General features: G+C 46.5%; 1 protein-coding gene and 1 pseudogene across 3 annotated transcripts; both read right to left on the reverse strand.

Moving 5' to 3' along the window:
• Positions 1–10857: 10857 nt before the first annotated feature.
• Positions 10858–106491, reverse strand: RCAN1 (regulator of calcineurin 1; the record flags this gene model as incomplete). Of its 2 annotated transcripts, none has more annotated exons than XM_079923035.1 (4): positions 10858–12615; positions 14808–14967; positions 16586–16759; positions 106078–106491. In XM_079923035.1, the coding sequence occupies 4 exons, from the start codon at positions 106309–106311 to the stop codon at positions 12443–12445; spliced, it is 741 nt and encodes a 246-aa protein (XP_079779161.1). In that variant the 3' UTR covers positions 10858–12442. The 2 variants fall into 2 exon arrangements, with proteins under 2 accessions (XP_079779161.1, XP_079779162.1); XM_079923036.1 differs by lacking the exon at positions 106078–106491 and adding an exon at positions 19478–19564.
• Positions 88779–89633, reverse strand: LOC307187167 (large ribosomal subunit protein eL21-like; annotated as a pseudogene). The gene has a single exon. The product of its transcript is annotated as a large ribosomal subunit protein eL21-like (transcript).
• Positions 106492–121896: the final 15405 nt, after the last annotated feature.

The raw sequence follows: 121896 nt of genomic DNA on the forward strand, positions 1-121896 counted from the left end.
CATCTTTGCACACTGGCTGCCACGGTTCACAGTGCAAGAGGGATGAGCAGTGAAGTGGTTAGAACCACAGATCTGGCGTCAGACTAACATAGGTTGAAATTTTGACTCAACCATTTCCTGACAATAGATGTGACCATGGGGTGTAAGACATAAAATGAGACTCAAGATTATGTGGTCTTGACATCTGGTGAAATTGGAGGCCCTCTTATGGCCCAACAGCAAGTTTCCCTCCCCACTCTGTTCCTGTGGATAAGGTCCCCCAGCTAAACACCCAGCCCCCCCACCCCTTATCAAACAGATCAGGCCCAGTTCCTGCTTACCCCTGAGTAGTGGGTTTCCGTTCCCTCCCGGCTGGTAGAATTACTCAGACAAGCCGGTCACATTCTCTCGTGGGAACCAGGGGCCATCCCACCCTCTTGTTACTACAGAGCCTGCCTTCCACCGCCCTGCTCATTCACTCTGTTCTGAGTGTAACCCCCATGTGCCCCTGCATGGTATGCAGCATCCCCCTCTCCCGGGCTGTGAGTGTGTGTGACTAATAAGCTGCTTTTTATCTCATCTGTCCTGTGTTGGGTGTTGCGTGTTCATCGCTCCCCATAACCCTGCGGTAGGAATCCCTCCTTCATGAAGAGGGTGAAGGGGAGGTGATTCAAACAGATGACTGGGCTTCCCTGGTGGCGCAGTGGTTGGGAGTCCGCCTGCCGATGCAGGGGGTGCGGGTTTGTGCCCTGATCCCGCATGCCGTGGAGCGGCTGGGCCCGTGGGCTATGGCCGCTGGGCCTGCGCATCCGGAGCCTGTGCTCCGCGGTGGTGAGGGGCCTGCATACCGCAAAAAAAACAGATGACAGAAGCAAAGCCTGGTGTGCAAGGAAGGGGTCATGAGCCAGGGAACACAGGTGGCTTCTGAAAGCTAAAAGAGGCAAGGATTCTCCCCTAGAGCCTCCGGAATGAATGCAGTCCTGAGGGCACCTTGATTTTAGAAAGCTGATTTCTAGAACTGTAAGATAATAAATTTATGTGGTTTCAAGGCCCTGCATTTGTGGTAATTTGCTACCAGCAGCGATAGGAAATGAATGCATCTTCTTTATCTTCTTCATGGCGTCTCTCACTATCTGAAGTTATTTAATTTATTTATTTGCATGTTGATTGTCTAGTTCCTCTTACTAAGCTCTTTGAGAGTGGGCTCTGTGTTGGTCTCCATCACCTCATCTCCAGCTGTGCCAACAGTGCCTGGCACATCTGGTTGCTGAATAAATACTTACTGAGTGAGCCTTGAGTGAAACATGACAATAGTGCAGTGGCCTATGTGTGGCACTATCTGGGCTTCTACTCTTCCACTGGTTCTGATAATCATGGGAAGCCTGATTTTTAAAATCATAGTAACCTTACTTTGCACATTTTATTATTTATTTATTTATTTTGCGGTATGCGGGCCTCTCACTGTTGTGGCGTCTCCCGTTGCGGAGCACAGGCTTCGGACGCACAGCCTCAACGGCCATGGCTGACGGGCTCAGCTGCTCCGCGGCATGTGGGATCTTCCCGGACCGGGGCACGAACCCGTGTCCCCTGCAGTGGCAGGCGGACTCTCAGCCACTGCGCCACCAGGGAAGCCCTGCACATTTTATAACAATGCTTTGTACTAAGAGTATTGTATCCTTGAAAAAAAACCCACCCAAATTCAAAGCTGTATTTTGTTGCAAAATTGCTTAGGAAAGAGCTTAATGTAACTATTAAAATATGTTTATAAACGCCGCATTAAAGGGGAGAGGAGAGATCAGTGTTTGAGTCCACATGGCCTGCAGCGTGCAACAAAGGGATGGCCTGAGGAGATATCAGGTTCATTGGGGGCTGACAGCTCACGGGGCCACACAGGCTGCCCCAGAGGAGCTGGCCTTGGACAGGTCACGCGGCACTGTGAGCCTGGCCCGATGAAGATGCCACACCTCCCTTCTGAGGTTACACCTTCCACCTCTGTATTAGTTTTCTATCGCTGCTCAATGAATTACCACCAACTTGGAAGTTTCAGAGAACACATTTATCATCTCACAGTTTCGGTGGGTCAGGATCCAGGTCTGTGACGGCTGCGTCCTCTGCTCAGGGTCTCTCCCCAGGTGAGACCCCCTTGGAGTCAAGGTGTTAGCCAGGGCTGCGATCTCACCTGAGGCTCGGAGTCCTCTTTCAAACTCACGCAGTTGTTAGCAGAAGTCATTTCCTTGCAGCTGTAGAACTGACATCCCCTTTTCTAGCTGGCTGTTGGCCAGGGACTGCTCTCGGCTTCTAGAAGTTGCCCCCAGGTGCCTGGCACACGGCCCTCCTCTCACAGCTTGCCTCTTCCCGGCCAGCAGGAAAACCCTGCTACGGCTCTGCTCTCCTTTGAGGACTCGCCTGATTAGGTCAGGCCCACCCAGGAGCATCTTCCTTTGGATTAACTCAAAGTCAACTGAGTCGGGTACTGCGTTCTAACTGTGAAATCCCTTTTCCCATATAAGGTGATATCATCATGGGGGTGATAGCCCGTCACAGTCACAGGGCCTGCCCACACTCAAGGGAGGGGCTGGTTCCCCAGGGATGGCGGTGGGAATCTTGGGGGTCAACCTCGTCAGTCAACCAACCACAACCCCTCGACCCCAATTCACAACTGCATTCTCACCAATCCCATCCTTTCTAACCCCAGGGAGCGCGGCCTCAGCCGGACTTCTGCTAAGCTCTGGGAACTCTCTTACGACTGGGGACAACGGGACTGTCTCATCAGACCAGGGATGGCCTCCTGCTGAGCCCCCTTGCCTGTCCAGGTCACCTGTCTGCCTCACCTCCCGTCCTGCAGAATGTCAGCCTCCACCCCAGAACTTCCGCTCCCCGCTCGCTGCTGCACGTCTCTCCTCCGTACTCCATGAGTGTGTACAGCTCAATACGGGCAGCAGGGGCCGCTGCCGGCCTTGACTGGCGGGCGGTCCCAGAAGGCGGGAGGTCCCAGAAGGCGGGAGCTCAGCCGCATCCCAAGGCCATGCGCCTCTTCCTGGATTCCCGGCTCTCTCCCAGGAGAAGGCGGGCTGTGCCTATGCCTGAGGTCTCCTCCCTCTCAGCCTGCGTCTCTGCAGGGGAGTTAGCCCTGCCGCAGGGGAGTGGCAGTGCAAGGGTAGGGGGCTTCCATGGCCAGGTCCCTGCTGGCGGATGAGCACGCCTCCGCCTCTGCCGTGGTCTGGAGGTGGCGGCGAGGATGGAGAGTGAAGCGGATAGTCCCTGATTGAAGAGGGGCTTGCGCTGCCTCCTTCTCCTGTCCCTTTTGTGTGTCTGGAGGCCCCCTCCCAGCCACACTGCAGTGTTCGCATCATCGGCGGTAGGTTCTTCTCATTGGGGCCGTCTCAGGCACTCTTTCTAGTCCCTTCTTCCTGAGCACAGCTCCACTGGGTGAGCTCCAGGTCACAATTTTCTGGGTCCTTCACGACAGGCCGAGCGGCTTGTCTTTTTGGTGGTAGAAGAGGATCCCCGGCCCCTGGCCGCCAGCTTCCACAGGCCTGCAGGTAAGGCCCTGAGATCTGCGGGCCAGCAACGCGCCGCTGCACGCAGGCCTTGCCTGGCGCCATGACCATCCTGTATTCTACCCCACCTTCCCCTTCCCTTTCCCTCCTCCAGGTCTCCATCAGCTTCTGCAGTTGGAAGAGGCTGTGAGTGGGGCTCAGGCTCACTTGGGCGAACAAAGCATGTCCCTCAGGGTGCCCTTGCCACGTGGCCTGAGTCTAGGACCCTCGGGATCGGGGGGCGGGGGGCAGCCCATCACCATATATGGCCTTGTACAGCTCCTGTTCTTGGCCGCCCAAACCCTTACTTTGGAGGCCTTGAGATCTTTGCTGCAGTCACCCAAGACTGGGCATTAGGACCGGGAATGTCCCCATTGACGTCCCCTTTAGCCTGAGCCCTTAAGGACATCTGTCGGTCAGTACCTTCCTGCGACCACCATCCGTGGAGCGTGCCAAGAGTGTGTCCCAGTCAAGATCCAAACACCTTGCTTCCTGGGGAGGAAACTTCATTTCCAGAAAGTACTCTGAATTTTTGGTAATTCGTGATTTCCATTGCTGGCTCGGGGGCCCACCTGCTGCCTAGCCCATGTGGCACAACCAGGCGGGGGCCAGTATGGGTCATCTGCCCTGGGTGTCCGGCAACATTGGTCTAGGGTGTAACTTTCTTCCGGACAGGAAATCCAGTAGTTGCTGGTATTTGGGGCCCAAGGCAAAGGCCTGAGAATCACCATGCACACTCCTTTCAGTCCTGTCCTGGGAACTTCATGGTAATTAGTATCTTTGGCAAACTTGAATACAGGGGAGTGTGTTTTGCATGTTGGTGTAACTAGCCAGTGCTGAGCCAGGGAGAGAGTGTAGACAGGGAGGTCGTAGAGAAAGGACAAAGGCCTGGAGGAAGAGGGCCTCAAAGCCCAGTAAGGATTTTAAATTCTAAGTCGGGGAGCGGGGGTATATATTAGCTTCCTACTCCTGCTATAACCAATTACCACACACACTGTACCTTAATATAGCATTTACTCTCCTTAAGTTCTGCGGGCTGAGATCAAAAATCAGTTTCAGGGCTTCCCTGGTGGCGCAGTGGTTGAGAGTCCGCCTGCCGATGCAGGGGACATGGGTTCGTGCCCCCGTCTGGGAAGATCCCACATGCCACGGAGCGGCTGGGCCCGTGAGCCATGGCCGCTGAGCCTGCGCGTCCGGAGCCTGTGCTCCGCGAGGGGAGACGCCACAACAGTGAGAGGCCCGTGTACCGCAAAAAAACAAAAACAAAACAAAACAAACAAAAACAAACAAACAAACAAAATCAGTTTCATTGGGCTGAAGTCAAGGTGTGGGCAGAACCACGTGCACCCGGAGGCTCTGGGGGAGAATCCTTTTTCTTGCCTATTCCAGCTTCAAGAGCTGTATTTCTTGCATCCCTTGGTTCTTGGTCTCTTCCTCCATTTTCAAAGCCAACAGTGTAGCATCTTCAAATCTCTTCTCTGTCATCACATCTGTCTCTGCTTCTCTCTTATCAGGACTCTTGTGATTACACGTGGGGCCCACCAGGATAATCTCCTCATCTCTAAATCTTTATCTTAATCACACTTGCAAAGTTCCCGTTGCCCTGTAAGGTCACATCCACAGGTCCCAGGGATTAGAACCTGGATATCTTTGGGGTCCACCATCCAGCCCATCACACAGAAAGTCCTGGTGCGGGGGGCGGGGGTGGCAGTGAGCAAGGGTGTGGCGGGATCTGATGTACCGTAACAAGGGTCCCTCTGGTTCTGTGGACAAGTGACTGGAAGAGGCGGGGGCAGAGCAGGTGACCACACAGGAAGCTCTGCAGTGCCCCAGGGCAGAGACCTCGGAGGGCCAGGTGACCTGAAGGAGGGAGATTCTGAATGTATTTTGAAGACAGAGGGGAGAACATTTGCTAATGGGTTGGAGAGGAGAGTGAGACAAAGGGTTTCTCAGCTGAGCTGGGTGAATGGTGTTGCTACTGATGGGAACATGGGAGGACGGACAGGCCTAAGGGTCCTGCGTGGAAATTAAGATAAAAAAGAAATTTTGGACTTGGGCACATTTTGTCTAAATGAAAAGCAAAATAAAAACAAACAAAAAACCAAACATCCCAAGCACAGGGTAAAATGAAATTTGCTCAGAAACTCGCCTCCTGGGATTGGCCGGCAGTTCAGTGGAAGTCGATGTAGGGGACTCTTTCTATGAACACAGGGAGCCCGGGGTTGTGCCTCCTTAGCCCCCCACCATGGAGGGCCTGGTCCTTGATTGACGGGGGCTGCCTCTGGTCCTTGCTCAGGCCTGCAAGACCCAGGCCAAGAAGAGGATCCTTAGTGGGAGATGCCAGTGACTCGAGCCATGCCAAGTTTGGCTTCACACTTGGTCCTGAAACCCTCACAAGGATGAGTCAACCTCTTCCAAGGTCAGCTCTCTCCTTTTATAGCCCCGCCTTCTGTTTCTCCCACCCCAACCCAAACCTCCCAGCTCTGAGCACAGATTCTTCACTCTGTCTCTTTTCTTAGACATTGGAAACTGGACTACCCACCAGGAAGACCTTGACCTTTCAGAGAGGGGAGCCCCAGACACCAGGATCCAAGGAGATCTTGCTGACCTCATCTGGAGGCTAATGAAGCCCAGTCTTAGAAGTACAGTATCCTGGTTCAACACTTTGGAAGGGGAAACTCTTCCCATTGTTTTCCTGATGAGCCTCCAGGGGTAGAAAGAGGAAAAAAGAAAAGAAAAACATCGGTGCAGAGGATAACCTCTCAATAGGTTATGACAGTAGACTCGGTCAGAGATACTGAGTAACTTCAGGGAGAAGAGTGACACCTGTTTTGGTGAAGCCCCAAGCACTGTGAGGGTTAAATCCATCAAGAATCTGGAACAGAGCAGTTCTCAACAAAACAGGAAGACAAATCATTTATGAAATTCAGCAGAGAAAACTTGAAGTAACTGATTTGAAGTGGAAGCAGCTCGGGGGCTGAACACTGCACAGTTAGGTTTAGGGAAACAGTAGATTGGCAGCCAGATACCAAATGAAAACAGGTCACATCTTCTTGTGGTTTTTCTTTTTTTTTGTGGTACGCGGGCCTCTCACTGCTGCGGCCTCTTCCGTTGCGGAGCACAGGCTCCGGACGCGCAGGCTCAGCGGCCATGGCTCACGGTCCCAGCCGCTCCGCGGCATGTGGGATCTTCCCGGACCAGGGATTGAACCCGTGTCCCCTGCATTGGCAGGCGGATTCTTAACCACTGTGCCCCCAGCAAAGTCCCATGGATGAATATATTCTTGAAGTAGTAATTGGTTGGTTCTGAACATATGAAAAATTAGTCATATATTAAACTTTAGGGAAAGAACTATGACCCAGGTTACTTTTTAAAGTTAACAGATTGTCATGGACATATCAAGGTCTTCTAGAAGAGATTAATCAGAATGCTCACACTCTAATCTGGGAAGCTGCTTTGCCTCGCTGTATAATACTGTGTTCTAAGAATGTTATGAAAGCATTATACACTTGAAAAATGTTTTTACAAGGATAGGGTGAGAATTAAGACCTTCCCCCAACTTTTGTCCATTGTCTAAGATTTAAATATTTTCCTTTATCCTGATTTTAAAAATAAATCAACTTTATTGAGGCATACTTTACATAAAACAAAATGCACACATTTTAAGTATGCGGATTGATCCGTTTTGGACAAATGTATAAACTTGTTTTACTACTACTGTGGTGTTGTTACTGCTGTCATTACTGTGTTCCTCCATCAAGATGTAGAACATTTCCATCATTCTGAAAAATTCCATGATGCTCCTTTCTAGTCACTCATCCTCTAGCCAATCAATCTGTTCTGAAAAGAAAATTTAAAAGCAAAGTTTCTTCTTTTCTCATCTATTGCTTTACTCCAACACAATTATGTCTCCTTTTCTTTCTCTTTCATTCTTTTTTTTTTTTCTTATTTTTTTTGTGGTACACGGGCCTCTCACTGTTGTGGCCTCTCCCGTTGCAGATCACAGGCTCCGGACGCGCAGGCTCAGCGGCCATGGCTCACGGGCCCAGCCGCTCCGCGGCATGTGGGATCCTCCCGGACCGGGGCACGAAGCCATGTCCCCTGCATCGGCAGGCGGACTCTCAACCACTGTGCCACCAGGGAAGCCCTTCTTTCATTCTTGTTGCTCTAGCAGCCTGGCATTTTGTTGAATTAAAGCACTGAGCTGATTATTGGCTCTACTGACTAAGGAGAGAGAAACATGCCTTATTATTTTTCTATTTTTTCTCAGTGAGCTTTTCACTCTTCATCCTCTGAAATCTGCATCCATCCATCCATCCCCCCCACCCACCTATCCATCCATCCATCCATTTATCCATCCATCCACCCATTTGCCTACACATCCATCCATCTATCCATCCATCCATCCATTTGTCCATCCATTCATCACCCACCTATTCATCCATCCTTCCATCCATCCATCCATTCATCCATTCCACTCATCTACCAATTCACCCACCCACCTGTCCATCCATCCAACTTTTTTTGAATGTCTGCTCTGAGCCAAAGGCCACCGGGAATCCCATCTCCACTTGATTTATGTTCTAACAGCGAAGACAGACAATTTAACAATTATGCTAAAAAGGCAATACATACTACAACAGGGAATTATGGGACACAATGGGTGACATAGCAGGAGTAGCTGGGAGGGATTCTCAGGGGAAGTGACATTAATGGTGGAGACGTAGGACAAATATCAATGAGTCGGCTAATTATTTCAGGAACATTTATTAAGCACTGCAGGCTGGGCACAGTGGTAGCTGCTAGTTATTCAGACAGAGGTGAGTAGGGCAGACATGGGACGTTTCTCATGGTATACACATCATCGTGGAGTTAGCCCAGGCGGGGCTGGGGCAGTGGGATGTTTTAGGGAACATCTCAGTGGAGCACAGGGAAGACAGAACAGAGTGAGTTAGAAACACTGCAAATTCCACATGACCAGAATATGAATGTCAGCCAGGAGGGGCGTTCTTGATAGCCTTGCAAGATACAGCTGTGAGCAGGGGCTACTGTAAGCTGTGAGCGGCTTGGCTGTCAGTTGCTGTAAAGAATGGTCATCGGATCCCTAATCAGAATCTTGAAAGAAGGAGAAACGGTGCATGTAGGGACCGCATCTCAGTCACTTCCAAATAATCTTCTCTGGCTTTCATAAACGTAGTCATGATTAAAATGACCTTTCACGAACAGCGGGAGGGAGTGCTGAAGAAAGTGAGATATGTGAGAATAAAATCCATCTACCTGATTGCCGTGTAACTTTTGGTGAGTCACGAGAGTGAGAATTTCAGATGTGAATTAAAGATTGCCAAGCGTGGCGGCATACTTGAAAAAAAGTTCCCTACATGTCCTACTTTAGAATCAGAAGACACGAGAATTGGAGAAGAAAAAAATGTATTTCTTATTATACCCTAACTTCTTCTCAGATAATTTTAAGGTAAATTCTTTATGTAATTTCCATCTGAATTGTTGACCTTTAGATGAACTTTACCTGATAGGCACTTAATGCAAATATTCCACAGGATTCTTTAAATGCTGTAAAATATGACGTACCCCAACTGCCGATGCACTTTTGGTCATAACATGCCTGTATAGTATATTTAATCCTTTGCAATGAACATTTGAGAAAATCTATTTAGTTGGTAGTGAGTTCTGTACAATTTCACCTAAAATTAAAGCTCTCCAAAAACCCACATCTCCTGCGGGCACTAATTCTCACAAGATTCTGGACATGAAAAATCCTAAATGCTTGCTGACTGCATGCAAGTCAATGTTTATAGCCCGAGTATTAATAGCCGCACGAAATGTATACTTCTCTCATCATTTACCTCCCATTGCTTGGATGTAGCATACATTGAGGGGCTGATTTTCTTTTCTCGGATAGGTGGCTCCAAGCTACTTATCATCAGATGAGAAATATAGTCTATGAAAATCTCTTTAAGGAACACAGCCAATCAATGGCAAAGGATGCGTCCCGTGTGATTCTGCCTGTCTGTGTCTGTCGTTTTGCATTTTACTGAGCCCTCTCGCTAGCAGGGCTAGCGAGATGCTTGAGTCCTGGGCACTCAAGCATGCGTGATTTGGGGCCCTTCATAATCATCGGCCAGGTAACCAGACTGTGAGCATGATTGGCTTTGGAATTTCAGGTGAGGCTGTACCTGCCACAGAACCACTCATCAGACATCGTCCATCAGGAGTGAGGCTGTTTGTCGACTTGTGATTTCTACTCTAGGGTCTGACGGCTTCCCGGGCAGTGGGACCAGCCACCTGTATTTCCCCAGTGGTGTAAGGGGAACTGTTGGAAATCTGCATTAACTGACAACACAATTCGACTTTATTCCAGGGTTATTAATGGTATGTTTTGTTTTGCCACATCGTGTGGCTTGTGGGATCTCAGTTGCCCCACCAGGGATTGAACCTGGGCCCCGGCAGTGAAAGCCCGGAATCCTAACCACTAGGCCGCCAGGGAACTCCCTCCTGGGTTATTTATGAAACAGGATCCTGGACCAGCACACTTCCCAATTCAGTTCTGCTCTGCAGGGGCTCCTAGTTATTCAACACGATGACAAATAACAGCCCTTCCCCCACCCCCGTGGTTAATTAGTGAATCTCCTCAACAATCAGATTGTTGGAAATGTGGTGGAAATGTGGATTTTCCAACATGTTTAAACCTCAAACGTATATGAATTAAAAATATGCAAATGCTGTTGGGGAATGACAGAATGAGGCTGCTTGTACAAGGAAAACAGAGGAGCAAGTGAATTTTCATGGAAAAATGCCTGATGCCTATCTCGATGAAGATTAACACCATTTGCTCTAGTTCAGCAAATAAACATGGGGTTGTTTAGGCCTTTGGGGGCTGGCCAGGAGTTCACCCCCATTTGTAATAAGAGTTCCAGGTGAGATTCAAAGAGGAGGCTTACAGACAGATTTTCTGAACATAACTGGCCTTTGTAACTTAGAATCTTCCATGGGCATCTTTTCTAACAGGAAAGAAAACTCCTTAAATGAACAATCAGAGAGATTGTCGTTGAGTGGGTCTGCTGGCGAAAAGGGTTTTCATCAGAGTATCCTCTCCCTGGACAAAGGAAAGACTCAGACTTCTGATTTCAGTTTTCTCCATTTTCCCCTTTCCTAGGTGATGCAGCATTAGTGTGGTTGACCCTCTGTGAATCACAGCAAGGATCTGGGAGTTTCCAGACTCAAACTGATGAAGGGATGCGTCCTTCTGAGACTGCAGAATTCAAAGGGTGCACAGGTTGACAATTAGAAATAAAATGACAAACCAGGTAACTTTTCCGTAAAGAGCATATTGTGTTGATTTATTATAGAATGCAGTTAAAAAAAATATCTTGAGGTTAGCCTCTCCAGTTTAAAAGCACTTAACTAGGGACACTTGAACAGCTATGCAATGGTCTCTCCCTCATCTGCCCCGACCCCCCACCAAGTACTGTAAACAGGGTTTTGAGAACATTCAGTCAATGTCTTGATAGGAACAGCCACATACCTTTGCTTCTTAAAGAAAACCATCTTCCACATTTCCAAAGCATGCATTGTTACTTGGCATTAGGTATTTCAAAAGGACAAACCTTGTTATGGTATTGTAAGGCCAAAATAGAATACCTATTGACCAGACACATACATGACAACTAGAAAAAAATTACAAACATTTAACCTAGTGTGACAATTCCGTCAGGAATGAATGGGGAAAGGCACTGCATCCTTCTCATACCACCACGCATCTACTGTCCACTTCACATGCTTTGAATTCAGGTCCTGTCAAATAGCTGAAAGGCATTTTCTATAACATACGATTCACAGGGAGGTTAATACATCTTACACTAGTCTTCCACGGCCGTATTTCTCACCCAAGGGCACAACAGGTATGAATATATGCTATCAGCTTTATTTACAAGTTTATCTTGATGTTTCAGTGGGGTTAAAAAAAAAATCAATGATCTCAACTGAAAGTTCCCCCCAAAAAGGGTTTTGGCTGTGATTCATGTATATAAACTACCACGTAAAAGAAATAAATGAAACCCATTTATTGTCTGACCTAAAACATCTACACTAAAATTTCTCACCCACTAAAAGTTGACAGTGAAACTGCTCTTTTCTGAGTTTTATAAGCGAAACGCTACGTAGGAATTTCAGATCGACTTCTTTTGCAAAAGCACAAGCTCTAGGTCGCATCAAATAGGATGCTGAGTGGGTGTATTACCGGTAGAATCCCCCTGTGTGTGCTGTTGCAAAGACAGTCATTGAATCTGGAAAGGTGACAGATTTTGCAAATGCTTTCTTATCTTCCCCAAAGATGTAAAACAACAATGGCATAACGCTATATACGACCAAAGGTTAGTTCTGAAAATCAGTAATACACATGCACAAACATTAGAACGTGAGGGGGAAAAATGAGACACTACAATTTCCACATTGCGTTGCTGTCTTCACAACCTTTCTGCACCAGACACCTTATGGCTTCACGTGGTGCCTTTTCCTACTGGGAGAGAGAGTCTACCTTGTAAGCTGGTTAAAAACAGAAGGCTCTCCCTGGACCCACTGATCAATCTACCCCTGGCAAAAACAGAACCTACCAGAAAAGAACAAGTACAAAACACTATCGTTATTGGTTTTCTCGAGACGTTCCCAGAAGTCCTTGTGCGATCACCCCAAACGCAGTGATTGGCTCAGGACATTCCCAGGAGCCATGAACATTGACTGATGCGCAGCGTTAGAACCAGAAGACAAAGCCTCGATTCTCTTCTGAGCAACATGGAATTTCTGCCACAGCGATCACAGGCTGCCGTCTCCAAAGTTGTGACTGGGCCGCTTCCACAGTAAAAGATTCCTTCTCGTGAGTATGATTCAGAACACTTCGTCCGGGTGCCAGTTCAGCTTAAGTGGACGGGCGAGTACTCCGGCCTCCTGGTCTGGATAATTTTGGGTTTGGGTCTCTTCATTCTTTCCACCTCGTCTTCTTCCTCGTTCTCCTGGTCGCTCTCACACACGTGGACCACCACACTGGGAGTGGTGTCGGTCGCTGCGTGCAATTCATACTTTTCCCCTAGGGAAAGAAAATAATTGCAGGGTAACTCAGGCAAGGGCCCGAGGGTCAAAGAGTAAAAGAGCAAACGGATGCGGACGTAGGGGTCAGCTCGGCCAGGCTTCCGAGGGCATCCGATGGGGACTGAGGGCCACAGGCAGCCACACTCCGGATTGGTGTTTCTTTGGTGCCTCATTCTATATCTCACCACCGTAAATGACTCAGCTTTCAATCAAACACTCTGAGTCCAGGCACATGGAAGGTGTGGAAGGAGCGTATTTTTTAATTACACTTAGCATGTTCACCAGGCCCTCTGAGCTACTCAGAGGACTTCCCCAGTGTGGCGCAAGGAGCTCCCGTTCAGGAAAAGACGGTGCATGAATAAAGGCGTTAGGAAAGGACCTCTCGAGCCCACGATAGGGACAGGAAGCGCGGGTGTGCAGCACACAGGTGTGCTGGTTGAAACAGGTGCTCTGGAAACATTTTTGACCACACCATATCCTTTTTCACACAACTATCAACCCCTTGAACCAGGAGTGTCCTGCTGTTCTCCGTCAGCCTGAATTTTATCAGGTTCAGTCAAGACGCTTTTACTCATAAAAAAGGTGTTGCCTCTTCCCCACCCCGCGCGTGAGACTGGGATGCTATTGTAACTGTGGCTGAAAGCGCCTCAGCGTTCTCGGGGTGGGGGCAGCTAAGGTGGAGGGCCAGGGAGATCGCTCAACATGTGGGTCACGATCCGCTTTACAAACCCCTGTCTACCCGCTGAGGATCGCAATCCAGAAAGCACGGGGACAGGATCATATTTGCAAAACCTTTGCAATCTTCCAACTGTTGAAAGAAAGACTATTCAAGGTCATAAGCCCTAAGTAAACGAAGGGCAAATTGATCTTATGGTTATTTTCCAGAAGGGTTTCTCAAACAAGCCGTCTGTAAAGAAGTGGTAGGTTCTAGAGTGTGAAGAAGGCTCGCTAGCATCACTTCCTGCCTCTGGAGCAGTTTGACGCCTCTCCCCAGGTGGACGTCCCCTTCCTCCCTTCTCTAACATCCCAGGAGGTTTCAGCCCTCTGCTACCTAATACACCTTGACCTGGAGCTGCCAGGAGGAGCGCTGGCCACTTCTGTCTTGACCTTCATGCCACGATGAGCAGTAAGTAATGTGATTCTTGCTTTCTACCACAGGGGGATTTTCCGTCAGAGCGATGTTTACAGAGATGTCATCTTTTCCATGTGAAACGGCTAATGGTCCAAGAAAATAAAACCGTCCCCTCAGAGGAACACCAGATTGCTGGTCAAGGAGAAAGCTGATGGCCTCAGCATTTATTGCATTTGCTCCACAAATAAGGCAGAAGGGGGGCTCAAACCTCTTTACCCCCAAGAACCCCGCTTGCACCTGCCAGCTCACCCAAACCCTATCAGGTAGGACAGGAACCTCCAACATTGTACTGTTTCCAGAAAACATGTTTTGAGCGCTGCCCATAAGCTAGGCACTATATGAAGTGCTTTTCACACGATGATCTCGTTTACTACTCCACCCAGTAATACCCATTTTCTGGATGAGAAGCCTGAGGCCAGAGTACCTTTCTTCCTAAATGCTCACACCTTTGTTCCTTCTGAGGACCGGAACCTCTTCTTTCCCTGGCAAGCTCACTAGGGGAGCACCCCTCCCTATTGGGCTTCGTGACTGGGGCTCTTTCTCCACTATGATCTATGGGTCTCTGTTCCCTCAGACATTCAAAAGGTCAGGGGAGAAGCAGATCAATAGATGAAATTACTTTGACTAAAAATGAAATGTCTAAAAGTGGGGAAAGCCTGTTTTCCCTTTCCAAAATCCAATCACTCATCCCCACCTGGAGCAACAGGACGTGAGGCCGGGTCTTGAGTCCCTCTCACCGACTGTGCTCAGTGGGTGAGCGGATGGATTCACGTGATGCGGCCCAGAGGGGTCATGGTACTTGGTCCCCTGGACCAGCGTGCATGCTTTCCTAATGGATGAAGTAAGAGGCAGGCGTGCACGCTCCTACCCCGGGGCATGGGTTACTTCGATTCAGAAGAAAGCAAATAGAGACAGTTCACAACACACACTGGCACTGATCACGTGAGAAGTGGAAAGAGCAATGGGGTCGCAGCCACTCCTGCTGCAGGCGTGTCTCTGCCTTGACCACAATCTCTCCACGTCTCCTTGCCCCCTCTCCACCCGAGGACACTGCTTACCTGGCCCCAGCTTGGAGATAGCATATAAAAGGTCATAATTTATGACGGGAGTAGCGTCTTCCACTTGTTTCCAACCGACCGGCGGCGAGGCAGGAGGAGAGATCAGAAACTGCTTGTCTGGGTTTGGTGGAGCCAGGTGTGAACTTCCTATGTGTAAAGTCTGAGGAGAGAGATAAATGCAGGTGGGTGTTCCTCGGGGGAAGAACTGAAGCAGCAATCGCACTTAATAGCAGCCTACGGAAGACAGGTGTGAAGGACAAACCCATGTCCAGACAGCTGAACAGGTGCAGCCCAAGGGTGAATCGCAATACGGTTTCTAAGGGCGGGGAAGGGAACTTGGATTATGGTGCAAACATGATTAGAGACCCTCTCAGGACAGGGACTCACAGGCACTGGGACTGCAAGTAATTATGCTTGAATTAGACCGATAGAAAATATACAGAGATAATTTTAGTAAACATGGGAAAAGTAAAGCACTGTCCCTGAGGTCAAGAGGGATCTCAGCATCAATTGCTTCCAGCTCTTCATATTACGGTGGCATCACATCATATCACAGAAGCTCCAAAGGCTAAGCGACATCTCTAGGATGACCCAGGACTCCTGCCCACCACGCTCTCAGGCTTCCCTCCCTCTGGGGCTCTGAATCAGATGCCAAAAGTGAGGAAGGAAAAATACATCTACCTTCCAGGATACATATTTAAAACAATAATGATAAGGAACAATGACCAAGATCCTAGTTTGGGCTTAAAAATTATACCAGTGCTTAGAGGGCTGTTTGGAGACATCTTACATCAAAATGTTACCAGTTTGGATTTTCTTTGTTCTTTAGTATCCTCCCCCCCCCCCCCAGAAAAATCACAATGAACATGCATTTACTTTAACAAACTAGAAAAAGTCGTGGAGAGACCAAGTAATTACTTATATAGAAGGGAATTTGCCCCTAAGGATCCAAGGTTGAAGCCTGCGCCTCGCACTTACCACCAGGGGGCAGGGTATCCCGGCTCTCATTTACCCTGGAAGGGCAAGTTCACCTTCGCGCAAGGTCAGGAAGCCCCTCTACAGGACCTGCTCCTGTACTGGCAAGGGGAACTCAGGGCCCCAATGGGGGTCTCTTTCACCAGGGAGAAGCGTCCGAAGAGCCCCTGCCCCGCCCCCTGCCAAGCTGTTAGACTCCGGTAACATCATCAAATGGAACTTTGTAAGCTACCTAGAAGGCAGTTGCTGGGGGAGGCAGGAAGGGTGATGCAGGAGAAACAGCAAACCCGCCGCACAGCTCCCGGGAATGCCCTGGGGCCGGGACCCCCGCTTACCAGAAGTATTTCTTAGCATTTGCTACCTGCCTGGTGAACCCATTTTTTTCCTTGCAGGCCGGGTCTGGCAGCCCCGTGCTGATGCGCAGGGCCGGCTTGCAGATACCAGCTCACCAGGAGTGAGCGGGCTGCGGGGATCCAGCGCAGAGCCGAACCGCTCTGGCCCGGGGGCGGGGGGGTCAAGGGTAGCCACGCCCACGACCCTGCGGTCCTCCACCTTCCTGAGTCAGGAAAGGCTCTCTTTCTCCCCTCATCACTCAACCCAAGAAGGTCATCTCTGAGGGCACTTTCAAATACACCCGGTGTCTTCTTAAAATAGGTGACATGAAAAATTTCGAGTATGAATCTTGTCCTTCTCAAGATGATTTCTTGGAGTTTTAAATCAACCTATACGTAATGGATGTCTAAGCTACTTTTAAGGGTGGGAGGGTGGAGGGAGAAGGATGGGTATCAAGGAACTCGATTCACCTGAGCAAAATATAATTTCATTTCCTTTCCAAGAAATTCCGTCTTATGTAGCTGGAGTCTGGCATCTGCTGCAGATAATGGGTTGCTGAAGTTTATTCTGACGCGTTTGAAGCTCTTAAAATACTGAAAGGTGATATCTTTGTCATATGTCCTAAAGAGGGATTCAAATTTGGCCTGAAAAGTAAAAATAAAAGGAGTTGAAATTTACCTGCATATGACCTTTGACTGGATGACTTCATTACATTTCTTATGGAGGAACCAAATTATTAATCATGTCAAGAACTTCCAACTTTTTTCTTAGAGAAGAAAGAGAACCCGCCTTTCTCCTCTGGGGAGATTCTGCCCTTTTAATTTAATATACGTGATTTTATACAAAAGTAAGAATGTACGATTTACTAAATTCATTTAATCAGCTGAACAATTACCAATACTTCAACACTTCTTACAGTCACGGAAACATTCTTTTTAAAAGTAGAAGGAACATTTTCATTTGGTCATTTGTCACCCTTCTGGCCTGCCAGACCCTATTGTCCTGTGACCTCCCCCAATCTAGTGAGCTCCAATCCCACCACACAGCTCAGGGCATTGCTTTGTCCATCAGATATTGCTTTTGGACTTAAAAGCACTGGAGATAATTAAAAAAAAAAAAAACACATTATTATTGAATTGGTAACTAATGAAGTTAATGAAAAGGCTTGCATTTCTTAATGTAAAGGAAGCAGTTTTTAAAAAATTCCCATTATTATTTTCCCATTCAATCTGTTACGTTTTAACTCTCTAAAATAGTAGTGGTTTCAAAAATTAACATTCTGCCAATGAACCCATTTCTGCACTCTGGCTTTAATATATGTACAGATCTAGCTCTAGTGTTGAAAGAGCTAGTGAACACTATGAAACAGCATGAGCTCTTAGAATTGAAATGCCCAAGTTCAAGGACTAAAAGCCTAGATTCACAAGAGCGTTCATCAGCTCCTGGGAATAGCTCTAGGGAGCGACCCCCGGCGGGGTCCTGGGTGCGGGTGCCCTTGGGGGGACCTGGGAGGCCACTGAAACCTTTCTGACCAGAGAGGGAGGTGATGGACAGTCTTGAAACTTCCAGGAAGATTATGCAGGGACTTTTAGTCACCGAACTTTCTGAATCTTTTTTCAGACTAAACTGTGAGGATGGTGAGAGGCAGATGGGGGTGGGATGGCAGACGGTGAGAGCCCAGATGGGGCAGCATGCCCTCCACCCAGGTGACTGGTGAGAAGGGGAGGCCCTGGATCCCACAAGTACCCTGGAGACCTATGCAGAGCACGGTGCTTCTGCAGAGGGGAGAGAGGATTCCCAACAAGAAGGGAGAACATCTTCGAGGATATTCATGGCTAGAAAGCGGGGGAGGGGAGGGGCCCTCCTGTCGGTCAGTGCCTGGTCCCCAGGGCAGGGCTGTAGGCAGGTCCTGCATTCCCTGCTGGCTGGTGTCTCCACCAGGCAGGTGGCTCAGGGGGAGTGGGAACAGCTCACAACCGTTCTCTCTTCGAATTCGCCGGCTTCTCTTTAGTTGATGGAAATGTCTGTGACTTTCCCACGAGGGGTGTTGCAGAGGCAAAGAATGAGAAAGAATGCACAGCAGATGTCTCAGCTGCGATTTCATCTGGCTGCACGTGGCTTGCTCTCCACCCCTCCCGAGCACGGGGCAAGTCTGGGGCGTAAGGGTGTCTGCGCAGATCTGGAATTTCACACGACCTCATCCATAGGCACTGTGACCAACTGCTTAGTTTTAAAGTTATCATTCATAATTTAAGAGAGATGACTTTGCTGAATATTTTTAGAATACAAGTCAGGGCTTAGGACCAGAACCCAAGAGAACCCACACTATCTTGTTAATTTCATATTGCTATTATGTTATTAGTATTCTCTTATAAAATAATCTTATTTGTTCCAGTAACCAATACCTAGTAATTATAGTTATTGGATGGCATCTCTACTTAATTAAGTAAATCAGTGATTTCACTCATATAAGGCTAACATTAAATACATAGACTTTGTAGTACTTTTACACGTAGAACATGCTCTAATATCTAGTTCAAAAACTAGTCCCGGCTTGCAAGCATTGTACACAGTTATGGAGTTAAATTTGATTAGAAAAAAAAAAAGAAACCTTCTGATGTCTCAGTAGGGCTTTGGGTATAAAGGTATAACGTGATCACCGCCCCCCAAACAGAACATACAGAAGTCATTCATATATAATATTGTTAGAGATCAATTAGATAGCTTCGTAGCTACTGATGAAGATCTTACATTTTAATCAAATGAAGAAGAAAAGCATAGTAATTAAAATTACTAATTATATTAATAACCATCAATGAGAGCTGCTTCCCAGGAGGTATACTCATCCCACACTTAAGTTATGTATCCAGTTTTATTATTTATTTGCTATGGCTGCATTTTCTCCAGCTAGAGAAATCTGGAAACTTGAAGACAGGCCCTTGTAATTCCTGCAAACATTCAAATATCTTTCCAGTATTGATTTCCTGAGATAAAAATCAATGTATCCTGAACTCTACATGTCAAAGTGAAACATTCTGTTCACTGTCAGAAAAGTCCTCCCTCCAAAAGTTTACTTATTGATACAACCCACACAGAATGAAAAAACACCACGCCAAACCCTCCCTTACTAACTGGTCAAGGGACACAGATGCTTTTAAATATTGAGAGCTTTAAAAATTCCTTCACAGTTAATTCCTCAGGCAACACCTTTTGATTTTTAAGGCTCAAAGCATTCTGGATGTATTTCAAAACCCCCAAACCCACAAGACAGCCACATACCCCACCAAGTATTTCAGCTCATAGTCCCAATTAACATAATAGTTCGAAAACTCTCAAAAATCACATTATATCAGAAGCCTTACCCTGGTTTCACTTTCGCTGAAGATCTCACTGTTTGCCACACAGGCAATCAGGGAGCTAAAACTGTAGTTAAAGTTTCTAAAGTGCATCTTGCTTCCTTACAGAGAAAGCTGCAATTCCCGCGGTCAAGCCCCAAGTAAGGTTCCTTTACCAGAGGCTGTAGGTTCTTTCTCGAGCCCTCACTTATAAAGCACCGAGGTCCAGCCCCCACCGGGAAAAAAAGCACCGCTTCCAGAGCATCCTGTTTGGACACCAAATTCCTGAGTCAAGTCCTACTTGCTCGCAGGCAGGCAGAGACAGAGTGTAAGTTTCTACTGGAAAGAGGTGACGTCAACACCTTAGTCATTTTCCCTATGCTAATTAACTTTGCTTGGGGAGGATGGAAAAAACTGCCGAGGTTTGCTGTGCAGCTGCTTTATCTACCCCTCTTGCAGCATAGTTTCCACTGGTAGTAATTCCATTCAGCCACTCAGTCACCCAGCTCCTCGGCTGAATGGGACGACCCTTCTTAAGATGGAAAATGTGACAGAGGAACAGGAGGAAGGTCTACAGCAGTAAACAGTAATTAGCCTCCAGGGAACTCTCAAGGCTTGGAGAAACCTGGAAACCGAAGTCTTGGCAAGTTGTTTGATCCCTGTAATTTCCTGAACACTGAAATCAAAGTTTCAGATGCTGGGGTATTAGAGAAAACATTTTGAAATCAGTCTTGGTCAATGAACCCTGCTTTTAAAGAAAAAGTGGACTTCATTTTGAAATACGGTCTTTTTTTTTTTTCTAATTAAACTTTATTGGAGGAATGTCCTAATTCCCACTTGTATTTCACAGTGAGAATGGGAGAAGAGATCCTAGGATTTTCATTGGAAAACTTTATTATTGTAATTTGAGAACTAGGAATATGCAGCACGTTGATCATTTTCTAATAGCTGCTAAATTCGGGAAAAGATACAAAAATATTTTAGAGGATCTAGCCTCTGAAGCTGAGAAAAGAAACATTCAGAGGTTGTCTGCTTAGAGACTCATAGACGGAAGGTTTTTGTTTTTGCTTTAATTAGGAAAGGAAGAAGAAATAGAAAGAATGTACACTACAACTGAAAAGTTAGTTCAGTTGGCCTTTTTTCAGGTAAGATGTCTGGTCTTGGAGAAGCACACTGGGTGTCAGGATGCCAGTTCTTTGAAAAGGCTGCAACTCTTTTTTTGCAACTTTTTACTTTATTACTTTTTAAATTGAAGTATAGTTGATTTACAACGTTGTGTTAGTTTCAGGTGTACAGCAAAGTGATTTAGTTATACATATCTATATCTATTCTTTTTCAGATTCTTTTCCCTTATTGGTTATTACAAGATATTGAGTGTAGTTCCCTGTGCTAAACAGTAGGTCCTTGTTGGTTCTCTCTCTTATATATAGTCGTATGTATTTGTTAATCCCATTAAAAGGCTGCAAGTCTCTGAACTTCCAAGTACTTTGCTAGTTTAGGTCCCTATGGCAGTGTGAGTCCTAGGTCCTTCCTACTCAGTATCACCTAAATGCAGTCTCATTATTTATAAAAACATTCTCTAGTCTAGAGGCGGACACCTCTTAAGCTTCCAAAAGTTAAGTGGAATCCTGCTATTCACATTTAAAAATTAACTACAAAGAAGCATTAAAGTCAGCCAATAATAAAAAGAATATATGCAATGGGAAAGAACAAACCAGAGCATTTATCCCTCCATAAAAGGAAATGCGAAGTCTTCTTGCATGAGTGAGCACTGCTTAATCTCCATGGATGGTGCCCTGCTGCCAGCTGTAGGGTTATGCAAGAGACCAGTTATGGTGTTTGCTTTGCCAAATTACCCGTAACTGCCAACCCAAGAGATCTAAGTGCATGTGTTCTAGAAGAGTTTCGAACGCTGTGAGATAGTGTGGCAGGCATCAAACGCCAAGAGGAAGTGGTCCATTGGGTGGTGCTTGGTTCCGGGAACTGTGCCCTGGGATTGGCTGCATTTCGGTGCACAGCCTGCAGCGTACCCTGGAGGCACATGCAGGCTTTGGTGGTGGCCTGGGGGTGGCAGTGGGGGTATGGGAGGCCAAGGGGAAAGGCACGGGAGGTAGAAGGCACAGAAGTGCATTCCACTCCTCCGGAGCGGCTGTCCCTCCTTTTCTCTTTCTCCTGGAGTCCACCTTGGCGAATAAGGGTTACAAGGAGATCAGAGGAGGAAGAAGAGGTTAATTTCACCATCTCCTCATCCTATTAAAACTCATGACATGAAGCTCCAACTCAGTCGTGTGGGCAAATCTGGAACATTTCTGTTCATCTGAGACAACAGCACTGAACTCACCCAAATTTACAATTGTGGTTTCATTAATACGGATGGGATAAAAAAAAAAAAGGAATAGTGAGGTATTTGAAGATGGTTCAACTATCTTTGCTCCTAGAAATAAATGATAAATGATAGATCTTTCATTAGGCTGTCCAGAAAGCCTCCCAAAACATGCAATTCTGTACGTGCCTTTGAATTGATGGTAAGCTCTATCTGAATCATATTTAGGGAACTTGAGTGCTTCCATTTCTAGATCAGAGAAAGGGGCTCAAAGTTGTGGCCGACTGTAGGGAGGCTGGATTGGAGGCTGGCAAAAACCACCGGGTCACAAAGTGTACCTGAGAGAGATGGCACCTAGGGTCCAATAACACAGGCTACCCGCAGCGTGAGAGGTACGGAGCATGGACCCTTCGTGGTGCTCCAAAGCCCCGGCTGGCCAAGGGGACAGACACCTGTCCCTGAACCCAGAGGGCCTTCCTTTTATCGGCTCACCTGACAGTTCTTGCTAGGAATGTCCACTCTTCGACTGCACGTCTATTAGACATGAACTTGCACTTCTAAACGTCCTATGGTATTTGTCTATCCCTTGTGGTTTGAAAGGCAAGTACTTTTTTGATTCTTGTTTGCAAGTTGGATGTGAGTGATTTGAAGAAAGCAGGGCCCACAGCAACGTCTCATTAGAACTCTTGAAAAACATACTAAAAATTGCACTTAAAATAGTAAAACAGGGGCTTCCCTGGTGGCGCGGTGGCTGGGAGTCCGCCTGCCGATGCAGGGGACGCGGGTTCGTGCCCCGGTCCCGGAGGATCCCACATGCCGCGGAGCGGCTGGGCCCGTGAGCCATGGCCGCTGAGCCTGCGCGTCCGGAGCCTGCGCTCCGCAATGGGAGAGGCCACAGCGGTGAGAGGCCCGCGTACCGCAAAAAAAAAAAAAAAAAAAGTAAACCAGAAACCAGAAGTTAGAGAAGAAATGAAATGCTTGAGTCCGCTGAAAGCTTTAGATGTTTTGCATTTCTTCCATTCGCGCCACTAAAAATCTTAAATGAATCTCTTCAACCTGCATTTGCTTCCTGTGGTTCCAAGCAGTGAGAGCATATTTTCATTAAGAAGTTTCTATTCTCAGTGAGGAACAATTGAGGTTTATGTCGAAATCCATCATTCCCATCACAGCACTCTTAAAGCATAGGGAGGATGACCTCAGCACGCCCATTATAAACTCCAAGGAGTTTACAGCTACGCCAAGAACGTGCCACCAGTGAAGCCTTCTACAGAATGACCACAGAGAGAAACCGAGTTCTGACTTTGCTGTGCAAATCAAAGCTGAGCGAAGAAGAAATCTGCAGATCTCCTGGGAGGGAAAATGGCACACCCGACTGAGATCAAAGGTATCAGGGAGTTTATCTTGAATGCCAGTTAAGCTTGTGTTTTAACGGAGCTTTTAGCTTCTGAGATAATGGGATAGCTTTACTGTTATTTAATATTCATAACCCTTCCCTTTATAAGGTGGAGCACTGTTCCCCCAACCTAAGTTACTGTACACAGGGGCCTCTGAGTCATCTTTATCACTTCCCAGTCTAAAAGGTGTTATTAACTGAGGGGACACTTCTTGTTCTCACTTGGAAACCAGGTTAATATCAACTTCCCAGTTGCAGTGAAGATTGAACAATCTGACATAGGCAGAGTGCCCAGTATAGTGCTTGAAACACAATCAGTGGTTGATGCATGTTAGTTGTGTTTCTAGTTCCCATTTCGTCGGTAAGGATACTGAGGTTCAGAGGGCCTCGCTGTGTTGAGGAGTCAGGACTCACCCCATCCTTTGACTGCAGATTCCATGGAACTATGCTTGCCTCGCAGCAGTGCCCTTTGGTACTTCCCCATCTCCATTCTCTCAGTCCCTCTGGCATCCTGGATGGCTTCCTCTCCTACGTGCCCCACTGGTCAACAGAGGGGTCTCTAGGTTCTCTGTAGCATCCTCCACCTGGCACTCCTGCACACCATTTCAGGCAGCTGTGGCCAATTTCTTACTGCTCCAAAATAGTGCGTAATTCCCACAACATAAAACTTCCCGAAGCTGAGCTTGATCACGTTCCTCTCCTACTGTAAAGATTTCAGTGACTTCCCATCGCTCTGTAGGTTAAAGGGGAAGATTTTCACTTGGTATTCATCCATGTGTCGATCCATGCATCTATCTACCCATTTGTTCTTTCACCCAAGCACAGTTCCAGGTGTTGGGGGTTCAGAGATGAAGACAGACAAAACCCTCTGCCCTCATGGAGCTTACATTCTAGATGGGAAAAAGGAAAAAGAAATGAGATAAGTGGGTAAAACATATAGTGTGTTTAGATAGTGGTAAGTGCTGGGAATAAGGCAGAGATGAGGGATAGGAAAAGCTGGGAAAAGGAGAAAGAGAGAAAGAAAGACAGAGAGAGAGAGAGAGAAAGAAAAAGGAAGGAAGGAAGGAAGACTAGCCAGGGAAGGTGTCCCTGAGAAGATGACAGGTGGGTACATCAAGACCCGAAGGAAGTGGCGGAGTGAACCGTGAGATGCTCGGAACAGCATCTCAGGCCAGGGATCAGAAGGCACAAAGGCCCCTGGCATGTCCAGGCCCAGCAGGAGGCTCAGAATGGCTGTAGAGGAAGGACGTGGACAAAGTGGTTGGGAGCAGGGCCACGCGAGACCTTGAGCCATTGGAAGGTCTCTGGCTTGCATGCTGGTATCAGAGGGTTTTGAGCAGAGGAGAGGCATGAACTAACTTCCATGCAACAGAACCACTCCAGTGTCTGGGTTCAGAAAAGAGGGAAGGGACAGGCTGGGGGCAAGGCACCCCTAAGGCATGAGACCTTCTCTGACTACGGAGCCCATGACTCCTCTAGGCAGCCCTCACCTCTGCCTGCTTTCCTCAGTTGTCAGCCAGCTCCTCCCTAGTCTCTGCCTGCCAAACTTCTATTCATCCTTCAAAGCCCATCACCAAACATCCGTTCTCCAGGAGGCACCCCTCCGGACTTTATGTTCTCTCCCTCCTTTAACCCCTGTGACCTCCCCCCACCCCCCCACCCCCCAGCTCTCAGTGCAGTCTGCCTGGCATCCTAGTTATATTCTTGCCTTGCAATCTCCCTACTACAGTGAGAGCTGCTTGAGGGTACCACTGCCACTCCCTGGAGATGCGGATAAATGCTTGTGCAGTTCAGGGACTACACCAGGGAGGGTCCATCTGAGACGGGCCAAGAGCCAGCATCCACCAGCCATCAAAGGGTCAAGACCATCTGTGTTCCTAACTGGAGGGTTTCCAGTGCCTCTGGTTTGAACAAAAACCTCCTTTTCATTGCAGGGGATGGTAAAGGTACAAGTTTGCTCAGCGGGTGCTGGTCACATTCCAGGGTGTACTTCCTCTGTCCTTGCTGCATGGTGGCTCGCAGGATGTCCAGGCATGGGACTGCACCACCAGTTCCAGACTCTGAGGCCTCACCCCCCGAGACACTCCCAGAGGCCTTGTGACTCTCCTTAGGGGTATACGGCCGGGGTCTCGACAGCCCTTTGTCGTTTGGGCAGAACGTGTTTAATTTAATATATGTTCACTTGTCTTTTTTAAATGCCTATTTTTTAGGGTGTGTTTTATAAGGTGCACAGTAGGGAGTAGAATTTGTATAGAAGTTACAAATAAAATGCTTTTATTGGCAGATGTACCAAAAATCTTTCATCCATGAGGTTCATGATCAAAAATGTTTGAAGGCCTATTGTCTCAGCAGTAGGGCGATTAAATTCCCAATTTTCTGCTTTTTTGTGACGATCATGTGTAAGAAAGAGAACAGGAAAATATTCCTCTTTCTGATTTCTAAAGGCGTTTCCATTTTTGTTCTCTCTGAAGGGTAATCAGGGAATGGGCTGGGGAGCGGGGCAGAGCCAGATGTGGGCTCGGGAATTTACTGCTCATAGAATTGCTTTATTACTGGTAAGATCTGCTCGGCCACAGGGAGGGGCCTTGTAGGAAAGAAAATGTAAAACAAAGCGGATAACCTTTTTTTGTGGGACTTGGAAGGTTCTAACCAGAACTCCTTAGACAAGAGAGTGCCCTTGTCTCCCACGACAGAAGGTGATGCCTATGAATTCTAAGTCTGAGCTGAGAAAACCATCTTTAATGAAAATCACCTTTATGTTTAATAACCATTAATCTTCTGAATCTGTAGGATAACACAAAAGAAGTGATATTAATACTAAACTTCAGCCTGGGTCATTTTTGATACTTTGGGGAAAAAAAATGGAAAAGCCTGAAATATCATTTGATACTTCACACAGAATAGTACAAGATAGTATACAAATAATTTCTATTTCTGAGATAATGTGGAACTTCCTATTACTTAATTTTTTTTTTAAAGTGGCTTATGGGGCTTCCCTGGTGGCACAGTGGTTGAGAGTCCGCCTGCCGATGCAAGGGACACAGGTTCGTGCCCCGGTCCGGGAAGATCCCACATGCCGCGGAGCAGCTGGGCCCGTGAGCCATGGCCACTGAGCCTGCGCGTCCGGAGCCTGTGCTCCGCAACGGGAGAGGCCACAACAGTGAGAGGCCCGCGTACCGCTAAAAAAAAAAAAAAAAGAAAAAAGTGGCTTATTGACACCAGTGCCACAAATGATGGAAGCAGTGGTGAAAATGCTAAACGCGTTTTAGTAGAATGGCAATCATGCTCTGTTAAAGCTTGTGGTGGAAATGAAGGAAAACTGCAATCACCCTCAAAAAAAAGAAAGAAAGAAATGACATAAAGTAAAATAAAACAACCAACTGATTGGGGAAAAGTAGGAAGGAAAGCATGTTCAAATCGATACCTTAAAAGAGAGGTCACAGTTCATCCAAGATTTCATCTTGTTTGTTAAATTCCGTGTGCACTTGAAATCCCATTAACTCTTTTTTTTAAAATTTATTTTTATTTATTTATTTTTTAACTTTTTAATTTTATTTTTTTTACATCTTTATTGGAGTATAATTGCTTTACAATGGTGTGTTAGTTTCTGCTTTATAACAAAGTGAATCTGTTCTACAAATACACATGTTCCCATATCTCTTCCCTCTTGCGTCTCCCTCCCTCCCACCCTCCCCATCCCAGCCCTTTCCTTATTACCTCAATCTTTCCCTAGTACATGAAGGTTAACCGCCCCCTCTGTCACTTCTTGGAAATGCACTATTTGCAATGCTTAAGATGGAGAAATAGCCATAGGTAAATCAAAACTATACTTAATGACTTGAAGACCAGCAGCCCCGGATTAAGGGAGGTAACATTTATTTAAAGCCAGCTGGGGCCAAAGCCCCCCTAATAATCCATCCTCAATTGTTCTCTTTATTCCTTTCCAGACCCACTTTGCTTTAATGATTGATTTTCACTTCTGCTTTGAAGCTGTTCTGAAGCCAGGGCCCAATCCTGCAGTGACAAAAACGTGGACAAGAACACTGGTGCAGGGGCTTGGCTTCCCTGGTGGCGCAATGGTTAAGAATCTGCCTGCCAATGCAGGGGACACGGGTTTGAGCCCTGATCCGGGAAGATCCCACATGCCGCGGAGCAACTGAGCCCGCGTGCCACAACTACTGAGCCTGCGAGCCACAACTACTGAAGCCCGCGTGCCACAGCTGCTGAAGCCCACGCGCCTAGAGCTTGTGCTCCGCAACAAGAGAAGCCCCTGCAATGAGAGGCCCGCTCACACCAACAAAGAGTAGCCCCCGGTCGCCACAACTAGAGAAAGCCCGCATGCGGCAACGAAGACCCAACACAATCAGAAATAAATAAGTAAAATAAATAAATTTACTAAAAAAAGAAAAAGAAAATAAAACACAGTAATGTTAAAGAAACAGAATGTTGGGGGAGACTATGGTCTAATAAAACTCAACTTTAAATAAAAAAAAAGAACACTCGCGCAGGTGTGGGCTGGTGACAGGCTGCTCTTGTGTTCCTCAATCACCAGGACCTGGTTATCTTCCATTCCAGCTACAAACAGCTTTCACAACCCCAGACCGATTCATTCCCACCCAGTAAATCCCTTTACATTCAAAGGATGGGTTCGACACTGTTGTGTGAACACTGACGGAAAAGTCCTGTTTCTCTCATTCTATGTTCCATACTCATCTCAGAAGAACTGACACAACTAAAACCCTGGGGGGCACATGTGCTGCCTTGAGGCAGGCCCGGATCCTGTTCTGGCTCTGGTAGTTTCTCCTAGGGAACCTGGCACAGCGCTGGGGGCACGCAGACACCCCCTCAATACCAGGTGAGTGACTGGCCAGACCAGAGTCGAAGGTCAAAAAAGAGGAAGGGGAAAAGAATGAGGTCAAACCGAACTCTGTAAATCTTTAGCACCAGGTGTGAAACCCAGTTTTCAATAACTTGGCTACGAAGAGTTTGTATCCACACCCAGTTTTCAATCTCATGATCTCAGCTCAGAAATCGTTGTTTTGCCAAGTTTGGGAGAAGAGAAAAGTATTACGTGTTCTTACCTACTCTTTCCATTACCACCCCCAGGCCCCATTTCCGTGTCTGTTGTTGGGAAGTTACCGACAGCACCACTGCATATGCTGTCTTTTCACACTGACATTGTCTTCATTGAGGATTATTTAAAAGTCTGATAAGTCGCCTGAGGAACTATCTCCTGTCACCTCCATGCGGGTAACACAGTGATTCAAAACATACTTAACAAACAATAAACTCTAAACACAGGACAAACAAGGTATCACCACAACTTGGATGTCATGCTTTTCACCATGAAACGCAAGAACAATCATGCCAACTTTGTTCATTAGGAAAATTGGGGTATTTATGGCAAGTGACTTAAAATTTGCACACCCATCTTTGCACCAGAGCATCTGAGAAGTGAGAGCTGCCTCCTTTCCATCAAGTCTAGAATGGCCAGGTTAGTTTACTGGTTGTGAACTGGCAGCCCCCCTCCCCCCAAATAAAAATATTAGTTTTCAACATTTAAACATTGGGAGGTTTCACATAGAAATAGAATTTCTGGTTTCTTTGGGATTAAAAACAAAAAAAAAGGAAGATGTGGCAATAATGGGCCCAGAGGTCTGTTGGGCAACGGCTGAACCCTTGGCTAAGCCCCTGCTTTTCGAATACCAGTGGCCCTGTCGCTCCCGACCCCAAAAGCATCTGAGTTTTTGGCCGCTAGCTTAATTTAGTAAGTCATCAAAAATAGATTAGTCACCTGCTTTGAGCCAGATACTGAGAGGTAGGGGTACGCACAAAGCAGCTTACCCATCCATATCCCCGGGGCTCAAAATGTTCTGTGTCACATAATCTACTCCAAATAATACATCGAGAGAGTGTGTCCCTCGCTCCTCACACAGCAATTCTTTATTTTTTTTCTGGCTCAACACATTTCTACGGGTGACTACCCGGGCATTTGCAGGATGTTCTCCCTACTCCGGAAATTATACTCTCATGCAAGTGAATGGTGGGGACGTTATTATAGGGCTGACCTAGATTCCGCTCAAACCACAGTTGGTTTCTTTAGCAATCATTAGGGCGACATGACTGGGCCATACCAGGGAGGCACACAGCACGACTGAGAATCAGAACTTAACATATTTCTATAAAACTGGCTTACGATGAATGAAGACAGAAGGGTTTTGTTACGACCAATATTCAATGACACGGTTGGAAAGATGATCTAAAAGTAGACTGAGATACAGGTATTCTCAGGGTGTGCCTTTTAAGATAGTTTTTCAAAAGATCATTTTGAGAAGACAGCATTTTAAACTGCTCTTGTAAGAGTCTAGGATACAGTTTGATCAATATTCTTATGTTGAACTAACTGTCGGAAGACGGAGGCTGACTTCACCCTTGAGTCTGAGCTGCCCTGGCGCTTCCATCCCGAGGGAGGTCGTGGTGGCACTATTGGCCCTGTGGAGGAGAAATTACGTGGCACATACAGTGATCAACTGTCAGGGTCTGCTGAGCCCCACTTCTGCTCTTACAACCCCCCCAACCAACCAAAAACCCAACAGGTATCCTTTGAGACAGAGCTTCTTGTGCAGGAAGTTTATTAGGGGGTTCTTCTGGGATCAACACCCAGGGAAGGAGAGGAAAGCGGAGGGGAGGGAGGGGAGGGGACAAAAAGAGGCTGGGTAGAGGGAGAGTAGGGCTACCATGTGGTCCCACTGGCAGCCTCGCTGGTTGGTCCTGTGGGGTGTTCTGAAGACAGGATGACCCTCATTGGAGCAGAAGGGCTGGGCCTTGATACCCCACATTGGTCAGCTCTGGGATGGGGGCGGTACCTTGAGAAGGAGGGGACTTAGCGGGGTGGCTCTCAGCTGAAGTCATCCCCAAAGGGGGCAAGTGACAGGGCAGCTGGGGGACAAATCCAGTATTCTTGAAGGGACCTGGGTGTGTCACTGTGTCCCTCAACCAACCAACCAATGAACCAATGAAACAGACCCAAAGTCAACGAACCAAAAAGACCCAAATTCAAAGATCTGCACCCTAAGTTAATCATCTGAAATTTCTGACAAATACGACAGACTTTAAACTGGACACCATGAAAATACGACTGATTCCACTCCAAATCATTAGCCCATCTCCCCAGGTAAGGAACTTCTAAAGGACTATGGTAGTGAACTGTAGTACACTCGATAGTTTAAACTTTCAGTGTAAACCAGGTCAACTAAAACCTTGAATAATGACTCAACCGTTTCCCTCCTAGGAGTTTATTCTAAGGAAATCCTCAGGGCTGTGGGCAAAGATTTAGATGCAAATACATTCCCTGTTATTTGCATATTCTTTATGCAAATAACACATTAGAACAAGCTAACCATCCTATCAGTGACCAGCTAGTAAGTATGCTGAATCAATCACTATAAAGCCACTCACACCTCACGGGAAGGAAGTGAAAACTACTTAACAACATAAAACGATGTTCACAACTTGCTGTTAAGAAAAGAAATGCAGGTTTCAAAGCAGTGTTTACTGTTGTGACTCCAATTTGGTGAAAAGAAAAAGCACGCACGTTAGTATTAAAGAAGATTGCAGCGTTTTCCTTCTTCGCTTCTTTGGACTTACTAGAATTTCTACAACGCACATTTATTACTTTTGCAATAACCAAACGGCTTTTCTCTTTCCCCTCCCCCCACTATATGTTCTATATCAATGGTCAAGGAAACCATGGTTAACAGATACACTAAGTAAGGTGGAACGTTAGTCAGAGAGGAAATCCACTCCTTTCTTTGCATAGCAGTCTGGTGTCATGAATTTTAATCCTTAAGAAACCATTCCCAAACCTGGTATTTTTAACTCATTAATATTTCGGAGTGCCAACTGTTGGAAAAATCCCATGTCTTCCTTAAATCCCTGTAAAGACAGGGATTTCACCAGGAAATATTTATTTTGCTTTTCTTTTGATAAGCTCTCCTGCCAGCCATCTTTATCTGGTGAAACGCCCAGCTCATCAGCTGTATGTGCTGAAGCAGTCTCCACGGAGTCGAGGTCAAGCACCGGCCAGCACAGGGTCCTGCGATTCCGTCCGGCTCCACAGTGTGGGTCGCTAGGCTGAGCACTGCCTTAGTGTGAGCAGACCTCACACGGCACATTCTGCAGGCTCCAGAGTGTGCTCATCAGAGAATATCTGATCTTGGGGGGAAAATCTCCCATCTGGGTCTTTCAAATGTTCCCAAGGGTGATGCCTTCTCAGAGCAAAACTATCAAGTTCTTTCCTGTCACTGCCATGTCACCACATCTACTGCTTCCTCATCTGTGTTTTTTTCCTCTGTTCTTCTGTCCCAGAATCACATCCGGGTCTTTTTTTTTTCCTCTCCCTGGGACAGTCCTGCCCTCTGCATCTCCCTTCTAACGAGACTGGAACGTACCTAATGAACTTTTCACCGTGACTGCGTTAATGATGACAGCTATTTAATGTATAAGACCTCCCAGAGAATTTGTATTTAATCAGCAACTTCTGGAGATCAAAGTCTCAGCCCCAATGGAAGGCATCACTAAGGGGAAAGTTCCACGCAGCAAGTCAGTTATAGGGAAGAATTCCTTGGACAGGTGGGCTCTTCTGGGGCCGGGTGTTGCCTACCTGGAAAGGAGACACACATTTTTTGAGCATCTACATTGAGCAGATTCTTGTCTGGGCTGTTTGGAGTTAAGAACAGACTTCCATGCCTAAGGAAAATCACTCATTTGTTTCTTGTTCAACCACCATTTAACAAGGATCTACTCCGTGCCTTCTCGAACTCCACCGCTCCGTCCAATTACACCTATTACATATTCTCATAACACTGGGGACCTCTAGTTCTTAGTACTTATCATATTTTAACTGGTTTCCTCCACTAAACTAAGGGCAGACCAAGTCATGGACCCTGGAACACTTAGGACCCCCCATAAATATTTGTTGAACCAAGCATGCAGCTAAGTACCTGACTCTTCACTGCAGACACAGAGAAGAGAAGGGCATGACTCTTCCTTCAAGAACTCACGGTCAAATCAATCGTGAAATTCTTACTAAGCCATTACCAGGTGTCGCGTACTCTACGAGGGGGTTCGAAAGCCTAAGCCACAGCGCCTGACCTTACAGGGGCTTAAGATTGAAGCTTGGGAGGTAAGACTACCACTCCAGTAACGTGGTAACATGCATGACCCCATCTGTGTTGCAGGCAGTAAGAGCTCAGGATACTGGAGGTGGAGGGTGGTGATCAGTGATGATCCCATCTCAATACCCCATTAGTCCAATTACAGAAAGTCCTGTGGATTAAGGCCTTGAGAATAGGGTTAGATTTTAAATAGGGGGGGAAAGGATATATTCCTGTATTTTCTCATTACTACTTGAATAAAAGGTATTAGGAAAGTTAACATTTTCTTCATCCACTACCGTGCAGAATCAAATAAGGAGCTGCTTTTATGAAAAGACATATACACATATACACACTAACAAACGTAGTAAGGTAGATAGCTAGTGGGAAGCAGCCGCATGGCACAGGGATATTGGCTGGGTGCTTTGTGACAGCCTGGAGGGGTGGGATAGGGAGGGTGGGAGGGAGGGAGACGCAAGAGGGAAGACATATGGGAACATATGTTTATGTATGACTGATTCACTTTATTATAAAGCAGAAACTAACACACCATTGTAAAGCAATTATACCCCAATAAAGATGTTAAAAAAAAAAAAGACATATACAGTTTGTTCATTTTGAACAAATTTCTTTGAGTGCCTGCATTTGGTGCGGCACTGGTTCAGTGTTGGTGTTTGTTCATCTCATGTCCTGGATTTCTTGGGAAATCCTACTTTTGTTACTTTGATTTATTCCTAAAATACAAACGATTCGTGCAATACATGTGGCTATGTTTTTAACATTTTGGTAAAAATATCAAAATAAATGAACATATTAGACAAAAATCTTCTGTTAGTTCACAGAGCCAAACTGGGGCTTGGGGAATAATGTATCCATCAGTGTGAGGGCAGAGGAGGACGCAGGGGGCTACTCTAAAGGCAATTCTGGCAGATGGCATTTTCTGAAGACAGCTGCCACAAACCTCCTATCCCACATGCTCTTGTAGAACCTTACCATTCCCCCATCAATGGGAGGGGTGTGTATCCTCCACCCTTGAATGTGGGAGGGCATGTGTGAGTGTCTCAACAGACACTGTATGGTGGAAATGACACCATATGACTTCCGAGGCTAGGTCATAAAAAGCCATGCACTTCCGCCTTGTTCTCGTGGAACCTGGTCACCATGTTTGCGGGAAGCCCAGGCAGCCCATGGAGGGGCCCACGTGGAGAGGAACTGAGGCCCCTGGCCCAAAGCCCTGGCTGAGCTCCCAACCGACCTGCCAGCCATGTGAGTGTGACATCTTGAGAGTAGGTTCCCTGGCGTCCAGTTAAGCAAACCCAGCAGACGCCACATGGAGGAGGGAAGACCCATCTCCGCACGAACTGCAGATTTAAGACCAAAATAAAGGACTGTTGCCGTTTTAAGCCTTTAAGTTCTGGGTGGTTTCTTTCCCAGCAATAGTAACTGGAACGACATTTCAGAGATGGCGGAAGTGACGAGGCCTCTGTAACTGATTAGACTTGGAAAGCAAGGAAGGAAAGACCAACGTGACTGACTGCTTTCCCACCCAGAGTAGGATCCTTAACAGGCAGAGTGGGAGTTAGAGGAAGGTGAGGGGTTGAGGCTGGGACGGTGACTTTGGCTTCTTGCCATTTATATAAAGTGGCCTGCTTTTCACCTGTCCATCGACGAGAGGTACATAGAGTGTAGACTGTGGAGCCAGCCTTTCTGGGTTGGAGCCCTGGCATTGCCGTTTCTTAGCTGTGTGACCTTGGGCAAGGTTCTGAACTCCCACGTGCTTCAGTTTCTCTGTCTGTAAAAGGAGGATCACGATAACAGGACCTACCTCACAGGGTGGTTGTGACATTAATGACCTAGTGTCTAAAAAGGGCTTGGCACAGAGGAAGTTCTAGGAAAATGTCTGCCGTTGTGATCCGCAGAAATGTGGGTTGAAGAACGGCCTTACATGGTGAGGTGGGGTGAAGAACAGCCTCTCAGACGTCCACGTCCTAACCCCTGGAACTTCGAACATGGGACCTCACGTGGCAGAGGGGACTTTGCCGGCACAGGGTCCTTAAGGACCCTGAGATAGGAGACGATCCTGGATTGTCTGGGGGCAGGTCCTTATAAGAAGGAGGCAGGAGGGTCATCAGGGGCGGACCCAGACATGATGTTGGAAGCAGAGATCATGGTGATATGGGGCTGTGAAGCAACGCTGTAGCCTCTAGAACCTGGAGAAAGGCAAGGAAACAGGTTCTTGAGTTTAGCCCACTGAGACTGATTTTGGAGTTCTGACCTCCAGCGCTGTAAGCTAATAAACCTGTGTGGTTTCAGGCACTAAATCTGTGGTACTTTGCTACAGCGGCAATAGGAAACTAATCCAGATTTTAACCTTGAGGAAGGTGGCTTTATAGAACACGGAGCAGACAGAATGAAAAGAAGATGGGTTTTGGAATCAATAAAACATCTCTTTATTCCTCGTCTCCTGACTTAGCCTTGGTGGGACATTTTCTCTTTAATCTTAGCTTGCGGAGTAGCCGAAGCCCCGGCTCTGCTATGAGCACTGACTCCAGCCCTTGCGTGCTGGGAATCCATCAGTGGGTACCAGCCAGCAAGACCACAGAGGTTCTACACGGCCAGAATCTGGCCTGATTGGCTTGACATCCCTCCTGATTGGTTGGTGCCCACAAGCTACCAGTTGCTGTGAATTTCAAATATTACTACCTCTAGGCTTAAAACTCTGAGTGTCTTCTTCTGTAAATTAGGCGCAATCGAAGTCAAAGGTGGTGGAATTAGTGTAGGTGAGTAGTTCTCACAAGGTGATTTCCCGAGCAGCAGCATCTCATCACCTGGGAATGTGTTAGACGTGCAAAATGTTGCCTCACCTACTGTAGCTGGTAGAATTCTAAAATGGCCCATTCCCCCCCTTCCCCGGGGGACACGGCAGGCAGGACCATGGCCATGACGGATTTTACCCGTGATTAGGTTATGTTACACTGCACAGTGTTTTGTTTTAACTTTTTTTTTTGAGGGGGGAGGGGAGGTGCTGCATCGTGCGGGATCTTTGTTCCCCGACCAGGGATCGAACCCATGCCCCCTGCATTGGGAGCAAGGAGTCTTAACCACTGGACCGCCAGGGAAGTCCCACAAAGTCCCTTTGTGAAAGGGAGATTAGCTAGGCTGAGCCCTTCAAAGCTACCAGGCTCCTTCTGAAGGCAGAGATTTGACGTGTGAGAGGAGAGATCCCTTGTCGCTGGCTTGAAGGAGGAGGGGGCCAAGTGGCAAGGATGTGAGTGGCCTCTCGGAGGCAGGGTAGTCCCGGAAGGAAACGGGGATCTGTTCCCAGAAGCAGATTCTTCCCCAGACCTCCGGAAAGGAAGGCAGCCCAGCCTATGGCTCAATTCTAGCCTTGTGTGACCCAGAGCAGAGAAGGCAACCACACCACACCCTGAGTCCCGCCTACAGACCTGTCGGCTAATAGCTAATAAGCGGGTGTGGCGTTAAGCCACTCAATTTGTGGTATTTCATTATGCAGCTAAGAATTTGCTTACAGAATCAGAAGCTCTGTGTTTTAGCAAGCCCTGCAGGTGACGGCGAGGCACACTCAAGTTTGAGCACCTCTGGCGTCCATAAAGGGCCCACACAGCCGGGCCTGGCGCCGTTAGGTAGCGTGAGCAACAGCTGCGGTTGTCCTATCATATATTCTAAGGATCTTTCCGCTCCTTAATTGCATTTGAAAACGTTTTATAAAGCACGAACGCAGAAAATCTTCCAGATGTGCCCTTTTCAGGTGTAAGATCGGACTGATCCCTGGACATTCTGCAAACACCAGACAAGGGGTCCATGCAAACTTCCCTTCTCCCCTTCAACCTAAGAGTCCAGGGCAGCTGGAGCTAATAGCCATAAAGCAGCGGCAGAAGGAAAGTTCGAAGGCAAGTGGGCCAGGGAAGGCAGGACCACATCCCATCTTCTGAGAAGCTGCAAGCAGGGGCAGGTAGACCAGAGTCTCTGAAACTATAAAAGCAGGACCTACCTCCTTGGGTGGTTATGAAGCTGTAAAGCCATGCCCGGGACTCAGCACAGGGCCTGGCACAGGGATGGGGGGTCAGTGGAACTGGTCGTGCCTTTGTCCCCTTTATCATCTTCCTCCATTTCATCCTTCTGCATCCTTCTCACTTCTCCCAGCTTTTTTTTTACTCTTTTTTTTTTTTTGCGGTACGCGGGCCTCTCACTGCTGTGGCCTCTCCTGTTGCGGAGCACAGGCTCCGGATGCGCAGGCTCAGCGGCCATGGCTCACGGGCCCAGCCGCTCCGCGGCATGTGGGATCTTCCCAGACCAGGGCACAAACCCGTATCCCCTGCATCGGCAGGCGGACTCTCAACCACTGCGCCACCAGGGAAGCCTTTTGACTCTTTTTTTGATTAGTGTTAGCATGGTTTATTTTTTCCACCCACTTATTTTTAATCTATATGTACCTTTATATTTAAAGTGGGTTTCTTATGGACAATATATGGTTGGCCTTGTTTTTTGATCCACTGTCACAATCTCTGTCTTTTAATTGGTGCATTTGACTATTGACGTTCAAAGTGCTTACTGATTTAGCTGGATTCGTATCTGACATATTTGTTAGGATTTCTCTCTCCTTTTAAAATCCTTGCCAGTTTCTTACCCTGCATCATTCTTCCCATCTCTCTGGTTGGTTCCTGTGTCATCCCCCTCCCCCCACCCCCTCTACTCCTGTGAGGACTCCTTCACAGTGGGCTCTCCTGAGGGTCCTGGTGCAGGGTAACACGTGGGGATGGCCAAGGACGCTTTTGCGTGAGCTCAGGGAAGCCTGTTTATCTGAAGGCATGGCTGGAAGCTCCACTCGATTCTCTGCAGGATGGTCCACAGACAGGACCTGGAGCACAGAGAGGAGGACGCATCTTGGGAAGGATGCTGGAAAGTGAGCCTCAGAAAACGCACTGCCACGTCCTCTCCTCTGAGACGTTCCCAACTTGGGTGTTAGAAATGGCCTGTCCTTCTCTCCGTCAGCCCTTCTATGGCCTCCATTTGCTTTCAGGAGAAAACCCGGCATCATGACCACAAGTGGCTCTTGCTGCCTCTTGGTGCAGGTCCCGCCCTCGACACAGTCCAGCTCCGGACACGGTCCTGGTTCATCGATGCTGCCCAGGCTGGTCTTCAGGTCTCAGAACCTTTATCCGGGCTGCCGTCTACCTGGAGCATCTCCCGGGCATCTGCTCTGGGCTGAGTCCTACTTGAATAACAATATAAACATCACTCCTCAGAGAAGCTGCCCCTGGCCCCACAGACACGGGGAAGCCCTCTATTAAGTACTCCTTTTCCTTCCTGGCACATATGACAACGGTAATTGGTCTGGGGTTTAGGGCTGGAAAATGACCTTCCTGCTGCTGGCCACACTGCCACATCTTGCCCGGGTCCCGGCTCAGCAACTCTCTGTTGACTGAGTGACCGAATGAATTAATGACCACGCTCTCTGTCAACTCCAAAATACTGATCTAAAAAGAGGAATTTAGAAAAAAGAAAAGAAAAAGATATCTGGCAGTGCTTTAAAAAAAATTTTATTTATTTTTGGCTCATTGGGTCTTCCCGCTGCGCGTGGGCTGTGCGCGGACTCCCGCCAATCACAGCGAGCGGGGGCCCCTCTTGCGGCAGAGCACGGGTTACAGGTGCGCGGGCCCCGGCGGCTGTGGCACACGGGCTCAGCAGTTGTGGCTCGTGGACTCCAGAGCGCAGGCCCAGCAGTTGTGGTGCATGGGCCCCGCTGCTCCGCGGCACGTGGGATCCTCCCGGACCAGGGCTCGAACCCGTGTCCCCTGCACTGGCAGGCGGACTCCCAACCACTGCGCCACCAGGGAAGTCCCTGGTAGCTTTGAAGACCTGTAAATGAGTGAGTGACGGAAAATCTGATTTGGGGATTCCTTTCCTTAGTCATTCAACAAGCATCTTTCTGAGCATCTTCCCTGTCCAAGGAGCCAAGCTGGTCTCCGAGAGACAGCAGGTGAAGCAACACCGCCTTGCTCTCGGGAAGCACCCACTTTAGGTCAGAGTAAAAGGTCGGTACTCGGAACTACCCTTTAAGTCTTAGCAAACAGCGGTATGAGTGATGCGTGCGGAAGCAAGGGAGCCCAGGGTACCACTGGGTGCAGGTCGGGAAGCCTCGTAAGGCTGTGCTCCACGAACTCCAAGATCCACCCCTGAAGGCCAGTGGGCAGCTCGATAGATGGAGGCATTTGATATGTGGACGAAGCTTCTTCTCCAGCGCTGTCAGCCGTGTGAGAGCCACTGGGACCACCTTTCCGGTGCTCTGTGCCTGCAGTTGGGGGTGGGCTTACTGGCCGTCTGGGTCAGCAACCCCGGCGACTTCTCAGTGGGATGTGAGCTAAACCAGGAGGCGAGAGCAAAGCAGACTCACAAGAGCAGCCCCCCTCTAGCCCGGCCTTGTTTCCATGTCATGTCACTTCAAGTTTGCTTCTCGCTCTGGTTGGGAGACTACAGCATCACACAATGGGAAGTGTGGGCTGGTCCGCACGTGCCACTCACCCCTCCAAGACCCGGCCGGAGGACAATCTGAACCCCGACTTGACATTTTCCAACAAAAGTTTGTACCAGTGACGTACAGTGGATCCCCACCGAAAGCTGATCTGAGCCATGACTAAGAAGGTCATTTTGGAAATGAGGAAGCGTATTTTGGGCTCCTTGTGGTTTCTGATGAAAGTTGCTGCAATGTGGGACACGAGTGAAAGAAAATTGAGAAAAGAGATGAGTTCGCTCAGCCTGTCCCTGTGAAGAACGGGGGAGATGAATGAATGGGAAGATCCTTTATGTCCTAAGAGTCTGTGAGCCTATGGCTTGTCTCAGCATTTCTCAACGCTTACACTCACGACGTTTTAGACAAAACAGATTTTCCTGTGGGGTCCTGTCCTTTGCATTCTAGACTGTTTCAGTGACTCCCTCCCAGATGCCAGCAGCTCTCTCCCAGTCGCTGCTGCAACCCCAGTGTCACCCACGGATCTGCAAACGTCCCTGGGAGGAGGATTTTAGAACTCTGGGATCTAAAATCAAGCAGGTTTGTTCTAACGTCCTAAGAACAGCCCCAGCGCGCCAAACACATTCACTTAACGTCTTGTTCAACAGGAACGAATGACCTCTTTTAATACAGAGCTCCTCTGAAACGTGTCATTTCAACTGGCTCCAAAGGAGATACTGTCCGAGTCTCAACTGCTCAGCTGAACACACGGAAAAATGTTGGGAGAGTTCAGTGCATCTTGAATAAGAGGAAATCCCTCAGAGACATGACATGCTCTTTGATCATTAGAACGATGGTAAAAGAAAGTGATTTACAGAAATAAAATGGATAACGAACATTTTGGTGACTCAGAAAATGCCTAGAAGTCACATCAGGCCAAAGTTCACTTTTTCCATGAAAACAACCCCAAAACTCTGTCTAATAACAACGTCCCGCTCCAAACATTTGCCAGCAGGCTGAGAACTTACTACATTTTGGCTCTAAGAGGAAATGACGTAAAAATACTGACTCGATTCCTTGTTCACAGTTTCTTCCTTTCCGTTAGGTTTTGTTTTAAATGTAAAAAACATTTTCTTTGTTTCAAACTAAGCAGGTTTTAACTTAAAATCATTTACTGGGATAATTGAGCATTAAATTATTTGAAAAATCCCAATAATGCTGCTATTATATTGTCAACAGGTGTGTAACTACTATTTATTTTAGAAGCAGATACAAAGAAGGTGCTACACCTATGAACATGAAAGAAAAATCGCCGTAGCTTAAAACTGTCTTTGTAGTTTGAAGGTAAACACAGTGTTCTCAAATACTAAGTTATTGTAACTCTCCAGCTCAGAAAGTAGAAGTCAGAAGGCATTCACCGCACCAGGAACTGAAGAATAGGAGGAAGCGTGTTCAAAATAGCAATGGGTTTTTCCCTGAGATGTATATTTTACAAGAAATGTTCAATTCCATTTTAGATATGGAAACAGTGTGTTTTCCCCACTAAAAGGGGAAACAGGAAGGGTATAAGTAGCTTCTCCCATTACTGTATCCTATCTGGAAAATTTAAAAGGTGGAGAAATGATTAGTCATAAGTGCATGACTTGTTAAAAATGACTTTCTGGATAACAGGGACATACCTGCGTGAATGAACATTTCCCACAACCTCTATATTGGGATCCTTGCTTTGGAAAGGCTTACGTAGTAAGCAAGACAGTGGATCTTGGTGGTGGTGTTTTGTTTGGAACCCAAAGGGTCACGGAAAGATTTCCACCAGGCTGCAGCCATGCCACCCCCAGGACCAAGGGGCAGTGGTGTCAGGGAAGGACTAGGGTCCCCAGCACCCGGGCATCTCAGGACCTGAGCCCAGGCATGGGGACTCTCCCAGCACACCTGAGAGATCGGGGTATTTCCAGTGGAACCAAGAGAAGAGCTTTCATGGGTGATCTATTATCTCCACAGTTCTCTCCTCACCTGCTCCCTACCATGTAGGCAAATACCCTCTAGGAGATAGAAAATTTGGAAACAATGGTCCCAGCAGAAAAAGTAAAAACCTGTCATGAAGGGGCCAGGAGAATGAGAGAGACTAAGTACCTCTCCCACTGCTGTGGACTGAATTGGGTCCCCCCAAGTTCATATGTTGAAGCCCAAACTCCCAATGTGATGGTACTAGGAAGTGGGGTCTTCAGGAGGTGATTAGGTTTAGATGAGGTCATGAGGGTAGAGACTGCATGATGGAAACTAGGATCCTCACCAGAAGAGGGAGAAAGACCAGAGTTCACTCTCTCTTTGCCACATGAGGACACAGCAAGAAGACAGCCATCTTCAAACCTCACCAGCAAGGTGAAGAGAGTTCTCACCAGAACCTGTGTCGTGCGTGTACCTGATCCCAGACTTTCCGGAGTCCAGAACTGTGAGAAATACACGTCTATTGTTCAAGCCACCCAGACTATGGAGTTTCGTTACGGCAGCCCGAACTAAGAAGACTCACCATCACTTAGCTTTGGAACAGGACTGTGAACCAAAGTCTATGGATTCTAAGCTCATGTTCTTAAGAACTGCACTTTTATCACTTTGTGAGAAACACTGAATTAAGACATTCAATATGTTTTAATTACAGGGTGCTGTTTGCTTTCAAAGCTATATATGAAATTTGTTTTGCATGGTTAGATACGTGCTGGATGACTCAGATTTCTGAAACATACAACAGTCGAATCAGTTTTCTTAATAAAATGACATCTCTCTGATTTCTGCAAAATCTCTTTAATGACCTCTTAAACTGGGAAAGCTGAGTTTTCAGATTTAAACTTGGGGAAGTGCAGATTTCAAGAGGGTAAAAGTGATCCTGCTCAGGATTTAAATTCTCTGCAATATTGAAATGTGTGAAATATATGAGCATAGAACTTTTTTAAAAAAAATTGAAGTGTAATTGCTATACAATATTATAAAGTTACAGGTGTATATATAGTGATTCACAATTTTAAAGGTTATACTTCATTTATAGTTATTATAAAATATTGGTTGTATTCCCTGTGTTTTACAATATATCCTTATAGCTTATTTTATACTAATCGTTTGTACCTTTTAACCCCCTACCTCTATCTTGCCCCTCCCCCCTTCCCTCTCCCCACTGGTAACCACTCGTTTGTTCTCTATATCAGCGAGTTGAGCATAGTACTTCGGTACGTGGGCCTCTCACTGTTGTGGCCTCTCCCATTGTGGAGCACAGGCTCCGGACGCGCAGGCTCAGCGGCCATGGCTCACGGGCCCAGCTGCTCCACGGCACGTGGATCCTCCCAGACCGGGACATGAACCCGTGTCCCCTGCATCGGCAGGCAGACTCTCAACCACTGCGCCACCAGGGAAGCCTGAGCATAGAACTTTTAAAATAGCTTTATGGAGATATAATTTAAATATCATTACGGTTTTTTTTTTTAAACTTATTTATTTGGTTTTTTTTAAATTTTTGGCTGTGTTGGGTCTTCGTTGCTGTGCGCGGGCTTTCTCTAATTGCGGCAAGCGGGGACTACTCTTCATTGAGGCGCACAGGCTTCTCATCGTCGTAGCTTCTCTTGTTGCGGAGCACGGGCTCTAGGCAGGCACGTGGGCTCAGTAGCTGTGGCGCACGGGCTTAGCTGCTCTGCAGCACGTGCGATCTTCCCGGACCAGAGATCGAACCCGTTTTCCCCTGCATTGGCAGGCGGATCCTTAACCACTGCGTCACCAGGGAAGCCCACCATTACAGTATTTTTTATATCTTTGTCTTTATGTTGTGATAAAACTGATATTTTGCTTAACATCACGAGAAATAATGCTTTAACTGAAAAACATTATTCATGATCATTTAAAAGGCTCTTATGAATGTCTACATCTCTCAGTAAATCTACTCATGTCTAGTGCAAAAGGGGCTGGCAGAAGAATGTCAAATTCTGTTTTGGTGCCACCTAAAGAAAACTTTCTTCCCAGTTGATATTGTAAGACTATCACGGTACAAAGCAATTACAAAGAAAGGCATGCTTTTCCTCTCTGCGCTTATTCCGTATGCTGGCTTCTTATTTTGTGTAGGTTCTATGATGCTGCTGACTTGCGCTGCCAACAAACCGTCTTGTGGTCAACAACCAGGAGAGGGACCGTGAGATTCCGTTTGCCGGATGCCGGGATACGACCAAATAGTCGTGTCTGAAGCTCGCCTTCACTTGCCTTCCGTTGCTTCTGCTCTTTCCTGTCTCCCTCCTACATGATGAAAGGCAGCCATGTGTCTTTGGCCAATGACTAAGGCGCCGTGCCCATGCCTGCTCTGTCTGGGTCCTGGCGTCTTCCGACTCAGGCTGTCGGTGGCTCTCAAAGGTACCGGGGGAAAGTCGAGAGTCAGATGGCCAGCAGCCATGGTTACAGCTGCCTGCGTTCAAAAAGGCCAAATCTGCCCGAAGGCACTTTCTAGGACAGCCTATAACTCTGTATAATTATTATTTTTATTTCTTCATAGCAGTGGTCATTTTTGCACCTGGTGGTTTAGGTGAGTTTGAAGATGCAGCTACTACATGATGTGCTGTGGTTGCTCGAAATCAGTATTAGTGGTGGGCGCCTAAGACCCCAAAAGAACCGATTATGGAGGTAAACTTGGAAAATTAACACTCTCTCCCGGCCAAGGTGGTGTTGGTGCCCCTCCAGTCCAGCTTAAACCCTCACTGCACAATACCGCCTTGCTTCCAATATACCTAAAAGCAAAAAGATGAGGGTTAACTCTACTAGTGGGATCTATAGCAGCAGCCCCTAAAGGGGCTGCACAGGGTGGAGAAAACGACAGGGGATGGGAGGTCAGTAGCCTTGATGGCTGACATGCTTCTGAAATTCATCCATTCGTTGAATATCTACCATAGGCCAGGCATGGCCTAGGCCAGGTGCTGGGGCCCAGATATGACTCTACTGTGGTTCCTTGAGGAGCCGGGAGGCCCACAGGGCAGACCTGGCCACCCAATCTGACCCCAGGAGCTACGGAACACAGAATCCAGGTGTATTTCTGAGGGCCTGCCCCCAGATGCCCTTCAGGTACAGGACTGCCCCTGAGTGGCGAGGTCGGCAAGTGAGAACAGGAGAAGCGTGGCCAAGACTCCCAAGTGGCAGGGGTCTGCATTGTTACCTTTAGAGTATCCTAGATGTCCTCCCAAATCCATCTTCTCCCACAGTGAAAGCCTCTCAGTGGCCGGAAATACCACTTAGAGGATGATGTTGCTGTTGCGATTCTTACTTCCACAGTAAAATTCCAGATCTGCCATCTCTCTGCTAAGACGGTGACAGAACCATTCTTGAAAAGAAATGGAAGGACTGCAAAATAATCCAAGCCTAGGAAATAATTTTGCAATTTCAAAGTGGTTTCTATGACCTTAGTTATAGGCTGAACTGCATCCCCTCCCAAATTCCTATGTTGAAGCCCTAAACCCCCTAGCACCTCAGAATGTGACTCTATTTGGAGATGGGGCCTTCAAAGAGGTGATGAAGGTTAAATAAGGCTGTTAGGGTGGGCTCCCATCCTATAAGACTGTGTCCTTATAAGAAGAGGAAATGTGGACACACAGCAGGACACCAGGGTGCACAAGACAGAGGAGGGACCACGTGAGAACAAAGTGAGAAAGCAGCCACCAGTAAGCCAAGGAGAGAGGCCTCGGAAGAAATCAACCCTGCTGACACCTTGATCTTGGACTTCCAGCCTCCAGAGCTGTAAGAAAATGAATTTCTGTTGGACAAGCCACGTGGTTTGTGGTATTTTGTTACAGCAGCTATAGCCTAGCCAACTAATACGACCTCCAGCTTAAGAGTATATAACCACATAAACGATGCCCATGTTGAACTACCACTCTTACTAAAAATCCTCATATAAGGTCTCTGCAGAAGCACAAATTCCTATCTACGGTTTGCCTGAATGTTTTCAAGGAAAAGTGTCTGGAAGAAAACGATTAGACAGAGATGTCAGCACTGGAACGCGCACCCAGCTACCCCCAGACACAATTAGTGGCGCGTGCAGAGATTTGCTACGTATCTGATGGAATTCACATTCTGCCACCATCCAGTACCAAGCTGTAAGTCAGTCATTCATGTATGCAAAACCACAGAACTCTCTGATGTTAATAAAGTAAGACAGGCAACTCTATGACAATGATTAAACTCGCCTTTGCAAACGCCACATTTTTGGCAATCATTTGGAATGGAGTTTTTTTTTTTTTTTTTAACTAAACAGACCCAAGGAAAATAGCAGAAAGGTGTTCAAAGGCACCCATTACACCAAGGAAGCCATCCACGAGGATGCACGCATGCCAAGAGTGCATCCTACATTCCGAACACTGTTTCTTTTCAAATGGGCTGTGTGAAAGGTTGCTGGCTGGCTTCTAACTGGAAAAGTCACAGAAATTTACCCTTGCAGAAAATATCTATAACTGTTTCTTCCTTGGAAAAAATAATGACAAGCCCTGAATCATATTTCCTAGGATCTTAAAATAATGATGTTGATTTGCTGGTTTATTTGAAAATTCCATGGTAATAAAATAAAATAACCAATTAAAGATTTAACCTATTTCCATAGGAGCAGTCAAGGGAAAAGGAGGCGGCAGAAAGCAGCTGACACTTCGCCTTAACGACTTTTCGGCGAGTCCAAAACCCACGTTCCGACAATGGGTAGTTCTGAAATACAGCAATTGCTGGAAGTGCCTAGGCTGGGATCCTCCCTGAAGACCATTCTTTCCTCTTTCTTTCATTAAATCAGCCTTAAGGAATTCTTAAACCTCTCAAATCTTCACTTGTAGAACTTCTAGCATTTCTCCATTGGCCACTGAAGTTGAAATCCGTTCTTATCCTTCTGAGCCCAGGACATTGGAGGCTGAGGACAAGTGGGCGGTGATAAAAATCTTAGAATTAAGATTAAGAGTAGGGCTCGTGGGTCCCATGAGAAGACTTAGATGACCAACAGTTCTAGAAATTTTCTTCATACTAAGAAACAGTCCAGTCAGTGGAGAAAAGGAAGGAATGATCAGATCTTTACAAGGCAGAGTCCGGGGCAGACAACTGTGCATGTGCTCAGAGCATGAAGTATATAGTAAGAGATGTTAGGTGAAGGGCCAGCAGAGGAGTTCTGCCAGGTGCCTATGAGGGTCCCTCCACCCTGGGGTGTTTCCCAATCCTGCTGGGGAGAGGTATGAATGTCACATAAAGAGACTTGAGGTTGTGGACATACAGAGCTCTGCAGGTATTAGCATCAGGTGGTGACACCCTTTAGGGTTGGGATTTTTGCTAACTCTGCAGATATAGTTTGTTTATGCAGCTCTGGCCTGGATGGTCTAGATACTCACAGGGCAGCCCTGAGCCAGTAGTCCTGGCCTCACCTGTGAACTTGTAAGAAACGCAGAACATCGGGCCCCACCTGAGATCCACTGAAGCAGAGTCTGCATTTTCACACGATTCCCAGGTGATGCCCACACATGCTATCAGTCTGTTCGGGTGCTAAAACAGACTAAGACTGGGCAGCTTATAAACAACAGGTGTTTATTTCTGTTGGTTCTGGGGGCTGGGAAGTCCAAGATCAAGGTGCCAGCAGGTTTGGTGTCTGGTGAGGGCCCAATTCTTGGTTCATAGAGGGCTAACTTCTCACGGTGTCTTCACATGGCAGAAGGGGCAGGGAGCTCTCTGGGGTCTCTTTTATAAGGGCACTAATCCCATTCGTGAGGGCTCTGCTGTCTGACCTAATCACCTCCCAAAGGCCCCATCTCCTAATATCATCACATTGGGGGTTAGGATTTTAATGTGTGAATTTCAGGGGAGACCAGCATTCATCTGTGGCATACAGTGAGGTCTAGGCTGGAAGGGGAGGAAGAACACGCCCATTGTTACCATCTGATTGCTCAGTGATACCATGTGACAAGGACATGAAACCATCCTGGGTTAACTTGGGGACAGATGATTCTCTACACCTTGCCAGATGGCCACACATGGCAAACAAGGCAAATCTGGTTGGCAGGATTCTTCCAGAGGGATGTTTACCAGGTTGCCAAGGGCATCAGAGTCAACTGGACTTTCGCTGTTGTTCAATGGAAAGTTGGGAATTCACATGCAGGCTTCATTCTTCATTGAATTGTTCCATTAGATATGCTGGTTAAAATATACATGCTATATTTCTATACATATATCTCTATCTCTCTCTATATCTATATGTATATATCTCTATATACATCTATGTCCCAAGCTGTAATTAGTGAATGCTATGTGTACCTATCAAGTCTAACAGACAGGGAAGAGATGGCTTGATTACTTGATTATCTTTAACTGACTTCTATTGCCAATAAAACAACAAACTTATTTCCCTCCATGTTTAGTTTTAGTGGTTGATTATATTTTCAACATTTTCCTCTAGCAATGTAGCTTTATGAAACTTATATGATCCAAACTTTTAATCCACTCCATTTCCCCAAGGTTCTCTTTTCTCTTTAACAGGATGATAGAAGGCCAGATCACACTGCCTCCTTCTCAACTTCAGAGCACCCTTCTAAAACACATGGGCTTCTCTGGTGGCGCAGTGGTTGAGAGTCCGCCTGCCGATGCAGGGGACGCGGGTTCGTGCCCCGGTCCGGGAAGATCCCACATGCCACGGAGCGGCTGGGCCCGTGAGCCATGGCCGCTGAGCCTGCGCGTCCGGAGCCTGTGCTCCGCAATGGGAGAGGCCACAACAGTGAGAGGCCCCCGCGTACCGCAAAAAATAAAATAAAATAAAATAATAAAAAAATAAAAAATAAATAAATAAAACACAGCACAACACAGGGAGAAGCAACTCTCTTGCAGACTGTAAATGACATTGCCTTATAAGCAGCAACACCAGGAGTATGAAAAAAGGTATTAGAAACAAAAGGACAGATGCCCCCTTTTGCAACAGCACCTCTGTCAAGATGAGCTGCTTTTCTGACTTGACCTAGCAGCCTCAAAGGGCTTTCGGGTGAATGTCCGTATCCCCCATGGAGTGGGAGTGGAGTGGAAATGCATTCGAGTTGACAGCAGGGATCCACAAGTACTGAAAGGGCTGTGCTTTCACTCCATGGTACTTTTCAATTTTACCTCAAAACTTATGATTGAAAAAAAAAAAAAAGACTCCAGGTGTCTGGAGCGTTATGCCACATGATTTGCAGTACATAAAATCATGGAAAGTCACACCACTTCCTGATAGCGCACAGCTCATGTTGGCCACCGAAACCCTTCTTCTGACTAATTCATTCCATGCTGTAGTTTTCCAAGGCTGACTCATAACCATATCCTACTTCTCTCATTTCCTGAAATGATTCTGATGAAGGTTATTCCACATAAAACGTGGAATGATATATAAAATCCAGAAACCTAGGTACAGTTTTAAAATCTTAACTCTAAGTCCCAAATAAACTTTTGTCATAAATTCATCAGATGGACACATGTTTCTGGGTTTCACAAGGACATCACACACTCCAGTAGATTAGGCTATAACGCAGTGCTGGGCTCGCGATCAAAATTACAGAACTCAATTCAGAAGCAGATCTACTTTTAACGAAACAAATAGGCTATAAAGCAAAAATATTTTCAGGGCTTCCCTGGTGGCGCAGTGGTTGAGAGTCCGCCTGCTGATGCAGGAGACACAGGTTCGTGCCCCGGTCCGGGAAGATCCCACATGCCGCGGAGCGGCTGGGCCCGTGAGCCATGGCTGCTGAGCCTGTGCGTCCGGAGCCTGTGCTCCGCAACGGGAGAGGCCACAACAGTGAGAGGCCCGCATACCGCAAACCACACCCCCCCAAAAAAATATTTTCAGACCACAAAGGGGTCTGAAGTCGGGATGAAGTACGATGAGGATGCAAAAGGGATTAGAAGCCGTATAGACCCCTCTGTTTTATAAGATGGGATCATCATCATGCTTTATTTAAAAGAACATTTCACTATTTAATCCCCAAATTTTTTACATTATTACCAAAAGGAGCATGGAATACTTTATTTTAGTTTTTATTCTTTTAACATTGAGTACTCTAAATTGCCTTGATTTGCCCCTATTTTAAGGAAGATAAATGCTTTAAAATTACTTTTGTTCTCTAAAAAAACAAAATCCCTTAGAAGCAATACACATTTCGACTCTTTAGTCAGAGTTTCTGGGAAAAGAGTAAACAAGCCAACTCTTTACTAATTATTTCTCATACTCATCTTCTATCTTTGACACTTAGAATTATTTTTATTTTTCTAGTTAACATCCTGAAAAGTATGTGTTTCAATATAATAAAAATGTGAAAGCATTTTGAATCATGCAATCATTATCTTATCAGAATCACTCAGCATTTCTAATACCCACTAAGGAACATTTTTGGAAAATCTTTCAAAATGAGTTACTCATTGGGTGCTGAAACCCTAATGAAATGATGATTCCAGAGGCCAGGGTCAAGAATGGCAACTAAAACCATCAGGTGAAAAGCAGACGGGGAATTTTATCAGCTGGATCAGATTGACCACAGTTGAACTCGGAGATGGACTGATATGACACACAAAAGGGGAGACAACCAGACATTATGCACCTCTCGATGGACGGCAGTAACAGGACATCTCACGTAAACAAAAACAAAACTAACAAAACACTGATTTGACCACTTTCCCAGACCTATGGGTTTACAATAAATAGAGGGATAAAGGAATGTGCTAACAGGGTGCAATTGCCAGGAAATGTCTAAAAAGGGACTTTCTACCAGACAAATGACCCAGTCTTCAAATACAAATGACTATGGATGGGGAACCCAGACATTAACAGACAGAAGAGATATATCAACCAAGTGCAATCGGTGCATCTTATTTGAACTCTGACCCAAACATGCTAAGGACAAAAATAGATTCATGAGTCAATTTGGGAAATTGGAACACGGAATTGGTATTTGATATTAAGAAAGTACTTTTATCTCTTTTTTTAAAGAAAAGAGTCCTTATCTGTTAGAGATGCATACCTTTGAAATGATATGATGTCTGGGGGGTATCGTTAAAATTACCCCATGGTGTGAGGATGGGAAGGGGAAATTCCATGTGGTGATCAATGCTGAGACTGGGTGATGAGTTGAGTCCATGTTGAGTTCATTAGACTATTCACTCTACTTTTGTAAGTGTTTGAAAACCTCCGTAAACAAAGTTATTTTTAAAAAGTAGTGAAGAATTGATAGGGGATTTAAGATAAGGTCAGCACTACCTGTACTAATGTTAAACAGACATGGTATAAGATGGCTTCCCTAATAAAATGTATAATTCACAAAAGCTGAAAGTATGTAATTTTTAAGTTTTAGCAATTTTTCAAGAGAGCGAGGTCTCTGATGAAAACTGTCATACCCTGACACAAAGTATACAACAGAACTCTCTTAGACATGGCTTATTTTTTTGCAAGTATTGTCCTACAGACAACAGGGAAAATATTTAGAACAACTTTCAAGATGCTGGAAAATAGGTACAAAGAAACATCTCAGTCCACCTTTCAGATGAGGACCCAGTAGTATCGAAGTTTTTGTTTCTTACTGTGTAACAGACCCGGGTCAGGTCAGTCACATGACTAAGGTCTTTTCAGCCATGCTGAAAAGGGTGCTCTAACTACACGGTTGATGAAACACTGGATGCTTTATGGTTCTTTAAAGCTGTGAGGACCACACTGGAGCCATGGGTAAGGGTAACGTCCACTCGACCGGATACGCCACGGGGACGCCTCATGCCCGCATGGCTCACTCCAGCCACCCATTGCAGAGGCACTAACTCATAACTCCCACGACAATCCAGTGAGGTGTGGAGGTGGCAACTGTCTGTTTCTATTTCATCTATGAAAAGACTGATGCAGATCACATGATCGCCCAAGTCAGAGAAAGACTCAAGAGGAGGGCCGGAAATAAAACCCAAGCCAGCACTTGGAAAGCCCAGCATGTAATGTTAACCATCACGATCTACTTTGTTCCAAGCCTGGGGAAGACGCTGAACTGAGTGACATATTCAGATGCACATTAGCACATATCAGGTGGCGGGTTTTTAAATTTCCAGATAATTTTTTAAAAGAAGAAACATTACAACAACTTTCACATTGAACCCACTTAGAAGATGAGAAAGGTGGTGTCCATTTTTCACAGGAGAAGATGACGTTAATAGCCTCGGCAGCCAACAATGGTAATGATGAAGAGGAGGGGAAGCAGTAGCTCTCAAATTGGCACCTACCAGGTTCGGGGGCGGGTACGTGGCATCTGTTCTCTCTCTTCCTCCTTAAACTTCTCTGTGAGAGAGGCGCTATTGCTTTTTCACAGCCGAGGAATTGTCTGCGAATTAGGCTAACTGAATTAGGCTACAGGTCATGCCGAATTCTCTTGGATGTTTGACTTGGAATCAGAATCTGAAGCAAGGTGACAATGAAACTGTACCCGGCCGAACACAAATTCTTGAAATGGTGAAGAATGATCCATCATACCTGGTGGCCAACTATGTTGACAAGATCAAGCCGTCAAGGAGATGCCTGTGGTCCCATGAACTACTAATGGAAAAAGCTTAATTCTCTTAATGCTGCCGACACTTCACGAGACATTTGGCCACACCAGGGAACATGCTACCCCACGCGGGCATCCTGCACTGACAGGCGGACAAAGGAACACGCTAGAGAAAGACAAAGATGAAAAGGTTTGCGAGGCCAGGGACCTTCTGTAAGAAAGCAGGCCTCAGGCTCAGGCCCTGTTCCTTACCTTAAGCACCACACCACCTCCACGTACAGCAAAACACAGTGACTGAGGCTCAGAGTGATGGATGAGGTGGAATCACCTAGGAAAGGCATTATCAAGGATTACCAAGAAAGGAAATTCTCAGGAAAAATCCTTTCAGCCCTATTTAAGATTAAGGCAGGGTTGGACTGTCCATTTTAGACACTGATCCCCAAATAGTTAAACTTCTAATGATCAGAACATTATATCCTTTTTCTACAGAAAACCTGGCTATCTAAGGATTTTGAAGAGCAGAGGTTTTACACTGGTTTCCCAAGAAGCTATGGCATCTTAGGACAGTGGTCCAGGAGTCAGTTTTGGTCTTTAGCCTCAGCTTTGGCAAAAACAAGTTGTGCTGTGCTGGGCTGAACATTTCATCTCCCTGGATCTGTCTCATCTGTTGCAAAATCAATGGTAAAGGAGCTCCAAAAGGATCATAGCAGGGACAGGAAAGATCATAATCACCTATAACATAATTCAGCTTATATAATGGAACAAATTGTGGGAAAGCAAGGCAGAGATATTAACACTCATGTATTCATATCTATGCTAATGGGGTACTATAAACCCATTTCACCTGAATACTAAAAATAGGCTTCCGAGTAATCATAATAATTTTTTTTAAAAAACCATAAATTACTGTCATCCTCGCTGCATGAAATTTCTGTTAGAATCACTGGAAACTGTGAGAATGCAAAGATAGATAAATGTAGCCTACTTATTCCAGGAATCGTTGGAAAATTCATACAAGGTCAGGATAAGGGGGGAAAAAAAAGAAAGAAAACTTGCCTGAAAAATTAAGTAGTGTCAGGAAGCTTAATATAATCTGTGTTTGATTCACAGCACAGGATGCTTTCTGTAAGAACTCTTATCTAACCCTGTTTGTTCTGGACAGTGGCTGGTCCGCTTGTGAATGATGAGTTCAGACAAGTTCAAGTTAATGAGCTCCATGAAGAATCCTATTATGTAGGCGTTTCCATAACTTTCACAGGCAAGGGAGAAGATAAAGAACTTGTTTGTAAGGTGAACAAACGTCCTGCTGGCAATGGTCTGATCAGCCTAATAATGCTTTAGACGCTGCGCTCTCAAAGATCCCCTTGTTCCATGGATTAAGTCAGTCAAAAATCCAGAACCGGGTCCCACAGAAGGTACTGACGATCTTCTGAGAACGTACCTCCCATTTTCCTGTTTATTACGCAGGCTCTGAATAATAATATTTTTAAGTTACGTTCAACCTACACTGTGCAGTGTACAAGTCTTTTCACATGTACTAACTCATTTGAGTTTCCGGAAATTCTCTGGAGGATATAGGGAAGGCGTTCTCATCCTTACCTTTGAGAAATGAGGCTCGGTGAGCTCAGATCACTTGCCCAAGGTCATGTAGCTCCTACTGGCAACATCTACATGCACGTTCATGCCTTCTGACTGTTTATTACCCAGAATGGCTGTACCCAAATACACCTTCTTGTAAATCCTTAAGATGGTACCAAAAAAGGCATAGTTGAGGTATGCACACATGCCCTCAGATTTCTGTGGTGAGTCAGTAAACGTGACTTTAAAGGGAACACTGATTTGTGAGCTCATTCACGTCTTAGGCTCTGAACTGAGATAGGGTTAACTGACCAGTACAAATTTTTTTCCCCCAATTAATCTTTTAATCCAAGAAGTAAGGTTCTAGGCATTCTTGAGCACTCTAGCACAAACCCCAAATCTGCCTAAACTATTAACAGAGGTGCGTGATTTATGATTCTGACAAGCATGCTTTAGTCTGAAGGTGTGGGCTGATCAAAGGCACATGCTGGCACAGATGCAAGCAACCCATGAAGGGGCTTAGGAAGGAAGCACTCACACTGGAAGGGGCTGGAAGTTTCTGCGAGAAGCCTAGTTTTAGAACTCCTCTGTGGAGAAATGCAAATCAAAACTACAATGAGGTATAACCTCACACTGGTCAGAATGGCTATCATCAAAAAGTCTACAAATAATAAATGCTGGAGAGGGTGTGGAGAAAAAAAGAATCCTCCTACGCTGCTGGTGAGAATGTAAATTGGTGCAGCCACTATGGAGAACAGTATGGAGGTTCCTTAAAAAAACTAAAAATAGTGTTACCATATGATCCAGCAATCCCACTCCTGGGCATATATCTGGAGAAAACTCTAATTCGAACAGATAAATGCACCCCAACGTTCATAGCAGCACTATTTACAATAGCCAGGATATGGAAACAACCTAAATGTCCATCAACAGAGGAGTGGATAAAGAAGATGTGGTACATATATACAATGGAATATTACTCGGCCATAAAAAAGAATGAAATAATGCCGTTTGCAGCAACAAAGATGGACCTAGAGATTATCATACTAAATGAGGTAAGTCAGACAAAGACAAATATCATATGATATCACTTATACATGGAATCTTAAAAAATGATACAAATGAACTTATTTACAAAACAGAAATTGATTCACAGACATAGAATACAAACTTATGGTTACCAAAGGGGAAAGGGAGGGGTGGGATAAATTAGGAGTTTGTGATTAAAATATACACACTACTATATATAAAACAGATAACCAACAAGGACCTACTGTACAGCACAGGGAACTCTACTCAATACTCTGTAATAACCTAAATGGAAAAAGAATTTGAAAAAGAATGGATACATGTATATGTATAACTGAATCACTTTGCTGTACACCTGAAACTAACACAACATTATTAATCAACTATACTCCAGTATAAAATAAAAATTAAAAGATAACCAACAAAGATCTACTGTATAGCACAGGAAACTATACTCAGTATCTTGTAGTAACCTATAATGGAAAAGAATCTAAAAAAGAACATATATATATATGTATATGTGTGTGTATATATGTGTGTGTGTGTGTGTGTGTGTGTGTGTGTGTGTGTGTGTGTGTGTGTGTATATATATGAATCACTTTGCTGTATACCGGAAACTATACAATACTGTAAATCAACTATATTTCTTTTAAAAACTCCTCTGTGAATAAAAATCTTTTAAAAACTCCTCTGTGAATTGCTCCATATAAGAATATCAACCTAGACTTCTGTAAGAACTTAACAAGCAGGATCTTCCTTTACTATTTTTCCATCTTTTACACTTAGAAGAGACAGGTAATAGCATACGAATAAAAACTGATGAAAAAGAACAGCCGCAGACAATGAAGGTCCATATTGATATTCATCTCAAGGTGGTTGGTTTTTTGTGGGGCAGCCATTTACTGGAAAATATCTGTCCAAAAGGAGGGTCGTTATACAATTTTAAATAATGAAAATAGGGTTTTATAAGGGAAACTATTTTGCAATTCTTTAATAATTTTAATACTTAATACGATAATTTGAAATGTACCAGAAGAAAATTTGGTTAAAGTGACAACAAAAACAGAGTGTCAAAAATTGTAAACATTGACATAATTTCACAAAGACATCAGGAGAATGATACATCTGTTTAAGGAGCACAATGAGAGCCTGGGGGAAGCTACATGGAGAATTAATGGCGAAATAAAGAAAGAAAAAAAGAGTAATATCCAGCAAAGACTCTCTGAGAATACTTCAAAACTAATGCTGTGCTGAAATCGTGATCGGTGTAAACACAAGATAAAAGCTCCCAATCTACGCCACTTTCTATGCACCAAAAAACTTTTTGTTAAGTGGTTACTTTAAAACTTTTATTTTTAGTACAGAAAAACTCCCCAAAGTATACTCGTAAGCCGTGGTTGGACGATTTTTGATGTTGAAAATAGTGATCTAGGGAGTGCCCTGGTGGCCCAGTGGTTAAGACTCTGTGCTTCCCAGCAATCCCACTACTGGGCATATACCCTGAGAAAACCATAATTCGAAAAGAGTCATGTACCAAAATGTTCATTGCAGCTCTATTTACAATAGCCCGGAGATGGAAACAACCTAAGGGCCCATCATCGGATGAATGGATAAAGAAGATGTGGCACATATATACAATGGAATATTACTCAGCCATAAAAAGGAACGAAATTGAGCTATTTGTAATGAGGTGGATAGACCTAGAGTCTGTCATACAGAGTGAAGTAAGTCAGAAAGAGAGAGACAAATACTGTATGCTAACACATATATATGGAATTTAAGAAAAAAAAATGTCATGAAGAACCTAGGGGTAAGACAGGAATAAAGACACAAACCTACTGGAGAACAGACTTGAGGATATGGGGAGGGGGAAGGGTGAGCTGTGACAAAGCGAGAGAGAGGCATGGACATATATACACTACAAAACATAAGGTAGATAGCTAGTGGGAAGCAGCCGCATAGCACAGGGAGATCAGCTTGGTGCTTTGTGACCGCCTGGAGGGGTGGGATAGGGAGGGTGGGAGGGAGGAAGACGCAAGAGGGAAGAGATATGGGAACATATGTATATGTATAAGTGAGTCACTTTGTTATAAAGCAGAAACTAACACACCATTGTAAAGCAATTATACCCCAATAAAGATGTTAAAAAAATAAAATAATATAAAATTGGAATTAAAAAAAAAAAAAAAAGACTGCGCTTCCACTGCGGGGTGTGGGGGGGTGAGGGTTCGATCCCTGGTGGGGGAACTAAGATCCCACATGCCACCCAGCCAAAAAAAAAATCAACAACAACAACAAAAAACTAAAAAAAAAAGGAAAAGAAAATAGTGACCTGCCTGCATATCCTCTTTACTTTAAATACCATTCTGATGCTCTCTATGTAAACAGAAATACATCTGAATACTTTTCTTTTCCTCCAAGAGTTAAAAATGTTGTTGTTAGTTCTACTTGGCTTGTTTGAATAGTTGACAGCAGAACTGCAAGGACGAGCTCTCTCTGGAAAATGTTTCCCTCTTTCTGGATTAGATTACATAAAAGTTAGTTACCTGAGTCATCTGTTTATGAAAAGAAGCCAAAAAGGAATTCGTACACGGTGTCAACAGCAATAAAACCTGAATTTTAACTCAGAACTGTTCTGTCAATATTGTCCCATGTCAGGGCACCACAATGGTCCTGCTGTTCAAATAGCTGATGCACCCTGGGCTGGCTCCTGGCCCACCCAATTTTCCACAGGCGCATAGGATTCGGGATCTGGCTCCTTCAAAGGCTCAAGATCCTATCTTTTCCAATTCAGGGAACTACCCAGAAAATTCCACGTCGTGCGTGACGCCAGTGCACTCGTGCTACACTCCATTACATTCTCTTAAATGTGACTGCAATAAAGCGGGCCACTCCCAAATCGGCCTCAGATTTTCTGTGATTTCAGGCAGAACAAGCGCTTCAAGAAAATCTGACCGAGTGCTCTGTGAATTCCATTATGAGGGCACATAAAATAATCATCTTGCTCTATTTCCCTCAGGGGTAATCTCCGAAGGTCACGTTTTGGCTGTAAATCAATAAAGACTTCCTGGAGCCCTGATTTCATCTGCAGCAATCAGTTTGGGAACATATTCTCATGCTCCTGAAAAATCAGATTACTCTATATTCCATAATGATCCCCAAATATTCTGAATATTTGGTCACCACTGGTTGAATACCTACTACAAGCCAGGCGCTCCCAGGAAGGCGTATTTTCTGGGCGGGGGCGGGGGGCAGACACACAGGGGGCACAGGAAGAAAGGCACGTGGTAACGCCCTGGGGAGGCCCCGCAAAGGGCAGAGGGATTACACCAGTGGGAGAACAGGAGGGAGGGAAGGCGGGGCCAAGGAGCCGGCATCCTCCCACTGCCTTCTTATACCTGAAGTGTCTAGGACAGCAACGTCAATATACTTAACACTGCTGAACTGTACTTAAAAAAAAAAAACAAAAAAAACCCAAAGATACGAGAACCGAATCTAATCACGAGGGAACATCCGCAGAACCCAGACTGATGGCCATTCTATGAAGTGACAGGTCTGGTACCCTTCAAAAGTGTCCGGGTCCTGAGAGTTCAGGAAAGACGGAGGGGCTGTTCTAAACGGAAGGACACTCAAGGGATCAGACAGCCACTCGCCACTCATGAGCCTCAAAGGGATCCTTTTACTCCAAAGGGTGCCACTGGGACAAATGGAGAACTTTGAACGAAGTCTCAGGATTACATGGCCGTAATGTGTCAGTGCTTACGTCCTGATCCCGATAGCTGTATTGTGATTATTTGGCAGTGTGTCCTTGTTTTAGGGGACGTGCTACTGTATTCAGGGGTGGTGGGCGCGCCTGGCAACTACTTTCCAATGGCTCAGAAAAAAAGTTACTTGTATTGAACTTGCGACTTTTCTATACCAACCACCGCAAAAAGAGAACTATAAGTGAGGGCACATGCAGAAGTTCAGCACGGTGCTGTCACAGGGTGGTGTCAGGGCTCCGGGCCGCCCAGGATTGAACCCCAGCTTCACTCTGTGCACTGTGTACCCGCCACTTCGGGCAAGTTATCTCACCTCTGTGGGCTTTAGTGTCTCATCAGTAAAAAGGGATAAGAACACCCGGGTGTTAGCTCATACCGTTGTGGAGGGGATGCAACAGGAAACATGTAAAGTGCTCACCGTGCTGGTCCTATTAAAACAAGCACATGTGTTAATTAGATATCCTTACCCCAAATAATCAAAGATGCTGCTGGTGGCGCATCCACGTCAACCTTCGGCCACCAGCATGCCTGGCTATCCTTGTCACTCTTTAGCTCCACCTTTGCTGGGCACATCAGGAGGGACATCTTCCTTCAACAAACCTTTTATCTTAACTTCTGCTCACCTCAGCGTCAGGCTGGGTGTCATCACCACCGTCGCCATCATGTATTGATTAGGTGTCCACTGTTTTCAGGGAAAAAGAATGTTGGAAGACAGGCCCTTGCCTTTGCAGAACTAACATCCAAAGCGGAAAGCCCATTCGTTTGACATTAGCTGTTACAAACCTAAGAACTCACTGTACACTCTAGTGTGAAACTTATCTTGGAGCCAATATTGGCACCATATTTCTGAGCTGAAATCCATGATTTATTGCTGTTGACACTGGAAAGTGGCTCAGCCTTTCTGGAAAACAAGTCGGCAATGTGCAACCATGTTTATAAGGTCCATAATCTTGGACTCTATGATTCCATTTGGGAGAATTAATTCCTATATCAAAAAAAAAGACAAATAGTCTAAAGATGCTTAAGTCAGTGCTGTTTATGATAGAAAAATATCTGGGGAAATGCAGCAAAACGGGAAGCTTGTTATCTGCAAGAACTAACCGCTAGCATTCACTGAGCGCTGGGTGCAGAGAGCTGGTTTATTAGGGCCACAGCCCGGGAAGTGTGAAAAGGCAGGGACCTTCCAGGACCGCAAGGAACTCAGCGTGGCTGAGCACACGTGGTGTGGTGGGAAGGATGGTGGTGTGGGAAATAAGAAATGAAGTCAGAGAGGCAAGCAGGGTCCAGGTCAGACCTTAGAAGGCTGTAGGGGCTGTACTATGAGAACTGTGAGCCCACTGGAAGGAACGAGATGGGGTTTGTGACTTGGGAAGACCGCTCTGGGCACCTTGTAGAGTTTGACTTGAACGCAGAACAGAGGGGAGAGGGGAGAACAGTGTGGAGGTTGGAGCAGTGACCAGGCGGGAGGTGAGGAGGGCTGGGACCCAGGCAGTGGTGCCGGGGATGCACACCTGAGAAAAGGGCCAGTGAACAAAAGCAGAATAGGGACCTCCCTGGTGGTCCAGTGGTTAAGACTCTGAACTCCCAATGCAGGGGGCCCGGGTTCGATCCCTGGTCGGGGAGCTAGGTCCCACACGCTGCAACTAAGACCCTGTGCAGCCTAAATAATTAAATCAATAAATATTTCAAAATAAAAAAGCAGAATAAACACCCAGTTAAGGATCACAACTATGTAACATGTGTGTTTGTTCACTGGAAAAGATTTAAACATAAATTTTAAAGTAATGCAAATTGAATATGATGTTCATTGATTTTCTTTTTTCTAGAAAGTCTATGAAAACCTTGCAATGATATATACACATATTTATAATTTTAAGTTAAGTCCAAGATTTGACCCCTACTGTCATTTAGGGTGATGCTACCTGAGTGTGGTCTGTGGACAGCAGCCAGTCTGCAATGAGGTCAGAACAGAAACTGGGAGTGTTTAGAAACTTTCAAAGCAGTTTATCAGAAAAATTGCGTGTCTGTTGCATCTAATAATAAAACATTAAGGCTTGTGCTCTGTACGTCTTCCTGTTCCACTTCATTCTTCTAGTCATTTATTTTTATTATATTGTACTTATCAGTTGGCAAGAGACTGGAAATGGAAACAAAGCAGGTCATCCTGGCAGATCGTTTGAGAAATGCTGATTGAGACACACTGCACAGCTGGGGGCTCTCAGAGGCTGGCCCGGTCCACACAGGGCTGCCTGCTCCAATTGGCCGCTAGCAGTGCCTCTTAGCCCCTGCCCCCAAATCTGGGCCGCTGCACCATTTACATGGTGGTTGGGATGGTGAGGACTCAGGTCTGGGGAAGAGGTCCATACACACCTTGGAAGTAGATTTGGGTCATTTGGGGAGGGAACTGCAGGGTCCTGTACCCTAAATGTGGCGTTCATGGAGGGGTGCAGGGTCTGAGTGACATGTCTCCTTAGGACACAGGAGGGCTAATGTGGGGAAGCACTGGATCCTGGGCTGGTGCCCATTGCCAGGGTCTACTGAGCTCTTGATTACAAGACAAACACCGCCAGGTTCCCTCCCCATCCCACCCCCAAAAGTACACAGTTCCATTGTCCTCTAGCTTCTCGGTTACAAGGAACCAAACTCTCCTTGCCTCTTCTTCCCTGATCCTTTTCCTTTCTCCCTTCCCAATGCGCACACGGACACGTGCACAAGGCGCACACGGACACATCTGCACAAGGCGCACACGGACACCTGCACACGTGCGCATCCCGGTTGCGCACGTGCATGAGCTCACACACGCAGGTCTGGACCAATCACTGCTCCCCGGGTGGAGCAGGATGGGGTCAGAGCGCCTCCGACCCGGAGGGGACACACAGGGCCAGTGAGCCTCACCCTCACCTGGAGGAGGGGCCAAGGAGAGGTCAGAATCACGCCAAGCACTCTCACTTCAGCGTTCTTTACCTGAAGGCTTTAAACTAAAAATCTGATAGATGGTATCGCTTTGCCTTCCGCCCACCCCAGGCCGCCCCCAAACCCCATTACGATTCTGCGTGTTTCTACAATTCGAGGTGGTGTAGCCACAAACCACATGCTTTCAAGTAAAAGGAAACCCTGAATACTTAAAAGATTGAGAACACAAGCTCTAAGAGTATCCCTCCGTTAGATAAAGGTAACCAGCCATTCAGACTAATCTCAAATCAACTCTGAAACTGAAAACCTCAGCCCAGTTACTGACAGGGAAAATGTTTAGGGAAATCTTTGTGAGGTTTAAACCTACAACAAAGACATCTCTAGCAAGGACAGCCTTCATTGGAATTTCCTACTCCTTGCTGTTGCTGGTGTAATGAAATAGTAACATAACAGGAAAAAGGGGGGAGGAAGCATGTCCCTCTCTTGCCATTTATATTCCAGAGTTCTGTCTGCTTCGTGGACAGAAGATAATCAGGGTGAAATAGATACTGTCCAATGTCTCTTGTGCATTTGGGTGGTTCTGCCTAAAAGCGTCTTAGCCCTGAGAACGGGGGAGGTGTTGACAGATCTGTGTGGCAATGCACTTAAAGCAGCGTCCACGGGGACGTAAGCCTTCCACTCAGGACCTGAGCTCCAGCGTTGAAAGCACACCATGGTCCTATTAACGGAAGTTTGAAATGCACACTGCAAGCTGACTCCTACTTCAGCACTTCCGCTGGCTGCTGACGCTTAGCTAACGCCTCATCGCCCTCCACCCCCAAAGTCAGAATTCCGTCTTGAAAGGTAGACACTTTTCTGTGCTCCCATTAGGCAGGAGAAAGGGCGAATAAAGGCACGCTATATCTGATGCAATTCCTCCCTCACCAAATCCATCGAAAGACCATTTTAACATAATCAGATTGGCTGTTAGGAGCTTGACCTTGAGTAGAGGATGTTTTAACTTTTCGATTGACTTTGAGAATTCTGTTTTCCGTCTTCACAAGGATGTGAAGTTGCAACTGAGTCTAAAATGTGCATTTGCTGGTGGGGAATGGCAGCGATGCCAGGGACCGAAGGTGTGTTGGTGTCACCTTAGTTCCTTGACGTCTACAGTACCTGGGGCTCCTTAGATGGGTCTCCTTACATCAGTGGGAGGAATCCCATGCTGACTGCTTAAGGGTGAGAGGCTCTAAGCAGAAGGGAGCTTTGCTTCTCTAAGTTGCTGTGCTCATGGACTGCTGAGGTGGAACCCACGGAATAGACATGTTTGGACCTGCGTTTCCAGGGGCACATGGGAAAATGCCTTCCAAGTCCCGAATGGCAGGTTCACAAGAGAAGTTTTTGAAATAAAACTTATTTGAGGGGACTTCCATGGTGATCCAGTGTTAAAACTCTGTGCTCCCAGTGCAGGGGGCCCGGGTTCAATCCCTGGTCGGGGAACTAGATCCCGCACGCTGCAACTAAGACCCGGCGCAGACAAATAAACAAATAAATAACTTCGTTTTTGAAGTTGGGAGAATTGCTGTATAGGAATTGCCATAAATCCTGAAAGACTGAAACTCAAAAGAGAGCCCATTTCCCTTCAGTCATTTTAAAATAATTTAATACAAATACTAAAAAACGAATGCTACCTTTATTTTGTGGTGATTCTTTGCACGTTAGCATATCTTAGACTAGAAACCCAACCTGAATATGATCTGGTGGGAAAGAACTTCCAGAGCTTCAGACAGAAGGCAGGTGCCTCTCGTTCCCTCCACCCTGAGAAGTGGAGCCTTTCCTGCTGTGTGTGCCCTCTAGGCACTGCTTGGGCTGGGGGTGATGTCCCAAGGCAGAGCTTCTAGGATGGAATAAGTGAGGGGGTGGAAGTGGAGGGATAGCTGGAGAGAAAAGGAGAGAAAAGGAAGGGAAAGCAACTAACAATTTAAGCACATCCTACGTGCCAGCAACTGTGCGTAGGTGCTCATATATATTATCTTTTAAAATTTCTCATCTTGATACGTGTTATTTCCATTTACAGAAAAGGAAGCAATCTCAAAGAGGTTAAGGCCTTGTCTGAGTTCATCAGTTAATTCCTTTCTGGAGCCAAAGAGCACTGGGCTCAGGGCAAGTTATCTCAGGGAGGGGAGAGGCCTTGGAGGAGGCCGGAGGCAGCAGGGGGGAAGGCGGGGGTGTTCCCATTGTTTCCCATTGTTCCCATTGTTTCACTGTGCAACCACAGACTGAAGCTGAGGAACAGGGGACAGGGAAGGGGAGGGCCTGTGACTACAGCCGCCAGGCCCCGCATGAGAACCCCAGGTCCTCGTATGAACTGAGTCTTCAGTAAGTACGCTGCCTGTAGAGATTGTAAAGAAAACCCATCAATCTAGAAGATCCCAGACAATGAAAAATGCCTTTTCCTCTCTAAAACTGAAGAGTTTAAAAAAAAAAAATTGGTATAGGTAAAATATGCTCTGGAGAAAATAAAAAAGAACAAATCAAGTAAATGGATAATAACCGAAAAAAGAAACAAGAAAGAGGAAAGAAGAAAGAAAAAAAGAAGAAAGGAGGAAAGAAAGGCGGGGGAGGGAGGGAAGGAAATGGAGCAAGCTTTTTTTTTGTTTGTTTTTTTGTTTTTGTTTTTGTTTTTGTGGTACGTGGGCCTCTCACCATTGTGGCCTCTCCTGTTGCGGAGCACAGGCTCCGGACGTGCAGGCTCAGCGGCCATGGCTCACGAGCCCAGCCGCTCCGCGGCATGTGGGATCTTCCCGGACCGGGGCACGAACCCGTGTCCCCTGCATCGGCAGGCAGACTCTCAACCACTGCGCCACCAGGGAAGCCCGAGCAAGCTTTTTTGCCTCGAGTTCTCCAGAAAATGAGCTGATTTGCTTCTGCATTTAACTCCCATGAATTTAAGTACCAGTGGTGTAAGAGGCCTCGTGAATATGGAAAAAACTCCCAAGAACAGGATGTAAATGACAATTTCTTAGGCAAGAAGGTAACAGGGAAGAGCCAGATCTGACTACATGTTGCATCTGTTTCTTTTACTTTAACCTTTGCTTCCCATTGCTTTTGTTCACTAAAAGGACACTTGTCTATACACTAATAGGATACTGTCTATACACAATGGCCTGCCTCGGGAACCCTGCCCCTCTGCCTGAATGTTACACCAAAGTGCCTTTGTTCAGGGAAACATCCTGACCCTGTCCACATGTGGATGGCTGCAAGAAAGAAGAAATTAACAAATCCCCAGGGGACATTTACAAATCTTATGGCCTTTTTACTTTACTTCCTCATCTCCTCCCTCTCTCTGTGCTATAAAAGAAACTGGCACCCAAACCCCAAGATGTTTTTTGGAGGCGTTAGTCTGCCATCTTCTCAGTCTGCCGGCTGGCTTTCCGAATACACTCGTACTCCCTGCCTCAACACCTCTGTCTCCGATTTACCGGCCTGTCGTGAGGGGAGCAGAGTGAGCTTGGCCTTGGTAGCAATAAGAGTTTAGGCTATAGAGCAGCCTGGCTGGAGTCTTGAATTAGCACTCCACCACTGAAATATATAAAGCATGTAGTCCAAGTACTTCGTGCTTCATGGCTCAAAAGTCTTTTGGAAGTCACGTTCCACATTGCCTATATCACCTATAACACATTTTCTGTATTATCTATAGCACATCTTTCTGATGATACATCTCTGTCCTTTGATGATGGCGGATCTGGTTTCTTTTCTTTCTTTTTAATTTTTTTTTGAAAACTTGAAACCGAAATTTTGGTACATGAAGTACATTGTCAACCTCGTAACACTATTATAAGCCAGAAATAGCATGTGATCATAACCCCCATCTAATTTTCTCAGGTACTTAGTGAACTTGCTCCAAACACAATTTGAAAAGAAGACCTACAAATTACTTTCAGTACAGCACAAGAAAACGCTCGTTTTTAGAGATTTACATGATTTTGTATAAAAAAATATATATTTTCAGAAACCCTTTCCCCAATCACAGACTCAAGCACGTTGCAAACTTTAACAAAGACCCACAAAAACGAATCATGACTTTGAAGAGTTCTCAGAGGGAAGTTGTTTTCTAAATGACTGGAACATGTTTAAATATGCCAAAGCATAGTTTGATTTTCTGACAAAATTCTCCTGAAAAAATAAAAAAATCACCACTTAAAAATTAAGCTAACATCTACCTCTTAAAAATAAGCATTATGTCAAAACACAAATGCACTTTTAATTAATGAAATCACATTTCCCTAATAATGCCAATCAATTCATTTTAAATTAACACTATACAGAGGATACAGATACAATTTTAAAATGACTTTACAATTAATTATTAAGACACTTTATTTAATTTGGTAAATTACAACAAACTGCTTTTACTTGCATGCCTATCAAAGACCATTCCTAATTTAATGATCACTAACATAATTGGTGACCAGGAAAAGGCAGAGAACGATCACCATATTGCAAGAAGAGCCCTATTTGTCATGAAGGAAACATGGTACCCAGCAGCGCCAAGGACAGTAGGCTGGAAAATCTTCATAATGAACTTGCAGTTTATCTGAAGGGCACATACGCATCTGTGGGACCAGAACACGAGCAGTTAACTCCCCTATGACCGAGGGATTTTATAAGAGGCTAAGGTAAAAAAGCCTAGGATTAAAACTCTCCTGAGATATCCCCTTTCATGCCGACGGAGGCTAGAATGTCAAAGGTCTGGATTTATCCACAGCTCTTTCGGGTCCAGAACCCGATGCTTCTCGGTGGCAGGGAGACAGCACAAGAGAACACAACACAGGGGGTCTGGGTGCAGTTCTGACCTCTCCTGCCCTCTTTTGGCCTCAGTTTCATCGATTATAAAGTAAGGGGAGGGGAATCCCTGGTGGCACAGTGGTTAAGAATCTGCCTGCGAATGCAGGAGAGGCAGGTTTGAGCCCTGGTCCGGGAAGATCCCACAGGCCACGGAGCGGCTGGGCCCGTGAGCCATGGCCGCTGAGCTTGCATGTCCGGAACCTGTGCTCCGCAACAGGAGAGGCCACAACAGTGAGGGGCCCGCGTACCGCAAAAAAAAAAAAAAAAAAAAAAAAAAGTAAGGGGAAATCCTGTGGGTCTGTGGTGATGATGCAGGGCAGACCCCTGCTCCACAAGGGGGCAGCTGCACTTCACTCTATGGGTTGGGTTCCATGGAAGAGTTCATTTAAAAAAGGTATTTCAGGGCTTCCCTGGTGGCGCAGCGGTTGACAGTCCGCCTGCCGATGCAGGGGACACGGGTTCGTGCCCCGGTCCGCGAAGATCCCACGTGCCGCGGAGCGGCTGGGCCCGCGAGCCATGGCCGCTGAGCCTGCGCTTCCAGAGCCTGTGCTCCGCAGCGGGAGAGGCCACAACAGTGAGAGGCCCACGTACCGCAAAAAAAAAAAAAAAAAGGTATTTCATTAACAACAACACCACCCCAAATGAGACCATTTCAGGAGCATTGAGCTGGACCTCTAAGCAGCTTCCACGTTCTAAAGTCCACGAAAGTGGGTGAACTTGGCTTATCTGGACCACGCCCCTCGATCCAAGCTGGATATTCTGTGGGCGAGCAGAAATGACTGGCTTTATGATGGTGACCCAAGGATCATGTTTGGACACGGACTTGATGTAAATGGAAAGATTGTAGCAGAGACCCTCAAATTTGGGGACCGAAAGCTCCCAGCTTCCTCTTGGTCTCAGTTCTTCCTGGGACACCCTTTGGCATGGTGACGGTGATCAAGGGAGAGGGGAAGGACACTGAGTCACCGACTTGGATAAAGTCAAGATTACTGAGCTCATTTCTCGCATTAACATCACTGATGGAAATATTTTGCCTCGGTTGAGTCCTCTCATCCGTGTCCTGTTACCATGCTTGCCGTCAAATTTCAATCCCCCTCCTGCTCGCGGCCCCTAAATATTGGACGTTACAAAACCTGGCCAACCGGTCCCACTACAAATACATCTTGTGTATGTCAGATGGGGCTTCAGGGCTTCTGGGTCAAACTTCCATTCACCATCAGCAGATGTTTCATCCCTTTTCATACCCTCCAGTCTTCAGTCTAAGTAGAGGACCTCAACTTCTACTTTATAAGATTATCAAGGCCCCGAAACTTGAGTCAACATCTCCCCTCTGTACTATAACATTATTCTGTATCTTAACTTGACTCCTTGACTATCTTGTCAATAAGAAGCATCCCTCCTCCTTCCCAAAGATAAAGTCTTCATTTGCTCCCTCAATTCTGTTCCCTCCTGCCTCCCCCAAGGCCTGAATCCGTCTTGTAATTACTCCTACTTGTAATTTTTGTTGTTGCTGTTACAATATACATTATACAATATACAAGCTTCTCTAATTAGTAGAAAAATGCCAGAATTACCCGTGTCATAAAAACACAAAGACAGAAATTATGAGATATAGATGAACAATTTAGGAAACCCAACATTCAACTCCTAGGATTCCAGAAAGAAGAGAAATAAATGAAGGGGAAGAGATGACGAATGCTTAAAAAAAAAAAAATTTCTCAGGTCTCAAGGAGATGAGTCTTCAGATGGAAAGAACTTACCAAATGAAGACTACCTCTTACAAAGACCTACACACGGAAACATGAGTAGAGCATCTCAGAATATCAAAGACGAAGAGAGATGTTTGAAAAGAAAAAAGAAAGCAGTTACCTACAAAGGTGTATAAGTCAGAATGACGTCAGCCAAACTAGACCCTAGGAGACACTGAACTTTCCCTAAAAGTTCTGGAGAAAACAATGTTCACTAAAGAATTCTACACGCAGAGAAACTAGCACTCAGGCGCAATGTTTAAAAAAAATACACATATTTCAAGATATCTTCAAGATATCAGACAACTTACTTTTTATTGTCTCGTTAGGGAAGGGGAGAAGTTAATGTGACTGAAGTCCAGCAAAATGAAGGCGTAAACCACACAAGAGAAAGCAGGGAAGGAGTGACGAAAACTCCCCGGGGGTGGCAGGTAAACCTCACATCTTGAGAAGAGTCAGTCCAGAAGGCAAAACGAGAAAAACAGAATGTCTGTCATCATTGTGCAGATGTAGATGCAAGACTGTTGCAAACTCAAGACTGTGATGAAGCAGCGTGACACTTAAAAATGAACAAACAAACGTAACGGGAACTCTAAGAAAAATAGAAGTCTATCAAGAGAGTCAGGTCCAAATATGAAGTAAAGCATAGCATGACATGATTTTAAATTGGCAGCTTTCTGAGTGTATAAAAGGAGTTTGCATTTGCCTTTGACGCTAAATACATTCTCTTCAAGTGCCTCCGGGTCATGAAGTTGGACCTGCTTAGAAGGAAATGTAACCCTAACCAACTGCTTGGCCCAGCACTGAAGAATATTTTTATAGCTATAATAGCGTAAACCCTACTTACTGATGTACAGGTTTTAGAATCCAGTTATGAATAAAACACGGGCAAATGTTAACCACCTAAAAGTAAAAGTATGACTGCTAGAAGGTGGAAATAGACAGGCAGAGAGAATTGAGAAGGAGTGATGGGAAAAGGAAGGTGGAAACTCGTGATTCCAGAATTTGAGGGAATCTGCTAAAACTGGCCAATTTCTATCCAAAGAGTTTTCCAACGGCAGCATGGATCATTTGTTACCAAAATCGATGGTGGGGCTTTGCAGAGATGCGGTCAGTGTGAGCCACTCTCTGTAACATGGACCTGGCCCCTCGTTGCCACCATGCCTGGGTGCCTCCAAATGGCCTAGGCCCACCTCAGCACGGATGGCAATACTCCACAGGAAAGCAAACATGAGCTCTGCACCTCGTCCCCGCCTGGGACCACCCATTCAACTTGCTAGTGACATACCTCCCTTCTTCCCTCCTTTGCCCTCCTCTCCCTCCCTCCCCTTCTCCTCTCTGATCATGGAGCTTCTTTTTTCTGCCAAACATTGTGGCCGAGATGGTCTTGCTCTCAAGGTGGGTTCATCTTAAATAAGGTCACACCTAGAGCCTGAAGACTCTATGCCAGGAGGTGACAGAGAGGAAGATGTAAAGTAGAAGTATTTTCTAAAAGGCATTTAACATAGAAAGAGCAGTGTTAGGACTTCCTAAGCATAATTCCACTAACCAAGGACATGCATAAAAATTCACCAGCTGAAACCCAGAAGAGTAGATGAAACGGCAGCCACTTTGTGACCCTCAAACACACCAGCTCAGGGCTTCCCTGGTGGCACAGTGGTTAAGAATCCGCCTGCCAATGCAGGGGACATAGGTTCGAGCCCTGGTCCGGGAACATCCCACATACCGTGGAGCAACTGAGCCCGTGCGCCACAACTGCTGAGCCCACGTGCCACAACTACTGAGCCCACAAGCCACAGCTACTGAAGCCCACTCGCCTAGAGCCCGTGCTCTGCAACAAGAGAAGCCACTGCAATGAGAAGCCCACGCACTGCAATGAAGACCCAACGCAGCCCAAACTAAATAGATTAATAAATAAATTTTAACAAAAACAAAAACACACCAGCTCATTAATCCCTGGGACAACTCTGAGGTGTATTTTACTGATGAGGAAACAAACTCAAAGGACTTGAGTAGGCCCCAACCAGGCCTGTATAGCACCAGAGCTGGGGTTCTCTCCACCACGCTGTCTGGGATGGTTAAGTCTCGCTTACTTACTCTGAGTGAGTGAGAGAGTGCATGAGTGAGCGGACCAGGGCCCTCCAGATGTTTCCAAAATGCTGCATCCCCTCGGGGATGACTAGAGGAGAAGAAAAGACAATGTGTGGGGAAGCTTGAGGGAGATTTTGATTTGCATCCAACAACTCAGCAATGTAGGTGGTCTCTGGGAACCACTCAAAGACAAAACTCCATGATTCTATCAATGTACGTGGCCCCCAGGTTCCTCCTTCCGTTGCCCGGCCCAGGATTGCTCTGTACCGTCGTTGTCAGAGCAGGTCAGTGACCAAGTCCACGAGCTCCACAGCCTCACACCTGCACCCCTAGCCTCAGCTGAGTCCTCTCCCTGACCTGTTCTTTACAGCAATGAGAACTGTGGCCTCTCCAAGGGCAGGGCTCTGGCCGCCTTCCAGACAAGTCTGTGACAAGGAGACAAGAGCCCCTGGGCCACCATCCAACTCAGAACAAGCGAGCAGCGGGTGGGCAGCTGTGAGGGGTTCAGCCTTTTTACTTTAAATCACTCCCTGATTGTCTTGTGTGCTCTGAAACTCAGGCTTCCTTTTTAAGGAAGAAGGATGAATTTTATTAAAAACAAAACCCAAACCAGCCAGCAAGGATCGTCTTTAGAAGAAGCGAATTACAGCGGGTTGAGAATAACGCACACACACTGGAGAAATGTGCACGTTTTGGTAAATGCGTGTGGATGTTTCAAAGTTTAAACTGGGCAGATTTCCAGCGGGTCTAATTGCTGCTCGGCAGGAAATCTACTGCAGTCAGATGAATTTTATCATACACATGAGGGAGCAGGTGGGAGAAGACGCAAAGATGCTTAATGAATTATGCTTTCCCCTTCGGGTCCATTCTATGACTTGGTTTTTAAATGACTTGCTAACTCATTCATTCATTCACCAAACACTTGTTAATAATAAAGGACATGGCAAGCAACTGTGCTGGGCACTGGCAATACTAGACAGTTTCTTTGTTTCTTCATTTGAGAAGATTAGAAGTTAACTGGGAGGAGAAAGCCTACTTGGGAGGAACAGGCAGAGCACAGAGGTTTTTCAGGGCAGTGAAACTACTTTGTATGATACTATCATGGTGGATACATGTCTTCACCCATTTGTCCAAACTTATAGAACGTACAACACCAAGAGTGAACCCTGAAGTCAGCCAGAGAAAGACAAATATCCCATGATATCTCTTTTATGTGAAATGTAAAAAAAGGATACAAATGAACTTATTCACAAAATAGAAATGGACTTACAGACTTAGAAAACAAACTCATGGTTACCAAAGGGGAAAGGTGCGGGGGAGGGATAAATTAGGAGGCTGGGATTAACATACACACACGACTACATATAAAATAATCAACAGGGACCTATTGTACAGAACAGGGAACCCTACTCGACACTCTGTGATGACCTGTATGGGAAATAGAATCTGAAAAGGAATAGATATATGGATAACTGAAGCACTTTGCCATACACCTGAAACTAACACAGCACTGTTGATCAAGTATACTCCAGTATGAAATAAAAATTAAAAAAAAAAAGAGTGAACCGTAACGTGAACTGTGGACTCTGGGTGATTATGATGTGTCCATGTCGGTTCATCAAGTATAAGAAATGCACCATCCTGGTGCGGGACGCTGATAATGGAGGAGGCTTAGGCATGTGTGGAGATGGGGTACACAGGAAAGCCCTCTACCTTCCACTGAATTTTGCTGTGAACATGAAACTGTTCGAAAACAAAGTCTGTTTGTTTTTTAAATTAAAGGCTATCAGAAGGACTGGAAAGGGTCTGCTCAATGCAGAAGGGGAGTGAGGCATCCCAGGTGGAGTCGACGTCAGTTTCCAGCACACAGCGCGCTGTGTTCTGGGGACCCCTGGTGGTTCTGCACCCCTGCCTTGATGAGATGTGTTCGGGAACTGCAAGAACAGGGCAGAGGCACGAGCAGGGGCAGACAAAAGGCCGTATTTGCAAAGTAAGGATTTTGAACGTTACCTTATAGACCAGGGGGATAAGTGTGGAAGAGTTGTTAAAAGCAGCGTAGTGATGAGGGAATAGGTCTTAGAAAGATCCCTCAGGAGCAGGCTAGAGGTGGACTGGAGGTCACCGGACCAGAACAGGAGGGCCAGGTAGGAGGCTGATGCAGTAACTAAGGCAAGAGGTATTGTGAGAACTGAGGCGCTTACAGAGACGATGGGAAAGTGGAAACACATGGAAAGCATGTTCAGATGTGAAATCTACAAGACTTTAGGCTGATTAAATGAGGATGAGAGAGAAGGTGGCTGCATCTTCCCTGTTTCTGGCACAAGCAACTGAGTGGATGGGAGGGAACAAAAGAGGGATGGCAAGTTCAGGGGTAAAGACAACGGCCAGGGTTCCGGCACACAGAGCTTGAAACGCCTGCCAGCGTCCGAGTGGAGGGTCCCCTAGGAAGGTGGCTAGCTGGTTCCACAGCCCTGCAGAGGGGTCCGGATGTGTCAGTCAGCAGAATACCGGGAGTGGTAACAGGAGGAGGAAGCCAAGGCAGCTACGGTTAGAGTCCTGAGGACAAACCAACATGGAGGTGATGATTCAAAAAGGCAGAAGGGTAAGACGCGTGTGGTGGAGATTTAACTATCAGGAAATCTAACAGAAAAGGCTGGGTGTCTGACTTTTCTTGATGATATGGTGACTTGCATTCCTGCATGGCGACAGCAGACTGGAGCTGACAAGTTGCCCTCTGTAGACGGGGCATGTGCTCCTTGGTTCCCAAGATACGTGCTCATGGTTGGCTTCACCCATTTGCATGCAAGCCTGTCACCTGTAGACATTTGAATTTGCAACTTCTAAAAGACAACTGTAAACACATTTCTCTGCTTTTGATTTCCTACTCTTATGACTTGAATGGGCAATGTTTTTACAATCGAATGGGAGTTAAAAGTGTGGCTTTTGGGTAGGGTTGTTTGCATCATTAGAGAGATGCAACTCTCAAATGTTAGAGTAGGAGGAAGCCTTAGCAGCTATTCAGTCAGCCGTTCATTCTGCGGATGGAGAATAAGATCCAGAGAGGCAGGGGCAGAGGCTAGCTCAGAGCTGGCAGTAAGTTCACACCACGGGTAAGGATGGAATTCAGGTCATATGGTTCCTAGACCTTGGAATCTTTGGTTATTAACATATACTGACATGTTTGCTCTTAACTGAACAGAAAAGTTTGTATTTATATCTGAATGGGAATAAAGAAATAGAGACACCACATACACAAAGACGTGTGCAGTGGAAATAGATGATTTTACATTGCCCTTGCCCCTGTATCTCTCTGATTACTTACCTCATGATCCCCCGACACACACCAATAGGCATAATTTAGGTAAGCCAATGAGGACATCATACTGGAATCCATGTTAAATGAGTACCAAGGGTGGGTACAATATGGAAAATTTCTACCTATTTGATCTCGAAATAAGTTAGAATATTAGATTGAGAAACTCCAGGAAGGGGGAGGGATGGAAGAGAAACATCAGGATTATCTTGCAGGAGGAAATTAACAAATGTATTACATCCTAGGTTAGTAGTTCTCCTACTCCGAGTAGCAATTAGCCAGACCCCCTGGAAATCTGAGACAGGCCAAACTACACACTCTTATCACCTCTCCACTGAGCCAAATAAGTAATTAGATAGCCCGTGCCCCATCCGAAGCCTACTGGACAATCATTTTTACATGGGCCACTTCAAGTACTAGGGATGTAATGTACAACATGATTAACATAATTAACACTGCTGTATGTTATCTATGAAAGTTATCAAGAGAGTAAATCCTAGGAGTTCTCATCACAAGGAAAAAGTTTTTTTCTTTGACTCTGTATCTGTGTGAGATGATGATGGCCACTAAACTTACCGTGGTGGTCGTTTCACGAGGTATCTAAGTCAAATCATTACGCTGCACACCTGAAACTTAGACGGTGCTGTATGTAAATTATATCTCAACAAAACTGGGGGGAAAAGTGGTTTGGGTTTCTTTTCTTTTTTAGAATAAAAGTTTTTAATAAAATTAAATGGGCCATATAACTGAAGGCACTGACAGGTGAAGTTCACTGTCTACAACAACTGAACCGGTTGTGTAACAGCAGGATTCCCAGGCAGGGTGCTGTCGCAGGGCAGAAGGTAGATTGGACAGACCAGCTGTATTCCAGGGCCGAGCCCTGGCACCTGCCCCGGTCTTGGTGGGTCCAATCTGTGCCCTGGGGAGGTGGGCTTGCGCAGAGACGGAGACGGCTTTCTAGACACTCCCACAAGCAATGCTTCCAAAGCGTCGGGGTATAATCTCCTGAACTTCGTAGGTCCTCTGAGAGGTCCATCCTGGCCAGAGCGACTTTTGCAGGAGCCTGGGGCACACGTCACCAGGTGTGCAGACGGCGTCTTGCCCACCAGCCTCTGCTGGCCACGCTGTCGAGCTACGTTCACACTGATGCCCTGGGAAGAGCAGAACTGGGTTTCCAGTCCCAACTCTGACACTTGACCCCTAGGCAAGGTTACTGAGCCTCTGGGCCCTGGGTTCCTCACCCCAAGAACAACAAAAACAATAAGCAGACAAACAAATTAAAAAAAAACAAGCAGATGAGAAACAGAAAGATTTGTATTTAGTGATTCTCAAATGTGGGTCCTTTAGAGACTTTTAGGCTGGCCATTTAGGAAGCACTTGGGGAGCGCGTCAGAAATGCAATGCTAAAGACAGAGGCCAGGTCATTGACCCGGGGCCTGAAGTAGTTCTGGGGCGCCTGTATTTTAGATAAGCTCTCTAGGTGATTCTGATAAACAGCCCAGTTTGGGAGCCACTGGGTTAAATGATTACTAAGTTCCTCCCAGCTCTTACACCATATGATTCAATGCATGTATTTAATAAATGCTCACGACCAATTCCATAACCGTGACCCCAAACCTAACCCAGTGTGCTTGCATCACTCAGACATCACCTATGCTTGCTGATGAATAACTCTTTGCTTTACAGAAAACAGAATAAAACGAAATTAGTCAGGGGTCCTAAAATAGACCCGTGTCTCATTTCCCTTGAATAAATTTTCTAAAACTGAAACAGAATCAGCAACCAATGTCCCTGAGCTCAGAGGAGGGAGGGGCAGGGTTGGCAGGTCCAGGGCCGTGAACTCTGATTCCACTTGGGCCACTGGTTTTTCAGAGATATTCCCGAGCAGAATAATTTTTCTTTCTTTCTTTCTTTTTTTTTAAAATTGCCTTTCTACTCTGTAAACTAGAAATAACAACCTCCAATCTGTCTCCCAGGGCTCTTGGGAAGAATCCATATGGACTTTTCTATCAATCTCACTCTTTACAACTAACACCAGGGAACACAGGGGAGAATGTCATATTGCATTACTTTCAGACTCAAAGCATCTGCACTGCAATTACGTCGACAGCTCAAAATAAGAGAACCCGACCAAGAATTCCCAAGGAGAATTCGTTTTGCTTTCCCAGGCAAGGCGAGTCCAGCTTTAGAACAACGAGAGGCAGCTTATCTCTCCCCAAGTGTGCTGCAAAGGGAGGCCGGTCTGCATGGCCCGGTCAGCAGTTGCAACTTCCTTTGGCCAAACGTGCTGGCATTCACCCCGATAGCAAGCAGGGTCAGCAGGGATGGAAAGAATGACAGCGTGTCCTTGCATCTTCTTGAGGCTCCAGCTGATATGGAAACCGGCTGGCGCAGGCAGCAGTGGAAAGTATGAATCCATTCTTGCCTGGGGTTGAATGACTGAAGCATAATCAGATCGGGGCTCGTGTTCAAATATCAGTGCAGCTCACTTGACAGGCTATATCATCCAGGCACGTCCTTTGGGGCTGCAGGAATTATGGGCTGGGACTCGAGGCAGCTGGAGGGACAGCACTTGCAAAAGCAGGAGGAGGGGGATGGGCTCCGGACAACCGAGGTGGGGAGGTGACGGGGCGGGGGGGTGGCCGCCTGCACTCCTCACCCTCCAAGTGCCCGCAGGGCTCTGGAAGCTTCTCCACGGCCGCTCGCGTGGGTGGGAGCCTCATCGTGATCCTAAGAGGTGTGCGGTATTCGCCCTGCTCTACGGATGATGGAAGCAAACCCCACAGAGATTAAAGGACCTGACTGATGTTGCACAGAGCAGGGACCCCAAGCCCGGGCCCTTTGGGTCTGAAGCCTGAGACCTGGGAGCTTCCCACCACTCTGCTTGTGTCCCATTCACATGGGTATGAAAGATCGTTGTGAGTCAAGGCAAAGCAGAGAAAGGCCAGCGACACAGGGGAGGCTTGGGAACAGGACAGGTAAGGAGGACAGGGTGGGGTTTTAGGCCAAAACTTCAAATATAGCCTTCATTTTTTAATTTTATTTTTTTTAAATTTTTATTGGAGTTGCTTTACAATGTTGTGTTAGTTTCTACTGTACAGCAAAGTGAATCAGCTATATGTATACATATATGCCCTCTTGTTTGGATTTCCTTCTCCTTTAGGTCACCACAGAGTATTGAGGAGAGTTCCCTGTGCTCTACAGTAGGTCCTCATTAGTTATCGATTTTATACATAGTGGTGTGTATATACTAATCCCAATCTCCCAACGCATCCCACTCTCCCCAAATATGGCCTTTATACAAGCACAAGAAGAACCACAAAAAAACAAAAGCACTGAGCAGTGAGTTTGGAGTTCTAGGCCCTTCTAGAGCTGGGCCCAGAGTCGCCCCAGATTTGTCTTCCTCTCTGTGGGAAAGAGCAACCGGACATGCATCCGAGCTGGAGAGTTTAGGTAACCAACGTGTTTGAGCCTCCCTCATCATTTCGTCAGAGTGTCTTAGAATTGAAAGATGCCGTTTCCAACATCCCAGTCAAATCAAGACGCTGTTTCTAGGGTCCTGCACGCCTCTGCTCAGATACCTCGGAACTGGGCAGAGCAAGGAAGGAGAGTGTAAAGCCTTCTGAAATGCAGAGCAGCACAAGCATGAACACCTCCAAGACTCACAAAATGAATCGGGGCTTCCCTGGTGGCGCAGTGGTTGAGAGTCCGCCTGCCGATGCAGGGGACGCGGGTTCGTGCCCCGGTCCGGGAGGATCCCACATGCCGCGGACCGCCTGGGCCCGTGAGCCATGGCCGCTGAGCCTGCGCGTCCGGAGCCTGTGCTCCGCAACGGGAGAGGCCACGACAGTGAGAGGCCCTCGTACCGCAAAAAAAAAAAAAAAAAAAAAGATCTTGTCAGTCTGAGAAAGTCTTATTCATACCCCCTCTTTCCTCTTACATGAAAAGTTCCCTTGAACAGAAGAAGAAAAATAAGAGGAAGAAGGGGGAGGAGGAAGAGGAAATTCAGGAAATTCCCTCCCCTGCAAGCCCCCAACTCTCCTGGTACCATTTGCTAAATTCTGATCTTGGAAGCCAAGAGCCCCAAAGGAAAAGAGCGGTTATTCCCAGATGGCAATCCCATCATCTGTGACAAAAGTCACTGGAAATGAAAAGTCCCTATTGCTTATAGGACCTGAAAAATTTAAACCCAATCAGGATACCTTGCATGACAGTTCCAATAGGGTATTAATAATAAAAAAAAAAAAAGTTAGGAAGATGGGGAAGTGGCCGGCATGCCAGCTGAGCGTGCATTCTGGGTGGCTCCTGGGGGGGGGAACTTGCTTCATTCCTACAAAGCAGGTGCCTCTCCACTGAGCCCCAGAATTAGGGACCAGACTGTCTGTGACCTCCCAGCTCTGAATTTGTTATCAAAATGCCAACAGGCCTGCTCTCCTTCAAGCCAGAGGGGGTCATTACTCTTGCAGGTAATTTCTCAACGAATTGGCCCAGGCCCAGTGGAGTCTGGGTGGAAGCTTTCTCCCTGTGACCACTTTGGACCAGAGGGGCGGTCTGCTCACGGGCAAAGGCACTCTGCCTTCTCGGCCTTTGACCAAAGTTTCCCGTGAGCCCCAGAATTTCAGTTGTGATTTCCCACCCATTGATTAGCAGGCGCTGTTCCGGGTGGTGGGATCTAAGGGTCAACAGGACGGAAGCCTCCGGGAGGTTTACAGTCCAGCACAGACAGGAAATACGCCATTATGTACCCAGATGTGGCGGTGGAGGGACGGGGAGCCACAAGGGCTCTGAAGACAGCTGTGAGTACATACGGGAGGGGCGGAGTGCGGGACAGTGCGCTAGTTTAGCCGGGGGCTCAAGGAAGATCTCAGAGGATGTTACACCTGGACAGAGACCTAGAAGACAGGAAGTATGCCATGTGTGCAGATTGGGAAGAACATTCCAGGATTCCAGGCCTCTGGGGCAGGGACCACACTTGGCGCGTTGGAGAAATAACGCGCCAGTGTGGTGGGTGCATGACCGAAGCAGAGACCAGGAGGAGAGGCAGACAGGGGCCAGTTCGTGGACAACTTTATAGGCCCAGGAAAGCATTCTGGAGTTTGCACTAAATGTGCTGGGATGCAGCTGGGGAATTCTGAGCAAGGGCGTGACCGGATTTGATTTCTGTTTTAAAAACACCACTGGCGGGGGTTTCCCTGGTGGTGCAGTGGTTGAGAGTCCGCCTGCCGATGCAGGGGATACGGCTTCGTGCCCCGGTCCAGGAAGATCCCACATGCCGCGGAGCGGCTGGGCCCGTGAGCCATGGCCGCTGAGCCTGCGCGTCCGGAGCCTGTGCTCCGTGGCGAGAGAGGCCACGACGGTGAGAGGCCCGCGTACCGCAAAAAACAAAAACAAAAACAAAAAACACCACTGGCTGCTACGTGGAGAGCCAGAGTTCCAGCAGGGGCAAGGGTGGAGGACAGGATTAGGAGGCCATTGCAATAATCCAGGCAACCCATGATGCTGGCTTAGATGGTGGAGAGGGAGGTGGAGCTGAAAAGTAGGTGAACTCAGAACATGTTCTGATGAGACACCCAAAGACCTTGCACCTGGGCTGGATGTGAGGCGTGGGGGAAGCAGCTGAGGATCAAAGACAGAACACCTATTGCTTGTTTTAGGAATAACAGTGCTAATAAATTCCCGTGGATGCTTTTATTTTCTCCAGCTTTATTGAGGTCTGATTGACAATAAAAATTGTATATATTTACGGCGTACAACGTGATGAACTGATATACACATACGGTGTGAAATGATTACTGTGATTAAGCTAATTAACACATCCATCACTTCACATAGTTACCCCCTTTTTTCGTGTGCACGGTGAGATCTACTTTCTTAGCATATTTTCAAGTATACACTACAGGGGTATCAACTACAGCCACTGTGCTGTACACTGGGTCCCCAGAACTTCTACATCTTGTACTGCCATAAGTTATAAGACCAACATCTCCCCACTTCCCCCACATCCCTCAAGTCCTGATAACCCCCACTCTACACTCTGTTTCAGCTGGAGAGCTAAGATTACACTAATAGTGTTATGGGCTGAATTGTGACACCCCCCCAAAATTCACATGTTGAAACCCTAACCCCCAGTACCTCAGAGTATGACTATATTTGGAGATAGGGCCTTTAAAGAGGTGATTATGGTAAAATGAGGCCTTTGGGGTGGGCCCTAATCCAATCTGACTGGTGTCCTTACAAGAAGAGGAAATTAGGACACACACATGCACAGGGCAAAGGCACAGCAAGAAGCAGCCGTCTACAAGGCCAAGGAGAAAAGCCTCAGGAGAAACCACGCCTGCTGACACCTTGATCTTGGACTTACAGTCTCCAGAGCTGTGAGAAAATAAATGTATGTTGTTTAAGCTGCCCAGTCTGTGGTACTTGGATATGGCCGCCCTGGCAAATTAATACCAAGAGCCTCTATGTTGTTTTGAATATCTGTAGGTTGATAAACTTAACCACACTTTATAGAGATCCTGTGACCAGATCAGCCACTGTAGAGACCTGAAGGCTGACCATTAAAAAACCAAACTACGTGGGGCTTCCCTGGTGGTGCAGTGGTTGAGAATTTGCCTGCTAATGCAGAGGACACGGGTTCGAGCCCTGGTCTGGGAGGATCCCACATGCTGCGGAGCAACTAGGCCCGTGAGCCACCACTACTGAGCCCACGCGTCTGGAGCCTGTGCTACGCAACAAGAGAGGCCGTGATGGTGAGAGGCCCACGCACCGCGATGAAGAGTGGCCCCCACTTGCCACAACTAGAGAAAGCCCTTGCACAGAAACGAAGAGCCAACACAGCAAAAATAAATAAATAAATTGATAAACTCCTACTCCCAACATCTTCTTGAAAAAAAAAAAGAAAAAAAGAAAACTACACACACACACACACACACACACACACACACACACACACACACACATGCACAGGCACGCAAAGTTAAACAGATTAAGAAGTCTAACCAAGAGCTACCTGTTTATTCCCAACTACCTAAGAACAACTTTTCTTTGAACTTCCTGCTGAAGGGCACAGTGGCTCCGGCTCCTGTACGGATTCCCAAGGACAGGGCTGGCCAGAGACAGCTTACAAGAGCCCTCTGGAATGCCCGGCCCACTGCCTGCCATCAGGCAACGATTTGCTGAGCTTCACCTTTGCCCGAATTCTAGATGCAGAAAAGTCACACCTATTTCAAGAAATCTCTATTCATATCCCATCCCGGCTCTCAGAGGACATGAAGAACCCGAGGGAAATCAGAAACTCAGTTAGCCCGAAGTATCCAAAATGTCTCTCTCATTCATGATGAATGCAGCAAACAACGTCACAGCAAAATAATGATGAAAAACAAGCCTTCCAACATCAAAAGTATTTCTCTTTCCTAGTGTTACTACCAAATCTAAGAAAACAGACATTACCATGGTGAAAAAAAAAAAAATTGGTCTCGGTAAAAATAAAACTTCATAATTATAGTGTGTTCTTGTGAAAAACTCCTCAAATACATCCTTCTGGCAAAAGGTTTTCTTTCACCAACCTCCTCTTCTTTCATCGCTGACTGCAGTGGAAAAATTACATTCCCCTACGAAATATAATCCTGTTGATATTAACACCTACTAAGATTTTCATCAAATTGCTAGGTGAACTGGCATAATTAGGGACAGCCGGAGGGAAAATTACAAAGGATGCAGAGGGCATCACTCCAAAGGAGGTAAATACTGAGAAGATCCTAAGTTGTTTTTAACTTTGGATCATGTGCTTACAAATTTTAAAAAATGCTCGCAGGCCAGACTTCTTCAAACCACCGCAGAAGCAAGTAACTGCTTGCCTCCTGGGCATAGTCTCTTTGAAAAGAAACCTCTATGTTTCCTAAGTCTGACTTTCACCAGAGGATTCATAAGAGCATCCTGAATGCAGATGACAAAAATTAAATGCACACTGCGCACTACTCCCTCCAGCCTCATGTAAATGTGTGACATTAGGTACTAAAGACAAGAATTATCTGTTATCTGAGGGTCATGCTTTGATGTGCATTTAGTGGATACCAGTTCCGCAAGCTGAAGGGGCAATGGTTTAAAGTTTTATATAGTTGTTTGAAGACAGCTGTGAGGACAGATGGGAAGGGATAGGGGGACGGCGCGGCGCTTTAGCTAGAGATTCAAGGAAGCTCTCTGAGGAACTGACATCTGAGTAAGGCTATCTATACCGATATCTATAAATATGCAAATTAGCTTCGCTTCTATACGTACATAGGCACACAGATACATACAGATACAGGCAGACCTCGTTTTATTGCACTTCGAAGATGCTGCGTCTTTTTCACGAATCGAAGGTTTGTGGTAACATTTTCATTATGATTACATTTGTTACAGTATCTGTGATTGGTGATCTTTGATGTAACAGCTATGACTCACGGAAGGCTCAGATGATGATTAGCATTTTTCAGCAATAAAGTATTTTTTAATTAAGGTATGTACGTTGTTTTTTTAGACACAATGCTAGTGCACACTTAATGGACTACAGTATAGTGTGAACATTACTTTTATGTGCTCTGGGAAACCAAAAAATTCGTGTGACTTGCTTTATTGCAATCATTTGCTTTCTAGGGGGCTCTGGAACTGGACCCACACTGTGTCTGAGGTCTGCCTGTAGATACAGATCTCTCCTCTGAGCTCTGCTTCTCTGGAGAACGCTGACTAATACAGAAGGCCAGCAAACACTTTTCAATACTTACCCATTTTCCCTTTGTTCCCTACTTCCTGCTCACACTGGCTTCTTGGGTGAATGCCCCGCACTCTTTCTGCTGAGGCCTCCGCACCAGCCATCCCCCTGCCTGGACCTTACCTGCCTCTTTGCACCCCTCAGACCTCCTCAGAGAAACTTCCGGGCCCCCACGAAATCCCTCCTGTTACTGCTCCTCGCAGCCCCCCATTGGCTTTACTTGCAGCAGTATTTAAAATTTTTTAAAATTATCTGTCTCTGCCATGAAAATGTACATTCCCTGATGGCAAAGGCATGGCTCGGTTTTCCCCTGGGTCTCAGGACATTGCCAGAAGAGTTCAGTAAATATTGGTTGGACGAACAAGTGAATGAATAAATGAATGAATGATGAGCACGCCTCACAGGATATCAACCTCAGGACTCTGACCTAAAAGGGGATGAGAACAGAAACCTAAGGAAAAACGTTCTGAATTCCCTTTCTAAATTGCATTCTTCAACAGAGTCTTTTCTCCACATTACCCTGACACACAGTTTTTCAGGTTAACGAACCTCCCCCCCTCAGCCACTGAAGATCCCGGGAAGATCCCACATGCCGCGAAGCATAAGCCCGTGTGCCACAACTACTGAGCCTGTGCTTTAGAGCCCGCGAGCCACAACTACTGAGCCCGCGTGCTGCAACTACTGAAGCCCGCGCGCCTAGTGCCCGTGGTCCACAACAAGAGAAGCCATCGCAACGAGAAGTCCGCGCACCACAACGAAGAGTAGCCCCCGCTCACCGCAACTAGAGGAAGCCCGCGCGGAGCAGCGAAGACCCAACGCGGCCAGAAATAAATAAGAAAAATAAATTAAAAATAAGTGAGACAAGTGGCATGTCACGTGGGGATAAGTGGCACAAAGGAAAACAAAGCCGGGGTGGGGGCGGACAGAAGGTGCAGGGGAAGGGGGTACAGTTGAAATAGGATGGCCAGGGACCTGCTCCCTGAGATGGTGACATTTGAGCCAAGATCCAGAGGGGTGAGGAAGCCAGCTATGGCTTTCTGGAAGAAAACTACTCCAGGAGGAGGGAAGAGCAAGCACAAAGGCCTGGGGACACATGGAGGCAGTGGAGAGGGACCGGCCACTGCAGGGATGCCGCTGGACTCCGGGGACAAGGGAAACCCTGGAGGGTATGAATAAAGCGACGGAAGTTAAAGCTGAGCTTCAAACACAACTACTTTGAGGCTAAACAGAGTTTAAGTCATTTAAATGCCACTGCATCCCAATTCGGTTAATTGATCTACCTAAATGTTCGCGATCCCCACAAGCTGGATCTTATGATTGTCAGGCTAAGACCCGAAGGGCCATCAGTTTCCAGGAGGTGGCCGGAAGAGCCGTCATCTAACCCGACCCATCCCCTCTCCCCACCTCCAGTACAACACAGCTGGTTACACAGCAGCTGCAGCAAGCCCAGGATTTGAGCCGTAAAGATGCCATCAAAAGTGGTGAAAAGTGGTGCTCTCCCACCCCCTTGCACTCTGCTAGGCTTTCAGGGCCCACCGTCTGTACCAAATCTTCCTCTCTACATAGATGAAAAAAAACGACGGGGAGCCAAAAAACCTGAGAAAACAAACCCGATTCACCCAAATATCTGAAGTTTCATTCTGGAGAGAAGGTCTGTTTGGGGCGGGGGGAAGCGGGAAACGCCCAGCCTCGCAGCGCACTTGGGGTCAAGAAGAGCCAGAACGGCCCCTGCCGGGCTGGGGCCTACTCCGCAAATAGCCCCGCCTTCCTTATTTCAGGGTGACTGCACCGAAGCGCATGGCCACACCCAGCTGGCACTGTCCCTGACTGATTGGCTAAAAACAGATTTGATAAAACCCAAGGATCGGTATTTAGGCTGCGGCCCTGAATACAACATCCGTCAGGTGATTAAAGTTGGGGGTGGGAGAGGGGGAGTCCCATTTTCCCAGCACCAGGATTAGCTGGCAAGTCAACTCAGTGGGACAGTTTGTTCCCACACACACCCAGCAAACCCCAGACCTCCTTTTCTATCCGAGCCACCTTTCTGGGGCCGTCGAGGGGGCCTGTCATTGTCCTACACTGGGACCCACAGCCTACAGGAGCACAGCCATGTATCAAGGACCACGTTGATTTGTGTGGCCTACGAAAGCACACAGGACCCAGTCGTCTGTTGCTTGTGATTTCTGATTCCAAGAAGAAACATTGCTTGGCTCAGGCCGTCTTGTCCCTGACCAAATTTTCCTATGACTTCTACTCACTTAGTGATTTATAGGAGACGTCACACCACAATCACAGGAAAACCTCAATGGCCTGACTTAATTTGGAGAGCCAGGAGGACCTGGGAAGGGGACACGGTGCTGATCATTTTAAGCGCATCTGGAGGCGTGAAGACAGGATCGGGCCCTGAGCTCTAAGCAGTCACGGGCTTCAATACACCGAGGGCCCACGAGCCCAGTCACGCGCTAGCGCTGGACAGGATCCCAAACACATGTTGGTTGGCCTTCTCCCCAAGATGAGCTAAATCTTCCCTCACCTAGATTACAATAAAACTTAACCTGAGCGTATATAGACTGGGACTTCATATGATGACCTCAATCCTGCTCTAGTTGTGGAGAAGTTCACCGTGAGATGGTCTTACACGAGAAACCTGATCACAGAGGGAGGCATGAGAGTGAAGTACCAGTATTTGTAGGTCAAAAATACTCAGATCTTCGCAATTTCATGTGTTTCGGTATAATACTAATTAGCCCTCCCACCCGACAGCCAGGTGCTTACAGAGCGCCTATCACTGCTGGACAAGGCACAGCGTATTTTTACCACGTGCAAAGCTCAGCCTTGCTGGGCCGATCCCCAGATGTATCATTACAAATTGTAAAACAATTAAACTGTTAGGAATTCGATTTGGCTTGTGACATGGGCTGAGGTCCCAAGCTCACCCCACCCCGAATCACAAGCTTCCTTTTAGGGAAGTTACGAAGGGATGCTAAGTTAGCTAGTATTTCTGCTGTCTCGTCTCTTGGATTTACTAAGGATGTGAAGCATTCTCATGCATGAACCCACTCGGTTTCTCCCTTAGGCAGGGGAGGGGAGCGAGAGGCGGCCTGAATTGGAATAACTGTGTGGGTTTTATAGTCACGGACACAGAGCCTCCCAGAGATTGGGGAACTGGGCCTCAGTGAGTTCTATGATGGGCTAAGGGGCCCTCTGGCTGTGGAGCCAACTGGTACATGGAGAAAAGGTATGCATGGTTTTCAGAACAGGAAATAGGTTCAGGAAATACACATATGGGGAAATGTCTGGAAAACTAAGAAGAAAACTGCTGTGGGCATGGGAAGTTCTGGGCCAGCTTGTTTTCCTGAGTCTTCCCATTGAATATATCTGAGCTGCCCACAGCCATTCCTTTTGACAGACACTTGTGGAAGTTTCCTGCACTTCAGGCCCCAGGTTGGGGTGCAGGGTGAACTAGGCACAGCCCCGCCCTCAAGGAATGGGTGTACAGATCAGAGGACTGGCTTGTGCCCTGGACGACCACTGCCCCAGACAGACGTATGCGTCTATAATACATGCGGGGAAAAGACTGCCAGTTTACACTTGGTTTATTTTATTTTTAATTAATTAACTAATTTATTTTTGCCTGCATTGGGTCTTTGTTGCTGCGTGCGGGCTTTCTCTAGTTGCGGCGAGTGGGGCTACTCTTCCTTGCGGTGTGTGGGCTTCTCATTGCAGTGGCTTCTCTTGTTGCGGAGCACGGCCTCTAGGCACACGGGCTCAGTAGTTGTGGCTCGCGGGCTCTAGGGCACAGGCTCAGTAGTTGTGGCGCAGGGGCTTAGCTACTCCGCGGCATGTGGGATCTTCCCGGACCAGGGCTCAAACCCATGTCCCCTGCATTGGCAGGTGGATTCTTAACCACCGAGCCACCAGGGAAGCCCCTACACTTGGTTTTTATTGTGAGGCTGGATGGAGAGCTGGGGGATGAACAAGGTCTACGTTCTCATTCCCTTATTCAGCATTAGGGGCACGTGATTATTTTCAGAGTCGTCGCAGGACAGGAAAGGGACAAAGATGTTATATATCGATTGATGAACTCAGAGGAATTACTGTCCTGACCCTTCAGCAGGACAGTGGAGCTGCCTAAAATAAACAGTCCAGCAGCTGAAGAGGCAAAGGATATGAGCCGTCCAGAGGAAATAAGCTAGAGGAAACCGAACCAGTCAACACGCATGTGGGAAGGCAGAACAGCAGAAAAAACAAATACGAGAATGTTCCATAGAGAAGGAGCAGAGATGTGCCCCCTTTAGGGGAGCCTGGAGCCCCCTGAAGTCAGTTGGTTGTACTTGACAGGCAATGGGAGGAGGCGGTGAGGCCAAGTCCAGGGGCTGGGATGGTAACGCCGGAGAGGCTGCCAGGCACCTGGGGAGGAGTCAGGGCCTCGGGTGTGGCGTCTGAACCCCAGGCAGGCCACAGGCCACGAACTCTCCAAGCCTCTGCGTCTTCATGCAACAAGTGTGTACCTCCCCGGGATGCTGGCTTCAAACAAAGTGAGGGACCAGAGTGGAGAGGCAGTGGGGTGGCGGCAGTTAGCGGTTAAGAACACGGACTCTGGGATAAGACAGGCTGGGTTCAAATCCTGCTGCCACAACTCAGCTGTGCAACAATGAGCAGGTCCCTTTGCCTCAGTTACTCCAGCCATCCAATGGGGACAATAGCAGCATCTTCCTCCCAGGGTTCGTGTGAGGACTGAATCCGTCCACGTTCCTAAGCACATACGACAGCGCCTGGCACAGAACAAACACCATACACGCGTTTACTTCACTCATGCACATGAGCCCCCCGCCATGGGGACTGGCACATCGTAGGTGCTGAGGAGATAGTGGGGAAAGTCACCACAGCCATTTCCCTTCTCTGGGTGTGCTGGGAGACAGGGAAAGAGGATCACCAGAGAGGCAGGAAAAATTACCCAGTTTTAAAGAAAGTTCTCCAAGACTTTTCCCAGAGCATGAAAAAAGAAAATGGAGCAACGTCCGCAAGAAGGAATAGAATCCCAGAAATGTTGTGTTCTGATCAAGCCGAGTTTGACATTTTAGCAAATTACACAACGCACAGATTCATCACAAATTCCAGCATCCGGGGGCCAGGCTCTGCAGGCGGGTGCTGTCATTGGAGCCACCGTGGAAGCCCGGGCTGAGAAAGAGAAACACGGGGGCTGTGATCAGGCTCCCGGGGGGTCGGTCCTGTCCACCTGCGGAGCTGACGTCTTCACTGGCAAAAGGTTCAGACGCGCGTGCGCCTGCGCTGGCCGCTTCACTGGCATGGCTGCCAACACCAACATGCTACCTGATGAGCCTCAAGCCAGCATCCCGACAGCTCCAACGGGGTCACTGGGGCTGGACCAGCTGCCCCAAGGGGACTGGGACCCTGCTGTCAGATACACCAGCTGCCACTCTGCCGAGCCGGGACATTCGTGTGATGCAGCCAGGAAAAGGGACTCTCTGGGGCCATGGGTATAGCCATCTGCACGCACCCAGGCAGGGCTCCCCAAACCCACCTGCATCGAGAGCTCCGACGGAGGGGCAGAGGGACACCGAGCCTGGAGGTCACCTGCCCTCGGGGCAGGGAGAGCCATCACCTCTCCCGTGTGAAGAATGACCCTCTGTGGAGCTGTGCCCTCTGAACACTCTCCACCTATGGACTCACGTACTCTTCACCGGAGCCCTGGGCGGGGGGGGGTGGGGGGGTTGGGGTGGGGGTGGGGGCATGACTATGCCCCCCCAACTTCCAGGCAGGCAAGCTGAGGCACAGAGTGGGTGGTGAGTCGCCCAGCCACGTGGAAGGGGCAGCAGAGCTGGGCTGGACCCCAGGCGGTCCAGCACTCTTCACCGCTTAGTGCTGACCAATGACCTTCAGACGCGAAGGTAGGGTCTTCCTATTGGCCGGAAAACGTGAAGAGCTCCTTCCAGGGTGGGTCACTCCTGCTTCCCCTCCAGCCAACTAGTGGCTGGGAAGGACAGCTAAGGAGGACACCAGCAGTGAGCCTGAGTGACTGACCAGGGACCCCCGAGGAAAAGAAAAGGCTGGCGGAGGCAGGAAGAGTCTAAATGCCTCGAGAGCAAGGCTGCGGGTGCTTCGTTACTGAGAGGCCCTCCTTCTCCTCTGCGGCCCCCGTCCGAGGGCCTTCTCAAAGGCTTTCCTTCCTTCTTCCTCCTCTCTGACTCCCTAACTCGCTGGACATGAATTCTCTTAAGGTTTAGATTAGTCACAGGGGCGAGAAGCAACACCCCGCTGTCTTGCTGGAAGCGTGGATGCCTGCAATCTTTGAAGAAAAAGACGAGAAAATACATGTGAACTGAAAGGGCACAGAACTAATCTTCCTGAGGATGCTGGAATACGGTGCCTAATGATGCTTTAATCCCACCAGCAGAGAGGCCAGATGCAGAACCTGGACCAACAGCCGTGCGGCTTGGCCTCCCAGGCCCGCTGCACCTGTCCTTCCCGCGAGCGAGCCTTTGCCCTGCAGTGCGAGAAGACGCAGCTGAAAACTCTACCTCTGAACCAGCCCGGGGGTCAACCCAGACACGGTGGAGAAGTCAGTGGGGTGAGACACGTTTACTGAAGGTGTATAGGTCCGTACACACCTGGACTTTGGTTGTCATTTAAAGAAGGAACGTGGGAAGAGCCCGAGACAAGAACAAGGAGCCTGGCTTCTTACTTCAGTTTAATCATGGGCTTGCTGTGTGATCTGGGGCCAATCTCAACCTCTCTGGGCACAGGGAGCAGCCACTGTGTAGGTCCTTTCTATGCTCACGTCCTATCCTTTATTGATATGATTGAGGAACTGGTGCTGCCTGATTCTGGAGCTAAGAGTCACATGTGGCTGTTTCAATTAAATTAAACTTACACAAAATTAAAAACTCAGTTCCTCAGTAGCACTAGCCGCATTTTAAGTGCTCAATAGCTGGTCATGAGTTAAATTAATTAAAATGAAATAAAATGTAAAATTCCGCTTCACAATGGAATACTACTCAGCCATAAAAAAGAATGAAATTTTGCCATTTGCAACAACATGGATGGACCTGGAGGGCATAATCTTAAGTGAAATAAGTCAGACGGAGAAATACTGTATGATATCACTTATATGTGGAACCTAAAAGTTACAACAAATGAGTGAATATAACAAAAAGGAAACATCGCAGATATAGAGAACAAACTAATGCTTACCAGTGGGGAGAGGGAAAAGGGGCAGGAGCAAGAAAGTGTAGGGGATTAAGAGGTACAAACTATTATGTGTACAATAAATAAGCTACAAGGATATATTATACAACACGGGGAATACAGCCAATATTTTATAATAACTAACTGGAGTATAACCTTTAAAAATTGTGAATCATGGGCTTCCCTGGTGGCGCAGTGGTTGAGAGTCCGCCTGCCGATGCAGGGGACACGGGTTCGTGCCCCGGTCCAGGAAGATCCCACATGCCGCGGAGCGACTGGGCCCGTGAGCCATGGCCGCTGAGCCTGCGCGTCCGGAGCCTGTGCTCCGCAACGGGAGAGGCCATGACAGTGAGAGGCCCGTGTACCGCCAAAAAAAAAAAAAATTGTGAATCACTACGTTGTACACCTGTAACGTATAATACTGTACATCAACTATATTTCAATGAAAAAATTGTTTTCGTGTTCTTGAAGTCACTTCTTTTTCTTTGTTTTTTTATAGTCCAGAGGTCTTTTATGTTTTTTACACCTATCATGCCATGAATTCACAGGGAATGCGTTCCAGAAGCTCAGGCTCCTTTCCATTGGTTTCTGTTATACGAAGCACGTTTCTCTGGGTGGAACAGGCTGGCACTTAAGTTGAACCCAAGTCCCTTTCTCTTTGGCTTCCTTCTTTTTCTGATCATCTTCCTTCGCGAGTTTCAGGAAGCTATCTTGGCTCTTAGAGTGCTTAATATGCTCAATGTGGACATTAATTGCCTTGGCAAGGATCATGCCCTTGTTTGTTTACGACAATGCCAACAGCATGCCAGGTCACACTGTAGACTCTTCCAGTCTTGCCATGGGAACACTGGGGGCACATGCCACTTTGAACGGTGCCCATTCCCTTGATGTCTACAATATCACCTTTCTTGCAGATTCACATGTATGTGGCCCAAGGAACAGCTCCATGCTTTCTAGGAGGCCTAGAGAACCTAGAGCAGGTGCCTCTCCTCTTTCCCTTTGTGTTGGTCATTTTGATGAATTACTGGAAGATGACGGCTCTGGCCGAAAGGCTGAAGCCGCTTCTTTAAAAGGAGGATTGAGTGCTAGGTAAGAGCCTACAAAAGAGCAATGAGAGAGCTGATGTGTCTGTTGTGTGTAATCAGGTCTAGGACAGGAAAGTATTTGTCAAAGATACCGGAAGGAAGGTGAGTTAAAATGCCACACTGCCACGCCAAGGTTAAGGTTAATGGTAGGACACTAGCACGTTTCCCTTAAAAGCTGGGTATAAGACAAGGATGCCATATGCCAACGCCATGATCTACTGTCAAAGTGCCACGTGGATTAGAGAATAAAACAGGTATTGTAAAGAAGACGGCAAAATCGTCACTATTTGCAGACGATATGATTCAATACCTGCAAAATGCAGAAGGATGAACTGTAACATTATTAGCAACAGTAAGAGGCTTTAGTATGGCAGACGGTTACAAAGTTAATATGCAGGAAACAATTTCCTTTATATAAAAGTAAAAGTAAGTATAATGGAAAAGAGAGCTCATATTTTAATACATTTCTTAAGCTTACATAAAAATATTTATACTGAAATATCTAAAACAAACTAAAATATATAGGCGATCTATGTGAAGAATATATATATATGTATACGGAAAGCGTCAATCCTGTACAGGTGGCATAAAAGATCGCTTAAATGAGTAGAACAACATTATAAGAACATAATATTTAAAGATGTCAGTTCCCCTGAAGTAACTGTAAAGCCGGAGCAATCTCACTCAAAATACCAACAGGTTTGGTTGTTGCCTCTTGTTTTCCTTCTATGTGGGGGGTAGAGGATACTTAGAAATGACAGAATGATTCTTAAGGTTTGCGAAGGAGATAAGGAAAGGAAACGGGCCTGGAAAATAAATTCTGAAAGAGAGAACGGGGGAGAATCAGCTCCATTGTAAATAATATGAAACTGGCTCAGAAATGGACAAAAAGATGAACAGAAGAGCCCTGATTCAAGAACTCTTGACCATTTAGCTGGTATGTCAGATCTGTAGGATTTGGAACCTGCAAGTAACATGCAAAAAAGCAAATCAGAAACTGAATTTACTCCTTACACCAAAATATCCAGGGAATTAAAGGCAAACATCACAAATAAAAACGTAAAAGTACTGGAAGAAAACATACGCCTACACATCTTGGCCCAGGAAAGGACTCTCTAGGTATAAGAGCCCAGAACACAGGAAGGCAAAATTTCTACATCAGAACTACAAACAAAAAGGACAAAAATGTCTATGGGGTAAAAACACCACAGTCAAATGGCAAACTGGGGGAAATATTGGTAATATACGTGATTAAGTAACAATTTCCTTAATATACAACAAAACTGAAAAATTCACAAATACAGATGAAAACTTACCACAAAAATAGCAAAAGATATAAACGATCAATTTACAGGAAAACAACAATGACCAATATGAATCAAAGATGGTCAACCTTAAGCAAATGAAAACAAAGAGATACTATTTTTCACTTATCAAAGATTGTGGCAATGATCCCAAATGATTTATAATCCCTTGTATTGACAAGAATGTGGGAAAAGGGGAACTGTTACGCCGTGCAGGTGGTAATATAAATTGGCATAAACATTCAGGATAGCAAATTCACAGGATCTATCAAAATGCAAAACAGCCATACCCTTGACTCAGATATTTCACTTCTAGGAATGTATCTTGCAAGCATTTTTACACAAGTAAACAAAGATATATGCAGAGTGGGCCCTCTGGATCCTCGGGTTCCACACCTGCAGATTCAACTAACAATGGATCAAAAACATTTGGAAGAAAAAGATTCCAGAAAGTTCTGAAAAGTAAAACTTGAATTTGCTGTTCTCCAGCAACTATTTACATAGCATCTACAGCTATTTACAGAGCATTTACACTGCATAGGTTATATGCAAATATTATGTCATTTACTATAAGGGACTTGAGCATCTGCAGATTTTGGTATCCACAGGTCATGGAACTGGTCCCCCATGGATACCTGGGGAGGCGTGTATAAGGATGCTGCTTGCGACATTGTTTAAAATAGGAAAAAAAAAACCCACAACCTAGAAACAAACTAAATGTTTATCAGTAGGAATTGCTGGTTAAATTATGTTACATTCTTATAATGAAATGCCAGGCAGTCATCAAAAGAACAGACTCCATTGAGTCTGTTGGAAGATGTCCACAATATTTTAAGAAGGCAAGTAGCAAAAGAGTACATGTAATATGATATTTATAAATATATACACATGGCATATATAGAATATGCGTGAAAGAGTACACATAAAACTTAGAGGTTATTTCTAAGAAACAGGTTGAGAGAAAAGGATGAGGAATTTTTAGTTAACACTTTAACAATCAAATATAAATTTTACAATGAATTACTCTTCAAAGCACACAGCAATCTAGACAAATGTGATCACCTATAGTTGGTACTCAGCAAATAATACTCATTATGAGTTGTGATCTTCAGAAAGTTTTCCCCAGTGACATAATATACCCTTACCCCAGCACAGTGTAGACGTAATAGAGTGGTGGGTAACGTCTTGCCAAAGTCAGCATGTCATGGCTGTACTCTCTGGCTAGAAGGCTGGATAAGGGCTGAGTTATCCTGGACCAAAAGCACAGAGAAATGGCTCCAAGAACGATGAGCCCAGATCACACCATGCTAAAGCCCCTTGATCCAATCTTCAGTCCCCACTGGTGCCACCCTATGATGTAACCATCTGGAATGTCTGACCCGGGGACAGACTGTGAGTGCCATGCTGCTTTGGGGATAAGACTCGAGTTTTTAAAGATTGGTTCATTTAATTAAAAGCACAGCAGGCCGCTGAGTACGAAGCAGACAGCATGCGTTTCATTCAGGAAGGTCACCTCTCCTGGTACAACGTAGTGGAAAACAGGGCAGCATTCAGAGATAAGAAGATCACAGGTTGATTTTGCCCTCTTAGGATGAGATTTGGCAAAGAATGACCAGCCTCCTTCTATCAAGGGTGCTAGAGGCTGGCCGGTAGATGGGATTTAGCAGATGACAATGAATTTCTGAAAAGATCTGTGTACTCCCTAAAAGTCATTCTAAGAACAACAAGAGAGAATGGAAAGAGGGAAAGCAAAGAGAGAGAGAGAATAGGGAGGCAGGGAGGGGAAAACCTCACCAGCAAACATGACATTTATTTCTCAATTATAGATTTTTTTAAAAAAATTGTGCTTGGGAAGCCTAGGATTTCTTACCACCATAAATAATGATTTTATGCTCCAGAGCAACTTTATGTAAAAACCATTATCTTATTGAGTTTTATTTTTTTAATTTATTTATTTTATTTAGTTATTCTTGGCTGCGTTGGGTCTTCATTGCTGCGCACGGGCTTTCTCTAGTTGTGGCGAGCGGGGGCTACTCTCCGTTGCGGCACGCGGGCTTCTCATTGCGGTGGCTTCTCTTGTTGCGGAGCACGGGCTCTAGGCACACGGGCTCAGTAGTTGTGGCTCGCGGGCTCTAGAGCGCAGGCTCAGTAGTTGTGGCGCAGGGGCTTAGTTGCTCCGCGGCATGTGGGATCTTCCCGGACCAGGGCTCGAACCCGTGTCCCCTGCATTGGCAGGCGGTTCTTAACCACTGTGCCACAGGGAAGCCCGAGATTTATTTTTTAAAGGGTTTAGGTTTTTAATTTGTTTTCGACTTTGTAGCAACGCTCATTCATGTTAAGACATGATTTTCTAAGCATTACAGGTGATAACGAGCCATGCTAGTCTTCTGGTATAATACAGCTCTAAATGCTCAGCAACATCTCAGCCTGTTAATTTCGTGCACACACATACACACACACACAATCGCTGCCATGGTTTTAAAGCTGCAGAGCCTTCTAGCCTGAGATAGTTTATGCAACTTCTGGAAGTGCCTAAAGCTACTCCTGGGAAAATAAGGCTTAATATTTAATGAACTTAAAAGAGCAAGACTTTTATTTTTATGTTAGTGTTTTACTTCCACTGCTGCACAAATATTGAAGTGCCTACTATGTGGCAGGCACTGTCCTAGGCACAGGATTATAGCAGTAAGCAATACAGATACTGTAGGCCCTGCATTTTAATAATCATTTAAATAAAATTGCTAACAGTTACAAAATACTTACTACAAGCCTGGTATTATCCTTAGCCCTTTATTTATATGTTGTCTTTTCATCTTCACAACCCCACGAGGTAGGTACTTTTATTATCCCATTTTACAAAGAGACTGAAACACAGAGAAGTTAAGTTACTTGCCCAAGGTCACACAGCTAGTTGCTGGCAGAGCTGGGATTTGAATTCAGACTGACTTGGTTCAGGGGTCCACCCTCCTAACTACTGCATCTTACTGCCTTTTTAACATGCACAACTCCAAAGAAAGGTAGGTATTTGTCCACAAAGAAGGTGGGCACTCACAGGTAATATGTGTATATTGTCTTATACATTTTCACTCTCAGCTAAGCCATAAAAATGAGATAAGTAGCAAGCAAGAAGAAAACCTACAAGTAGGTGATCTTGCCAATGTAGTCCCTGTGCGGAGAAAACAAAGGAGGAAAAGAAAGGAAATGAAATGAACAAAAATTAAATGGCTACTCACTATAAAATCTCTAGTCATATAGTCAATGACATTAAAACGAAGTCCTTGATAAAGACTAAATAAATCATTTCAGGGCATCTCCTGCCTTCAGCTTCTATCACAAACACTGTCCTGCTGTATTTAATGTCACAGGCATCCTAGTAAGGTGAAGGACCGCCCAGCCCTTGTTTTATGATATAAAGAATGTGCTCAGAATCTCAGCCATGGCCCAGCTGCTACTGCTTCATTCCAGGCCACGAATTGAAGCACGAATCTCCATTCTGCCCTCTGCACAACTACCTCCCAACAAATGCAGGAAGTCATCCCCTCAGCATACAACCTCTCTATCCCCATCCACCTAACCTGTGCCACCGTCTCAGGCAGGCTCGTGGTGCTGAGGACCAGGTCATTATCCCGAACATGTTGTAAATAACTGAAATACTCCGAACGTGGAGGTTACAAAGTCTCTGAAGATCCATTAATGGTATTTCCCAAATATATGTCAAGGAGATAACTGAATAACACAGCACATTATGGGCACTTATGAATCACTTCGAAGAAATACACAAATTCAGAACTGATTTTAAAAATGAAATCCACTCTGGAAATGCTGTGTCAGGGTCAAACAGGTGGTTGAGTTTGAAAGATATATCTTGGACTGGGCTGTTCCGGAAAGAGAGATACAGATACAAACCAACCCTGATGTTGCCAAACGTTTGCAAGGGTCTCCAGGCCAGTTCATGAACTGTTTGTAACCCAGTGAGTTTTGCTGATGAGTGGTCTGTTTTTAGTAGTTTATAGACTGCTGACCCAGACCTGAGGGTTCTCCATCACCATCCAAGATCTGCAGCTTAGGCGCAAAAGTGGTTATGAGAGCAGAGCTGAGATCTACCCGAATTCCCTCAAATCCTGACTCCAGCCCAGAAGAATACTGTCACTACATGGCTTGGGCGGCAGGTAATTCATCCGAGGACAGGGTCCACCACGCGGGGCTGACAACCTCTGCAGCAGCACAAGCTTTGCCTTTTAAAAGTAATCACCATAGCAACCTAATAGCTGAAGACAGCTCAGAAAATTCCCCTTATCTCTGAAGTGAAGTGTTTGTTTCATCTGAGTGAGCTCTCTCTTTTTCTTCCTTTCTCTCTTTCTTTCCCACACCTCTTGGCTTGTGGGATCTTAGTTCCCTGACCAGGGATTGAACCCGGGCCCCCTGGCGGTGGAAGCACTGACTCCTAACCACTGGCCTGCCAGGGAATTCCCTCTTTACATTTCTTTATGCTGATCATTTGAGTCATAGTCCGAGTAAGTCACAAAAAATCAGAGCACGGGGCAGAGAATGTCACAAATGTGTACTAGGCACAGTGAAAGAGGGTCACTCTCTGAGGCGAGCACAGCGTCCCTGTTTCCTGTTCTAACCAAAGGGGGTCCCATTGCCCAGCAGCAGGGAGAGTCCCCTCCCTTGGCTTTCTGCTGGGAGAATGGAAGAGAGGGGGGTGTGTCTCCTGTTTAAAGTTCCAGCTACACACTTATCATTATAATAGCTTCTCCTGCAGCACAAGGAGTGACTTCTCCCTCCGAAAACGCACGCTCTGTCTGTGATGCCTGAAATAAAGTCGAAGGCAACCACCAGACTCCATCGCAGAACTTATGTGAGGTGACCTCCCCCTGGTGGCAGGCGCTGGTGTTTGAACAGCCCTGGACTAGCTCTCGCACAGCCTCCTCTGCCCTTCCACCAGGAAGGACCATAGGTACCCTGCTCTCCAGCAGCCCCCTAACGGTGGCACAGGAGACAGTTCTGCCTGTTTCAGCTGCCGGGGCTCTAGCTGTCCTCCTCATTGCCTCATGCTCCGGATTCTTTGCACGGGGTGGGAGGTGTGGCAGGCGAGGACATCATTTCACAGGAAATTAGATGAGCAATGTAACCAGCGGGTCGGGAGAAAATTCTAGTTCTGCCAATATCTAGTGAGCTCCCCTGAGGAAATGTGGCCACTGCTCTGAGATTCCTCCTTGGAGAAGTTGAAGGCTTGAGCCTGAGGTCCTCTCTGCCACGGTTCTGTAGCTGCACCCAGAGTCTGACGCCCAGCTGCCATGGGATTCTACGTGCTGACGAGTTTTGCAAAGGGAGCAGAAGCCTTCCACATCTATAAAATGGGCAAATATAGCATTTATCTTAGAAAGCTGTAAGAAGGATGAAATGAAATGATGTACATAAAATATTTGACAAACAGTATGTGCTAAGTGAACAGGGTGCTTCTCATGAATTGTTTTTCTTAAATTTATTAATTTTTGGCTGTGTTGGGTCTTCGTTGCTGCGCGCGGCCTTTCTCTAGTTGTGGCGAGCGGCGGCTACTCTTCGTTGCAGTGCGTGGGCTTCTCATTGCGGTGGCTTCTCTTGCTGCAGAGCACGGGCTCTAGGTGCACGGGCTTCAGTAGTTGTGGCGCGCGGGCTCAGTAGTTGTGCCTCCCGGGCTCTAGAGCGCAGGCTCAGTAGTTGTGGTGTACGTACGGGCTTAGTTGCCCGACGGCATGTGGGGATCTTCCCCGACCAGGGCTCGAACCCATGTCCCCTGCACTGGAAGGTGGATTCTTAACCTCTGCGCCACCAGGGAAGTCCCTGAATTGTTTAATTACTAACTACATATATAATTGATGACCCAAACCTAAGAGTGAAGGAGCGGACTACTAGTAACCTTCCCGGGACAACAGGCATGAACCAGATGGACAAACTGGGACGTACTGTCACCGTATCAATAAGAAATAGCTGTCAGGTGATTGGGAAAAGTTCCCAATAATGGAAAAACTTAAGGAAAAAAAAGTTTCACTCAATTGTTCTGGCTTTGTAGGGTCATATATTTGGCAAACCCTCAAATGGCAACTGGACAGAATCGGCGCTGGCCTCAGTTGGATGGTCTCTGACACAGGTTCCTCTCCGATGGGTGAAATTTCCAAGACCAATTGCAGACACAAGTGTAAGTGACTGAAATTTACCTCCTTTCTCCCACAAACCAGCAGACAGGCCTCCCACGGACCAGTGCAGGAAAAGGCATGAGAGTGGGGATGGCGGAAACCAGAATGTCACCCCCCAAATATGCCTCTCTGACATAAAAGGTATTTGAAGCTGAATGCAATTCTGAAGCACACATGCAAGAAAGCTCTATCTTGTCCCTCTTTTCTGCTTATAGGTGGGATATAAATGCCCCTTTTAATGGAGATGACTCCAGACTCTTACAGAGGAATCTGCAAACGCACCCATCAGTTTCCTCCCACGTATTTACTTCCCCACGGTGTGCTGACATGTGGAAGCCTGAAACCGCTCTCCTCCCTCCTGCCATTTCTCTATCAATTTATTCTTTGCCGAAGAGGCTACATAAGCCAAGTTCTAAGCCTCCACGTCATGATGAGGGTTCTCCCACCTGACCTGTACTGCACGCATTAATGACTTCTGTTTTTCTCTTGTGACCCACCTTTTCGTTAAAGAGCCACAGCTGAAAACCTAGAATGGACAGAGGTAAAGTTCTGTCTCCCCTGCAGGTAGGAGCTGGGAAGCTGGATGGAAGAGAACTAGAGTCACGCTAGGAAAGATTCTCTCCTTGAGTCAATTCCTACTGGGAAAGGTCTGTAGGGGAGCAAGCGCTCCACTGACAGAAGAGCTGGAAGTGACCTCGCTGAGATGATCCGGGCTGAACCCGGTCACTTCATAGATGAAGCAACTGAGGTCTGGGTGAATATCTTGCCCAAGGACGTGTGGTTTGTTATGGATCTGTTAAGCTCTTTGGTTATATTTACATAACACACACAATTTAAAAAGTGTGTGTCCTCCCTGCTGGCCTGTGAGCTTCACAAAGGGAGAGACGTGTCTGTCATTCACCAAGGGCGCTGCAGCCCCCTCACACTGACCTCACCGTGACTGTGGGGTAGGGCTTATTGTCCTCCTTCTGCAATGGGGGAGACCAAGCCTGGGGAGGTTGACTGACTCACCTGGGGTCCCACAGCTGGCCTTGCAACCAGCACGGTGCTCAGAACACAGGAGGCCCTCAGAAATACTTGTTGAATGAATGAATGAATGAGTGAAGTGGTGGAGCTAGGATGCAAATCCGGGTCTGCCTGACTCCAGCGCCCAGGCACCGCCTTCCGCTTGAATTCGAGAATATCATCAACAAAACGCACTCAAATAGATCTGTTAAATATAAATAAATGGCTTAGAGAATAACAGAGTTATAACTCCTATGAACCTCAGTTTCCTGTGGATAAAAGCACTTTCTTCATAGAGATATCCTAGGGTTTAAATAAGCTGTGAAAGATATGAAAAATTCATGTGCATTACTGCATACAAGATGATTCCAGCACAGGTTTTGTAGTTGGCTAAAACCAGGTTTGAATCATAGGGCCAGCACTTACTGGCTATGTGATCTGGGACAGGTTACTCGGCCTCCTCTGGTCTCAGTTTCCATGTCCACAGAATGGGAATAATAGTACCTATTTCACAGAGTTCTTATAAAAAGATGAAATGATAAATGTTACACATAAAGCACTTCACATTAATGAATAGAAACTATTTTATTATCTGTAAAGTAAAGCAGAAAAGTTAATAAAAATTAAAAAGGTAATAAAGTAAAACAAGCTATTGTTATGTCGCATGAAAAAAATCCAAAATTAGCTTTCTGAATCAAATAACATTTTTGTCTTTTAATTCTGAATTCAGGCCAACCTCAAACACCTCTTCCTATGGTGTTAATTATGATTACACGTGGGAACTTCACATTGCACCTGCTGAAATTAGTAATGAAAGGAAAAGTACTGAACCTTCTCAACATAAAAAAGCTTTAGTTTCCTGAGCTCTTGGTTCAGAAGTGTAGTGGCTGACAGCTTTTGCTATGAACCTAGCTATAAACCTATCAATGAGGTATTTTATGTTAAGTAGTAGAGTCTAAAACTGTATTCTTTATAGAGCTGAAGCTAAAAAAATCAGATGAGAAAATACCTTCATAAACATTTCTGAACATTAACTGCTCCAAGAAGTCAGAAAAGTTTACAAGGAAGAAAATGTCCTAATAAGTAGTAACGGTTGGTGGTCGGCAGCCTGTAAGATGGGCTCAGCGATCTCCACTTACCAGGACTCACGCCCTGGTGTAAGCCCCCCACCCCCCTGAGTGGGAGCTGCACTTACTGACTCACTTCTAATGAAGAGAATCCAGTAAAAGTGGTGGGATATCACTCTGAGATTATTAGGTCACAAGAAGACTGTGAACTGCATTCCATCTTGCATGCCCTTTCTCCCTTGCTCTGATGGAAGCCAGAGGTCTGTGTGGCTATGAATTGAGGGGGGCCTCTAGCCAACAGCCACTGAGGAACTGGGGCTCTCAGTCCAACAACCCACCAGAAATGCAATCCTGCCAAAGACCACGTGAGTCAATCTGGGAGCAGACGCTCCTTCAGTTGAGCCGTCAGATGAGACTGCAGCTGGTACTTTGTTGCAGATGTTGAGGCAGAGGCACCAGGATACGCCATCCCTGGATTCCTGACCCACAGAAACTGTGAGGTAATAAATGTTTATTGTTCTGAACTACTAAGTCTTGAGTTAGTTTGTTACACAGCAGTAGATAATACACAACTTACATTATGTGTTCACTATGTCCTAGTCCCTGGGACAAGCATTTTATGTGCATCATAAGGTGTTAGTGCTACTGGCACCTCCATTTTACAGGTAGGGAAGTGAAGGCACGGTAGGGTAAACAGCTTCCCCAGGGTCACACTGGTGTTAGTGGTAAAGGTGTGCTTCAGATTCATACCCTTAACTACCGTGCTGCATCGCCTCCGCACGGACACACTTCAAAGGGGAATGTGAGCATTTTAAACCCAAGGAAATCTTTAGAGGTTAAAAATATAAACAAAAACACTCGACACCAACTAAATCAAATAAAGGATTTCTACAGTGACTGAAATCTACATAACACGAAGCCAACCCTTTCTTCCACGTCAAAGTTTGAATTAAGGGAGTTAATATTTTCCTGATGTTCAAGTTTGAAAATGTTTCTGTTCTGCCCAAGAAGGGTAGAAGAGCTATTTTTACTTCCTACGGCCATGGTATAGCCCATCACTGCTCAGAGAATAGAGCAGAGTCACTTACTGTCTCATTAACTGTCAGCGTCCCCATGTTTGGACAGTGATTCATATTTACAAAGGAAAACATTCTGTCACAATTGAATTGTATTTCAAATGACCGGCACTCCCCCTCAGCCCTTGAAATGGGTCCTAACAACTGTGCACAGAAAACGCACACGGAGGAGTCCCCTCCCTGCTCCTACCCCCAACACACACACTGATGCGTGCACAACTGCAATCACTGTAACAGGAGTGATGCATTCACAGAACAGGGCAAATAGGCCCCTCAGTGGCATGTATGCAAAAGAGGAGACTGTGCCATCTGATGACATTTTTAGAAAGGAAAGAAGGAAAGAATAGAGCCTGAAATATAAACACTGGAATCAAACAGCCTCTGCTTTAGCTATTCTATCACAAAGCCTATTTTTTTTTTCTTTTTCTTTTTTTGGCTCCCTTATGTAATTGTCTTGGGAGTTGCTGGCAATAACGTCGAAAGCTATTGCTACTGAAGAAGAAATGCTTTGAGCAATGGATGGTGCTGAAAAGGGGACCAAACCCTTGTTAGGGAGGGAAGTGGAGAGGAGAGATCAAAAGAACCTCACGGACGTTAAAAAAATATATATACATATGTAGATAGATAGATAGATTTAAGAGTCAGAAATTCTAAAATTAGGGAAATAGTGGATAACTTCTAAAGTAAACTTTGCACATTTAGAATATGCAGGTTTTTGTTTTTTTAAACTTACAACATTCTGAACTTTCCCAAATAAATGAAACCATACCATATTGGGTTTAATATCTCTCCACACTTGAGGAGGTTTCAGGGGACATTTTATGCTTAATTTAAGTCTCAGAAACCACATGCCTGTGACACTAGGATGAAAAGTGAAAATGGCCTAGGAAGGCGGGGATGTTACACTGTAATAGAACTCCCAACTGTCACCATCCTGCTGGAATGTCACATTTTACAACACACTGTGATGGGAACAAGCGGATACACGGCCAAGCATATACAACCATACAGGCGGAAACTATGCATCTCAGCTGTGCCACCTTGGAGCTTCAAACATTTCAATCATCAAATTGCTACTGAGTGATATCTTGTCTACCGAAATACATGCTTTGGGGGGACGAGCCCGGGACCTGACGTCTGGTGGAGAGCAAGCAGCAGCACGAGAGGATGTGTACAAAAGCCCCGAGGCGACCCCACGTTCAGGTATGTGTTCTTATCTCGTGTGTCACCCGCCCAAAGGCTGGGCTCTCAGGCTGACAGCCGGTCATTCTGCTTTCCAGCCACAAGGTCAAACGGCACTTAGGAGAAGGGAGGCTCCCGACTAGGGGCCTGACTCCCATTTTGGACTAGAGGAAATCAAGGCACAGATCTGGCTGAAAGCGGAACCAATGATCAATTATTCAATAATCCTTTCATGATACAACAATGACTCTGGTCAGGCTAGACCCCTTCTGGCTAGACAATGGTCCGCAACCTTGGCTCCCAATCAGACTCACCCTGGGGAGCGTTCCAGGTGGTTCCCAGCCCCTGAGACTGGAATTGGTCTGCAGAGGCCTGGGCATGAGAGTTTCTCAGGGGTCTTCACTGATACAAAGAATTTAAGGACACCCCTCAACCACCTTTCATGCCTTATCAGAATATTTCATGTTTTGAAAAGAAAGTCACGCCAGTATCATAAATCTTATGTGGGCATTTGTTTTAAGAAAGGTGAGTCACTAGCAGAGCTGTCAATCAAATATACATTCAGGTCTCAGACAACAGAAAAATGGCATTCGTTTCCATTACTCTATGAAATTATATCTACTGCCTGGAAACTAACAATATTATTTGAGAACTCTAACTTTCTGGTTAGCTTGGGGACAACTGAAGGAGCCTTTAATTCTAGGGAACCAACGAACCACTGCCAACAATCCAAAGCACATGTAATTACCGGTTCAAAGCACTGCTTTGCTTTCTCAGTAAAAAGAAAAAATGTTCACAATAAGTACAGTAATGGAATATGCTAAGCAAATATCTGTACAACCAAAAATAACCTTATTTCAATAAAAGTTTGCATTCATTTGTAATGGTGTGAATCTCTCTAGTAATATTGCTTGAAATTAATGACGATACAGTTTCAGTTATTTTTTAGATAAACATTTAATGAACATGTTAATTATAAATTATTTATAATAATTTGATGATCCAGCTAACAAAAACAAATTTTACATATCAGATCCAACTGTTACAGTTAGAAAACGGGCTTCCAATATAAATTCCCAAATGAATTGGCAGTTCAGGTCAATTTCTTTCTTTACTTTACAATTAAGGTTAGAGACTGATATGAACACACCTAAAGAACACTGACATAGCCTTTTTCCTTCACACCATCTGCCACCATCTGGATGTTTGTGTTTCCCCCAAATTCATACATTGATGTCCTCACCCCCAAAGGTGATGGTACTAGCTGTTGGGAGGTGATTAGGGATCATGAGGATGAAGCCCTCATGATGGGATTAGCGCACTTATAAAAGAGACCCCATCCCTTCCACCGTGGGAGGACACAGCGAGAAGTCTGCAACCCAGAGGAGGGCCCTCACCCAGCCATGCTGGCCACCAGAACTGTGAGAAATAAATTTCTATTGTTTATGAGCCACCCAATCTGTGGCATTTTGTTACCGTAGCCCTAACAGGTTAAGACACCATCACTCACCCAGATGATCCTCCAACAGACTGGTTAAAGAGAGGATGTGGCCACACCACCAGCACAGGGACTTTTGTCGGCAATGCGGTCAATGGTCCGCCGACTCAAGGGTCAGATACCACTGACCTGAAGTAGAATCATGTCTTCATTACACCACCCAAAGGTGACACTCCAGCTTTAATAAGAATGGCCTTCAAAATAATAAGGCCGTCAGACTGAAATCTCAGAAGCCACATCTTCCCACCTGGAGGAATGGTTTCAGCTAAATGAGAAATTTATCTTTCTACTGGAAGGCTTACCAACGGTCTCTGCAGGACCCTGGCGATGGGCAACCAAGGCACGGAGCTCCCCCTGTCCGCATTCTGAGGCTCCTGACCCCCGAATAGAAAGGACAGGCACTGTCTCCCACGTCTCCACCCTAGTCCAGACACCTTCACAGCTCCCCTGACAACCAAAGTCAAGAGCCTCCTAAGGGGCCTCTTTGCTTCCTCTCCTGCCCAACCAACCTCCTTTCCCCAAAGACATTCTCCACCTAGCTTTGCAACTAGAACAGGATCCGAATCCCTCCCAGGGCCTCCAGGCTCCCGTGGAACCGTTCCCCGGCTGCGTCAACCTCGGCCACCACCACTGCCCTCACTGCGCCCTCTGCACACTCGCTCATCCCTGCACTGGAACTTCTGTATTCGCTATTCCCTCTGCCTGGACACCGGCCACACAAAATCTACATGAGGAGCTTCTTCCTGCCAGGCAAGTCCAAGCTGTGCAGAGTGGCCTTCCGGGGCCACTCAGTCTAAAGCGGCCGCATGCTGACCCTCTCCGCACGTCCTCTTTACCTGCACTGATCCCAGAGCCATTCTCTGCTCTCTCCACTCTTCTCTGGGCCCTGGAAGGCTGACCCACCTACGGACTGCATTGGTTGGACTCCCTGGCCTCCTGGCTGCCAGCTGGGCTCTGCCAACGAGATCAGAAAGCTGGGGCGAGCTGGGGTATTTCTTACCTGCAACTCGTGGTTTCAGCATCTCAATTCCATCCCTCCACGTCTGTAGCTCCTGCCAAGAGGCTCCTCTCCTAGGGTTCCAGCAATACGACTTCCTCCCAACACTCCCTCTGACTCCCTCAGTCCTGCCCCAGTTAACCAGTTCTTGGTTACCATAGGGTCCCTGTTAGGCCCTTACTGATACCGTAGGGTCCCTGTTAGGCCCTGACTGATATCACTGGGTTCCTGTTAGGCCCTGACTGATACCACCCAGTCCCTCTCCTCTCCCTGGTCACTCCCGATCACATCATCCTGGGTATGTCCTGCACTGCACTGACCACCATCTGAAATCACCTTGTTCACTTACTTTTTTTGACTGTCTATCTCTTCCTCAACTGCTAGTACATAAGCAGGAAGCTCACTGTGTTCATCACTCTATCCACTGGGCCTAAAACAGTACCTGGAACATAGTAAGCATTCGATAAACAGCAAAAGAATAAATGAATGAGTGAATGAGTGAATGAATGCCAGCCCATTGTCTCTGCTCAAAACAGCACCTTGTAAGCCTGTCCCTGATCATTTTATGTACAACAGCAATCTTCCCCTTCCCCCCCATCTTCCAAGGCCAACTTTTTCCTATAGCACCAACATCTCTTAACAAATTTGCTATTTGTTTACTGTCTGTTTTCCCCAACAAAAATGCCAGCCCTGAAAACAGGAATGCTATTTTATTTACTGCTGTGCCCTCAGAGCCTAGAACAGTGCCCGGCTCACAGCAGAATCTCCACACATATTTGTTAACATGAAGAGCTACCAAAGGGGGCAACATTTCAGACAAAGCAATTTCAGGATGGTCCCCAACACTGGGAAGACCGTAAAACTATGAATTGCTAGGCAAACAAGCAGCATCTTACATGATCTGATCTTGTTTCTTTAGCATGAGAGCCTAGGACCCTTAAGAAAGAGACTTGATATGCTGTTAGACCTTAGCCTCAAGAAGAGAAAAGGCTGGAGAGTAAAATGAGTGAGACCCTGTATTTGTGCCAATGGTTCCTTTAGAAAGCACGCATGGAACCTCATCTAAGCACACAGCCCCTGTAAATCCCGAGAGTAGATGAGCCTCTACATTATAAATAAATGGGTCTTAAGCACACCATTCTCTGTTCCACAGTGGTGTTCCTCTTGGCAGCCACCCTGACTACAGTTCATTGACAGTATGCAGACTCAGAGCCAAGCACTGAAAGCAGCACTTTCTTTGACAGCTGCTCTCCTAATGGGGCATCTCTCTCAAAGACAGGCTTTATTCTGCAACGCCTACGTTGTCCAAATTTTATTCTGCACACTAATTGCAGATTCCAAATAAATTCCTCCTTCCCACCGCCCTTGGTTAGTCATACCTGCCCCCTCTCTCTCCAACATGTCTAAACCCTGGGGATGTAGAGGAAAAAAAAAAAAATCCAACTCTCCCTGTACTGAGTGTCTCCTGTCACCCCTTCAGGGAGCAAGATTCCAGACTAAATATCCTAAAGGCCTAGAAAATGGGCCCCTTCCCCCCAACACCATTCCACCAAAACTGGCCAAGTGCAAGATAATGAGCAACCGCGGATCCTCACCCAAACATTGGCTTTGCTTCCAGGCGTGCAGATTGAGAATGCCGAGACGCCGTCCTGTTTGTAACACTGAGTCACGTCGCCGCTCAACGTCTGTTTCCTCCTCCCCATGAATGAGGCGACCCCCTCCTCAAAGGAGTAAGTGCCCGGCACGGTCCAAGCCCCCAGGTGACGATACGAGCTCCCCGGCCGCTCGGGGAGCTAATTCATCCTCCGATTGTCTCCTACTACGTCGCCCCCCTCCCCACCCGAGTTAACACCCGGGGACTGGAGCGTCGCTAGGAGGGGGTTACTAGCCCAGGTGAAAGGCTACCCCTTGGCGCGCAGCGCGCGGCCCGGCAGGTGCTGGGGACCTGGGACCTCGGGGAGCGCGCCCCCACCCCAACCGGGACAGAGGGGACCGCGTCAGGGCGGCCGGGGACGTCGCCGCGTCCCCGGGGGTGGCCTCCCGCCCCGCCGGCGGCCCGGCTGGAGAGGCTGCCCCGGGCCGGCAGGACCTCGGCGCTGCCTCCTCCCGGCAACAAGTGTCCGCCCTCCGCCCGACGGCCGCCCCGCCCGGCCCTCACCCGGCACAGGCCGTCCACGAACACGCGCGGGTCCAGGTGGCAGGCGATGGTGGCGCTGGGCAGGTCCTGCAGGTCCACCTCCTCCATCTCGCAGTCGATGAAGCTCCAGTCGCCGCCGCCCTCGTCTGCCTCGGCAGCCCCCGAGAACGGCGCGAAGGGCCGCAGCGTCACCCCGGGCTGCGCTCGCGCCTCGGCCGCCGCCCCGAGCCGGGGCCCGGCCAAACCGTCCTCCATCCCCGCGGCCGTGCGCCCCCGCCGGCTGTGCCGGGCTCGCGCGGGATCCTCGCGCTCTGCCGTCCGCCGACTGGGCGGTTAACCTCCTCGGGCTTGCGTCGCACCGGGCTGCGGTCACCACGGCTCCCGGAGACGCGGCCTCGGAGTGCCGGCCCCGCCCGCCGCCGTTCCGCTCCGCGCCCGGCCCGCCCGGCAACGAGGGCGGAGCTCCGGCGGAATTAGACATGGGCCCTTTAAGGCCGGCCCACGTGGGTCATCTTCCCCCGCCGTCCGGAAGAGAAAGCGAATAGAGGATCGGGATTCTTCTCACATGATCCTCATTCTGCCGCCCTCAGCCTGAGGCCTCAGAGCGGCCATGTTGGTTAGGGGCAAAGGTCTCTTCAGCCAGTTCCGCTTTTCTGACATCCGATGCCAGTTGAAGGCGCCAGGCAGTGTCTTGGGCGCAGGGTTAATAGCTGGAGAATCAGCGCTTCTGTGGTTCCCATGGGTGACGTTTTTGAGGCACATAGGCCAACTTTGGGGGATTTAAACGAGATATAGTCCTGGCTATGGCCTTTGGCAAGTGGTTAGATACTTACCGTATATTGTCAGATATAGCCGCAATAGTGAATTGAACGAGACCGTGGTTAACGATAGCTTACTTTTTTTATTTTTAAATTAATTTTTATTGGAGTATAGTCGCTTTACAATGTTGTGTTAGTTTCTGCTGTACAGCAAAGTGAATCAGTTATATGTATACGTACATCCACTCTTTTTTAGATTCTTTTCCCATGTAGGTCATTACGGAGTATTGAGTAAAGTTCCCTGTGCTATACAGTAGGTTCTCATTAGTTATCTATTTTATATATAATAGTGTATATATGTCAATCCCAATCTCCCAATTCATCCCACCCCCCGGCGACAATACCTTACTTTTAGATTTTAGCTTATTAGTCATTATATCATTGTTCAAATTTTATATAATCAGAAATACTTTTTTTGAGTTACTACTATGTACTGTGAACATTATGAGCTAACGAAAGAAGTAAAACCTTGGTGCTTTCCTTTGGGGAGTTTATAGATAGAAAACGGAGGTCCTCTAATAAGTGTCTCTCTCTCTCCCTCTCCCCCTCCCACCTTTCCTGCAAAATAGAATTCCTTCACTGTGAAGGGCAATGTGGTTCAGTGAAAATCTGAGTCTAAATTTCCGCTTTGCTGTTAATTACTTGGACAAGTAAGCTGAATCTCAGTTTCCTCCTCTGAAAAATTACGTCATATATGGTAAGAATACAGTAAGGGCCCAATAAACGGCAGTAGGGTTTATGTGTAGGTGTCTTTGGAAGACGTGAAATTAGACCCGTATATTCTCCTAACGTAGGCCTCTACGTAGGAGCTGTAGTGATTATAATAAAAAGTTTATCCAACTAACAGCTGAGATTTACTCAGAACCTGCCGTGTGCTGTGGTTGCTATTCTGACAATCTCAGTGCAGTTCATGCACTTCAGGAGTTTAAATCGAAGGCGAGTTGTGGTGTGCATGCAGAGATAACTCATGAAAGAGAATGTGCTACAAGGATCTTGAGAAATTGGAACCATCACCTATTGCTGGTGAGAATGTAAGACTGTGCAGCCACTTCAGGAAAACAGTTTGGCCATTCCTCAGAAAGCTAAACACAGAGAGAGTTGTCGCATGACCCAGCAATTCCTCTCCTGGGTATCTACCCAAGAGAAATGAAAGCATATGTCCACACAAAAGTCTATGTAGGGGCTTCCCTGGTGGCGCAGTGGTTGAGAGTCCGCCTGCTGATGCAGGGGACACGGGTTCGTGCCCCGGTCCGGGAGGTTCCCACATGCCGCGGAGCGGCTAGGCCCGTGAGCCATGGCCGCTGAGCCTGCGCGTCTGGAGCCTGTTGCTCCGCAACGGGAGAGGCCACAACAGTGAGAGGCCCGCGTACCGCAAAAAATAAAATAAAATGAAGTCTATGTAGGAAGGTTAATAGCCCCATTATTCACAGTAGCCAAAAAAGTAGAAATAACCCAAAAGTTCATCAACTGATGAATGGGTAAACCAGATATAGATCCATACAATGGAATATTATTCAACCATAAAAAGGAACGAAGTACTGATACATGCTACAACATGAATGAACGCTGAAAATGATGGTAAGTGAAAGAAGCCAGTCACAAAACGCCACCTATTGTATGTTTCCATGAATATGAAACGTCCAGAGTAGGCGAATTCATAGAGACAGGAAGCAGGTAGTGGTTGCCAGGGACTGGGGGAATAAAGAAAGGGGGATGAGAAATGGAATATTTCCTGCCATATCAGTAAACAAAGGATGGCACAGTCATCAGCGATTGCAGCTCTCCAACGTGAGCTGGTAAACCCTGAGGAAACTCAGCAAGGAAAGAATACCCGCCATCTGACAGCCATCAGACTGCAGCCACTCCTTACGGTGAGTCCTGAGGAAACTCAGGATGTGAAAACAGAGGATACTGGCCCCAGATAGGATGAGGTGCATGTCAAAGGAAAGATTTCAGTGAGCCCAGACTCTTGCATCTTCCCGTACTTAGAAAAGCACTAAATTCCTTAACTTGGATTGTGGTGACGTGTGTATAACTCCATGAATATACTACCCGTCACTGAATTGCACTTTAAAGACAGAATTTTATGGTATGTGAACTGTATCTCAATAAAGCTGGTATTTACGGAAAAGAGAATGTAATAAAGGCCGTCAGGAGTTAGATGAAGTGTGGCAGAGTGGGTGACATCACAGAATATAAAACTATCTGAAAGCTCAGCCAGACATTCTGAAAAAGCTAACAAAGGGGATGAGGCATCACTTTTTCTTTTCTTTCTTTTCTTTCTTTTTTTGCGGTACGCGGGCCTCTCACTGTTGTGGCCTCTCCCGTTGCGGAGCACAGGCTCCGGACGCGCAGGCTCAGCGGCCATGGCTCACGGGCCCAGCTGCTCTGCGGCACGTGGGATCCTCCCGGACCGGGGCACGAACCCGTGTCCCCTGCATCGGCAGGCGGACTCTCAACCACTGCGTCACCAGGGAAGCCCCTCAGGCACCACTTTTGAAAAGTAACACCCAGCCAAACCAGTCATCACCCTTAGGACAGCAAGCTCTTTCAATCCCGGCTTTCCCTAGACCACTGACTCAAACGGACTGGGCCTGGTGGACAAAAAGTACAAAGGAAAGAAACTGAGCTAAGAGACGAAAGAGCAAGTTCCACTTCAGGCAAGTGACGAAGACAAAGTTACCTGTGATTGACTTTGGAACGCTATGAGTCATCACTAAGACACAGAATGTTCACACATTCCTTCAGTGACTTCGGAGTCCCACGTTTCTCTCTCTCCTCTCCCTCCGCAGGCAGCAAAGAGGGTAATATTGTGTAGTTGTTTGTATGCCTGCAGTAATAGCATCAATTTTATTGGGGTGGCTCTTAAATAGTTAATGGGGGTACACCTAAACTAGCTCACCTCGTTCTCACAAAGAGTTAATATGACTCCAGATCCTTAGAACTGAGGCTCCAGGAAATGGAGTGACCTCCCCATAAGCAAACACGCAGCAAATGGCGAAGCAGGACACCAGCTTTCTTTCTCTCATCCCGGCACTGCCTCTGCCCTTTGAGACTATAGGAAACAGAAAAGGGGAAGGAACCAAAGCAAAATAGTGGAGGAGAGGGAAAATAAAGCAGAGACAAAGAAGGGGAAAGGGAGACGTAAGGGGATTGAGAGCAGAAAGTAAGAGGTTCAGGCAGTTCAAAGTGATGATGCCTGGAAGAGCCGGCCAGGCAGGGCCCACTCTCACACAGGCAGGGCCAGTGCTGCGTGAGCTGTTTGAGACAGAGAGAGCTCTCAAACTATCAGAGCGAAATGATGGAAGCTCTTGTCTACTGAAAAAATAATGCGCAACCTGAAAGTTGAGAATTGTGTTTTATTCGGTGGACATACTGAGGACTTAAGCCAGGGATTTGCTCTGAGGGACAGTTCCAAAGAGGTAAGGGAGGATCCAGGATATAAAGGAGTCTTTGCAAAAAAGACCAGGTAGTTGGAACATCAAAAGATTATTCTTAACTCAAGAAAACCAGACGTGTCAAGTTCAAGAACTGATCACTTTTCTCTATGTGGGAAGATGCAAGAATCTGGGCTCAGTGCAATCATTCCTTTGCTATGCACCTTAGCTATCTGGGGCCAGTATATTGTGCTTTCTCATCGTGAGTCTCCTCACGGGGCGCTGTCGGGGGTGGCTGCAGCCTGATGGCTTGATGGTGGGCATCCTATTTCTATTATGCGTTCCCTCAGGGGTCACCTTTGGGGAGGCTGTAATGTGATGGCTCGATGGCTGCAACATTCTTTGTTTACTGATACGACAGGCACCCTTTTTCCACTGACACCCTCAATAAATAGGATTAGCATCATGCCTTCCACATCTGGGTGCCCAAGGTTCTTGCCCGACCGCAGAAGACACCTTTAGTAATAAAATGTCAGATTCTCCTTTCCATCTAGAAAATAAAATTTTATAGTAACTTCTGTCTTTAAGAAAAGCAGACGCTGTGACTTATGCCTTCACCCACGGACTCTAACAATTAACATCAGCAATCAGTGGTCTCTCCCAAGGAGGAAAAAACAGAAAATACGAGCTGTCAACAGCACAGGCAAAAACGAAGCAAAACATGCTACTTAAGTATGAGTGTAGACATTTCTATTTTTTCTTTTAGGGTTTTTCTTTTTGGCCACACCTCTTTGCGTGCGGGGATCTTAGTTCCCCAACCAGGGATCAAACCTGCGCCCCCTGCAATGGGAGCTCGGGGTCTTAACCACTCGTCTGCCAGGGAATTCCCAAGTGCAGACACTTTTAAGGATGAAATCAGTTAAACTTGAGAGGGTAGTCTTTTAAGAGCTATTTCACCATAACACAGATACAAAATTCCTGAAGCATCCTTTGGGAATTCTTAGCTGACCCTCTTCTTCTAACAGTGGCAGTGGAATCTAAGATTTGTCCTTGCTTCCTGCTCTGGCCTCTATCCAGCGAGCCTTTCCTCCTCATTGGCTTGAAGGAGCAGATTTGATCCACATCTTTAGATACCCAGAAAAGAAGGGAACCCAACATGGGTAAAGAGCTGCTCTCAGTGATTCTGGTTTTTTTTTTTTTGAAATGGGGGAAGGGATGCACATTTCAATTAGTGTATATCCTACTACCACCTCCCATTCACGTTCCTCCCCTCACACTTCCTTCGTGTCAGCCATCACAAATACAGAATGCAGAAGGCGAAGAGGTGCTGAGAAAGCCACATTTGGTTATTTCTGTTCTCAGCACCTGTCTCTTGCATCTAACGCAGCCCAGTTATGCAAACATGCCTGTGCGAAGATAAACCAGTCTATTCATTTGCCAGGTGGGAAAGTTTCGCTGTTGGACACTTTCAATCTCTTCCTATTTTCTTCTGGAAATGGGAGGGGGCTGTGTGCAGGAGGCACCCGCTGAATGCTTATTAAATGAACCAAAGGCATTTCTGCACATTCCGGGAAATTATAGACATTTAAAAACTTAAGATAGAAGGCAAATAGCTGCCTTTGAGTGTTTGCTTTTACAAAGAATAAACTTTTCCAAAGACTGCTCAAACCAGTAAACCCTTTAAATAACCCAACTGAAAATTTCCATTTTATTACCTCCTGTCAAATGAATGAAAATATGTCCTATGTTGTTGCTGTTTTCGTTTGTTTTAGAGAAAGGAATGATTTTCCCTACTCAAGTTTCATTCTTACAATCCCCTCCTAAAAATCCCTGTAATTTTTTAAATGATTGGTTACATACCTTGGGTTATACAATATATCCATGTAGCTTATTTTATACAGAAGAGTTTGTACCTCCAATCCCCTAAAAATCCCTGTTATTTTTAATGGTCTTCTGGTGCTTTTTAAATCAGAAAGCCAGAATTATAAATTAGGTTTGGGGGGAAATATTGGAATTTGGTTACTTTGCCTTTCCAAGTTTAGAAAGAAAATTCACTGACTCTTACATGACTCTAAGTTCTCTTTCAAAATTGCTGACACTTGTGTGGCTTTTACTTGAGTTAGGATTCTTCTGGTTGCAAGTAACCAAAACCCCTGGAGCTGGTTTAAATTAAAGATGTCAGGCATCTCATGGTAGCCAAAGGCAGGAATGCAGCCAGGCCTTGGGAAGGTCCTAGAAACCAGACCTCAGTGGCTGTCCAGAAGCCAGGCTGTCATTTGGAGCATCTTGAGGCCATGGGAGATGGGGGATGGGTGCATATGCAAATGGGTGTCCATTTCTGAAAGCTCGTAGCCCGTGCATTTTCAGTGAGCGCTTATGGTTCAAAATGTCTCCCTTTGTTTTGACATAAAATGATCACTCCTGTGATAGTATCGCACAGTCTCCTGTATAGCTCCAGCACCCAGGTAGGTCTGGTCTGAATTCCAGTTCTGTCCTTTATTTATTATCTCTGTGGCCTTGGGGAACACTTGACCTGTCGGAGTCTCCAAATGCTCTCGTATAGATAGGTGATGGAAATATAGCTTCCTTTCAGAAGTGTTGCCGGGGTTAGAAACCTTGTCGAGCCACTTTCTGGCACAGAGGAGGGGCTCAGAATTGGAATTCTGCTTGTGGTCTTCCACTTGGACCCCCTTCTCCTCTATGTTAAAGTCTTTTAACATAGGAATAACAGGTAAATCGATCTTCCCCTCTGGCCAGCTTCTGGGGAATGAAACCAGGGCAGGGGCTGGGTCTAGGGACCAGTTACTTATTGTGATTGTTATGAGTTCTTCTTTAGACTGTGAGATGGATGGTACATTAATGATTTGTCCTGCTTCACACCCAGTCTATTGACAGTCTGTCCTTGGAAGCCACCTGTGTGTGCTGGGCGAGCCTGTCCTGAGATCTAGCTGATGTCATCATTATTCGTTTTAGGGGTCAGGATAGGACATCATTGGTGCCTCTCCCAGTGCCCTTCCTCAGGGATGGTTTTAACCACTGCGATGGGTTCCTTCTTTGATTTTACCCTATAGCGCGGGAGCCACATGTGACTTGCCTGTGACACCTAACAGTGCCTGGTGTTTTGCATAATGCGACTTGATGCTGGAGAACTCACCAGGAGCAGGGCTAAAGTGACAACACCAAGCCAGCCGCATTCAAGCCCAAACCCACCCTGGCTCTGACTCTGGGGACTCCCCTTCTCATTAGAATACTAGGGATATGGTGGTACACAAAACAGACAGAAACCCCCGCCCTCATGAAATGTGCTTGGGTGATTGCTGAGGGTGGACGGGTGGGGGGGCAATAAAGAAGATAAATAAAGACAACGTGTAGTTGTTGGTTATAAATAAATATGACATGTAGATATACATTGATAAGTACTGAGGAGCAAAAAATAAAGCGGGGAAGAGTGATTGGAAATGTGTGTGGGGGGTGGGAGAGGGATGTCAGCTAGGTCAGCCAGGGAAGACCATGAGTAAATACCTGAGGAAGGGAGAGGGTAACATGCCCACTTCTAGGAAACAGCATTCCAGGGAGAGGAGCAAGTGCAAAGGCCCTGAGGCAGCACCTGCTTAGCCTGTTGAAGGGATCATTTGAAGGCCAGCATGGCTGGGGTGAGTGATCAGGGCATGAGTAATGTTGAGGTCAGAGAGGTGGTAGGATCTGATCCTAAAGGGCTTTGTAGGGTGCAGTGAACACTTTAGCTTTCACCCCCATTGAGACGGGGAGCCAACGGAAGGTCTGATCAGAAAACAACTAACATGCTGTGACTTTTTATGACTATCAGGAGGGCTCGCTCAGGAGCTATGTGCCCAGTTCTCTGCGTGGGGACAAGGGTGGAAGCTGGGGACCAGTCAGGAGGCTACTGCAATAATCCAGGTGAGAAGTGATGAGGATTCAGATCCGGATGGAAGACCTGAAGTGGTGAGAAAGTGCTAAGAGTCTCTCTATATTTTGAAGGTCAGCCAACAGGATTTCCTTAGTGTATTCTTTTCCTATTGATGCTGCAACAAAACATCACAAATTTAGTGGTTAAAACAACACCCCCCAAATTATTTTATTGTTCTGGATGTCGGAAGTCTAAAATGGGTCAGCAGAGCTGTGCTCCTGTGTGTCACTCCAACCTCTGAATCCACCGTCACATCTCCTGCTCTGACCTTGACCCTTTCATCTCTCTTATAAGGACCCTTGGGATTACATCGTGGTGTCCACCTGGATGGTCTAGATCCTCTCTCAATTCTCCAGATTCTTACTTTAATCACATCAACAAAGTCCTGTCGCCTGAAAGGTAGCATAGTCACAGATTCCAGGTTTTTGCATGTGGGAATCTTCTGGGGGGACCGTTATTGTATATGTCACACTAAGAGAAAGATGGGGGCCAAGGTTAACTACAAGGCTTGTGATCTGTGCAGCTGCCAGGAAGAAGCTGCCTCTACCCTTGGAGAGGAGCACGTGGGGAGACAGCATTTATCAAGAGCTCACAGAGGGGCAACTTAGCCTTGAGAGACCACTTAGACCTGAAAGGGGAGCTGTCAGGGAGGCCACTGGATAGTGCATCTGGAGTTCAGGGGAGAAGGCTGGGATCACGCATTGGGGGATGCAGCTCTAGGTGGGATTTAAAGGCATGAGGCTGTCGAGAGGGATTCCCTTGGAGGGATTGAGGAGTGTAAGCTCAGTCAGCAGGTGCCTGGGCAGGTGGGGTGTCCTAGAAACCAAGCCAGAGGGCTTCACGGAAGAGAGAAAGGTCCTCTGTGTCCAATGCTGCTGAAAGGCTGGCTTTGAGGACCCTTGGAAAGTGAGTTTCGGATTTCACAGTTTGGAAGTCATTACTGACCTCAGCAAGAGAAATTTTGGAGAAATAGTGGAAGGTAAATGCGCCACTGGGATAAGAAGAATTGGAGACGATGACTTTAAGTGACTGAAGAAGTTGTGCTGTAGAGGGGCACAGAGAAATGGGACAGTAGCTGGAAGAAGTGGGAGGAAGGGAAGAGTTTTGTAGGTTTGGGGGTTTTTTTTTTGGTGTTTACAGACGGGAGAAGAAACCCCAGGTTTGCACGCTGATGAGGATGACCCAGTAGAGAGGGAAAGCCTGATGACTGGGTGGGGTGGGGGTGATTTCTGGAGCCATCTCTTTGCAGATAGGAGGGGAGGGCACCTGGTACATGAGTGGAGAGGCGGGCCCCAGATAGAAGACTGGCATCCATTCACTGTCACGGAAAGGAGGTAGCAAGTTCAGCACAGGTGCTGGTGGCTGGGTGATGGGATAGCGAGGCGGGGATAGTGACGGTTGCCTGTGGCTGCTTCGATCTCCTCAGTGAAATAGGAAGCAACGCTGTCAGCTGAGGGTGAGGAGGAGAGGCAGGGCATTGAGTGTTTAAGGCGTGTTAAGAAAATGTGAAGAAGTCCTCCAAGAATGCGGGAGAGTGAATGGTGAATGGACTAGGAAAATGTAGGGTCACATATACACACAAATGTAGTGTAACGTATGTAAATTACAATATGTAAATGCATGCATATAATTATAATATATACATATATTAATAGGTATAAACAAATACAATATTTGTGTATATGTATAATATAACACATACTACAAAATAATTATCAATAGTATCTAATACATATGCGTTTAATATGGTATATGAATATATGTTCATCCATCATGCGCATATAGAAATACATGCAGATAATGTACGTAATAGCACATTAGTAAGCTGTGTATATTATATACAATTAAAACATTTATTTGTGAGTTATCTGTCTCCCCAGCTCTATTCAGAATACATGTGATGCATATGGTAACACATACACAGAAATAGAAAATTTTAAAGAGTAAGGAAAGAGAAATAAACACAAATTCAAATGTTTATTGTGTGTTTAAAAATTTTTTTATTTTTAAATTTTTTTATTGAGGTATAGTTGTCTTACAATGTTGTGTTCGTTTCTACTGTACAGTGAAGTGCATCAGCCATGTGCATACATATATCCCCTCTTTTGTGGATTTCCTTTCCATTTAGGTCACCCCAGAGCAATATGTAGAGTTCCTTGTGCTATACAGCAGGTTCTCTTTAGTTATCGGTTTTATACATAGTAGTGTTTGTATGTCAATCCCAATTTCCCCATTCAGCTGTGTTTTTATCTTCATCTCCTCTAGTCTGGAAGATCAATGACGGCAAAGTCTTTAACAACAATCAAAAACATTCTGTTTTCTCAAAAATCTTCTGTTACTCTCAGTTACTTTTAACAGTGTCTTAGTGAGAGTGATGTGATTGAACTTGCTTCATCCTTTTGGAAAAATCATAGTGGGTATTGTGTGCCCTGCTTATTAAATCAGAATGCTCATTTTTCAGTCCCGTCTGCCAAATATGCAAAGGTGTATTATAAGTTATTATTATTATTGTTGAGTTGCAGTTAGTACATTTCCATGCTCCTTGATGTCAGAGCGTGGTTCCTGCAAATTAATTAGAAGTTATTTGTTTTTATATGTTTCACAAATGAGTTTTAAACCCCAGAGAATCCCTTGGAAGCTTTTTAATGGGTTAGAAAATGGTGTTTCCAAGTTTTAAAATGTGAGCTATGAGATTCACACGTCATTTGTTGGCAATAACATCACTTAATGATAGAAACCTTTCCAAACTTCTGTTTTCAAAATGTTCTCTCCCTAGCACACGTCCCCGACAGTGGTTACTTTCTCACTCATTGTTAGTTGTTGCCTTGACCATGAAGGTGCAGGTTAAGTTTGTTGATTGATTTATTTAAAACTCCCGCCAAGGCTAAGACTTCATAAATCGGCTGGTGGTTGCTCATACCTGGAGTGGAGAAGTGACAGTCCACCCCGTTCTGGTCCACCTCTGCTTAGTTCCTTGGAAATATCTTCATGCCATTGTGTAGTGGGCACCTTTGTCCATTTTCACGAAGATTTGTTTAGTTAAAAACTGGCTGAGATAGTCTGCAAATTCTCTTAATGGGAATTTGGGATCTTCAATAACAGCAAAATTCTGGAACAAGGAAGGTGTGAGGAGTGGCATCAACCCATGCCACCTGGAGCCCCAGATGTCCCATCGGGGTGCCTGGTGCGCCCCCATGACACCTGCCATTCTGGCTCCTGCAGTGAGAGTGAGCTGGGTCAACCCCCATAGCAGATCGACAGACCATAATTTCCTCTCTTTCTTCCTTCCTTTTTCCTTCCTTCCTTCCTTCCTTCCGTCCTTCCCTCCTTCCTTCCTTCCTTCCTCTCTTTCTTTCTTGATAGAAACTAATAAAACAGAAGCCCTAATATTTTTCACGCACCCCAGTGAGTGCCTTGAACCAGAAGGGCAAATAAACAGAAATGGACAGACTCACCCAGGACAGCTCTCTCCACCTGGACTCTCTCTCTTTGACCCAGGATTGTGACCTTTGACCATGGGGCTTACTAGGCTTTACTGAGTTCTTCCCCCTTCACTCTCCCAGCTCATCACTGGGGTCCGAAACACAGGTTAGTATCCAAAGAACACTTCAAATTCAAAAGGCCAAAATAGAAGTCCTCACCTTTCTCAACGAACCTGCTCATCCTACTCTGCTCTCTTTTAATTTGTACCCTGCAGTCTGCCCGGTCAGCAGGGAGGAAACCAGGAATCCCACAGACTGCTCCCTCTGCCTTACACACGCGCGCGCGCACACACACACACACACACACACTCACACACACCCCAGACCCATCCCCCACTCCAGACCACCAATCACCAAGTCCTGTCCACTCTTCTGCTGTGTGATGCCGTATGATTAAAGTATTATGAACTTTAATTAATAATAATGCATCAATATTGACTCATCAGTAGTAACAAATGTACCTCACCAGCACAAGATGTTAGCAAGAGGGGAAACTGTGCTGTTGGAGGGGCTGGGGTGATGAAGTGATAAAAGGGAACTGTCTGTACTTTCTGCTCAACTTTTCTGTAAACCTAAAACTCGTCTGAAAAAATATCAATTAAAAAAATGCCTAATAATATGGCCACAAAACACCTGATTTAAAGCAAGAAAGCCAAGTAAACTTGACAGAACACAAGTTGCAAATTGTACCTCTCTGGGATAATATTGGAGAACATACGTCAAAGGAATGATTCGGTCTTAGAGTAGCTAATGGTGAGGGGGTTTCTCCCTCCTTAAACAGTGAGAGAACAAATTCCTCTGTCTATGGGGGCCGCTCCTAGCAAGTTGCAAGGTAAGGGAGGGGCAGCAAGCCGTGGAAACACTGCCACCTAGTGCTAGAAGACAGACTTTCAAAAACTTGGATTATGGCTTTGCACTGGTCAGACTCTGTGATGTTATCACTAACACTGGGAAAGGGCCCACATCGCTTTATAAAAGCTGGGAGAGAGAAGAAATGAGAGAAGGGCAAAAGAACATGAGAAGGAGAGGGAGGGATGGGATGCCCACGTGGTCAGATCCCTAGCATTTTCCATCAAACTGACTGACATTGGCAGAAGGATCAGATCTGGAGAACCCAGAAGGCTCCTACACAGATAAGAGTGATGGCAAAGGCACTGCAGAATCTGTCTGCTTAAAAACATCTCTGCCACGTGATGTTGCCCATATGCGCCTATCGATGTCGATTCCCACAGGATGCAGAAGATACAGCCAAAAGGCACGGCTACCCTTCATTCAGTGGGTCTCTAGTGAGCACCTATGGTGCACCAGGCAATCCTGGGGGCGCTTGGGGGTATGTTATACCCAGAGACTTCCCATGTCATCTGGAAATAGGCAGCCTTCTAGCCCTCCTTCCTGGGTACCAAGAGATGTTTCCCTTTGACTTTAAAAGGGGGAGCAGGAATGGAGACTTTGGTGGGAGGTTCTGGAGCTCTAGGAGGGGACCCCAGGGCTCCTGGCTGAGAGAAAGTGCACAGCGACGCCGATTACCAGGTGCAGGAGAGACCCGCGGAGTAAGAAGCAGGGAGGCTGCGAGGACAAGCGTTAGCCACGCCCTGACTTTGCTTCGGGCTGCCAGCAGCCCCTGGTGAAACATTTTAGCTGGTGAATGGGTGGCCCATTCTAGGCCGCTTGGCTTTAACGGAGGAAACTTCCTATGATGAAGGGACTCCAGGCAGTGTTTCAGCCTCTGATGCTCCTTCCCAGATTATCCCGTATATCAGTTTCCGAGGGCTGCTGAAATAAGATACCACCTACTGGTAGGCTTACAAAGTCACAGATGTACTTTCTCACAGTTCTGGAGGCCAGAAATCAAGGTGTCAGCAGGGCCGTGCTCCTTCTGAAAGCTCTAGGGGAACATTCTTCCTTGCTTCTTCCAGCTTCTGGTGTCTCCATTTTTACATGGCCTTCTCTTCTGTGTGTCTCTGTCTCTAAATCTCCCTCTCCTACAAAAACACCAGTCATTGGATGAGGGGCCCCTAATCCAATACTCCCTCACCTTAACTTGATTACATCTGCAAAGACCCTGTTTCCAAATAGGGTCACGTTCACAGGGACTGAGACTTAGGACTTCAACATGCATTTTTGGGAGGGGGGGTCACCCACAACACCCTGCCTGAGTTGCTTTATAGAATAATCCACCAGGACCGCCATCCTTTCCCTTTGTGCCAGAGCTGCATTTGGTTTGGTGTGTCTGTGACTTTGGGCTCCTTTTAGTTAAGGGGGATCTCTGCTCTGCTGTTTCTGCCCCAATAAAGGGCCAGCTGTTGGAAGTCTGCTTGTCTGCAGCCTGTTCTATAGCTTTCCTGATACATCATTGATAACCAGAATGGCTATCCCCCTCAGTCTGGGGAAAAAAGAGAAGGCTGGGTCACCCTATCTGAATCTAGAAGATTAGGACTCTACTCTTATGACCTCATTTTACTTTATCTCCTAAAAGACCTATCTTTAAATGCAGTCACCTTGTAGGTAAGGGCTTCAATATATGAATTTTGGGGTGGGACATAGTTCAGTCCAGAGCATAGACTGTAAGCTTTTTGAGGGCTGGGACTGTGCCTCATTCATCACTGAGCTCCTGGTACAATAAATGGCAATAAATACTGACTGACGTACTTACTTACTGAATGAATGAGTGAATGAAATGAGGAGACTGTCAGATGGTGCTGGCTAGATTCCTCCTAACGCCTCTGTGAGGTGGTGTGGCTGTTGTGATAGATCTCATTCATCTATTCCAACCTGCTTCCACTGGGCTTTCCTTTTCTGCAGAGGCTGGAGAGGCTAAAACTGAATTTGCCAGCCTGCCTTGCAAACAAGGCTCCAGACATGATTCCGGAGCTGCAGCCAGGAGAGACTTGAATTTGGAACGGAATTAAACGCACAGAGAGGCACAGTCGGGGGCATCTATTTATTTCTCTCTTTATTTGCCCGTGCAGATCTAATAGGTGTGGAGGGACCACTTCAGGTGTTCTGTCACTGCAAGCAGAGGTTCCCGGGCTGTGCAGCCTCCTGATTCCAGAACTTTCTGCTGGATGTAGAAGAGGCAGCTCCCCTGGCGGTTTAGTTCTCTGAGTCATTCCTGGGAGCCTCATCTGCCGCCTGCTTCTCCGGCCCTTCTGAAGGTTTTGTAAGCACATAAATCTGATAGTAAATCTATTTCTGCTTACAATAACTAGACTGGTTCCTACAGCTGCAAGGGGATGCTGAAAGAGATGGGAACACTCACACCCCTTCCACAGGTGAGACCTGGAAAGATGAACAGCTATACAAGGCTTAGAGGTTGTAAGGGCCTCCCCTGGTGTCTGAACCCAGGTATGACCCCAGTGAAGAAGAGGCAGGACAGTGTAGGGGAGCATCTTTACGCAGTGCTGTGGTCCCTGAAGACACAGTAGACGGGAGGATAAGTCAGTGAAGGGAAGACAACAGCATGAGGATGAGAAACCGCCAGAGGATAAGTGACCACAGGGCCTTTCAGGTTAGCAAGCTGACCTAGTAGGGATGGAATGTGAGGGCTTGCAGTATCACAGGCACCAGGGCTTGGAATGAAGTGTCCCTCTGGACCAGGCAGAGGCCTTGGGTTTTGGTGAGAGGCCTGGTGACATTTGCTCTGGCTTTCAGTTGGAATACTGGTGCAAAGTTTTTTGTGTTTCTGAGTTTCCACAGGAGCTGGTGGGTGGGAGTGGTATGATCTTGCTGGAATATGGGGCCTGGCAGCCCTCTTTCAGAGACACACAGCTTGGAAATTCCCAGAGACCAGCAGTTGTGGGCTGAAGAGCACTGACCCCTACCCAGACCTTGGAAGAATTCACGGTGCTCTACCTGCAGGTTCAAGGACATAGAGAATGGATTCTGAAGCAGAACATTCAAACCACCAGTACCAACTGGGAGCTGATGTAATAGGTCACAACACCTGAGGGCAGGTGTACTTGACTGTTCCCCTGATAGGGGAAGCTCAGGAGTTTTGTCACCCTCTGATGGCCCTAGGCCAGAAACCTCAGTTGCAGCTGCAACAGAACTCAAATGACCCTGAGTGTGAGAAGGGAGATGACCCCGGTTACGGTGCATCAGTGATTGGTGAAGGTAACCTCCTACAACACTCTATTGAGTTACTGGGGCCACCATGAGATTTCCAAGACTATGGTGATCATAGCATTAACGCTGATGAAACTGGTGTTGTGATGCAAGTTTGAAAAAAATGAAGT

The sequence above is a fragment of the Stenella coeruleoalba genome (genome assembly GCF_951394435.1).
Source record: "Stenella coeruleoalba genome assembly, chromosome: 5".
NCBI lineage: Eukaryota > Metazoa > Chordata > Mammalia > Artiodactyla > Delphinidae > Stenella > Stenella coeruleoalba.